Here is a 144,179-nt window from a genome sequence, read left to right as displayed (position 1 = left end):
CTAGAAGTTAGACTCAACTTCCATACTGCTAATCAGATATGACCCTCCACTTTGTTCTCCCATGGCAGAAGTTAGCCTCAGAGGACATGCTATTTTTTTCATTTTGGACTGAAAATTCAACCCTTTCACTCCCCTTTCCAAGTATGGGCACATCGATGACGTAAAAAATAGCTCGAAACTACCATAAACATATATAAAAAAGGTGAAAAAGTGTTCATAATTTTTTTCCCAGCCATTCCTAACATAATATGTACTGAAATCATTCGATATCATCATATCTCTTATACAGCAACATTTCAGCACCATTCACATTGTTTTGGGAGGTATAAAAAAAAAAAAATAACACCTGCCTAGTTGTTTTGCGGTAGCGCCCCTGGGCGGCGATATCGGTTGCCAATATTTCTGCAACTTCTGTGCTCCATTGCAAGCCTCAGAATGCGTCTAGGAAGCTGGGATTTGCACTGTTAGGTGCATCTGAACTTTCTCTTCAATGTGGCAAGAAAAAAAAAATCAATTATCTATCTATCTATCTATCTATTGCCAGACGCCTCTATCCCGTTTGGGGTGGCCACAAACAAATCGCCTCCAAGTCGCCCTGTCCCCCGCCATCTCACTGCCCTGCTCCCAACTCACACCCCTCTCTCTCATATACCTCGCCACTCCATCCCTCCATCTCATCCTCGGCCTTTCCCTCCCTCTTCCCCCCCTCCACTTCACTCACATACACTCCTTTTGTCAGTCTTTCACCCTCCATCCTCTCCACATGGCCAAACCACCTCAGTGTGTTCCTCATAACGCTTCCTATCACATCCACATCCACACCACAACGCTCTTTTATATCCTCATTCGTCAGCCTGTCTCTCCATGTGACTCCACAGGCTCCTCTTAAAAAACTCATTTCCACTGCTCTCACTCTTGACTTGTGTCCTTCCAACAACGTCCAAGCTTCACTTCCGTACGTTAGAGTTGGTATCACAATACTGTCATGTAGTAACTTTTTCACTTCCATGCTCACTTCCCTGTTTCTTATCACTGCTTTGAAAGAACCAGCAACCTTTCTTCCCTACTGTACCCTTTCACGCACTTCATCCTCCAAACCTCCATCCTTACTCATCACACTACCCAAGTACTTAAACGCACTCACATTTTCCAATTCCTCACCATCCAACCTCGCTGTACATTCACTGACTTCACCTCTCTCAAAGACCATCACTTTACTCTTCTCTACATTCACCTTTAGATTCCGTTTCTTACACACTCTCCCAAACTCATCCACCAAACTTGCAGCTCCCTTTCGTCTTCACTCAACAACACAGTATCATCTGCAAACAACAGTACAGGGAGTTTCCAAACACTATCCTCTCTCACCAGGGCCACTCCAACATCCACTACCCTACCTTGTACTTCTTTTATTACCCCATCCATGTACAGATTGAACAACCATGGAGACATGACACATCCCTGTTTCAGCCCAACTTTCAAAGAGAAAAATTCACTTAGTTCACCATCCACATGCACTGCAGCATTCGCACCATTGTACATACTCTTCACAGCATTCAACAACTTCCCATCTACTCCATATATTCTTAACACTTTCCACAATCCTTATCTATCCACCCTGTCATATGCTTTCTCCAAATCCATGAAAGCCGCATACAACTTCTTTCCCTTCTCTAGAAACTTTTCCACTATAGATCTAAGAATGAATATCTGATCTACACAACCTCTTCCCTTCCTAAAGCCTCCCTGTTCTTCTCCAACTAATTTCTCTGTTCTTTCTCTAACGCTGTCAATAAGTATCCTACGATACACTTTTCCTATTATACTAAGAAGACAAATGCCCCTATGATTACCAAACACTTCTTTTTCCCCTTTTCCTTTGTACAAGGGAATAATTATACCTGACTTCCAATCCTCCGGGACTCTACCTTCCTCCCAGGCCAATCTGCACATCTTCCACATCCATTCTACTACTATCTCTCTCCCAAGCTTCAGCATTTCACCACACACTCCATCAATTCCTGGGGCTTTCCCCAATTTAACTTTCTTCATTGCTTCCACAACTTCTATCCTACTGATTTCTTCCTGTCTTCTCACCTCCCTCCTTCTCCCAGCCATTTCCCAGCCACTTATACTCGCATTACTTCCATCCTCTATGTTCAACAATTCCTTAAAGTGTTCTTTCCATCTGCTAACTTATTCTCCCTTCTCCACTAGTAATCTACCATTTTTATCTTTCACTCCCCTGCTAACTTCACTTCCACCCTGTCTTACTCTTTTCACCTCTTTCCAGAACATTTTCTTACAGTCCCTCCACTTTACACTCAAATTCCTTCCAAATTCCTCATCCACTCTCTTCTTACTCTCTCTTACAAATCTTTTCACCTCTCTCATTCTTTCTACATATAACTCTCTCTTCTGCCTCTCAACTTCTTCCACGCCCCTATTTCTCATCCATTCATTGTATGCTTTCTTCTTTTGTGCCACAGCCTGTCTCACCTCTTCAGTTCACCACCCAGTTCCTTGCACCCCCCTCCATCTTCTCTTCCTTCCACACACCACATCACATGTGGCGCATATTTCTTCTGTAAAAATCCTACACACACTTTCCACGTCTCCCATCTGCTCCAATTCATATTTGCCCAGTCGTTCCTCCACTTCTCTCTTATACTCTGCCTTTTTCTCATCATCTTGTAACCTTTCCACTCTCCTTGCAACTACTCCTTCCTCTCGTCTTTCCCTTCTCCTATTCCTCCATCTTACTTGAATTCTAATTCTGGCCACCACCAAGTAGTGGTCAGAAAGTCCACTCCCCAAACCTCTATGAGCTCTTGCATCCATTACACATCTTCGCATCCTTTCATCCACACACACATAATTAATCATTGCCTTCCTTTCATTCTGTTCACCACCCACCCTTCTCATCACTCGCCATGTATACCTGTGGATCATTTTATGCCTGAAGAGAGTATTGGCTATCACCAACTCCCTCCCGGCACAAATGTCCACTAACGCACTCCTATTCTCATCTATCTCAGCAGGCACATCCCACTCACCAACTATTCCATCCACCTTCACATTCCCAACTTTACCATTCATATCACCAATCAAAAACACTCTCTCTTTCCTTCCAAACTTTTCCATGCACACTTCTACATTTGTCCAGAACTTTTCTCTCACTCTTCTAGCACGATCTTGCATTGGCGCATACACACACACAATCGCCCACATTTGTATTCCAACTTTCAACTTTACTCACACAATCCTTGACCCAACTGATCCATACTGTCTTATGCTCTTCTTCCATCTTTTACTCACAACTATACATACTCCTTCCTTTCCCCTCTCATTCTCACCTACTCCTGCACATATACCCCATCCATACTCCCATGCTCTCACACTTTCTCCTCCCCATTTTGTTTCAGTTATTCCACATACATCCACTTTCGCACCCTCAAGCACCTGGACAATCTCCCTGTCTTTCACCTCATCACTCGCTCCCCTTACATTCCACTCGTATCAATTTTCGAAACTTCAAAAAATGGCCCCAGTGTCGCCCTGGCGTGCACAGAAAATTCCAGGCCTTCGGCCATGGATGGGTTATAAAGGTTAACGTTTTAACCTATCACCCAGCATCCAATGGGTTAGTAGAGAGAAAAAACAAAAAAGTATTAGATATGCTATGACACATTCTCCATGAAAATTATGCAAGCTGGGATGATTGGATTCCCAGAGTAGATGCATCAATTTATGGATCTATAAATAAGTCTGAAGGAGACACACCACATTTCATTATATATGGGACAGATAAAAAAGTACCATATGAAATTCATGGTGAAAATCTGCCCATATACAACAACGATGATAACCCTAAACTCCGCTCTACATGAATTCCAGGATATACACAAAAGAGTGAAAAAAACAATTATCGATGTCTAAGGATGAAATGACGGAGGCATTTAATAGAATGGCAAAAGAGTCTCCTATCAGCTTAGGAAACCTTGTCTATGGTGTCATTCATAAGAGAGACAATAAATTATCCCCGAAATTTGAGGGCCCATACAGAGTAATCAATAAGACAGGAAACAAAGTTGTAATTAGGTCACTGTCAAGCGGCGAAGAAAAACAAGTTCATATTGACCATTTAAAACGAGTTGCAAGAAAAAGTAGCCAATAATTATACAACCTCGGATACCACCGAAAAACCGATCATGACTCACGAAACCAATCAAGAAGACAACAGTAATTGCAAAAATAAATTAAGGTCACATACCAAACAAACATAGGTGCAACTGTTCCTAAAAATGCTGCAGTACAACATTTACATGATTTAGATATCGATTTAAACTCCTTCTATAAATGAAATAACAAGCAAGTTATTGTTCTCCGTTAGCCAACCATAACGCACATCATCACTGTCATCGACCACAGCATGACTGGATTATGAAATTAATATATTTTTTTTCTTTTTGGTAGGCAACGATGAAGGGACCTATACCATGAATTCTCCTCTACATAGCAAGAGGATATGCTCACTTAGACCCTCAACATACAGTACGGCATGGATGCCTCATAGCTCCAACGGCCACGATGTCAATTGTGAAAGATGTGATGAGTACTGAAATAAGCTTAGACTGTTTATACGAATTACCTACTTATTTAGAGAACATTGCCAAACCAATGAGAACCCTGGACTTCATGATAGGAGGCTATATTTCACAAACATAAAACAAAGGAAGTCACTGAAATAGTGAAGTTAGTGAAATGGAAGATAGAACAGGCTAAGTCAATTATGCTCATCATGGTCCAAGATCTCCCATCACATGCAACAGAGACATTGAGTGACACGAACAACATCACACATACTCGCCAAAGGCGCGGTTTGTTCGACCTGGGTGGTGCAATTCTTGGGAACATCTTTGGATTGGCTACAGCGGAAGACCTTCAAGAAATAAACAACAAATTTAATAAAATAGCTCAGGTACTAACATACCAAAACAAGTTTGTCGTCGGACAAAACTCAGCAATGAAGATAATTGTGAAAAATCTGAAAAAGGCAGAAAGTATAACTCACCAGAGTGTAGACAAAATAAATGCCATGGAAGGGAACATAACACTTTTCCAACACTTCTCCATCATCACGGAACCTATTGACACAATTATTCTCCAGCTAGGTAACACTAGAATTCGTTACAGGGCACTTATGCAAGGAATTGCAAATGCTGGTAATGGTAGGATCACAATTGATCTACTTCCAGTTCATGAGCTACATCAGATAATTAGTAAAGTCATACATAAACATGGTTTGAAACCTTTGCTCCGGGGTAGAGATTTCATATTATCCATATTCAGAAGCAACACTAACACCAGCATTAGTAGTAGTTCATGTGCCATTCATAACTGACGACCTGTTCACCGTGTATCAAAAACACCTCTTCACTTCTAAGAATAATGACACTTTGGTCATCATCAACATCGATGCAAACACCGAACTCATCATGGTCTCCAAGAGACGGAACACTGTCACTTTCGCCAGTGAATCAACGACTGAACGAAAGTGCCGTACATCCTTACATGTTGCTCACCTTTGTCCTGCGTACAACTTCCAGCCTACTGGAACAGTCCCTTGTGAAATGGCTATCATGAGACTTCACGACATTCATCACCACTGCAACTTCAATTTTCTCCAGATACGCATTGGACACTCACAGTTTTTTTTTACTACACTCATAACACATCAGTTTAAATAATCTGGCCAGATATACCACCATCTCATACTTCAGCATCAGGATTATACATACTAGTAGCACCAGACTACTATGCGGTACTTACACCATCCATGTCCAATTTATCAACGATCAGTCACTACGCCATCCTCAGTCATACACACAAATATTTCCACTTTCTACCTAATATAGACTTAAACATCAGCACAAGTATTAAGTTGACTTCCCCTAAGTTTGAAACTATGCAACTAATCAATGAAACAATGAAGCCTTAGGAATATAAGTTTGAGTATGTTCAACCCATATTATGTGTATAACCCAGCACCTACTGTCTTTATAATCTCTACTGCATTTGCAGTAGTGCTGTTGGCAATGCCCAGAATGGATGCAAGAATAGCAAACTTGGAGTCTGTATTTACTGAAGGAAGAGTAAACACTCAAGTGAGACCCCCTGATTGAAGTGTAAATATTTTGTAAATATTGTTAATTTTATTATAAAAAAAGGGGGGACAAGAATTGAATTAATATTATCATTATATCTATTTAAAATACAAACTTATTAGTAACTCTTACTATAATCTTAACTCTGAACTATTTCTTGTATATATGTGCCTGTTATACATACACATTTTAAAATATGTAATACAATATTCCATACTCAATTTAACTATAGTGCATTTGCTCCATTATGTATGCAATATGTTCTTAGAATATTATTAGGTCATTACAATATTATCATGAATATTATGTCTACTCAGTATTATAATCAATATTATGTATTAAGAGATTAGAGCATGTCAATGATGAATGCTGTTGGAGGATCGCCAGCTGGCGTGACCGAGCGATGTCAGGACTCCATATTATAATAATACAACTCATAGCATGACAGACAGATGCAGGAGTCTACATTATCACATCTAGATAGTGTAACAGATTGGAACACCAGTCAAGGTGTGGAAATAGGAAATATGTCAGCAAGAGACAACCAAAGGAAATGTGTTTGCAATTTCAGCAGGAAAGGAAATGTGTCCACATTTCAGTAAGGAATGCCACACGTGCACTATGTCACCGGAAACACTACATACACACAGACACACACAAGACTCTAGAACAATCCCCCATGTACAGTACACATGACACTAGCTCTCCTGTATGAGAAGGAAGGAATTAGAGAGGCAGAAAAGGGCTAGCCATAGAACCGAGAGGTTGTGAAGAGAGGAAGAGAGAAGAGGGGTCCAGCAAGAACTTAGCTAATAAATTACGTTCCTGTGTAATACATACACTACTCAACTTAAACTTTTCCCTGAAGATAATAAACTATGATCAAGACCCTGTATCCATCTTTAACTTGTCCTGTCTTCGAATACACGATAACTAAAACCAATTCTCAAGATTTACATATTACATGGTCAAGATACCACACACACACACACACACACACACACACACACACACACACACACACACACACACACACACATATATATATATATATATATATATATGTATATGTATATATATTGCAGTAGCCATACCAGGGAACAGAGAACATTATGAGCCTAGCACTTGTGTTACAAGTTGGGGAATGGAGGTCCTTCATGATAGGAAGTGTGGATCCCACACAGCACTGAAACAACCTGCAAACGAAAAGTACAAACACACTCTACTCCTCAGGCAAACGTGGGTCTTGCAGACCCGAAATGCAGCATCTGAGTGATATAAAACAAAAACAAAGGGAGAACCGAAAGTAACCCCACTATACCTTGCAGGGACACAAAAAGTTAAGAAACTATTGAGAAGGATAGGGATCCTAGGCAACTAGAAGTTACTGAACTAGCTTAAAGGCATGTCGACCAGGTCTCTCAGACAAGGGGTGTTCCTAAGGAGGGTTGACTGAATGAGAAAATCTTAGTTGGGGTATCATAGGTCTGAGCGAGATCCACAGAAAGTATAATTCAGTTGCAAGATAGTAACCACCTATTTTACTGCAGAGGATGAAAGAGTGGCGTAGGATTTCTAATTGAGAGAAAGCTTGCAGAGACCATTGTTAATTTCAGCAGTGTGAAAGACTGGCATGGATTGTATTTAGACTATGTAAAAGATACTCCCTGAAATAATACAAGTATAAGCACCCATGAAGAATCAAACATTCTCTGAAGACATCCTCCAGAATATGGACGAAGAAAAGACCAGATATACTATGCACGTGGGAGACTTCATTACAAAAGTTGGCAAATTGATAAATGGAGAAGCTTGAATGGGAAAACTCGGAGTAGGAGAAAAGAATGCCAGTGGTGAAATTGAGGTAAACTTTGCTGAAATGTATAACATGAAAATGATGAATACATTGTTCCATAAAAGATCGGGGAGAAAATGGACTTGGAGAAGCTTGAATGAGGAAACAAAGAATGACACTGAATTCATTATAACAGATAAAATAAAAATAACACGATCACGAATGTTACGGTTATCAACAGAGTAAATATAGAAACTGACCGTAGAAGGGTAAGTTGCACAACGTTATTCATTTTGGAGGCAAAGGAAAAAAGTTACTTGGACATGAAAAGATATGCCCAATAAAGGTAACAGAAAACAAAGCTCCCTGTCAGTTAGAAATAAAGTACAAATTTCAGGCCGTAAGTTGTACCGAGGGCGACATTGATGAACCGAACGGTAGGCTAACAGAAGTGTTAAGGGAAGCAGTAGATGTAGTGGGGAAACATTATATAGTCACAGTCACCAGTTATTCTGAAACGACCCTCCAGCTCATGAAAAGAAAAAAGGAAATGAAAGTAAAAACAATGGAAGTTGAAATAGAAAAAGCAGAATTAAATGAGCATATTAACAAGAGACAGAGAAGAAATAAAAAAGAGAGAAACATGGATCAGATTAAAAATACCATAAAAAAAAAAAAGATAAACTACGAATGAGATCCAAAGAAAAAGGCACTTGAAGTGCAACAAATTATATAACTGAAAGACAAAAAGGTGAAGACATCCAGTGCTGAGAGAAGATGGTGAAGAGAATTGAAGAATTTTACAAGGAACTGTGTGCATCAGTGACAATAATACCTGCAGCTAACATTTCAAAATTTCTCAAACGAAAATAGCAAAGATAAAACTAGATTAAGTAAATGTTTCTCTTAAAAGTATGAAACAAGGAAAGGCCCCAGGAGACGAAATAGTAACAGATTTACTGTTGGATCTAATGGATCATTAAACAATGAAATTGAGGAGAGGATTAGACAGGCTTGGCGAGCTGTTGGAATGTTGAATTCTCTTTGGAATATTAATATGCTTTCGGCACATACTAAAGTGAAAATTTACAAGTCTATGGTTAGACCAGTTTTAATTTATGGGCATGAGTCATGGTACAGTACGATTGCAACAGATCACAAAGTATTAGGATTTGAGAATAAAATACTGAGAAGGATTCTTGGGGTAAAGTGGCAAGACAAAGTTACAAATGAAAGAGCAAGGGATATTACGAGAGTGGAACCAGTTAATGAATATGTGAGACTGTCTCGCTGGAAGTGGCTGGAGCACATATACAGAAAAAAAGGTAGTTTAATATAGGATGTCCCAGAGTGGACTGCTAGAGGAAGAAGAGGTAGAGGTAGGCCGAGGGAAACCTGGTTGAGGACAATGAAAAAAGAAGCAGGAGAGGAGTGTTGGTGGGACCTGAAGGAGATGGCAAGAGACAAATATTGGTGAAGAGAGATCATCGAAGCCATATGCATCCCGTGGGGTGTCACAGGAAATGATTGATTGATTGTAGGAGTAAAGTTTAAAACGGACTCGCTTACTTATTTATCCAATGTGTAAAGAAACAGAAAACTCCCAAAACATGGTGAAATACAATAGCTATCTGCTTTACACGAAAGGCAACGGTCAATTTATAGTATCGGTCCCACAAAGATTTTTTCATCCAATCTGGGTGTTTCCAATTATTTTTGGTGTGATTCGTTCGATTTTGACCTTCATTTCTGTTGGAAATCAATAGTTTCTGAGATGTGACCCATTTCCTGTTATCACAGAAACTACTGATTTTTGACAGAAATTTAGGTCAAAATCATCAATAATCACACCAAAAACCATTGGAAACACCCATGTTGGATGTCGTTTCAATACTGAAGCATTGGAAAGAGGGCAGGGTTTGAAGTAAGTAAAATAATCATAACCTAACCTAACCTAAACTAACCTAAACTAACCTAAACTAACCAACCTAACCTAACTTAACCAACCTAACCTAACCTAACCAACCTATTTTAACCTAACCTAACCTAAACCCCCCCCCCAACAAGGCCTAACTTACCTTACACTGGAGATGGTGGGTCAGACTCCACTGGCAGCACACCCAGAAATGCCTTTTGTGTTGCAACTGTAGTCGTACGTGACAGTGAGGACACTCCACCTGACTTGGAAGGACGCCGTGCCGATGCAGAATATCAACGGAAGCCTCAGGCTCTTGGTAAAAGCCTTGAATATCTCTCAAGGCTTCAGAGCACACTCAATACATGTGAGAGACATGGCAGGACTGATTCTTGAATCTGGCGGAGTGCGCAAAACTTTGCTCATTGGCGGACTGAAATTAAATGTGATTGGTTGATGAAGAGGGAGGGATAGCTGTGATTGGCTTTCATAAGTCACGTGATTCCAATGCTATCAGGTCGGTGTAAAACATCATAAAATGCAAATATAACGCTTTAAGATACAGTATATATAATAAGCTGACAACAATGTAAGAGGGACTGAAGCTGCTACTGTTGGTAAACATGGCTGCACAGCTGCACGGTTCAGGCTCTTGCTGTGCTGAAGGAAAAAATCAGCAATCTCGTAAACCTTTCTTTTCCGAAAGCAACGACACATCCTGGTGAGTACAACACAATGAGGTGCATGGGCTGATAGGTAAAATAAGTTCGAGTTTTCTGTGGGACCGATACTATAGTTTGACCAAGGCAACTCACAACATTTTAGTAACTATCGATCTATTACCATTCTATAAGTTATTTACAAACTCTTTACTGAAGCAGTTCCAAACAGATTAACAGCAGTTCTGGAAGAAATTCAACTTTGTGAGCAACCAGGACTCCGAAGTGGGTATTATGATTACTGATCACTCACACACAATGAATCAGCTAAATATGAACAGGAGAAGGGAGGTTAAGAGACTGGTGAAGGAGTGTAAGAAGAAAGTGGATGAAGAGTTTGGGAAGAATCTGAGTGTGAAATGGAGGGAGAGTAAGAATATGTTTTGGAAGGAGGTAAAGAAAGTAAGGCAGTGTGAAAGGGGAAATAGTAGGGGAGTGAAAGATAGGAATAACAGCTTGTTTGTGAAGAAGAGAGAAATTGAGGAGATGGAAGGAGCAATTTGAGGATTTGTTGAATATAGAGAGTGAGAGCAGTGCGAGTATAAGTGGTTGGGGAATGGCTGGGAGAAGGAGATGAGAGAAGGGAGGAAGAGATCAGTAGGTGGAAGTAGTGGATGCGATGAAGAAGATTAAGTTGGGAAAGGCCCCAGGAATTGATGAAGTGTGTGGTGAAATGCTTAGGTATGGGGGTGAGATTGTTGTGGAGTGGATGTGGAAGTTGTGTAGATTGGCTAGGGAAGAGGGAAGGGTTCCAGAGGATTGAAAGTCAGGTATAACTGTTCCTTTATACAAAGGAAAAGGGGAGAGAGAAGTATGTGGTACCCATAAGGGTATTTGCCTTCTTAGTGTGACTGGTAAAATATATGGTAGAATACTCATTGATAGGGTTAAGCATATGACAAAGGAGCTAGTTGGAGAAGAACAAGGGGGATTTAGGAAGGGAAAAGGGTGTGTAGATCAGATATTTGTTCTAAGATGTTTAGTGGAGAAGTATCTAGAGAAGGGAAGGAAAGTGTATGCTGCCTTCATGGACTTGGAGAAAGCTTATGACAGAATAGATAGGCAAGGTAAGTGGAAGGTATTAAGAATATATGGAGTGGAGGGGAAATTGTTGAGTACTGTGAAGAGTATGTACAAGGGAGCTAGGGCTATGGTGCGAGTGGATGGTGAGCTGAGTGAGTTCTTTGATCTCAGTGTGGAACTGAAACAGGGGTGTGTGATGTCTCCATGGCTGTTTAATATATACATGGATGGGGTTGTCAAGGAGGTGCAAGGTAGGGCAGTGGATGTGGGGGTGGCTCTAATGAATGAGGGTGAGATTTGGAAGATTCCGGTGTTGCTGTTTGCTGATGATACAGTACTGTTGAATGAAGATGAATTGGAGCTGCAAGGTTTGGTGAATGAATTTGGGACAGTGTGTAGGAGGAGGAATCTGAAAGTTAATGTAAACAAAAGTAAATTTATGGTGTTGGAGAGGAATGAAGTCACAGAGTGTGCAGTGAGGTTGGATGGTGAGGATATGGAGAATGTGAGTGCATTCAAGTACTTGGGTAGTGTGATGAGTAAGGATGGAACTTTGGGGGATGAAGTGCGTGAAAGGGTACAGCAGGGAAGGAAGGTTGTTGGTACACTGAAAGCAGTGATGAGAAATAGGGAGGTGAGTATGGAAGTTAAGAAGTCACTGCATGATAGTATTGTGATCCCTACCCTGACATATTGAAGCGAGGCGTGGACCTTGCAAGAGGGGAACAAGTCAAGAGTGAGAGCAGTGGAAATGAGTTACTTGAGAGGAGCATGTGGAGTGACGTGGAAGGACAGATTGACGAATGAAGAAGTGAAGGAACGTTGTGGGGTGGATGTGGATGTGGTTGAGAAGATTAGGAGAAATACACTGAGGTGGTTTGGACATGTGAAGAGAATGGAGAATGAAAGACTGACTAAGAGGGTGTATGTAGGTGAGGTGGAGGGAGGGAGAGGGAGGGGTAGACCGAGGATGAGGTGGAGGGAGGGGTAGACCGAGGATGAGGTGGAGGGAGGGGTAGACCGAGGATGAGGTGGAGGGATGGAGTTGAGAGGTATATGAGGGAGCGGAGGTGAGTTGTGGGGAGGGTAGTCAAATGGTGGATGACAGAGCGACTTGTAGGCGTTTTGTCTGCGGCAACCCTTTGCGGGATTAGGGCGTCGGGCTATAGATAGATAGATATATAGATAGACTATGCTTAGGCTTTGTCGGTTACGAAAAGACCTCTGATTCAGTGGAGCACATAACTGTCAGTTCATTGCGGGAGCAAGGAGTAAACAAGAACAATGTAAAACTGTTCCAAAACATTATTTTAAAATGGGGGAACTGCTAAAGTTAGGTTGTATAAAGACTCAGAAAATTTAAAAAAAATAAAGACTGAGAAAGGTTTCCGTCAGGGAGACAAAATTTCGCCAACATTATTTACATCATGCCTTTTGTCAGTAAGCTAGAATGGGAGAACCATGCAGTAGACATAGCTGAAGAAAACTCAAACTTTGTATCGTTTACAGATGACATTGTCTTGATCTCAAAAACAACAGAGACATTGCAACATTTTTAAATGACTTGGATAGAAGTCTCAGATTAGTGCTAAAGACGAAAACTAATGCTTAATCCAAATACACCAAAGGGCACAGCCAAAATAATAAAAAAAATTCTGAAAGAAGTTCATGAGTACAATAACTCTGAGCACATACTACAACTAAAGAAAGACCATGATAGCAAAATAAAAAGACGCATTACAAGTAGATATCATGAAAAGTAGCTTGCCAGTATGTATGAAACGAAAAGTATATAACTAATGCATAATCCCATCAATGACGTACAGCTGGGAGACCTAGAAATCGACAAAATCAATGGAAAACAAACTTATCCGTTCTCAACGAGCAGTGGAAAGGTCAGTGTTGGGAATATGTATGAGAAACAAGAAGAGAGCTTGGATGAGAGAGTATAGTAAAATCAAAGGAATTATAGAAATTATAAAGAACAGTAATGGACGTGGGAAGGTCATTGTAGCAAAAAGAAGACAGAATGAATGGAGCGAGAGGCAGAGTGAATGGACTCCAGAGATTGCAAGCGTAAGAAAACAAGACCAGACAGGATATGGAAAGACCTGATAGAGAAGTTTGTAGGCAAAATCTGACAGAGACTGCCTCGTTCAAGGAATTCATGAAGAAAGTTGGGGGAGACGTTGGTTCAGCAGTGGACATGCAATGGCTGCTGCTGATTACCCTATATATATATATATATATATATATATATATATATATATATATATATATATATATATATATATATATATATATTGTTACATTGCCTATGATTTCATCATCCTTTGTGTAATTTTAACGCACAGTTGCTGCATGTTTGATCACGAGCGTGTTCTGCCTCAGTTCCCCCCTTCTACCGTTATAGTAGAGTAAGTTGTCCTTTCTGTTGTTCAGAGCGGGATTGTCAACTCTTTGTCCCCATGGCTTCATTTGCGCGTCCTTCTTACAAGTTGTATCAAGCTCTGCTGGCCCCTATATAATGAGCTCAGTCTCTGCATCATTGCCACTTAGATCTGCTCCTCATTTTGTTCACAGCTCTGTCCTCCCCTGTACAGTTATTATTATGGTGAGTGCTCAAGAAATCTCCAAACATCTAGCAGCTGTGTGTGATTTGAGTATAACTGTTGTTGCATTTTTTCTTGTACTGTGTAGCATAAGGTTAAATCTTAGGCCTAGTGAGGTTTTTGTGATTGATGTGGGGTTTTATGTCAGTCATTTTTTATAATAGTTTGTATCTGTAATAATTTATCTTGCATTAACTGAGCATTACTCAGTGTATTTTCATTTTATCAGGGCTGACTTAGGTAAATTTACTCTTGCTAATTTCGTGTTAATAGAGGTTATTGCAGTTAACCATATATTTAACCTTTTTTTTTTTTTTTTTTTTTTTGCCATTACATTATCCTTATGAGTCCTGAATGTTTTGTTGTTAGTTTGAGCATTAAACTTTAACTTGTAATTTTACCTAACTCTTTTGTTTTGAACCTGGAACTTTACGGGACAGTAGTGACTCTTAGTATTCTCAATGTGTACATTATCTTTCTCTGTTCCGCAACAATTGATATATATATATATATATATATATATATATATATATATATATATATATATATATATGTATATGTATACATAGAGAGAGAGAGAGAGAGAGAGAGAGAGTTGATAAATGTATGTGGTTGTTTATTTCTTTATACTATGTTGTGTGTGTATGTGTGTGTGTGTGTGTGTGTGTGTAAGCTGTGTATTTCGGAAGTCTGTGTATTTCGCGAGTGATTCAGTGAGGAAAATTTTCTCTACCGAATTGAAATTTGCATCTTGACAAGATAACAACTTCGGTGTAGCTGGCAACTTCATAAGTGACTGAAGGGCACACCTTTATAGTACTACTAAATAGGCATGTCAGTGCTTTGCTTACTTGTATTTGTGTACTTATTGACATATATACTTAATGTGGACAGCGAGCCAGAGAGACATTCTCTCTCTCTCTCTCTCTCTCTCTCTCCATACCTGTGTGTGTGTGTGTGTGTGTGTTCCACTGCTCATATAGGAAGCACTCAAAGTGCGCATACATCCGCCAGTGCCAATAAAACTAAAGCTTTATTGCTGTAATTCCTCTTTCTACTTGAACAATACTATTACGGTCTCATATACTCAACCAGTTAATTTTACGGTCATAATTCATCGTATAATAGAGTCTCACAGAGTGCATACCTCCTCCAAAGCCAATAAAATTTCTGATTTGATCCTCTATATTTATCTGGATTCACTATAAAACCTAGTTAACTCTTCTTTGACTAACTTCCCACCTTTACCTCCCTCCCCTCCCCTCGCCTAACCTCCCCTCCCCCTTTCCTTCCCCTCCGAGCTGTCAAATCTAGCTAATTTTCGTTTCGTTTCGCTTCGTTTTGTTTTTGAAGGCTCCAACACGCTTGCATGCATCGGCATAAAATAAAATTTCTTTTTCGAGTGGGTTTCGAATAAAGACAGCTAAAATAATTGTAGTGTGCATATCTTTATGCAAAGACACGAATAAATTACAGGTAATGATTAAAAAACACTCGCCATAAAGAGTAAAATAACGCAAAATATTCGAGGCCGGGGAGGTAAAGATACTGCATGCTAGGGGAGTGGGGGTGGGGGGATGTGGGCGGGAGGTGGTAAGGCCAGGAGGGGATGGATGGGGATGGAGGGATGGGAGGAGACCACCACAAGACACAAAGGAAGGGCCTTAGTGGAGTACAGGGACATGGAGGGAGGGTAGGGGGGAAATACCTTCCCCCCAGATGACTGGGGGGTGACATGGGAGGGGGTGATTCATGAGGAGGGGGTGGGAGGGATGGTGGTGGTGGTAAGAACGGTGGGAGGAGGGTAGTAACAAGGTAGTGGGGTAGAGGGACTTGGCGAGAGGGAGGTGTAGGGTACACCCCCACTGCCTGGTTACGGGCCTGGGTCCCCCCTCCATTGTGTCCAACACTTAGTTCTGATTGGTTAGAGGCCATCTACGTCACAGCTGGGGTGCAGGCAGCTATCACCAGTTTTTTGAGGATGTTGCACGATCGGTGTTGCTCGTCCTTTTAAGAAAATGCTCAAAAAGCTCGATCGATGAGCTTAGTACTCGTACTTTAGGGGTAAAATGCAGTATAGTGTCACAGAGGGCGACCTAGCACCCCCAGAAGGAGCTCACCGAGGAGCACCAACAGCGCGCCGGGACTCAGGGCAACAAGGACATAAGTCCGCCCAGGCCACGCGCCCCTATGACCCAGAGCTCGCCCGCCGCTACTATAGCAGGAATACAAGACTTCCTTCCAGGCGAGCCATCCCCAACCAACTTTCGGGTGGAGCTGTAACTCCAGCTCCAGTCAGCATCCCTAAGATGGACAGTAGCCTCTCAACCCTTCTACAGGAGACGGCCTGCAGCCGCTTTGGAGGAAAACAGGAGACGGCCTTTAGTTTCTCCCGCCTTCGTCAGGAGACAGCCTGTAGCCACTCTGAAGCTGCCCCTAATGAAATGGCCTGTAGTCACTCTGAAGGTGCCCCTAATGAGACGGTCTGCAGCTGCTCCAGAGGGAATCAGGAGACGGCCTGTAGCTGCTCCAGAGGGAATCAGGAGACGGCCTGTAGCTGCTCCAGAAGGAATCAGGAGATGGCCTGTAGCCGCTCCCGCCTTCGTCAGGAGATAGCCTATAGCCGCTCTGAAGGTGCCCCTAACGAGATGGCCTGTACCTGCTCGACCCTCCTACAGGAGACGGCCTGCAGCCGCTTCGGAGGCAAACAGGAGATGGAAACTAGGCATTACTATAGGCATAACACCATATGTAATTGAATGACCTAACAATATTACCACTGCATAAATATATGCATTTGTCTGTTGTACATACACATTTGTGCCAATATATTACTACAATATGATATACAATATTCAGTATTTTAATACCATGTATTTAATCCATTATACATACATCACTACAATGAATTATATTTCTACAGTATTTTTATGTCTCTACAATATTGTTATGAATACCATGTATTAATAGGTTATAATGTAATTAATTACTACAGGCTGACGTAGGTACGCCAGCTGGGGCGTGACTGAGCGATGTCAGGACTCTAAAACCTCATAACACTACATAATAGCTAGTAACGTACATATGTAATCTAGAGGTTAGATGAAAGTCATGTCTAGGGCTAGAGGAAGTGGTGTTCATGCAATGCCACAGACAGCAAGGTGTGACACCTGATCAGAAAGTCCAAAGGCTCGGGAAAGTTCCACACAACCATGCCTTACGCATGACACAACCAGTCATATACAGGGAAAATGTGAGACACAGGGCAGAAGGGGTTTTAGGAGAGAGAGGTACGGTGGGAAAGGCAGGAAGAGAGCACACAGGTTAGCCAGTAGCTCTCACTAGTACGCTTTGCCAGACTCACTCACTATTACTCAGTATAACTTTTGAGATATTCCCTTTGAAGAAAATAAACTACAATCAAACCCCAGACTCATCATTATTTATCTCCTGCCATCGACGACAAGTACAACGAACATTTTCTCCTTTCGTAAAATCCCTACAAATCAACACACTGTCTTAATAGCTCGACGACGAATACGATATATCTACAATTACGAAATATTATACGTGAATTGCATCTCTAAATAAACATGAAAAATAAACTGATGATTAGGCCTGTCAGGTGAAACCATAATCCTGGCAGACTCAATGGCATGTAAACGAGTGTGTGGTCTATTTCACCTGGTGTGTGACTGACGGTTTTTCCTCTTTTGTGCTTTTTCTTTCCCTGCTTTATAAACCCTACCTTATCCATTTATTATGTTGGAAAAAATTTGCTCATAAGGAATCATGAAGAGGAAGGACTGATCGTGACTTAAGGCAAAAGGAAACTAATCTGAAAGAGCTGAGAACCATTAATCATATGCTGACCACATATAATAAAAAGTATTGCATAGGAAAGGGATCCAACACCACTACAAACTAGACACAGTTTGAGAATAAGTCTGTGTTAAGAGACAGCATTTCCCTCTAGCTGTAGTTTCTGCCTTCTCGGGGGAGATTTTTTTCTTTTGCAGCCAATTCCTCATAGCTCAGAAGCTGAAAACAACAATACCACAACTTTGAGCTCTTTCCATAGCACTTCATCGTGAATACCTTCATGTTCCAGTTTAAATTTTTTGATACAGCTCTCATTTCGACAGAGAATAACGCCCTGGCATTACTAAGGAAAGCGATCAATCTTAGAGCGGGACACAATCTCCTGATGGTGGATGAGGGCGATAGAGGTACAGACTAAGGGGACACACACACACACACACACACACACACACACACACACACACACACACACAACACGGAGCATCGGTCACATCCTTTCCCTCTGCACCCTACATCATAAAACCGACACCTCCCCTCCCCACACCGCGTCCCACCATCACCCACGTCTTAGCCCCGCCGCCGAATCATAAAACGAATCTCGGATAATTATTGGCTCCTGTACTGTAGTCCGTGATTTTGATTGCCTATGACTCTCGCATATCAGTCAATGGGTACTGAGGGCGATATTAAAGGATGTGCATTTTTTTTTTTCATGTCTAAGTTGTATTCACTGTGCTCTACTAAGCCAAGTACACCCGTCTGGCAGCATTAAGGACAAATATGAATAGGCATGCTTGGGCTGAAGGGACTGAGCCATAGAGGGTGAAGATATGTGCAAACCCTCATTATACTGTGGTCATTAATGAAACAGTTAATGACTTTCAATAGTTTGACAGCAAGCGGTGTTGTACAGCGTTTCCTCAGCGAGTTAAAAAAGCTAAGTACTCCTTCCTCTCGTCGTGAAGTTAACCAATGACTGTCAGAAATTTGGCGTTTTTACTATTCCCTCTCCTCCTCAATTTTAGTTCTCCAGTAGGATGACGCACCTTTTCATTTAACTTGAACTCACTTGTATTTAGATTAGGAGAGAGATCTCGTATGAATGGGAATAGTGAAGTATGTATCTAAAATTTTATTGTGTATGGTTAAATATAGATAACATCGCTTACCTGGCTTCATTTGAACTGTTCAGGGCTGTGGCAGAGGACTTTTGGTTCCGTTAATCTCTCTGCAGTTAACATATTTCACAAAAGCCTTTATCTTCCAGAGAATATGAAGCTCTGGCAGCAGTGTGCGTCCCGGGGCTGCCAGGCAAGCTAGCAGTATCTGAAATTCAATTATTGCTTCCCGGCGCCTAGCACGCAAGGCGACTGCCTTCTTAATACACAATTTTCCATCATTTTCGACCATTTACGTCAACAGGCAGGACGGAAGACAACCATTGTTACAGGTGATGGTGGAGGCGTTGGTTCTTGCCAGACGAAAGGAGAAGGGAGGTTACCAGTCTAATGAGCAACAATCAAGTAATGTACTTTTTTTTTTTTTTTTTAACACGCCAGCATCGCTAATATACGCGGAGGAATACTGCCGCCAGAACAGACAATTGGGGTCTATGCTTTCCCCTAATCTGTTGTTATATTTTTCTGATTTTTTTTGTTATACCACTTCTCTTACTTTATTCTTTACTGTTAGGATATCAAGAGTTAAAAGCGTAGCCTAGGATCGTCATGCTCCTGATAAGGCACTAAAGGACTGGATGATAACAAGACATGATTTCCATCTGCTGTCTAATACATTATTTTGCTGTTAAACTTTATGACAAATGTTAAACAGTAATGTAGGAAAGCGAGAATTAGAATGGATGGTGAGAACTTAACTTTGCCTCCTTAATGTACAGTAATACAATATATTACACGTGGTTAAGTGTGTTATGGTCATCATCATCAGTTACATCGTCACCATTATCATTCAAACTATATTTCCCACGTAAGAGATGGGGAGAGGCATGAACAAGAAAGAAAGCATTAGTAAGCTCAAAGGTAAGAGAACTACCATATGATGCGCCCAGTGAAATGAGCCACACAATCAATCATACTTCATTCAAGTCTTTGAAGTCCTGACGCCATTCAAAAAACAAAAGCTATATCACTTTACCTATTTAGTTAACGTTATAATGTGTTTGGATATAGTCATATCGTCGGTCACTACGTAACAAAGGATGCAATGTTTGTCATGTCCATCTTCGTACATACTTCATCGATTCATTCATTTCGATCTCATTTCGACGCCTTAGCTTCAGAACCTTCATACCTCACTTCTGCACAAAACATTTGCCATACCTAACTACCATTTCCCTTGCCTACCATACCTTCTTACACCTTCAGATCCACGCAACCATACTGAATCCAGTAAATATATATAATACATCATCATCATCATCATTTTCCGAACCTCTTTTCCCACCTTAGAGCAGAGTCTGGAGTAGCAATGTCCAGAAAACCCAAATTTGCCCAGTCCAATAGGCCACGCTTCCATTCGCTCACCATTGAAGCCCATGGAATCCTGGCTCTATCTAATCCGCCAAAAACATTCAACACGTTCTGTAGCTTCACATAACTTATCCGATAGAGTCAGTCCGGACTCTGTCACGTTAAAAAGGGGTGTCAAATCCCAGATCATGCGCTTCTCACAATATTCATCCAGCCAGCTCGATCTCCCCAGTCCCGTAGCCTCACCGACTTCCAAACCTCTCTTCCTCACACACTCACCCACCATATCCCTCCACCTTATCCTTGGCCTACCTCGCCTCCTATCTATCTATCTATCTATAGCCCGACACCCTAATCCCGCAAAAGGGTGGCCGCAGACAAAACGCCTCCAAGTCACTCTGTCACCCACCATTTGACTCCCCTCCCCCCAACTCACCCCCCCCCTCCCTCATATACCTTTCAACTCCATCCCTCCACCTCATCCTCGGTCTACCCCTCCCTCTCCCTCCCTCCACCTCACCTACATACACCCTCTTAGTCAGTCTTTCATTCTCCATTCTCTCCACATGTCCAAACCACCTCAGTGTATTTCTCCTAATCTTTTCAACCACATCCACATCTACCCCACAACGTTCCTTCACTTCTTCATTCGTCAACCTGTCCCTCCACGTCACTCCACATGTTCCTCTCTCCTCTCCCTCCTTCAAATTCGCTCAGATATACCTTTTTCACCACTCTATTGTTATCCATTCTCTCCACATGACCATACCATCTCAATACACTCTCTTCGATTCTGGTGTCCACAGACTTCCTCACTCCACATCTTTCACGAATCACATTATTTCGTATCCTAACCGCTCTCTGTACTCCACATACATTCCTCAGCAGTCCCATCTCCATTGCTCTGACTCTTGACTTTTCATTTTCTTGCCACACCATAGTCTCACATCTGTATGTTAGAGTTGGCACTAACACACCTTCATGTAAACCTCGTGCAGTTGCAACACTCAAGCCTCTGTTTTTTATCAAGACCTTCATTGCACCAGCTACTTTTCTTCCTTGTCTCACTCTACTTTCCACTTCTTTTGTACATTTTCCTCTCTTTTCTATCCCTGTACCCAGGTATATGAACTCTCTCACCAATTCCAGTCTCTCTCCTTTCACTGCAGCATTGCACTGGGAGTCACCTTCTCTCTCAGTAACCATCACTTTACTCTTTTCTACATTTTACTCTCAAGGCACGACGCTCGCAGACACCAGCAAACCTCTGTACTAGTCTACCAAATTTTTGTCCGGTATTTGTAAGTAGTACTGCATCATCAGCATACAACAAATTTGAGATATTCCATCCATCACCATTCATTACCAACGCCATCCTCCTCTCCATTACTCGTGTTTTTACTTCTCTCATCACCCGAACCACATATATATTAAACACCCTTGGGGCATCACACAACCTTGTCCACGCCCACACCGATCTTGAACCATTCACTTAGATGCCCATTAACCCATATGCATGCTTCCCTACCATCATAAAGTCTCTTGACAGCAACTAGCACCTTATTATCTACACCGGACATACGCAAACCTTCTACAGTCCTTCTTTGTCTACTGTACTTTGCCATGTACTTTTTCCAGATCTATGAATGCCATAAACACCTTATAGTCCTTCTCACATGCATTCTCCACTGTCTGCCTCACTGCATAATATATTTGATCCACACATCCTCTGCCACTCCTAAAGCCACCCTGTTCACCACTCACTACGACTTCTGATCTCTCTTACGCTCTGTACAATAATTCTTCCACATACCTTCCCTACCACACTAAATAAACTTATGCCACGATAATAGTTGCACTCACTTCACTCACCTTTATTTTTGTACAGCAGTACAATTACAGCCTTTTTCCACTCTACAGTCGCAGTTTCACTCATCCATGCCTTATTACATATCTCCAACAAGCACTTCATTCTCCACTACACTTAAGTATCTCTGCATACACCTCATTAACCCTAGATGCTTTCCCATTTTTCAGCCGCTTCACAGCACTCTTCACGTGTGCGAGGGTCACGTTTCCTGGCACTGCATTACTGCAGTGGCTCTTCTCTCTCTGTTCCCATTCATCAGGCTTTCAAAATATTCTTTCCATCTGGTCCTTACTTCATCACCGTGGGTTAATAATCTACCATCTACATCCTTCCCACCTTCACATTTCTTTCCGCTTTCACTGCTACATTTCTGCATCTCTTTCCAGAATAACTTTCTATTTTCAGAGTAGTTTGCATTCATTTTTCTTCCTAGATCATTATTTACCTCATTCTTTTTCCCCTTCACTAGTCTCGTTACGTGCTTCTTGCTTTCAGTATATTCAGTTTTCAAATGAACCCCTGTCCCGTAACTTTTTTTTTTTTTTTTATGCGAGGAAGAAGGAACCAAAGGCCATGAGCCCGCAGTAACAGTTCCCTCCAAGAGAAAAACAAAATACAATAGAGAGCCAAATTCAAGATCCGATCATTTTGAGATGCCTGGACACACTGCGTTTGAAAGACTGGAGATCATAGGCAGCAGGAAATACAGACAGAGGGAGACAGTTCCAGAGTTGACCTGTTGCATAAATGAAAGACTGGGAGTAACGGTTAACTCTTGCATTAGAGAGTTGGACAGAAAAGGGATGAGAGTTTGCTGCCAGACGGGTGCTACGCGCCCGTCGTAGAGGTGGAGGAATGCAAGCATACAGTTCAGAGGAGCAGTGACCATTAAAGTAGTGATAGAAAAGAGATAAAGATGCAACAGTGCGGCAAAGAGACAGAGGTTGAAGGGAGTCAGTAAGAGGAGGAGAGTTAATGAGACGAAAACCCTTTGACTCCATCCTATTGAGAAGAGCTGTATGTGGGGAGCCTCCCCACACATGAGAGTTGTACTCCACACAGGGGCGGATAAAACCCTGTATAGAGTCAACAATTGTGCAGGGGTAAGGAAAGAGCGGAGTCGGCTTAGCACATCCAATCTCTTGGAAGCAGATTGTACAAGAGATGTAATATGATCTTTCCAAGATAAGTCCCGAGTAAATGAAACCCCAAGCATGTTCAAGGATGATGCAGGATTAAGCTGAATATTATTAAACATTAGTGAGTATACCTGTGGAAGATTTTGTCGGGTTGATAGGTGTAAGAACTGAGTCTTAGATGAATTAAAAACAACCACTTCTTCCTCTTTTCCTCCACTGCTCTCTTAACCTCTTTATCCCACCATGCAGTCCCTATATGCATTCCACAGGCTGTCCAGGTCCATTTAATTCCAATTCACTGATTCTAACTCCTCCCCTACTTTGGTCCTGTATTTGTCTGGCAGTTTTTTTTTTTTTTCCCTCAGCTTCTCGACTTTCAGTCTTTCTCCGTGACTGCTCCTCTCTCTCCTGGTCCACCTCACTTCTCTCAGATTAATCTTGCATACCACAATCATATGATCTGACAGACATCCACATCGTCCTCTCACGGCCCTAGTATCAGCAACCATTCCCAGCATCGACCTCTCTACGAGCATGTAATTAATTAGGCTCCTTTCAACACGATCCCCGTTCCCTCTATTCAGTGTATATTTATATTCATCTTTGTGTTTGAAATATGAGTTATAAATCCACAACCTCCTTTCCTGACACATATCCTTCAGTCGCTTCCCATTATCATTTTCTCCTGGTATTCCATTATAACCCATTATGTTATCCTCAGGACCAGTGCCTACTCTTCTATTTACATCGCCCATTACGATCACTTCATAGCTCCTGGGTATTTCTCCCACTGCTTCATCAAGCTCATCCCAAAACCTCTCTCACTCTCTCTCTCTCTCTCTCTCTCTCTCTCTCTCTCCTGTCCTCACATTGTGCATACACTGCAATCACCGCCACTTTTACCTTCTCAAACTTGAACTTGAATACATACACTTCGAGCTGACACATTTGTAATCTCTCATTCCACTCTGCCACACCTCACTCATCAACAAAGCAACTCCTTCCTTGCCTCTTCCTCGACCATCAGTACCCGATCTTACACTTGTCACACCCTTCCACTCCTCCACTTCACACCCTTTAATCTTTGCTTCACACAATGCGGTCACGGCATATCTCGCACTCTTGAACTCATTCACCACTTCCACCCTCTTGCTCTCATTCACACCTCTCACATTTCACATGTCTATGCGAAACTCCCCATTTGGTTGGGGTCCTGGGCAGGTATTGGGCCCTCTGAGGCTCTCCGAAACAACTGCCATGGTTAAGTGATTTTAGATAGGGGAATCTGGGGGACACTAAACCCGGCCAAAAACCCTGGTTATATGGTTACCACCCAGTGTAGTAAATGGTTTCCTGGGTACAGGAAACCATTTGGCTTGTCACTCATTGTAGAGCCATTAAGGTATCCCTACAGTGACTGAGTTAGGATGTTGCGTGAGGTGTATCAGGAATGAGTGTATATCTATATCTATATCTATATCTATCTATCTATCTATATATATATCTATCTATCTATCTATCTATATATATATATATATATATATATATATATATATATATATATATATATATATATATCATCAGCCATTACAAGTCCACTGATGAATAAAGGCCTCCCCAACCATCTCCATGAATTCCTTGACTGAGCCAATCTGTGCCACGTTTTCCCTGCGAATTTCTGTAACTCATCTCTCCACCTCCTGTCTGGCCTTTTTCTGCTACGCTTACAATCTCTTGGTGTCCATTCAGTCAACCTCTTGCTCCATTGGTTATCCCTTATTCTTGCTACATCCTGCCCACCTCCATTTCTGTTCTTTTATAACTTCTATAATATCTTTGACGTTAGTCTGCTTCCTCACCCAAGTTGATCTTTTCTTGTCTCTTAAAGATGCACAACACTGACCTTTTCATTGCTCTTTGAGAACGGATTAATTTATTTTCCATCGATTTTGTCAGTTTCCAGGTCTCACAACCACACGTAATAGATGGAATTATTCATTCGTTATATACTCTTCATTTCATACAAACTGACAAGCTTGTTTTCATAATATCTCTATGTTTACAGAAAGCTTTCCATCCAATTGTAATGCGTCTTTTTATTGCGTTATCATTATCTTTTGTTAATTTTAGTATTTGACCCTCGTATTTGTACTCCTCGACTTCTTCAAGAATTTCTTCGCTTATTCTGATGATGCTCTTTGGTGTTTGTGGATTAAACATTACTTCAGTTTTACTCCAGTTCATCTTTAGCCCTACTTTGAGACTTTCTCTGTTCAGGTAATTCAACATTTCTTGCAATGTCTCTGTTGTTTCTGAGATTAGAACAATGTCATCTGCAAATATTAAATGGTTTAGCTTTTCTCCATCTATGTTCACGTCTTGTGTTTTCCCAGTCTAGCTTTCTTATAATACGTTCTAGGTATGCTGTAAATAATTTTGATGAAATTGTAGCTCACTGACGCACGCCCTTTTCAATCTTAGTTTTTCCGAGTCCTTATGTAATTTAACTGTAGGAGCTCCCTCTTTATATACGTTTTCGAGCAGTTTTACGGTGTTCTCATTTACTCCTTGTTCTCGCAAAGAATTTATAATTGCTATGGGCTCCACTGAATCGAAGGCCTTTTCGTAATCAACAAAGCTAAGTACAGTGGTTTATTATATTCTGCAGTTTTCTCAATCAGCTGATTCATTGTATGTAGATGATCAGTAGTCGAATACCCGCTTTGGAATCCTGTCTGTTCACGAAGTTGGTTTTCCTCCAAATTTGTTGTTATTCTGTTGGTAAGGACTTTAGTAAAGAGTTTGTAAATGACTGATAATAAGCTAGTGGGTCGATAGTTACTAAGATCTTTTGAGTCACCTCTTTTGTGAAGAAAAGTAACTACTGCATTATACCATGTTTTGAGAATTTTCTTCTTTTTTATACTTTGAGTAAATAAGTGAGCAAGCCTATTTTGTACTTCTACTCTTGCATCCACCAGTAAATCTACTACTATTCCCTCTTCTCCCGGAGCCTTCCCTCTTTTCATAATTTTTTAAGAGAAATATTTACTTCGTCTGCTGTTACTTCTGATATTTCACTTGTGTCAACTGAAAAGTTAGCTATTGATATTACGGTCTTTGATGCATACAGTGCTTTGTAATATTCTTCAACTCTCTTCACCATCTTATCTCTGCATTTGATGATCACCGATTTTGCCTTTCAGTGATGTAATATGTTGCTTTCCTACTGCCATTTTACTTCGGACCTGTTTCAGACTTTTTTTCTTTTTTTATGGTTTAAGAGTGTTGTGGTGGGGCATGCAGAAGAGGTGTGTTGTGTGAGACGTGTGGGTAGTGGTGTTAGAAAAGGAAGTGAATGGTGGTGTGAGGAAGTAAGTATGGCTGTGGCTGAGAAGAGACGTGCATATGAAGTGTGGTTCCAGAGGAAGGATGAGGTGTCATATGAGAGGTATAAGGAAAAGAGGAATAGGGCGAGAAGGGCTGTGCATGATGCTAAAGTGGCAGCAGATGAGAGGTGGGGTAGACGGTTGACTGAGAATTTTCAACAGAATAAGAAAATGTTTTGGAAGGAGGTGAAAAGGGTGCAAAAGGGAGAGTCTGGGAAGGAAGAGCGAGTAAAAGCAGAGGATGGAAGGATGTTAATTGAGATGGATGCAGTAAGGAAGAGATGGGCAGAGTATTTTGAAAGATTGTTAAATGTAGAGGAGGAAAGGGTGGCTGAGATTGTGGTGGATGGAAGGGTGCAAGGAATAAATGTGTTGGGAGAGTTGAATGATTCTTTGATCACGAAGGAGGAAGTGCAGGAGGCAGTAAAGGAGGTTGAAAAAAGAGAAAGCTGCAGGTATGGATGGGTGTGCTGTGGAATGCCTGAAGGGTGGTGGAGCGACTATTGTTGACTGGTTAGTAAGATTGTTGAATGTGTGCTTTGTGGAAGGTATGGTGCCAGTTGACTGGGCAAGTGCTTGTGTGGTTCCATTGTAGAAAGGCAAGGGTGATAAGTATGAATGTACGAGCTTTAGGGGTATAAGTCTGTTGAGTGTTGTAGGTAAGGTGTATGGAAGAGTGTTAATTAAGAGAGTTAGAGAGGGTACAGAGGGAGTGATTGGTGATGAGCAGTGTGGCTTTAGGAGAGAGATGGGATGCGTGGATCAGGTGTTTGCCGTGAGACAAGTGTGAGAAAAGTATTTAGCGACAGGCAAGGATGTGTTTTGGGCATTCATGGATTTAGAGAAAGCATATGATAAAATTAATAGGGAGACTTTGTGGAATGTTTTAAGATTGTATGGACTTGATGGTAGGTTACTAAAAGGGGTGAAAAGTTTTTATGTAAATAGTAGACAGTGTGTAAGAGTGGGAAATACTGTGAGTGATTGGTTTCCTGTGAGAGTGGGCTGCGACAGGGATGTGTGATGTCACCTTGGTTGTTTAATATTTATATGGATGGTGTTGTAAGGGAGGTGAATGTATGAGTTTTTGGTGGAGGTCTGAGTCTGGTGAATGTTGATGGTAGAGAGTGGAATCTGAAGCAGCTGCTGTTTGCAGATGATACTGCACTGGTGGCTGATGCAGAGGAGAGATTGAGATAGTTGGTAGAGGAGTTTGAAAGGGTGTGTGAAAGGAGGAAATTGAAAGTAAATGAGAATAAGAGTAAAGTGATGAAGCGTACGAGATTGGTAGATGGTAGGAGGATGAATATAATTTTGAATGGTGAGTTGCTTGAAGAGGTAGAATGTTTTAAGTATTTAGGGTCACATGTTCCTGTGGATGGTAGAACGGATGCAGATGTGAAGTATAAAATGAATGAAGTAGGAAAGGTGCTGGGAGGAATGAAGGAAGTGTTTGGATGTCGTTTGCTTAGAATGGATGTAAAGAGAAGGCTGTATGAGGGTGTTGTGGTACCGACTGCGTTATATGGGGCTGAAACATGGAATATGGGTGTAGCAGAGAGGAAAAGTTTGAATGTAATGGAGATGAGGTGTCTGAGGAGTATGTGTGGAGTGATGCGTATGGATTGGGTGAGAAATGATGAAGTGTGAAGGAGAAAGGAAGTTGTTCGGGAAATGGATGATCGAGTTGAGCAGAGGGTGTTGCGATGGTTTGGGCATATGGAGGGAATGGATAATGAGCGATTGGTGAAAAAGATAACTATATCTGATGTGAGAGGTGTACGGCTGAGAGGGAGACCACGAATAGGATGGATGGACAGTGTGAAGAGAGCACTGGATGTGAGAGGGATGTCTGTTGAGCAAGGAAGAGTGGCTGTGCGTGACAGAAATAAATGGAGAGAAATTGTGAATGAATAAATGATGATGCAGCCCTGAGGAGATATTCTCCTGCATTTCGTCTGATTAGTTGATCAGGTCAGGTGCAGGTAAGAGGATGGGTCTATTATGATGTGGCACGGACAAACCAGCTCTGCTGTGGGGCCCTGCTGTGGATGACACTGATTGCACTAAGCAGTTGACCCTCGTGCGGTGTGGTGCGGTGAGGATCTGTCCCTTCTCCCCTTTGGGGCTAAGGTGCGAATGAATGTGTTTGAGTGGATGAGTAAATTGGGAGTGTGTCGTCCTGTCTCGGCTACCTCCCTTTCCCTGGGGGAAGCAGCCTAGGTATATAGATAGGTAGATTTGATCTGATCTATGTTTCTCTTTTTTTTTCTCTCTTTGTCTTTTATTGATAAGCTTATTTAATTCCGCTTGTTCTGTTTCATCTTTGTTTTTACTTTCATAACCTTTCTTTTCTTTTTTTATAAGCTCGAGTGTCTTTGCTGTACTGTATAGTTCGTGGCTTTGGTTGTATTAGGTTTTCCTACTACCTATACTTATTCTCTTAGCACTTTTATTAGTCTGTCATTCAGCTCATCTGTTCCTTATTTCCAACCGAAACTCTGCTTTGTTTTTGTTTACTTTTATTGAGCATATCTTTTTTGTCTTTAGTCATTTTCTTTGACTTCTGAAATTGAATCTGGTTGTGCAACCCACCTTCCCATGGTCACTTCCTATATTTACTTTGTTGATAACTGTGATATATGTGATCATGTTATTCTTATCTGCTTTAATTAAGTCGATTTCATTCCTTGTTTCTCCATTTGCACTTCTCCAGGTCCACTTTCTCCCTGTTCTTTTGTGAAAGAATGTGTTCATTATTCTCATGTTATACATTTCAGCAAAGTTTACCAGTATTTCTCCTCTTTCGTTCCTTTCTCCCACTCCAACTTTTCCCATACATGCTTCTCCATGTTTCGATTTCCCAACTTTTGCATTGAAGTCTCCCATGAGTATAGTATTTGTGGTCTTTTCTTCTTCCATAATCTGGGAGATGTCGTCATAGAATGTTTCTATTTCTTCATCTGAGCTCTGAGAAATTGGTGCATATACTTGTATTACTTTCCGGGTGTACCTTTTGCACAGTCTAATTACCACCAATGCTGCCCTATCAGATACACGGCTGAACTGAACAATGTTTTATATACAGTATATATATATATATATATATATATATATATATATATATACACACACACACACACACTTGAGGGAAAGTCAAAAATTATCCACACTCTTGTTTCTATAATTTATTAAAACAAAAGCAGGGGTTGAACAATTACATCATTTTTCTACATAGTCTCCTTGCTTTTCGATGCACTTCTTCCTGTGGTCCACAAGCTTGCTTATTCTATCGGAGAAGAAGGTTTTTGGCTGGTCGTGCAGCCGTTTATGCACCACTTCCTGCACTTATTTGCTCGCAGCAAATCAACGACCTCTTAAAGCATCTTTAAGCGGTCCAAAGGGGCTATAGTCGGAAGAGGCGTGATCTGGACTGTATGCAGGGTGTTCCAGCACCTCAAAACCAAATTTTTCAATGGTTTCAATGGTGTTTGCGGCCGTATGTGGGCGTGCATTGTCGTGCAACAACAACACTTGCTTTTACAATAGTCCTCGGCGTTTGGTGAAATTGCTGATTTCAGTTTGTTGGCCAGCATTTCACTGTAGCCTACACTTGTGACTGTAGACCCCTTTTCCAGGTAATGTTCCAGTATAGGCCCTTTTGAGTCCCCAAAAACGGTTAGCATCACTTTTCCTGTGAAAAGTTGAGTCTTGAATTTCTTCATCGTTGGCGATCCCGGGTGTTTCCATTCCATACTCTGCCATTTGGATTCTGGGTCAAAGTGATGGACCCAAGTCTCACCTCCTGTGACTATTCTCTCCATAAAAGCTTCCCCTTCATCGTTGTAGCGGTAGAGTAAAAGTTGACAGATCTCCACATGATTGCACTTATGCGCTTCGGTAAGGTCTCTTGGTGCCCATCTCACACAGACTTTATGGAAGCAAAGCTTGTCGTGGATGATTTCGTATGCAGAACCATGACTAATGTGCAGAGAACAGGCCACCTCATTGATGGTCACTCGTTGGTTTGCTAGAATCATATCTCGCGCTTGTCGAATCTTCACATCAGTGGTGGAGGTTGATGGGCGTCCTGCTCTGTCTACCTGCTTCATGCTTGGGCGGCCATTTTTGAACTTCTCGATCCATTCATACACACTTCTATGTGATAAAGCACTGTCCCCGTATTGCACTGAAAGCCTGCGATGAATTTCAGCCCCTGACACACCTTCAGACCAGAGGAATCGAATCACTGATCTCTGTTCTTCCTTGGTGCACACTACCAGCGGAGCAGCCATGTGTACTCTGTAACACAAAAAAGAAAAATGGAATGATTAACATCAAACCTCGGTTACGTGACCACAAGAGTACCACCTTTTAGCACTCGAGCGCTGAAGGCTGTGTGGCCAGCCTAAAGGAACTTATGGCGAAAGTGCAGAAAATTTTTTACTTTCCCTCATTATATGAAATACATGCTGTAGCAGAACACCACCAGCGCATGGTGACACCCCATCCAGGAGTAGTCCACAGAGGGGCTCTGAGAGCGTGCGCGTTACCCAGGCAGTACGAGCCTATGTCCACTATTGCCTTGTGCCCTTATTCCCCAGAACAGACCCAGTGAGGGATATGCATTACGGGTACATTACCCTCCAGCTGGACCAGCCCTCACCAGGTTCAGGGTGGGGCTGATACTTCAGTCCCAACCAGCACCCAAGTGACAGCCATCAGTCGCACAAAACCCGAAACGGCCATCAGCCTCTCATCCACTGCAACCCCTTCCTCCTCTGCAGAAACTGGTGACGGCCATCAGCCGCACTCGGGGAGAGACGGTACCACCCCCTCTCCTTCTGCAGCTGCCTCCAGGAGCTGGACTCTGGTGATGGCCATCAGCTGCACCAGTAGGCAGGTGATGGCCATCAGCCACACCTCACCTGCCGTTCACTCCCCGCACAGGACACCAGTGACGGCCATCAGTCGCACCTGTGGACAGGTGATGGCCATCAGCCACACCTCGCCCACAGTCCTGTCTGGAAGTTGTGCCCCAGTGGCGGCCATCATCCGCACCGAGAGGAAAGGGACGGCCATCAGCCACCCTCCTCCTGTTGCCCGTGGGACCTTGGTGACGGTGAACAGCCGTGCCAGGGAGATACACCACATCAATCATCTCTTGCCCCCTGTGACTTCCCTTCCAGAGGACATCTCTTGCTTAGCCCAACCCTCCTGTGGCCGAGTGGGATGCCTCTCCATTTCTCCCCACAGAGGCAGTCTCCAGGAGCAACTTCCCTGGGTGGAGGAGGTTTGGCGAGGCCCTTTAGTGAGCCCGGGAGTGTGTGCAGTCCAGACAGTGCCTGGGTGAGATGACCAGCTGATGGATTCCCGCTGGAGGTGACGTCGCAGACCAACCCTAACGGCGGCCCGACAGGAGGGAGACCGCAGCCCCCGGACTCCCAGAGGTGCCCCTGAGACCCCAGGGTATGACCTCCCCAGCCCCAGACGATGACGACCTCCTCCCCAGGGTGGGCACAGGCAAGTGCACCTACTCTCCCTGTTTGGGCCTAGTCCAGAGGACCAGACACCTCATCGACGCCCCACAAGAGGAGGGCCTCTCAGCATGCCGCCCAGCAGCCCACAGAAGATGCCGCCACCCCTGAGGGTCATCCCATGTCCCTTAAGAGAAGTAACACCTGACATGACCCCTCCTACACCTGGCTGACACCTGTAGAGCCCAGGACCTCAACAGCCCAGTTGGAGTCCTCAAGTCTACATAGTGATTTTGTGACTGAATAGTGTACTGTGCTTTATTTGTATTCATACTGTATCCACTGGTGTGTAAATTAAGATAATACATGTGTAAGGTTGCTGACCAGAATTTTTATGTCCTGTTCCTCTCGCAGTGTACTCTAGTCCTGGTCTTGAAAGAGAACCCTGGCTCAACAGCTAGTGTTTCTAGGATGAGAAGTTGAACTAAAAACACCTAGGATAACACTGGTGGCCAGCACTGTTTCCTGACCTGGGCAGAATACAGGGAGAAGCAAAACAGGGACGTCAGCAAATGGCAACCAAACCTCACGTGGAATTACCTAAATTCGACCCAGAACAATATGATATACGTTATACACGCATACCTGTCCATGATCAAACCACTCGCAGACATAGGATTTGAAGACGACAAGCAGAAAATAGAAGTCACCCTGCCTCTCCTGGGCAAAGCAGTGGCCAGTATCGCACCCAAGATCGTCCCAGAGCTGACATGGACAAATTTCACCCAAATAGTGATTCAAGCCATCACGCCATCATTGGGAAGAGTTGTGTCATTGTCACTGCTCGACAGTCTGACCTATGACGGGAACCTAGATGATACACTCATCCATGCCAGGTGATTCATCACCACCGCATACCCGGAAACCGATGCAGCAACCCACATATATATATATATATATATATATATATATATATATATATATATATATATATATATATATATATATATATGCAAATAAGACATTTAATAACGCGTGTTATATATGTATGCTGATATTCACAAGGAAAAGGAAACACGAAATATCCCAAGTGCTTTCGTACATTCACATCTATCCCTTGAAGATGTGAATACGTGAAAGCACTAGAGATGTTTCATGTTTCCTTTACCTCGTGGATATATATCCAGGAGTAGGATCCCACTGCTGCCTGGTGCATCCCCAGGCGGTGGATAGGGGAAGGCCTTCTAGATATACAAGGTAATGTCTTAGACGGTACAGACCATGGGACCCCCTATAGATACTGTATATAGGGCTCCACCGAATATAACGAATAAGGTGGCAAAAAAAAAAAAAAAAAAAAAAAAAAAAATACATCTCACCAGAAACTATGTGGCAGGGAGGTGAGATTATTTGCCACAATCCTCCCAACCAAACATGAGTTCTGTTGCAAATGATTTCACGGGCGTTCCTGTTGTATCATCGTATACTAAAGGTTCAACCGCACTGTCTCCTGTGCTTGCGAGCAGTGTGCCATCGAAAGTGAGTAGGGACTATGTTGGCAAGTTAGAGACTGGGATATAAAACAATCTGAAATCCATGAAGATCAATGCATACAATGTAGGAAGCCTTGCAGAAGATTACAAACTTGATAACTTAATGACTGAACTGGAAAACATCAGTTGGGATAATATAGGTTTGAGTGAGACCCACGGAAAAGAAGAAATTCTGCTCGAAGACAACAACCACCTATTTTACTACAGAGGAAGGGAAAATGAAAGAGTTAGTCGTGTAGGAATTCTGATTAACAGAAATCTTGCAGACAACATTGTTCAGCTCAGCAGTGTATCTGACAGAGCCGCACTGGTGGTAATCAGACTGTGCAAAAAATATACCCTGAAAGTAATACAAGTATATGCACCAACATCTCAGAGCTCAGATGAAGATATAGAAACATTCTATGATGACATCGTCCAGATTATGGAAGAAGAAGAAAAGACCACATATACTATACTCATCGGAAACTTGAATGCAAAAGTTGGAAAAGCAAAAAATGGAGGAGAATGTACGGGAAAATTTGGAGTGGGAGAAGGGAATGCCAGAGGAGAAATGCTGGTAAACTTTGCTGAAATGTACAACATGAGAATAATGAACATTTTCTTTCTCAAAAGAACAGGGAGAGAGTGGACCTGGAGAAGCCCAAATGGAGAAAAAGAATGAAATCGACTTCATTATGGCAGATAAGAATAACACGATCACAAATGTCACAGTTATCGACAAAGTAAATATCGGAAGTGACCATAGAATGGTGCGTTGCACAGCCAGATTCAGTTTCAAAACTGAAAGATGATTAAAGAAAAAATGATATGCCCAATAAAAGCAAACGAAAACAAAGCAGAGTTTCGGTTGGAAAGAAGGAAAAAATTTCAGGCTCTAAGTAGCGCTGAATGTGACATTGATCAGCTGAATGACAGACTAACAAAAGCGCTAAGAGACTCAGCGGAGGTAGTAGGAAAACCTAATACAACCAAAGCCCAGAAGTATTCAGAAAATACACTTGAGCTTATGAAAAGAAAAGAAAGGAAATGAAAGTAAAAACAAAGAAAGATGAAATAGAACGAACGGAATTAAATAAGCTTATCAACAAAAAACAAAGAGAAGAAAAAGGAAAGAGAAACATGGATCAGATCAAAGAAACCATCAAAAAAGGAAATAGTCTGAAACAGGTCCGAAGTAAATTGGCACTAGGAAAGCAACAAATGACATCACTGAAAGACAAAAACGGTAAAGTCATTAAATGCAGAGATAAGATGTTGAAGAGAGTTGAAGAATTTTATAAGGAACTGTATGCATCAAAGGCCGTAGTACCAATAGGGAACTTTTTAGTTGACACAAGCGAAATTCCTGAGGTAACACCAAACGAAGTAAATATTTCTCTTAAAAATATGGAAAGAGGGAGAAGAAGGAAGAGTTGCAGATTTAGTGTTGCATGCAGGAGAAGAAGTGCAAAATAGGCTTGCTCACTTATTTACTCAGTGTATAAAAAAGAAGAATTTTCCCAAAACATATTCTAATGCAATAGTTATTTTACTTTACGAAAGAGGTGACTCAAAATATCTTAGTAATTATCGACCCATTAGCTTATTATCGGTCATTTACAAACTCTTCACTAAAGTCCTTGTGAACAGAAAAACAAAAAAATTGAAGGAAAACCAACCTCGTGAACAGGCAAGATTCCGAAGCGGATATTCGACTACTGATCATCTACACACAATGAATCAGCTAACTGAGGAAACTACAGAATATATTAAACCACTGTGCTTAGGTTTTGTTGACCATGAAATGGCTTTCGACTCAGTGGAGCACAAAGTCATTATAAATTCATTGCGAGAACAGTAAGTGAATGAAAACATTGTAAAACTGCTCGAAAACATATATAAAAAGGGAATTGCTACAGTCAGATCACATAAGGACTCAGAGAACTGAGAAAGGCGTGCGTCAGGGTGACACAATTTCACCAGAATTATGTACAGCACGCCTAGAAAGAATTTTCAGAAAGCTGGACTGGAAAACAAAGGAGTGAACATTGACGGAGAAAAGCTAAACCATTTAAGATTTGCAGATGGCATTGTCCTAATCTCAGAAACAGCAGTGACATTGCAAGATGTGTTAAATAACCTGAATACAGAAAGCCTCAAAGTAGGGCTAAAGATGAACCTGAGTAAAACTAATGTTTAATCCACAAACACCAAAGAGCGTCATCAGAATAAGTGGAGAAATTGTTGAAGAAGTCGAGGAGTACAATTACTTGGGACAAAATATGCTAAAATTAACGAATGATAATGACAGCGAAATAAAAAGACGCATTACAACTGGATGGAAAGCTTTCGGTAAACATAAAGACATTATAAAAAGTAGCTTGCCAGTTTGCATAAAACTAAAAGTATAAAACGAATGTATAATTCCAGCTATGATGTATGGTTGTGAGACTGGAAACTGACAAAATCAATGGAAAATAAATTAATCCGTTCTCAGAGAGCAATGGAAAGGTCATTGTTGGAAATATCTTTAAGAGACAGGAAATGATCAACTTGAGTGAGAGAGCAGACTAAAGTCAAAGATATTATAGAAGTTATAAAAGGACAGAAATGGAGGTGGGCAGGCCATGTAGCAAGAATAAGGGATAACCTTTGGAGCAAGAGGTTGAATGACTGGACACCAAGAGATTGTGAGCATAGCAGAAACAGGTCAGACAGGAGGTGGAGAGATGAGATAGAAAAATGTGCAGGGAACATGTGGCAGAGATTGGCTCAGTCAAGGAATTCATGGAGAAGACTGGGGGAGGCCTTTGTTCAGCAGTGGACTTGTAATAGCTGATGATATATATATATATATATATATATATATATATATATATATATATATATATATATCAGGTTATTAAAAAGAATGAAAAGTTTTATGTAGATAGAAGAGCATGTGGAAGCGTCTGAAATACTGAGAGTGATTGGCTTCCCGTGAGAGTAGGACTGCGGCAAGGACCTGTGATGTTACCCTGGTTGTTTAATATTTATATGGATGGTGTTGTAAGGGAGATGAATGCGAGCATTTTAGGTATATGTTTAAGTCCAGTGAATGCTGATGGTAGAGAGTGGAATCTGAGTCTGCTGCTGTTTGTAGATGATACTGCACTGGTGGATGATTCGGAGGAGAGATTGAGAAAGTTAGTTGAGGAGTTTGGAAGGGTGTGTGAGAGAAAACTGAGAGTGAATGAGAATAAGAGTAAAGTGGTTAAGTGTGCGAGGTTGGTAGATGACAGGAAGATGAACGTATTTTTGAATGGTGAGTTACTTGAGGAGGTAGAATGTTTTAAGTACTTATGGTCACATGTTTCTGTGAATGGAAGAAATGTAGAGGTGAAGTTTAGAATGAATGAAGTAGGAGAGGTGCTGAGAGGAATGAAAAAAGTATTGGATGCCATTTGCTTAGAATGGATGTAAAGAGAAGGTTGAATGAGGGAGTAATGGTACCGACTGCGTTATTTGGGGCTGGAGCAAGGAATGTGACAGTAGCAGAGAGGAAGATATTTAATGTAATGGAGATAAGGTGTCTGAGAAGTATGTGTGGAGTGACGTTTATGGATCAAGTAAGAAATGATGAAGTGCAAAGGAGAACTGGAGTTATGGGAGAGATGGCTGGTCATGTTGAACAGAGAGTATTGTAGTGGTTTGGGCATATAGAGAGATTAGATGAAGGGTGATTGGTGAAAAAGATAATTGGATCTGATACGAGAGATGTAAGGCTGAAAGTAAGACCATGAATAGGATGGATGGGCAGTAAGAAGAGAGCGTTGTATGTGAGAGGGATGTCCGTAAAGCAAGGAAGAGTGGCTGTACGTGATACGGATGGCTAGAGAGAAATTGTGAATGCATAAATGGTGATGCGAACCCAACGGGATGTTCTCCCACATCTGGTCTGATCAGCGGATCGCATCAGGTGAGGGGAAGGGGATGGGTCCATTGTGATGTGACAGAGGTAAACCAGCTCTGCTGCTGGGCCCTGCTGCAGATGTCACTGGATTGCACTGTTCAGTTGACTTTCGTACGGTGTTGTGCGGTGAGGAGCGATCCTTTCCTCCCTTACAGGCTAAGATACGAGTAAATGTGTGTGTGTTGATGAGTAATCTGGTGAGTGTATCACCCTGTCTCAGTTACCCCCCTAGAGGGAAGAAGCCTAGGTATATATATATACACACGCCAGTTTCACCACAGTTATATTAGAAACACAGCATGAAGTAGAAACGATAGTAATTTAGAATGCTTCGTGAAAAATGAAATGAAATTAAGGATCGAGAAGAAGCATGATGATATAACCAGTGAGATACCAGTCAATTACTGGCATAAGCAGTGGATATGTTAGATGTAAAAGGACGATTTGATGATACAGAGACACTCAGTATGACTCTCAATGAGGAATGAAATATTAAGACACTACTGTTATAGGTAAACATATTTTCTCTTTGTTATAACAATGGTGGAAGCTATTAAATCCTAAACAAACTGGTCAAAGCACAGAGAAAACGTCTGTCAGTAATTAATACATATTGATTATTGGACTGAAAGAGGGATGTTTCATGTCTCCATGGTTGTTCAGTCTGTATATGGATGGGGTTATAAAAGAGATACAAGGTAGGGCAGTGGATGTTGGAGCGGCCCTAATGAGAGAAGGCGGTGTTTGAAAACTCCCTGTACTGTTGTTTGCAGCTGATACTGTGTTGTTAAGTGAAGATGAAGGGGAGCTGCAAGGCTTGATAGATGAGTTTGGGAAAGTGTGTAAGAATAGGAATCTAAAGAGGAATGTAGGGAACAGTAAAGTTATGGTCTTTGAGAGAAGTGAAGTCAGTGATTCTGAATGTACAGTGAGGTTGGATGAGGAGGAAATGGAAAATGTAAGTGCGTTTAAGTACTTGGGTAGTGTGATGAGTAAGTACGGAATTTTAGAGGTTAAAGTGCTTGAAAGGGTACAACAAGGGAAAAAGGTTGCTGGTTCCTTGAAAGCAGTGATGAGGAACAGGGAAGTGAGTATGGAAGTGAAATAGCTACATAACACTATTGTGATACCAACTCTAACGTATAGAAGTGAAGCTTGGACCTTGTTGGGAGGACACAAGTCAAAAGTGAGGGCAGTGGAAATGAGTTATTTGAGAGGAGCATGTGGAGTCACATGGAGAGACAGACTGACAAGTGAGGAGGTGAAGGAGCGCTGTGGTGTGGATGTGGGTTTGATAGGAAGCGTTTGGAGAGACACACTTAGGTGGTTGGGCTATGTAGAGAGGATGGAGAGTGAGAGACTGGCGAGGAGAGTGTGTGTGAGTGAGGTGGAATCGGGGAGGGGGTGGCCAAGGATGAAATGGAGGAATGGAGTGAAGAGGTATATGAGAAAGGGGTGTGTGAGCTGGGAGCAGGGTAGTGAAATGGCTGGTGACAGGGCAACATGGAGATGATTTGTTTGTGGCTACCCCTTACAGGATTAAGGCGTCTGGCATTAGAGTGATAGATTGATTATTATAACCTGATTCTCTGATTTAGGAAATAACACTGGGAATTCAGTAATACAGTCAAAGTACAAAAGAAACAATTGAATGGACCACAGCTTATGGAAAAAGTCTCAAGGCTATTTCGTTTGTCACTTGTACGGATGTCAACAAACGTTTATTCGTCATATTCTGGGAATATGTTTGGGCACTTTCCCTATCAGTTACTCATTTATGTATACTGTATATAATATTATTCTATGGGTATACTTTCTCTATCAGTTATTCGTGTGTATATATAATATTATTATATGAGTATACTTTCCCTATCAGTTACTCTTGTGTGTAAATATAATATTATTCTATGGATATATTACAGTGTCACCATAGTGAATTACAACCCAAAACTTATTCCCGGTGATATTCATATCTTCATCACCTTTTCTCTCCTCTGGACCTTGCAGGCGTTACTTTTTAGGTGCTTTCCTTGTAAGTTTTATTGAGTGCAAGTTGTTGCAGATGAGATCTATTTCACTGCTGACATTGGCAAGAAACGGAATAACACAACACAAATTAAAATATTTACAGTATGTGTAGGAAAATGTACACTAAAGGAAGATAGGATAGCAATGGTTGCAGAGTATTTTTTTTTTTAAGTTTACAGGCTTCACACAAAAATATTGTGACCTGAGTTGCTGAAATCATATATGAATTAACCCGAGTCATCCCTTCAACGCATGGGTATGTCGCAACGTTTTGTCACAGCTAGTCCCATCAACATACCAGTACGTCGCGTAATTTGCAAGGTTCATAATTTGCACAATTTTCAATTTTTGCAAGTGATTTTTGGCACGTATACATGGAACACCTTCCTCTACAAGATGCCAGGCAGGGACAATGCCTTACCCTGCATGACCTCCCCCCCCCACGCCAATGTCTTGGCAATTCACCTGTTATCAGTGACCTGGCCAATAAAGACATTCAGGGCCAGAGTGATTCCCCAGTCGATGACAATGTGGAGGACAAAGTTTATGTAGCATTAGAGGAAGAAACAGTCAGAAATGATGATCAGGTAATGTCGCCAAAAAAGATCAGGTATGTTGATGTGTTAGTGAGTGAAACAATTCTCATATTGCCTATATTACTGTGTGAAAAACAATATACTCTCGTACTATATATAAATTCGTAACAAATAAATAAATAAATATCATTTATGAGTGGTGTGGAATAGTTACCCTCCCATAGAATTCATTTTCTTTGGAGCCAGCCTGATAGAAAACCCAGTAAGGTAAGGAGTACTGCTATCTGTATCAAGTATTTTAAACCTCAGGTGAGTAATTTCTCTATGAATTTTCGATGTTTCTCACCAAAAGTGAAGGTTTGAGCCAAAAAAATTTTTTTCCAAAATTGGTCAGGATTGGGGGAGTCAGTGGTGGAAAATCGGTCGGGATGGGGTGGGTTTATGAAATTTGGCACAACTGGATTTTACAGCTATTCATCAACACATGACATTAAAGGCATTATAATTACAGCTGCAATAAAGCAGAAGCTTTATATGGAATTTACCAGGGCCATAATTTCTGGGGGGGTTATGGGGGCTATAGCCCCTTATTTTTTTTTTTTTTTTTTAGGTGTCTAACTCCAGGCAAAGGCTTCAAGGCCTATTCCCAAGTCCCAGTAGTCCTCCTTGGGGCCCAGTAGTCCTCCTACATCTCCACATGTCACCACTTCGGCGCTAAAACCCACTATCCATATCGAATACATGCTAGGGTTGTCTCATGCAGGACTGGTGTATTGTAATTAGCGGGGGTGCTTTTATGACATGTCGGTGGGTCTTCTGGTAGATCAGAAAAGTCTGTTATTTAAGAAATTCATATCCTTAACCCCTTAACCGCGGGGCGTCACTTTCGTGACGCTCGGCTACAATGGATCATACCGGGTGGCGTCACTTTTGTGATTCTGTGTTATTTTGAATTATCCCGGGCTCTCAAGTGGTGGCTTGTATCATATATCAGTACTGCCAATGTCCAACACTAGTCAGCACTCCAAATCTCATCTGTACTCCCATCCATTGTTGACATTTTAGCTATTTTACCCCCTTCGTGACTCCCCTCCCTACCTGCCCTCCATTACCCTCTCCTCTCACCTCCCACGCCGCGCTGCGCTACAGAAATTTCCCCCTTCTCTTTCCACAGATTTCATCCATTGAAATAAGCCTTATGCCCTATATTTTTACCCAATAATATATACCAAAAAAAAAAAAGGTAAGTGATAGTGTTATACTCCATAAATTGGCTAATTATCACCTGACAACACCTCACGTGCATTCATTCGCTACATTACCACGGTAATTTCCCCTTTGATTTATGCCTTGTAATCGATGTCTGTAATAAAAATATATATCAGAAAGGAAGGGAGAATCCTAATTGACATTTACATTCACCTGGAACTACCTATTTCTTTATTTATTGCCGAGATTTTCTACCTATAAAAAATTAGCATGTAAGTTAGCAGCAGTAAGCCTAAAGTGTCATTGTCAACCCTTCCCTTCTCAGATAATTTACCCCCTTCTTGACTCCCCTCCCTACTTGCCCTCCATTACCCTCTCCTCTCACCTCTCACGCCGCGCTGCGCTACGGAAATTTCCCTCTTCTTTTTCCACAGATTTCATCCATTGAAATAAGCCCTATGCCCAATATTTTTACCCAATAATATATACCAAAAAAAAAACAGGTAAGTGATAGTGTTATACTCCTGAAATTGCCCAATTATCACCTGACAAAACCTCACGTGCATTCATTCGCCACATTACCACGGTAATTTCCCCTTTGATTTATGCCTTGTAATCGATGTCTGTAATAAAAATATATATCAGAAAGGAAGGGAGAATCCTAATTGACATTTACATTCACCTGGAAGTACCTATTTCTTTATTTATTGCCGAGATTTTCTATCTATAAAAAATTAGCCTGTAAGTTAGCAGCAGTCAGCCTAAAGTGTCATTGTCAACCCTTCCCTTCTCAGATAAGCCGCGGCATTTAGTTCCTTGTCCTCCACTGCAGAGACAACATGTCGCACTCGCGCCCCGCCATTCCTGCCGCTTCTGCGCCCATTGCAAAGGGCCCCGTGACCTCTACCCCCAAGAAAAGTGTTGAGGCAAGCAGGAAAGGCCTCAGTGACTCTGCAGTGGCACGAGAACTTGCTGAATTGTCGATGATAGTAATGGACAGCGATTTTGACAATTCCGGTGAATCGTGTGATGAGCCGGGTGAACTTATCGCGCCAGAAACAGCGACAACAAGTGCTCCTACCAGTGAATCTGTGTGTAGCTCCAAGGGAAAGGAGCCTTTAGTGCAGGAAGGAAAAGAATTTGGGAAGGGAGTGAAAAGGCGGCGTGTTAGCCCCAGAACAATGCCCCCACGTGACCCAGCCCGCCATGAGTCACGAGATCATTCACCTCCCCGTTCCCCAAGCCCCGCTTTACTCATCTCGTCATCATCATCGGCTGAGTTATCTCCGGAGTCTTCGTCGTCGGAGTCACCACCAGCATCAACAGTGAAGGCCGGCCGTAGAGGTAGAGGTAGATCTAAGAGAGTGAGAAGTAGTGTAGCTAGTAGGGTAAGGGCTGCTAGTGCTGTACGGCAACCTAGGGTCAGTGCGAGTGACCTTGACCGTGATAAGCCTCCCTCTCAGCCAACCTCCACCACCACCACCACCACCATCCCTCCACCGCCACGCCAGGGAATCCTGGACGCCTTCGCGTGGACGGAAGGGTCAGATTTTGTCCCCGAAAACCTGGTTTTCGATGAGAGCTCGTCAGGAGTTCAGCCTGCCTTCACTATGGACGAAAATGCTGAGTGTGTCGACTACCTTTTGGCCTTCCTAGATGGCGAAGTCATGCAGCACATATGTGATGAGACTAACAGGTTCGAAGCACAACGTGATGCTAGTGGTACAGGTGCAGCCAAGATGCAACAGTGGACCATGCTGGGAGTGCAGGAGCTGTATGTGTTCTTTGCCCTCATGCTTCTTATGCCACACTCCAAGAAGCATGAGTTGGAAGAATACTGGTCCATGGACCCCTTACTACCCTCACCGACCTTCAACAAGTACATGGCCAGAGATCGCTTCCGGAACATCATGGGAAACCTGCACTTTGCCGATAATGATGTACCTTCCCAAACCGACCCACTCTGGAAGATCCGGGAGATTCTGAACAGAATGAAGGATAAGTTCATGTCATTCTTCCACCCATTTCAGAAGGTTGTCATTGATGAGTCCTTGGTTCTGTTCAGAGGACGTCTTCGGTTTGTCCAGTACATTCCAAGCAAACGACATCGCTTTGGAATTAAGTTCTTTGTACTGTGCGACTGTAAGACGGGGTACATCCTTGACTTCGTCATCTATTCAGCCAGCACTGTCGATCTCGATAAAACACATCCCCTTGGCTTCTCAGGCTGTGTAGTGAAAGTGCTCCTAGAAAAGTATTTTGGTGGGAATCATGTGCTGTATACAGACAACTACTATACAGCACCGAAACTTGCCAAATACCTTTCTGAGCACGGCATTGGCTCCTGCGGCACTGTCAAAAGTAATCGTGCCAACTTCCCCAAATTCCCAGAGGCAGGAAACTCGCAGCGAGGAGACGTGCACCTACGCAAGTCTGAGAAGATGCTGGCAATACGGTGGCATGACAAGAGAGTCGTGCACATGCTCACCACCGTACATAAGGGGGAGATGAGAGACAGTGGGAAGGTCGACCGTAGGACAGGCGAACCTGTGATGAAACCTGATGCTGTGTTGGACTATAATATAAACATGCGGCTGGTGGACAAGTCCGACATGATGATTGGTGAGATCGACTGCCTCAGGAAGAATACTAGGTGGTACAGGAAAGTTTTTCTGCATCTCATAGATATGACGATGCTGAACGCCTTCATCCTGTACAAGATGAAGGTAAAGCCACCCAAGTCCTTCTCCCTGAGGTTGTTCGCCAGGACTTGTGTCCAGCAGCTGCTGGAAAAATATGGTAAGGTGCAAGCAGCAACTCCAAGGCGCCATCCAGTTACACTTCCCGACCGACTTGAGCAGAGGGCGTATATGGATCGGCACAGACTTGAGCTAATGCCTGCCACAGGGAAAAGGAAGGCTGCGATTCGCAGGTGTCAGGTATGTGCGCATACCACACGCCGCACACCTGAGCATAAACGCACCTCTTGGCAGTGCGCTGAATGCCAGGTTCCCCCTCTGTGTAACCTGCTTCTTCGATTATCACAGCCAGAAGCAGTTCTAACAGTGCAAGTGTGGAAGCAGAATTATTTGGAAATAATGTGTAAATAATGTGTAAATAATGTGTAAATAGCAGGTGAAAGCAATGGATGTTCAGTTCATATGATTGAACAGTGTAGTATAGTTTCATCTTACTGAAAGTGACAGTGAATAACATATTGTAAGTAAAATAGAAGGGTAAATATTGAAAATAGAATAGAAAATGTAAATAGTAATGTAAGTAATTAGTAATATAAGAATATGAGTACAAATAATTTATGTTATAACAGTGAGAGTGAATCCGTGGCTCTCTACGTATTTTACTGACTGAAAAATAGAATGACTTCAGTGACAATAAAATAATATGACTGAATGAAACTTATGGAGAAAGACTCCAGATATATATAAGTGTGATATAGTAATAGAAATATAAAGTGTGAGGGGTTTTATGAATAATAAATGACAGAGTGCCTAGAGCGAACTAGCGCAAGTGCGGCGATCAGACGCGCTCGTAATTTCCATTGCTTTCACACTGTTTTTTTTTTTTTAGTATGGATCCCAAACTACTTGAAAATGGTAGAATAGTGTTTATAGTGTTTGTATCTGGCTGTGGTAATCATATAACGGGTTGTCGGGAAGTGTAAAGTGGAGACTTAGTTACCCTACTTCAGAGGTCTCCACAAGTCCTACGGAAACTGACGAAGCTGAAGGTATGTGCTATAAGCATATATAATTTTATTATTCTAGGACTAATAACTGATTTTTAGCAAATATTTTTTGAGAGTCTGTCGGAGCCCAAATAACCCCGCGGGACACGCAAGTAATTGGTAAACAAGCCCGCGGTGTAGGGGTTAAACTGTTCCCTGCCCCAGCTGAGATTCGAACCTAGGTCCATTAGGACCGCAGGCCGCCTCTCTGCAGAGTTTGCCACCGTCACATTTTTAAATCTGTCAAAACTTCAACTAAGATTGATTTGAGGGCTTATAGGACTGAACTTGAAAAAATAAAGAAAGAAAAACTTGGGGTAGTGTTGTTCAAATTCAAACAAGGCTACATGTGTTTGATCGAATATTTCTAAATTTGATCCAAACTTATAATAAAGTAAATCATATTAGTACCTAAATTTTGATTATTTTATCATGTCCTCCCAAAATAAAGGCAGGGTGGTATATTTCAACCTGAATCCTATTGCAGGCGTGTAGGAACAATCTTTGTAATGGTGCAGCATAGTGCAACAAATATGGAATATGGCCAAATTATTAAGAAGAATCATAGTTTGAGTAGAAAGTTAAGACTGGCAGCAAGTGAAGCCTTTTATTCAAACACCCAACTCCATCACTAAACATACATGCCTCATTAAACATCAAATTTTTGGTAGAATCAAACTGAAAAATATCGGATTGTCTGCAAACTTAAACGTTCTGCTTTAAAGTTTGTAGTGCAGGTATATATACATCTGGTCTAGCCTCCCCCAAAATCTGCTGAAAATTACGGACCTGTTTAATGTACGTCTCTGATGATAGTGGCGATGAGAGTAACTGAAAGGCTGGATGTGAAGAAAACCAGGGGTGGATCCATCATGGAATAAGGTAAGAGTGAATATATATTGTCAAAAATTAAGCCTGACCAGTAAGAATTAAAAAAACAAAAGAAGTATATGGCAAACTTTCGTTTCTTTTTTTTTTTTTTTTATCAGCATTGCTGTATTTTTGGTTGTGTTATTGGCCGTACTTTTTCTTTTTTTCTTTTTTTTCTGGTACTCAAATGAGGACATCAAAAACTGTCAACCCATTGGTTTTTGCCTCTGAAGACTTATGCACGGTGTCAAGTCTGGATGGGATTCTTTATAAAGGCACTGCAGTCTTGGAGGCATGACAAAACACCAGTAGACTAAGGGAAGCCTCACTTCCGTCAGTACAAAAATATATGTCACACTGGAACCTCTGAGGAAGTTAACACCTTCACAATGATAACAGCTTTTTTTTTTTTTTTTTGTCCTTGCCACCAAGAGATTATTTTTATTCTATTAAAGACCTTCCATAAGGTTGTGGATTTATCTATATTATATTGATCTGATTTCTGTATGTTGGTTTGTCCAACCATTACTGTAACGCAACAAAAACGGCGCATTGTAGCGCAATTTCTGTCACAGCAAGGTACTGCTAAAATGTTATAGCTTGAAGAATAAACAATTTCCAGTCTAATCTGGCCGCTGGTCCCGAGTTGTGGTTCATTTCTTGAATATGCGAAATGTCTGCGTACATGCCTGTTGAAACTAAGCAAATGCATCACACCAAGAAATATTGATATTTTCACTGGCACTGGGACCATCTTTTCATATTTCTCCTTTACCAACGTGAAGAGAATTGTCTAGTGGACCTGGTAATGTAATATTTAGCTTCCTTAACCCCTTAACAGTGGGGCGTAACTTTCATGATGCTCATGCGCAAGAGATCATACCATGGGGCATCACTTTTGTGTTTCTGTGTTATTTTGAATTCGCCCGGGCTTTCAAGTGTTGGCTTGTATCATCTGTCAGTACTGCCAGTGTCCAGCTATAGTCAGCACTGCTAATGTCATCTGTACTCCCATCCATTGATGACAATTTAGCCATTTTTCCCCTGTCCTTGACTCCCCTCCTTACCTCCCCTCCATTACCCTCTCCTCCAGCCTGCCCAACCGCGCTGCACTGCACAAATCCTGCCTGGATTTTTGCACTCATTTCATCCATTGAAATGTGCCCTATGCCCTATTCTTATACAAAATAATATATATAAAAAAGAGAAAAGGTAATTGATACTGCCATACACATGGAATGGGCTAATTATCACCTTGCAACACCCCACGTGCACTCATTTCCTAATTTTCCCTGTTTATTTCCCTTGAAATATGTCGTGTGACCTATTCTCGTAATAAGGATATATATATAAGGAAAGGAGAAGCCTAAGTGATATTTACATTCACCTGGAACAACCTAATTTTTTATGTATTGTCTAGGTTTCCTGCCAATCATTTCACAGCATATAAAATAGCTGCTGTCACCACGCTGACATTGCCAACCCTTCCCTGCCCATAATATGCCACATCATTCAGTTTACTGTCATCTTTCGAGGTGAAACCATGTCGGATTTGCGCCCCTCCATTTCCACCGCTTCTGAGCCCATTGCAAAGGGCCCTGTGACCTCTTCCCCTACTAAACCTCGTGTGGGAAGGGGTAAAGGACTGACTCTGCTGTGGAACGTGAACTGGCTATTTTATCCATGATAATGATGGACAGTGACTACGATCTTTCCGGTGAATCATGTGATGAGCCAGTGGAGGAAATGGTGACAGAAACTCCCAGTACTAGTGCTTGAGTGTCCCAGGTTCATCCTGGCTCCAAGGGAAAGGAGTCCTTAGTTACTGCAAGTGAAAGTGCATAACATAATGTGAATAAAATAGAAATATAAATAAAATAGAAAATGTAAATAGAAATGTAAATAAAATAGAACATGTAAACAGAAATGTAAATAATTACTAGCATAAGAATATGAATATAAATACTTGGAGTAATGACAGTGAAAGTGAAAGCTTCACACTCTATGCTAGTTTACTGAACAAGAGAGTGAATGCCTGGAGTGAAAATAAACTACTAGTAGTGAAGGAAACTTATAGATAAATACTGTATATATAAATAAGTGTAATAAAGTACTAGGAATATAAAGTGTGCGTGTGTTTATAATAAACGACAGCTCCACCTCAGAATACCAGCGGGGAACGAGCTCAGGTGGAAAGCTCATATGCGCTCGTAATTTACATTGCTTTCACAGTGTTTTTTCTTTTTTTGAGTATGAATCCCAAACTACTTGAAAATCATAGAATAGTGTTTGTAGTGAAAACAAGCAGTGGTAACCATATTAAGGGGTATCGGGAAGTGTAAAGTGGAGACTTCGTTACCCAACTTCAGAAGTCTCCACAAGTCTTACGGTAGTCGAGGAAGGCTCAACAAACATCCAAGGAGAAAGCTGAAGGTATGTGCCATATGCACATGTAATTATAATGTTCTAGGACTAATAACTGATTCTTGGCAAATATTTTTTTAAAGTCAGTCGGAGTGCGATTATCCCCACGGGACAGGCATGGGGCTTCTGACATCCTCGCGGTTAAAGGGTTAACCCATACTGTGATTTATAATGAACTGCTCAAAATTTTGCGTACACGTCTGTGGAAACTAAGCAAATGTGCTACACTGAGAGATGTCCATGATTTTGCCCCTCCCCCTCCCCACAGTAAATTTTGCTGAAATGGTTTGGAATGACTAGAAATGTGTAACACGAACAAAATTAGTACGTACACTCGACTCTTCATTTCTTGGACTAAAAGGGGGGGGGGGGGAGTTCAGTCAGGGAACCCTAGAAGTCCTGGAATCGCAAATGTCTGGCCCCACATACCATTCCCCAGACTTTTACCATCCTTTGTCCAAATTCTCCAATATTGTGCAGCAATTATTCCATTATGCTAGAGCATTCTGGAATGTAGGCTACCTGTTCCATTATAACTAAGATACACAGTACATACAGTAAAATAAACACACTGACACAACAATAATAATAACATTGATACAATAGCAATATTTTGCTAGCTACAACCCTAAAAATTATTGGTTAGACACTTGCTGACGAGAATGTGGAGGATATGATAGAAGAAGATCAGAAAGCTGAGGAAAAAGAGGAAAATGAACAAGGAATGGAACACCACAAGGTGAGCCAACCACTCAGCTGACTGAGATACAAACACGCAATCACCGAATGTGATCTCAATCTTGGGCCGAATTGGCAATTTTAATTGGAAAATCCAGTCAAAAATTTTTGCTTAATTTAATTATTAATAGAAAATCAGGATTCAGAGTGAAAATTTCTTAAAGTTAGCAGAGATGTTTTGCCTCTAACCTAAGAACTCGCTTTGACGGACTTGTGTTTTGTATAAATATCGATTTACAATGCAGATAATTTTTTTTGTACTCAAAATAAATTTTTATGCAAAATAGTAGTCTGTCAAGGCATGCTGATGATCTGAAGGGAAGATATCTGTTAACACTAGTACATTTTAGCTCTGAAACCTAATTTTTTCCTAATTTTTTAAATTAAATTATATCAAGTACAGTTTTTTTTTTAGCGGCTTTCATATAATTAGGAGTGTATGAGCTTCAGTGGCGAAAAAAATATATATTTTTTCCAATGAAGAGTACCGATTTGGTATTCAGTCGCACCGAGTCTGGTGAGCTAAGTGAGTCAGAATGTTTACCATTGACTTTGTCCGTAGGAATTCTTTTTTCAACTACTTATGAGTTTTATTGTGTCCAAGCTTTGCTTAAATTTTACTGTGTTATGCAATAAATTATCTACAGTGGCATCTGAGAAAGGTAAAAGGAAAATGGGATACTGTCACAAGCTAGGAACTGGTGTGGTGAAAAAGGATGGTGGCCATGATGCTTTTTATGTATTAAAATATCTTCCTGCGTGTGGTAGAAATGTCCTTTATCGAATCTTAACCTTGCTAAAATTATACTGTGTTGTGCAGCAAACTGCTTACAGTTTTATATGAAAGAATAATGGCTGGACTTTTGTGAGAATCCTGGACTTGTATGGGCATTTGTCCGGCATTTGATAATATTATCCAGCCTCAGCCCGTGTCCGTGAAATCCGAAATCCGGGAATTTGGGTTACAGGAATTGGAGGGTCAAGTGCATTATGGAAAGTTTTATATTGAAGAAAAATTATTATAACGGTGCAAAATAATGCAATTTCTGTTAGAGCAAGGTACCATGAAAATGCTCATACTTGAAGACCAAAACCAATTTTTAGTCCAAGTGGGCAACAGTTCCTGAATTATGACTCATTCCTGAAGATAGGAAGTGACTTGACATCGAGCAGAGGCCGTCAAAGGCAGCCTCTCAGCAAGCACATAGAGAGACAGACATATATATATATATATATATATATATATATATATATATATATATATATGGAACCTCTGTGGTATAGTGGTAGTGTGCATTTTCGTACACTGAAGAATGAGGGTTCGCGCCCCGCCAGGGTAATAAACTTTGGGAGCGTTCTTCATGCCACGTACTGCATTGGTAAACACAAGGGGTGCTGTGGTTGAACCAGTGTCACATACTGTAAAGTATGTTTGCACCCAGTCGGTTTCCGCGGGCCTATTACATTTGGTTCACAGACTACACGCACATTCAAAGCCAGTCCAACACAACAGTTACACTTACAAGCACTTCTCACTCTACATAAAGTCTCTGCCAGGCAGCCTAAGCCACTTGGTAGAAATACATTGGCTGTATCTCCCTACTTCGGTCGGCATAGGCCGGTCCTGCAGTGGACACTCAAACGGCTGAGATTTTATATATATATATATATATATATATATATATATATATATATATATTATTTATATATATATAATATATATATATATATATATATATATATATATATATATATATATATATATATATATATATATATATATATATATATATATATATTACGTCCCCATCCAACACCGCCACAGGCTCCAACAACAGTTGTTCAGTATAGGAAGGGCATTGCCCAGTGAGTTGTTCTTCCTAGAGGCAGCCTTTCGGTGTACAGTACACAGGATCAGCTCAGGCGTCGAAAATAAGCACAGGCTTCTTAGGTTCACTGTCTTTATTTTCCAAATAATTAAACTCTTAATGCATGCCAACTACACTTCACTGTTTTCACAAGTGCCGAAGATATACAAACTACACTAACAGCACTGACACTTAATGCTTGCCAACAACACTTCACTATTTTCACGAGTATCGAAGATATACAAACTTCACTAAGTGCACTACACTGACACTGAACTACACTCAACCTGAACTGAAAACTGACTGAAACTACTCTAGTCTCTTCCCCATTTTTATATAAGCTCCCTATGTACTAGAATCATCTACTAGTTCTCCACAGTTCTCGTGCATTCTTGAGAGAGCAACAGTTACAACCGTTACCAACTTCGAGACATTCATAACATGGCAGAGTTTACTTACACTGTATAACACTCTAAATGCTTTAGCATACAGACTGAGAAAGAATTACGTAATTTAACAAAGAATCACGTAACTAAAACATTTTAGAGAAAAGGAGCATAAAAATTAATGTATACCTTACAAAATACCTCGACTCACATTTGCTTGCCCACTGGCAACTCTGACATGTAGCAGAACTACGAGAAACATCGGGAATTCTCCAGCACTACCTATCTAGCAAATCTTGCTTCTTAACACTACCTCCTACCTAGTCCTTTGTCGTCCCAACAAAACTACAGAATACTTAGAAACATAATCATTAATCCTAATGAAACATCAACTTATATACAAAATAATCCTTCAAATAATCAGGTCTTCTCCTTTGCCGCTTCAGATGACGTCCTTGTCCTCCACACAGTCCACTCCTCCTAGAATATCTTTGTCCTCTTCCTAACGCACCACTTCTTTTGGAAAACCGTCACCATCCTCTTGCACTTCAGCTCCTTGGTCCTCCTCAACATCCTCGGTTGGGTGTGAGGATGATTCCTCGGAGACATCCCTAGCCTAGCCCATGGTACTGACACAAACGATTCATGTGTATCACCTTTGGGCGAGACTTCCTGCCTCCCCAAATCTGGTACATTATATCCTATAGGTAGTCCAACACTCTGTAAAGCCTGTCCCACAGGCTTTGCAGCTTCGGTGACTATCTCTTCTTTCACTGATGATTGTATAAAAAAAACTTGGTCACCATCCTTGATGCTCATCTCACTTGCCTTGGCATCATGCTTGCGCTTCATCACTTCGCCTGAAAACTTTAGAGCTTCTCGCACTTCATGGTGTACCTCAGCCAGCTTTTCCTGATGATGCTTCACATAGCTCGAGGTGTCTGTAGGCAGCTCTTCACCAGGTTGTCTTCCCATTAGCAAGTCAACGCGTAAACACAACTTGTGTCCCAGCATCAGTTTTGCAGAGATGTAGCTGGTTGACTCATGGGATGCAAACCGATATGTCATCAACAACGCAGATAATTTCTGGTCCCATTCCATCTGTCCCTCTCTACAGTACTTGGCCAGTTCTTGTCCCAGGGTCCAGCTGAATTTCTCCACCATCCCACCTGACTGTGGCCTTAGTGGGGTCGTCCTGGTCTTCTTGATCCCCAGTAATTTGCAACACTCACGGAACACAGCAGACTCAGAGTTTCTTCCCTGCTCTGATTATACCTCTTCTGGCATCCCAAAACGACAGAAAAACTGGTCAACCAACACCTGAGCAACAGCCGTGGCCTCCTGGTCGGGAATGGTATAGGCTTCTGGCCACTTTGTGAAGTAGTCCGTGGTGATGCATATCTACCAGTTTCCTCTTTCAGTGAGTGGCAGAGCTCCAGCTATGTCCACCGCAACTCTTTCCATCAGTGCACCCACCTGGTACAGCTGCTGAAGGAGGTGGAACCACGATTCTTGGGTCCGTTCTTGGCATAGCATACATCACAGGCCTGATGCTACTCTTCTGTGTCCTGACGCATGCCAATCCAGTAGAACCTCTGTCACAACAAACTTAGAGTTTTCTTCATTTCCAGGAGCCCACTATTGATCTGGTTATGGGACTCATCCAAGATCTCAGACCTCATTTTCTTCAGAACCACCAGTAACCAATACTTGGTAAGGCCATCAGGAGTCTGCCACTGACATTCCAGTAGACCGTTGTTCAAACGAAGAAGATCCCATTGACTCCAGTAGCTCTTGGTTACAGGGCTAAACCTGGAAACTTCCCAAGATGATCGCACTGTTCTCCACTCCAGCCACTTTAGCACTGGTTGTAAACCTGCTTCCACCAATAGCCTCCTCTTCAGGTCTTCATCATCTGATGCTGGCACTGTCACTGCAGTATGGCTGAACAATCTCTTTTACAACACTGCTGGCACTCTGGGTCATAAGGCCGATGACTCAGGCTGTAATCATTGCCGTGTACCAGTGTTGCCAACCTGTAAAATTTCTGCGCCCTACACAGACACTGAAAATGCCCTACATTTCCCTTCATCACCCTATGGCTCAAAATGAAAATATTACTCAATAAGTTGGTAGTTTATATATATATATATATATATATATATATATATATATATATATATAATGGCATACAGCTATTACAGTTTCTGTTATTTAGTGCAGGACTAGATCTATACCTTATCTTCCTGTAAAAATAATTTTAATATGTAACGAGCGTGTGCAATGTGTGTGCCTTGTCATGGCTACCCCCGTCTTGGGAAAGTCAGCAAGGTATATGTATATGTATGTGATCATATCCTGTCCTATTCCTGTTCACTTTACAGTCACACCAGCAGCCCAGCAGCTGATGTGCTGTCAGCTGCCAGATTCACTTATTAGTTATCATTTAACCAGTTTTTCTAGAGGGTAATAGAGAATGTTAAAAACTAAGATCTTTTTTTTAACATATTTCCTTTCCACTTACATAATTTATCTTTTGCTGCAAAGTAAATATAACCCATACCAAAATTCAAAATCACCCTACGTTTTGCTCTGTTTCTGTAAAATCGCCCTATGGCCCTACAATCCATTATATGATGCTTAATCGCCCTACAGTTGGCAACACAGCCATGTACCCACCCAGGACGGTGCTGCTGCTCATAGTTGTGCTGGTCCAACTTTCCAAGCCAGTGAGCCAGTTGTCCCTCCGGATTCTTTAACATCTTCAGCCACTTGAGTGCTGCATGGTCCATCCTAATGATGAAGCAGGACTCATACACATAGAGATGGAAGAAATCAAGGCTCTTCATCACCGTCAAGAGCTCATTATGGATCACACAATAGCTCTGCTCCAGTGGGCTAAGCTTCTTGCTGTATTATGCCACCACATACTCTTTTTCATCCTTTGTCTACAACAGGACTCCACCAGTACCAAGGTCACTAGCATTACAGTCCAGAATGAATGTCTGACTCTGATTTGGGTACGCAATACTGGAGAGTTTGCCAACACGTGCTTGAGTTCATTGAAGGCCTTCTGAGTTACTGCTGTCCACACAAACTTCTGCCTCTTCCCCAACAGCTTGTGAAGAGGTGCAGCTATCATTGCAAAGTCCTTGACAAAACGCCAATAGTAGGTACACAAACCCAGGAAACTCTGTAGTTCCTGCACACAAGTTGGAACTGTCCAGTTTTCCACAGCTGCTGAGTTTTGTGGATCAGTACAGAAGCTGCTCTTGCCTACATTGTGTCCCAGGTACTTCACTTCCTTCTGGAACATGTAGCACTTCTCGGGGTTCAGCTTGAGGTGCGCTGCCTGGATCCTGTTCAGCACCTCTGACAGCCTCTCCAATTCCTGGTAAAAAATCCATCCAAACACAGTTATACCATCCATGTAGATAAAAGCTGTCTGCCAGTGCAGGCCATCCAATGCACGATCCATAAGATGCTCAAATGTAGCTGGGGCATTGCGTAAGCCAAATGGCATCTCCTTAAACTGCAACAAAATCTTGTCCTTATGAAATGGCTGTTTTCTCCCTGTCCTTCTCTGCTGCCTTGACCTGATGATATCCTGCCTTCATATCTAGGGTGGAGAACCACTTGGCACCTGATGGAGCATCCAGGGTGTCATCAGTTCCTGTTAAGAGGTATGCATCCTCCACTGTCATTTCATTCAGGGCTCGACAATACACACAGCACCTTATGGAGCGATCGTTTTTCCATACCAGAACGACTGCTGATGCCCAAGGACTGCTGGATTTTTGTGTCACTCATTGGCTTTGGAGATTCTTGATCACCTTCCCCATTTCTTGCCACAGGGCTGGCGCCATCCTCCGTGCTGGTTGTTTAATCGGGTGGTGATCCCCAGTGTCTATACAATGCTGCACTAGATCAGTGCACCTCAGGTTTAGGTCTCCGGTGGAGAGGACATCAGCAAACTTCATCAGCAGCTGCCTCAACTTCAGCACCTGTGAGCCATCCAGGCATTGGCAACTTCTTGAAAATACTGTAGGTCCTGTAAGTCTGACAAATTCTCCCTCGTTGATCTTGTGTGGCTCACAGGAGAAATTGGCCACCACGACCGGCACTTCACTTGCTCCTTTTTCCACCAAAGCCCTCCCCACCATTGCTCTGGCCTTCGTCTTGCACCCTACATCAGGCTCCACTACCCCTAGAGAGCTGTCAGAAGAGCCACTCACCTTGCACTGGAGCAATAGTTCTGCTTTTGGGGATATCAATGTAGTGAGGAGCACCTTCATGTCGTCACCAGAACTGGTATGTCTCACTGCCATGACTGGAACCGAACCTTCTAGAACCTTTAGCTTCATGGAGCAGAAGTCCCGCTCACATCCCATTGACATCATGTAGTCCAGACCAAGAAGGCAAAGATCCTCCATCTTGGCCACGTAGACTGGAAGAGTAGTCTCTTGCCCTGCTGCTTCAATCCAGACATCCAGGGGTCCTCCAATTCTGCGCAGTACCCAGTTATGTCACACTGTTGTTCTGATGACTCAGGCAGGTACCGATGATGTAACATATCAGGCCTCAAAAAAGTCAGCTCTGAGACTGAATCAATCACCAGGGAACTCTTCCTGCCCTCTATTCTTTCATCTACTCGCACACTGTCGATTGCAGTTCTGCATTTTCTTGGTGTTGGGGCAACTTGGTAAAAGCCGGCTGGTGGTTGCCTCTTAACACCAGCCTCCACTAGTTTTCCACTTCTTTCTGGTCTTCTGCAACCTTCTTCTTATCCTCCATTTTCTTCTTTGAACACTCAGAACTGAAGTGCCCTACCTCATCCCATGTCCAACATACTTTTGTTACAATTATAGATTTCCTTGCGCTGCTCTGTTGTTGCTCCTTCTTTCATTTGTAACAATCCTTCTTCTTGTGTCCTGGGCATCCACAGAACCAGCAACCTCCTCCGGTCATCTCCTTTTCACTCCTTCACTTGTAGCAGTCCTTTTTCCTATATCCTGGCTGTTCACAGTACCGGCAGCTTCCTTCAAATTTTCCTACTTCATGTACCTGCCCCTTTCTTGCCTTGAATTCTGCACTCCAACATGCCTGAAACGTGGATGCACTGGACCTGACGTAGGACTCTAATTCTAGAGCCCCGGCAAATGCTTCTTGCTTGCTTCTGAGTTGTGCCTGCTTTACTTGCACTTTCAACTCTGCACTATCAAGAGTATCGATGAACTGGTCCCTCACAAGAATAGCCAACAGATTAGGTGCTGCTCCAGGGTATGCCTTGTATGCCATACTTTCTAGGTTATGAGCAAGCTGCTGCAGGGATTCGCTGTGAGCCCATACATGGCTCTGGAACCTTGCTCTGTAAACCTCAGTCTGGTACATGATCCCGTACCTGTGCTCCAGTACTTCTACCTACTAACTGTTCCTTACCTCTACCTACATCTAGCCCAGATTTTCCATTGCAGCACCCTTGAGGCTAGTAGGAAGCTGCACTGTCCTCTGCCTATCATCCCAACCATTCTGATCAGCAAGCACCTCAAACTGCGCGCTGTAAGCTTCGCAAGATATTCTACCATCAAATTCCTGAGGTTTCTTTTTAATTGGACCCCCATTATAGCCATGCACTTCATTGGTTGGGGGAGTGGACTTTCTGAAAACCTCTTGGTTGTTATCAGAATCAAGGTCCTAGTAAAATGAAGATATAGAAGAATTAGGAAGGATGGGAGGATGGAGTATATGCAAATAGAGTGGAAAGGTTACAGGAGGATGAGAAAAAGGCAGAATATAAGAGAGAAGTGGAGGAACGATTGGGTAAATATGAAATGGAGCAGATGGGGGACGTGGAAGGTGTGTGCAAGATATTCGCAGAAGAAATATGTGCAGCATGTGAGGTGGTGTGTGGGGTGAGGAGAAGACGAAATGGGGTGCAAGGAACAGCATGGTGGAAAGAAGAGGTGAGACAGGCTGTGGCACAAAAGCAAAAAGCATATATTGAATGATGAGAAATAGGGGCATGGAAGAAGTTGAGAGATGGAAGAGGGAGTTACAGGTATATGTAGAAAGGAAGAGAGAGGTGAAACGGTTAGTAAGAGATAGAAGACAGTGGATGAGGAATTTGGAAGGCATTTGAGTGTCAAGTGGAGGGAATGTAAGAAAATGTTCTGGAATGAGGTAAAGAGAGTCAGATAGGATGGCAGTGAAGTTAGTAGGGGAGCAAAAGATACAAATGGTAGATTACTGGGTGAGAAGGGAGAAAAAGTGAGCAGATGGAGAGAACACTTTAATGAATTGTTGAACATAGAGAATCAAAGTAATGCGAGTATAAGAGTATAAGTGGCTGGGGAATGGCTGGGAGAATGAGGGAGGTGAGAAGAAAAGAAGAAATCAGGCGGATGGAAGTTGTGGAAGCAATGAAGAAAGTCAAAATGGAAAAGCCCCAGGAACTGATGGAGAGTGTGGTGAAATGCTGAAGCATGGGGGAGAGATAGTAGAAAAATGGATGTGGAAGATGTGCAGATTGGCCTGGGAGGACGGTAGAGTCCCGGAGGATTGGAAGTCAGGTATAATTATTCCCTTGTATAAAAGGAAAGGGGAAAAAGAAGTGTGTTGTAATCATAAGGGCATTTGTCTTCTTAGTGTAATAGGAAAAGTATGTGGTTAGGATACTTACTGACAGAGTTAGGGAAATAACAGAGGAATTAGTTGGAGAAGAACAGGGAGGTTTCAGGAAGGGAAGAGATTGTGTAGATCAGATATTCATTCTGAGATCTTTAGTGAAAAAGTTTCTAGAGAAGGGAAAAAAGTTGTATGTGGCCTTCATAGATTTGGAGAAAGTATATTACAGGGTGGCATAGACAAAGATTGTGAAAAGTATTAAGAATATATGAAGTAGATGGAAAGTTTGTGAATGCTGCGAAGAGTAAGTATGAGGGTGCTAAAGCTGCAGTGCGTGTGGATAGTGAACTGAGTGAGTTTTTCTATTTGAAGGTTGGGTTGAAGCAGGGATGTGTCATATCTCCATGGTTATTCAATCTGTATATGGATGGAGTTATAAAAAAGATACAAGGTAGGGCAGTGGATGTTGGAGTGGCCCTAATGAGAGAGGACAGTGTTTGGAAACTCCTTGTATTGTTGTTTGCAGATGATACTGTGTTGTTAAGTGAAGACAAAGGGGAGCTGCATGGCTTGGTGGATGAGTTTGGGTGTGTGTGTAAGAAATGGAATCTAAAGATGAATCTAGGGAAGAGTAAAGTTATGTTTTTCAAGAGAGGTGAAATCAGTGAATGTACAGTAATGGTGCATCGTGAGGAAATGGAAAATGTGAGTACATTTAAGGACTTGGGTAGTATGAAGAGTAAGGATGGAAGTTTGGAGGATGAAGTGCTTGTAAGGGTACACCAAGGAAGAAAGGTTGCTGGTGCCTTGAAGGGAGTGATAACAAACAGGGAAGTGATCATGAAAGTGAAAAAGTTATTACATGACAGTATTGTGATACCAACTCTAATGTATGGAAGTGAAGCTTGGACCTTGTTGCAGGGACATAAGTCAAGAGTGAGAGCAGTGGAAATTAGTTATTTGAGAGAAGCCTGTGGAGTCACATGGAGAGACAGACTGACAAATAAGGATGTGAAGGAGCATTGTGGTGTGGATGTGGATGTGATAGGAAGCGTTAGGAGAAACACACTGAGGTGGTTTGGGCATGTGGAGAGGATGGGGAGTGAGTGACTGATGAGGAGTGTGTATGTGAGTGAGGTGGAGGGGGAGAGAGGGAGGGGAAGGCCAAGGATGAGATGGAGGAATGGAGGGGAGAGGTATATGAGAGAGGGGTGTGTGAATTGGGAGCAGGGCAGTGAAATGGCAGGGGACAGGGTGACGTGGAGGCGATTTGTTTGTGGCCATCCTGTGTAAGGGATTAAGGTGTCAGGCAATAGACAGATAGATAGACTTCACTGGTTTGTGGCCTAATAACTGGGGCATCATAATTTAGTCCAGGACTTAAAACTGCACTCTGATTATTCAGCCCTGTAATGTTACCTTTAGATACTTGAGATCCATCAAGATCCACCATACACTGTCTATTCTTTCCATATGCTCCCTGTGCACTGTGTTCAACCGTGCAATAATTCTCTACGGCCTCAATTCTCACGGAAATTATCTTCAAATGGTAATCTACATTTTTTCAGCTGGTCATCTACATGCTGTCTGCACTTCATCTCTGCTTACCTCATACTCCTGCTGCTCTAGCTTGCCATCTGCTTCCTCCTTAACCCCTCAATGGCCGCTGGCGTCGAATGACGTTTAGCCAATAAATGGCCTCAGGCGTCGTTTAAGTGTGGACTAAAAAAAAAAAAAAAAGCAAAAATTTATGGCAAGTGAACGAACGTTCTGAACATCTTCAGATTGACCTACACCACAATCCTATACACCTAATCAAGCAGTTCAGATCCTGCTGCTGTGATGAGTGGATTTTCGATTTTTTTTTTTCCTGGCCATGCCTAAACAACCACACCTACACCCATTATCTCGACCCAGACAGAAAATATCATTTTTGTCCTCTCTTGCAAAACACACACAACCACCTGTTTACAATTATGAATCAATACAGGCACAAACAAGAGACATGATAATAAGTGAAAAATACATTTTGTCTTGGTATCTTTACCTATTTGCTCAGGTTTGTTGTACTTGTTTGGATCATTCGATGCAGTGCGACTTGTAGAAAACTGTGAAAACTTTCGGAAAGTGAACATACATCTGGGACATGAGGCTGACCTTCCCTTCACATTCTCACTGTCTCACACCTCATCTGTCGGTTCACTGCCTGCTGCCGTGACGAGCGGAAGTACGATTTTTTCACTCGTGGCCGTGCCTAAACACACATTGTTGCGCCCATTATCTCGACCCAGACAGAAAATATCATCTTTTTCCTCCCTTGCAAAACACACACAACTCCCCTGTTTACGATTATAAATAAATGCAGGCATAAACAAAAAAAAGACATGAAAATAAAAGGAAAATTAATTTTTGTTTGGTATCTTTACTTATTCACTTAGGTTTGTTGCACTGTTTTGAATCATTTTACATATTCTTTGCCTTTTACAAGCATAACAGGATAGTTTTCTGTGTTCACATGATGCTTTCGTGGGTGAAAAGAACTTCCTTCCCTTCCTGCTAATCAGCTTGTGCGAGGTGTGAATGGCAGGTTGTCTCACAATTCTGACCGTGTAAAGTGTTGGGAAACATCCAGCTGTACCCTTTTTCTTACCCAGGCAGAAAATATCATACTTCCCCACACTCATGACAGACAGACAGTAACATACTTTATACTGCAAAAATAACAAGGTAAAATGACAGAGAAAGGTGAACATCTTTTTACAGAAAAAATACGTTTTCCCCATCTGTAAACATATTTTTTCTGCTTTGTCTCTATATTCATAATAATTAGACTTATTCGTACTTTTGAAACTGCATTACGATTCTATTTTTAGCCATGGACATGGTGTGGGAGCGGCAAGTTGCGACTCAACTTCCCTATTGCTAATCGGATCTGACCCTCCACTTTCATCTCCCATGGAAGAGCCTAGCCCTGAGGAAGAAGCAATTTTCTCACTTAGGACTGAAAATTTAACCCTTTCAATCCCTTTTCCAAGCATGGGCACAACGATAATGTAAAAAGTAACTTGACACTACCGAAAACATATTTCATACGAAAAAGATGAAAAAATATTCAATATATATATATATATATATATATATATATATATATATATATATATATATATATATATATATATTTATATTTGCCAATACTGAGATAGATGAGATAGATAGATGAGAATGGGAGTGCGTTAGTGGACATTTGTGCTGGGAGGGGGTTGGTGATAGCCAATACCCTCTTCAGGCATAAAATGATCCACAGGTATACATGGCGAGTGATGAGAAGGGTGGGTGGTGAACTGAATGAAAGGAAGGCAATGATTGATTATGTGTGTGTGGATGAAAGGATGCGAAGATGTGTAAAGGATGCAAGAGTGTATAGAGGTTGGGGGAGTGGACTTTCTGACCACTACTTGGTGGTGGCCAGAATTAGGATGCAAGTAAGATGGAGGAATAGAAGAAGGGAAAGACGAGAGGAAGGAGTAGTTGCAAGGAGAGTGGAAAGGTTACAAGAGGATGAGAGAAAGGCAGAGTATAAGAGAGAAGTGGAGGAACGATTGGGCAAATATGAATTGGAGCAGATGGGAGACGTGAAAGGTATGTGTATGATATTTACAGAAGAAATATGTGCAGCATGTGATGTGGTGTGTGGAAGGAAGAGAAGACGGAGGGGGGTGCAAGGAACAGCGTGGTGGACTGAAGAGGTGAAACAGGCTGTGGCACAAAAGAAGAAAGCATACAATGAATGGATGAGAAATAGGGGCATGGAAGAAGTTGAGAGGCGGAAGAGAGAGTTATATGTGGAAAGGAAGAGAGAGGTGAAAAGATTAGTAAGAGAGAGTAAGAAGAGAGTGGATGAGGAATTTGGAAGGAATTTGAGTGTAAAGTGGAGGGACTGTAAGAAAATGTTCTGGAGAGAAGTGAAAAGAGTAAGACAGGGTGGAAGTGAAGTTAGCAGGGGAGTGAAAGATAAAAATGGTAGATTACTAGTGGAGAAGGGAGAAAAAGTGAGCAGATGGAGAGAACTCTATAAGGAATTGTTGAACGTAGAGGATGGAAGTAATGCCAGTATAAGTGGCTGGGGAATGGCTCGGAGAAGGAGGGAGGTGAGAAGACAGGAAGAAATCAGTAGGATAGAAGTTGTGGAAGCAATGAAGAAAATTAAATCGGGGAAAGCCCCAGGAATTCATGGAGTGTGTGGTGAAATGGTGAAGCATGGGGGAGGGATAGTAGTAGAATGGATGTGGAAGATGTGCAGATTGGCCTGGGAGGAAGGTAGAGTCCCGGAGGATTGGAAGTCAGGTATAATTATTCCCTTGTACAAAGGAAAAGGGGAAAAAGAAGTGTGTGGTAATCATAGGGGCATTTGTGTTCTTAGTATAATAGGAAAAGTGTATGGTAGGATACTTATAGACAGAGTTAGAGAAAGAACAGAGAAATTAGTTGGAGAAGAACAGGGAGGCTTTAGGAAGGGAAGAGGTTGTGTAGATCAGATATTCATTCTTAGATCTTTAGTGGAAAAGTTTCTAGAGAAGGGAAAGAAGTTGTATGCGGCTTTCATGGATTTGGAGAAAGCATATGACAGGGTGGATAGACAAGGATTGTGGAAAGTGTTAAGAATATATGGAGTAGATGGGAAGTTGTTGAATGCTGTGAAGAGTATGTACGATGGTGCGAAGGTTGCAGTGCGTGTGGATGGTGAACTAAGTGAATTTTTCTCTTTGAAAGTTGGTTTGAAACAGGGATGTGTCATGTCTCCATGGTTGTTCAATCTGTATATGGATGGGGTAATAAAAGAGGTACAAGGTAGGGTAGTGGATGTTGGAGTGGCCCTGGTGAGAGAGGATAGTGTTTGGAAACTCCCTGTGCTGTTGTTTGCAGATGATACTGTGTTGTTGAGTGAAGACGAAGGGGAGCTGCAAGGCTTGGTGGATGAGTTTGAGAGAGTGTGTAAGAAACGGAACCTAAAGGTGAATGTAGGGAAGTGTAAAGTGATGGTCTTTGAGAGAGGTGAAGTTAGTGAATGTACAGCGAGGTTGGATGGTGAGGAAATGGAAAATGTGAGTACGTTTAAGTATTTGGGTAGTGTGATGAGTAAGGATGGTGGTTTGGAGGGTGAAGTGCTTGAAAGGGTACAGCAGGGAAGAAAGGTTGCTGGTTCCTTGAAAGCAGTGATAAGGAACAGGGAAGTGAGCATGGAAGTGAAAAAGTTACTACATGACAGTATTGTGATACCAACTCTAACGTACGGAAGTGAAGCTTGGACATTGTTGGAAGGACACAAGAGTGAGAGCAGTGGAAATGAGTTATTTAAGAGGAGCCTGTGGAGTCACGTGGAGAGACAGGCTGACGAATGAGGATATGAAGGAGCGTTGTGGTGTGGATATGGATGTGATAGGAAGCGTTATGAGGAACACACTGAGGTGGTTTGGCCATGTGGAGAGGATGGAGGGTGAAAGACTGACGAAGAGAGTGTGAGTGAGGTGGAGGGGGGAAGAGGGAGGGGGAGGCCGAGGATGAGATGGAGGGATGGGGTGGAGAGGTATATGAGAAAGGGGGGTGTGAGTTGGGAGCAGGGCATTGAAATGGCGGGGGACAGGGCGACTTGGAGGCGATTTGTTTGTGGCCACCCCAAACGGGATTGAGGCATCTGGCAATATATATATATATATATATATATATATATATATATATATATATATATATATATATATAGATTAGCCAATACTAACATATTATGTATTGAAATAATTCGATATCATCATATTAATATATGCGCAACATTTCAGCACCATTCACATTGTTTTGGGGGGTTAAAAAAATGATAACGTGTGATGTTACAGTGTGGTAGCACCTCTCGGTGGTAGATATTGGTTGCCGATATTTCTGCAACTTTTGCACTCCATTACAAGCCATAGAATGGGTCTAGAAAGCTGTGATTTGCACTGTTAGTGTGTCTGAACTTTCTCTTCAATACGGCAAGAAAAAAAAAACAATTTTCAAAACTTCAGAAAATGGCCCCGGTGTCGGCCTGGAGTGCAGACAAAAATTCTGGACCCACAGCCATGGAGGGGTTGAGCTGTTGCTGTTTTTCCTTCTGGACCCACAGCCATGGAGGGGTTGAGCTGTTGCTGTTTTTCCTTCATTTCCTTCATGAAAGCATCTATCTGTCCTTGTATCCTCAGTTGCAATTCTCTCTGTTGCTCCTATAATGCCTCTTGAAGCTGTTCATATCGTTCTTTTTGTCTTCACTTTGAGTATCTAGTTGTTCACTCTGTGCTTTAATTCTTTTACTTCTTTTTTTCATTTGGTGCCTGTAATTGTACACTCTGTGGTTGCAATAGCTTCATGATTGCAGCCAATGACACCTCGTGCTGCCTAGCCTGGCTTCTCATCTGTACACCTTCTGCCTCCATGTCGAAGATTTGACTCACTGCTGCACTTTCTGGTTCACATTCCTGACACCACTGTTACGTCCCTGTCCCACACTGCTACAGGTTCCAACAGCAGTAGATCAGTATAGGAAGGACGTTGCCCAGTGAGTTGTTCTTCCTGGACGCAGCCTTTCAGTGTACAACAATGCAGCAGCACTTGCACTGAAAATTAACATTGGCTTCTTAAGTTCACTGTATTTATTTTCCAAATAATTACACTTAATACTTCCCAACTACATTTCACTGTTTTCACAAGTACTGAAGATATACAAACTTCACTAACTGAACTGACACTTAATGCTTGCCAGCAACACTTCACTATTTTCACAAGTACCGAAGATATACAGACTTCACTAACTGCCTGCATTGACACTGAACTACACTCAAACTGAACTGAAAACTGACTGAAACTGCTCAAGTCTCTTCCCCATCCTCATAATTATAAGCTCCCTATATACTAGAATCATTTACTACTTCCTCACAGTTCTCGTGCATTCTCGAGGGAGCAACAGTCACAACCGTTACCAACCTGGAGACATCCAAAAAATGCCAGAGTTTACTTACATTGCATAACACTCTAAATTCCTTAGCATACAAACTGATATAAACTTACAAAATATAACAATTACATAAATAAAACGTTATAGAGAAAAAGAGCACAAAATTAATATATACCTTACAAAACACCTACACTTACAAATACGTGGCTAACTGGCAACTCTGACGTGTAGCGGAACCACGAGAAACATCGGGAATTCTCCAGCACTACCTAGCTAGCAAATCCTGCTTCTAAACAATATATTCTGCAGTATTTCATTCATTACCACGGGACTTTCCTAAGCTAAGGAAATCGTCAGGAAGCAGTATCAATGACCTCAAAACAACGTTCTCTGTATGAAGTAGTTGATGTTTTAGTCATCATGGCAGAGTTCTCATTATCACTTGGCCCAGTAAGATGCCATGGCCCAAGGAAAAACAGAGGGTTTGACCATCATTGTACTTTACTGCCCATTGCTTCACATTATTGCACAATGTTTATGTCGTTGTTCTGTACAGTATTCGCTGCCATATTACAACAGATGCCAACATTCTCTCTCTCTCTCTCTCTCTCTCTCTCTCATTATCACCTAAAATATATATAATGACTAATATCATTCATACAGTATCACAAGTTTGCTCTGACCTACACACATACAGACACACACAAGCACATGTATGCATGAGTGCAAACAAACAAACACACACACACACACACACACACACACACACACACACACACACACACAGACTGGCCTTGTGCCAGTCACGCAGGGTTGCCTGGTTTGTCCTTTTAAGGACAGTGTCCCTTTGAAGACCGGCCTGCCTTTTTGTTCTAAGAAAATGGACAGTGTAAAACTGTTCTTTTTATTCATTTCCTGGTATTTACGGATCAACAGTAAAAAGTTTAGTATACATTTATGCAGCCAGTGTTGACATGCTGAACTAGCGACTCGTACTTGACACATCAGTGTGTAGCCAGGAATAACTTGTACAATTAACAGAGTGACGGTGACGGAGTTGACAGGAAGTGAGAGAGGCGGGAGTGGGAGTGTTGAATGAGTGTTGGGAGGGCATGTTTTGCCAACGACCTGTTAAGACATACGATCTGGGGACAAGGATATATGATGTCCTCAGTCCCACGCTAGGGAAGTGCAGCTCAACTTATACTTTTGAAACAGTTTATTGCCACTTTTATCTACTGTTTTCATTATAATACCTTATGCATTCTTCCTCATTTTACAACCATATGAAAATATATTTGCTCAAAGTGTGTTGCAAGACCTGCCACCCCCTTTTCTTGTATACGTGCTTTGTGTTATTTTACAACTAAACCTTCCAATCAATAAACCAGCCAGTCATCAACATTCTGTGTGTGTGTGTATATATATATATATATATATATATATATATATATATATATATATATATATATATATATATATATATAAAATGTGTATAAGCATAAATATAAATACATAAGTATGTCCATACCCTGAAATTGTCATTTTTTCACCGATAGTCTGTCATATTTTATGCCCAAAAGTCTGGCAACCCTGTGCCAATGCAGTGTGCCACACGTACGATAATTATCGTATACGTACTCCAATATTGCCTCTGGTACGATGTACGATACCATTTTCTATTATTGTACAGATGGTACGACAATACTGGGTTGAAAGATAGCATAGCAGTAAATTTTGTGGCACACATAGCTAATCATGCACAGTTATTCCACAATTTGACAGATTAGTGATCTTCAGGACTAATGTAATGGTGATCACTGAACCTACTTCTTTTATTGTCTTACTGAGTTATCACCTGCAAGAGGAAGCATATTACTACGAGTTATCAATTAAGTTCCATGAACTGCATTCCGCTGCTGGTCAGATTGATTTTCTAGAGTGGCACAAAGGGTATTTCTTGTAACATTAATTTTGTAACGAAGGATATGATTTTATTATTATAGTATTATTATGAGATTTTCATGGTATGCCCTACTTCTGATACAAATTAAGTGATAAATATACACCAAAGTAAACATCATTACCTCACAAAATCATGGTACTGATGAAGGTAGTTGTTATGGGTAAGTTTTCAATACGTACACCAAGGTATCGACGACAGTTTTAAAATACATCAGATTATTAAACACTATAAAAATGATTGTAATAGTGTACGATAATTCCAACGAATAAACGATATTTTTGAAGAGCCGGTTCGATAATTCCTATCTAAAAGTTTGGCAACATTGTGCCAATGTAAGATGTCAGTGTGCCACACGTACGATAATTATCGTATACCTACGATAATATTGCCTCTGGTACGATGTACGATACCGTTTTCTATTATCGTACGGTTTGTACGATAATTTTGGGTTGACAGCTAGCGTGGCAGTAAATTTTGAGGCACGCATAGCTAATCATGTACAGTTGTTGCACAATTGGACAGATGAGGATCTTAAGGGCTAATGTGATGGTCATTACTGAAAATATTTTTTTTATGGTCTTACTGAGTTATTACCTGCAAGAGTAAGCTCATTTCTATGAATTATCTAAGCTCTATGGACTGCATTCTGTTGCTAGTCAGAGTGATTTTCTAGATTGGCACTAAGGCTATTTCTTTTCCTTGAAGTATTATTCTTGTAATAAAAGATATGATTATACTATCGTAATATTATCATTATGAGATTTTCATGGTAAGCTCTAATTCTAATACAAAATAAAGTGATAAATGTGCACCTTGAGTATTCGTCAGTACCTTACAAAACGTTTCTTATGAAGCTAATTGTAATGGGTAAGTTTTCAGTAAATAACCAAGGCAACGGCGACCGTTTTAAAATAGACTACATCATATTCTTAAACTTTAAAAAAAAAAAATATATATGTACGATAATTCCAACGAAAAATCGATAATTTTGAGGGGACGGTACGATAATTCCAATCTAAATGTGTGGCAACACTGCTGTCAGTGTCTCAGTGAGGTAGCTACTAGCTTGGCGCAAGCGTGAGCAATCGTTATGGCAGCGTCAGCAGACACCACCACCATATCGTCATGCACACTCACTGGCAGAATAGCTCTCGTCACAGGTAACACTGTATGCACTTTATCACGTACAGCAGCTTGTCTTCATCTGTGGAATGAAGTGTTATTAATTTTTTCTCTATTTTTCCAAGGCACTGGAGAGTATGCCTTCATGTGGTGACACTTATATAACCGATCGGCTGAATAGTCTGGTAATACAAACGTCCCTCAGCTACATCATTATCCCTCCAAAATCGAATGGTGGACTGTCAGAGGACAAATTCAGCCTTAAGTTCATCCGTTCACTTTACAGATAAACCTGGGTCTAGCCTAGAAGGATTACTACTGCTGCTGCTGCCTCAAGATGATTATTTTTAATATGGGAGAGCCTCCCTATAGTGATGGATAATGAAGGTTACATCTTCACCATGTCGAAAAATGTTCTATAATACATAGGAAAGTTTCTAAGTAGTGAGCATATCAGGGAAAGATACGTTATCGGCGTGGACGGGGTAATTCTTCTGGCTTAAACAACAATACATTTGAATAAGATATTTTAACAAATACCTTGTGCTGAAACTGATGCAAAATTTATGGTAAGTTCTTCAGTACGAAAAGTCTTCTCTTAAGACTTAAGTAAATAAAATCGTCCGTCAACTGCAAGAATAGTGTGCAAAAACGCCAGCGGATATAAAGGGTTAATGACTGATTTTTTCATTTGCATATTTATTTTTGCAAGCAGTGTCAATATTTTACTATTATAACGTGTCAGTAAATTTATTCTTGCCATCTCTAGATAGTTTAATGAATTTAGGAAAGACCTTTTGACATAAAGGCATTATTTCAGTCTTATAGTGCTAAAGACCTCGAGTTGGAAACTCTTATGGCAATAACAATAAATTGAAAAATGAGTAAAAAGTATGTTACTGTATAACAAGTAAAATAAATTAGTAAGGAAGATGAAGCAGTGAGTGGTGTTGCCGGATCCAGAGCTACAACTACCGCTAAACATGTATTCACAAACAGCTAGATTCCAATGGGGGCATGGCAGGATTTTAGGGGGGCCATAGCAGACTGGTGTGAATTGTAAACCAGAGTGTGTCTGTGAAATCGCACTTGAGTCCTTGCCATTTTCCATAACATTTTTATGTGATCCTGGTTTCTCCACCTTTCTACATATAAAAAGTAAAATCCGAAACCGGTTGGAGGTGGACCCAGATATTAGATGTGCGATGTCAGTGACATGGTGCGAAGGCTGCAGTGCGTGTGGATGGTGAACTAAGTGAATTTTTCTCTTTGAAAGTTGGTTTGAAACAGGGATGTGTCATGTCTCCATGGTTGTTCAATCTGTACATGGATGGGGTAATAAAAGAGGTACAAGGTAGGGTAGTGGATGTTGGAGTGGCCCTGGTGAGAGAGGATAGTGTTTGGAAACTCCCTGTACTGTTGTTTGCAGATGATACTGTGTTGTTGAGTGAAGACGAAGGGGAGCTGCAAGGCTTGGTGGATGAGTTTGAGAGAGTGTGTAAGAAACGGAATCTAAAGGTGAATGTAGGGAAGAGTAAAGTGATGGTCTTTGAGAGAGGTGAAGTTAGTGAATGTACAGCGAGGTTGGATGGTGAGGAATTGGAAAATGTGAGTACGTTTAAGTACTTGGGTAGTGTGATGAGTAAGGATGGAGGTTTGGAGGGTGAAGTGCTTGAAAGGGTACAGCAGGGAAGAAAGGTTGCTGGTTCTTTGAAAGCAGTGATAAGAAACAGGGAAGTGAGCATGGAAGTGAAAAAGTTACTACATGACAGTATTGTGATACCAACTCTAACGTACGGAAGTGAAGCTTGGACATTGTTGGAAGGACACAAGTCAAGAGTGAGAGCAGTGGAAATGAGTTATTTAAGAGGAGCCTGTGGAGTCACGTGGAGAGACAGGCTGACGAATGAGGATATAAAGGAGCGTTGTGGTGTTGATGTGGATGTGATAGAAAGCGTTTTGAGGAACACACTGAGGTGGTTTGGCCATTTGGAGAGGATGGAGGGTGAAAGACTGACGAAGAGAGTGTATGTGAGTGAGGTGAATGGGAGAAGAGGCAGGGGGAGGCCGAAGATGAGATGGAGGGATGGGGTGGAGAGGTATATGAGAGAGGGGTGTGTGAGTTGGGAGCAGGGCAGTGAAATGGCGTGGGACAGGGCGACTTGGAGGCGATTTGTTTGTGGCCACCCCAAACGGGATTGAGGCGTCTGGCAATAGATAGATAGATATATGTCAGTGACAACCACGAATCAGTCGACTGACTGAAAACAGTGTCATCCATCCCACTGATATGTAAGAAAATATGCATTCCAATTGATAGGTGTTAGATTTATGATAAATGGAGAGCACCATACGTTTGTTTATTTGTTTTTTGTGAGGGGCTTGAGAGAAAACCGAAGGGGGGCCACAAGGATGTTAAGATCCCCACAAGTGGGGAATGAAGTTAAAACGTTTGAGAAACAACGAACAAGAATGACTGAATAAAAAATAAACCCAGGAAATCGTTAAAGTGCCTATAATCGGTGGAATATGGATAACATCTTGTAGAAATGTCTCATAGCTAGATTTCGTTAATATCTTTAGATCTAGAATAAAAATGCGTGATTGGCAACACCGTTGGAGATCCTTCGCAGCTGACGATAATACATGCAATTCTCTCAGTCCTTCTTGCAAGTCACCATGATGGCTTATCGCTGCTTGGCCGCTGGGTCGACTGAGTGGCTTACCCTACGGCAGACGGCTCGTCGGTTGGGGAAACTTATCATCTTCTCCTAAGCGACTTATTTTGTTTATAACACCTTACTGTCCTCCTCTTTCTTATACAAATCCTTCCAATATCGCCATACTATCCATAAATAACGTACAAATAGACATTAACCATCTATATTCAGAAATAAATCTCAAAAGGAGGAGGTGTTATGGATCTTCCTTAGCCGACGAGAATACGAGCGAAGGTCAGTCGGCGTACAGATAACACCCAACAAGTCTCTTACCCCCCACTGCATGACAAGTTGTTTGTTGTCTATTCTTGCCGTTGCCACACGATTGCATTCCATCTGGGAGAGAGCCCTAATACTCAAGGAGTTAATGAATGATCTGGCGCACTCTTCGAATCGAATACTCTCTCTTAAGCTGATTACAGTTATGAGACAGCCACAGTATAACAAATTCCTTACTCGGACTGAAGGGATAATGATGATATCCGATTGATATTTTATTCTAGCTACCGCCAGACGATATAATATTACTTTGGGTGACTGAAGGTAATAAATATTCGAACAGTGTGCTGATAGTCTCAGTTTTCTTGTAGCTGATATTATTTATTGTAAAACTTCAAATAATTGCATGATGAAAATACCAACACAAGAAGTAATCAGGTGAGAACGTAGCTTACCACTTAATGTCTTCAATTATATACACTGTTCTATAGAGTATGAGAATTTGTTTGCTTTTTAAACAAAATTATATATTTTTACAATAACACTGAATGCTAAACAATAATCTACCAAAGAAAACTTATTATTGGTTAACGTCTTCATGTAAATGTAATGATCGTACATTACATGTGACTCATGTATGTATATATATGACGGAAATATATGGTATTGAAAATAGCTTAAAAATTTCAATGTTTTAATTTCAGGCCCAAAATTAGTTAAAAAACTATAGGGAACAATAATACCAACAATCAAGCATGTTTATCACGCTTTCAAAGAGCACTTTCCAGCCAGCCTCTTGAATATGGTGTCAGGTGCATCTCTGCGTGTGGTCCAACAAAAATCTGCATGAAGTGGTGGATTCCACTTTCCTTGATATATATATATATTTTCCATTCTAGACATGTCCTGGTGTATTCTTCCCCATGCTCGTCACTTATTGTAACACAATTTTCTTGGAAAACTTTGAGGTGCGAATGCAAGAATATTTTTAAGGACCTGTTGCAACCCAATTACCTGTATGCCTGCAATGTGTTTTTGATGAGGTGCTGATAGTTTTCATTGGCTTTTGTTTCCCAAGAAATCTTTAATAACTAATCGAAAGTCTTCCCATGCTTGTTTTTGCACATCTCCCAATATTTCATCATATCTTTCATCTCTGAGAAGTTTCCTTATTTATAGTCATACAAACACTCATTCCTAGAGTTCTGTCTCTCTGAGTGTTGGGAATTTCGTTCGGCAATCAGCACTAATTTTATACAAAGCTTTGAAGAAAGTCTTCGTTAATCCCAGCTTGATAAGCAAATGGGGTAGAAGTATCTTATTAGGATCTACTAGAGGAAGATTCAGCACGTTTTTTGTTCCAGAATTCAAAGTATTGCAGAGTGGGCAATCCTTCTTGTTCCAGTGAGACCCCCTGGCCCAACTACTGTATATATCCCATTAACAGAGGAAGCAGCAATATTTAGTGAAGCCAGGTTGCAATCCAAGTAAAACTGAGAAACCTTCAAATCACAACACTGCAGTAAGTTATGCTGTCCATATTAATATAATGCAACAACTCTTTAAAGTTTTCTTATGTTTCTTTCATGCTGACTGCATGACCTGCTGGAATTAACAGTAGCTAATTTCCATTGGGCAGAGGAGCAGCTTTCAGGCTGTATTTTGAAGAATCAATAATAAATCTTCAATAGTCGGATTTGTGATCAATGCACATAGCTTCTGTCCGCCCATCTACATCGTTACGTGTATCAAGATTTCCAACTCTTGTGTAAAATGGAGCAAATTCTTTGTGCCGATTTCTAAATATAGACACACGAGTGTTTGTAACAAACAGGTTTCAGCCTTGTAGTCATGATCCAAGAAGCTCCGCTTTGCTTATAGGAAGCTGTAGATCTCGAACCAGAGAATTCAATTCACCCTGTGCGATCATATGGGGTTCAGCTGTACAATCAGTTGCAAAATTGGAATCCCCAAATGTAGAAGGCTCAAGATCATTACGTTCATCTTGCTTATCTTCAGAGTCAAACTGTAGGTATCCGGTGGCTGTGGAACAGGAAATTGATCTTCATGGGAAGCTGGTCCTGTTGCAGACGGAATTTTCGCGTAGTAAAACTGTTTATCCATTTTTTCCTCACATCTGAACACTGATCCACTCGAGGCACGAAACAAAAGTAACAATTACTTGAGTGGTCAGTTGGCTCCCTCCATACCATTTGAATAGCAAAAGGCATCGACTTCCTTTATATGTTTAGCCATTGTTGGAGATTTGAAGCACATGCATTGCAACAAACATGCAGTTTCCAGTTCTTGTAGTGGTTTCCTACTGCACAGACAATATACTGCTTGATTATCCACTTCTGTGATTTCAATGTGACATTGCCACATATGTAGCAAAAGTTATCTTCCACATATCCAGCCCAGTTGAATCATACACAGATGAATTTTCTGAAGTAAAAAAAAATATATATATGTAATGTGAAAAAGTAAGCATAATGATTAAATATAGTCATTATAGGTGTAAATAATAAGTAGAGTCAATATAAACCTAAACTTGTTGATATAGAAAAAGAAATATGTATGAATTGTATGGAAACTGACGTTGGTGTATTCTTGTTGGAGTACCTACCTCACTATGTAGCAACATACCATATCAAAAACCGCAACTAACTGAGCATTTTAATTATCATTTTCGTAATCAGCAGACCAGTAATACTTAGAATTGAATGCTTTAACCTCAGAAGCAGTTTCGCTGAGGAACAGTGTTATTAGAATTCTGGCCCGGTATTTATTAAAGCTCTTACGTCCTTGGGATGACTTGTAAATCATTAGAGAGTGCCCCCAAACACTGAAATCCTAAGAGCTCTTTTAAATACACGTAAGCGCTGTAACTTCTAACATCTCAGGGCCCAGTTAAGAATGGTGGCAGCTGTCACGAGGACTTAAGAGTTTCTCACAAGTGCTAAAGGAGGGAAGATGGCCGACCAATAAAAACTCTGAATTCGTAGCCCATGCCACTTTCGCCCTCGCAGAGACATTTGTGGTGTGTAGAAAGATGGGACACACACACACACACACACACACACACACACACCACGTATACTGAAATGGTGAAAGTAAAGAAAGACTTAGAAACAAGGGTGGAGGAAAAAAAGCATCAAAAAGGAAGTGACAAGAATAATCCAAAACAATCCAAAGTTAGTTAGAGATTCAGTAGATATCAACAAATCTAGAGTAATCACTGGTATAGAAGAGGAAGAAGTAAAAAACAAAATCACAAGAGACAAAAAGGAGATGCCAATGTAATGAGCTTATTGAAAGAAGTATAAGAGGAAATCTGCAGTAAAGACATAGAGGAACACAAAAGGTTAGGGAAATACGAGAAAAGCAAGACAAGACCTCTAAAGGTAACTTTCCAGAGTGTAAACACTGTGGAAGAGATACTAAAAAATGCAAAGAATCTTATGGAAAAAGAGGAGTTCAAAAATGTATGGATAAAAAGATGCCTAACACAAGAGGAACTGGAATTACTGAAAGAGAAGAGGGAGGAATCAAAAACAAATAATGAGGGAAGATCAGAAGAGGAGAAGAACACATTTTTTTCAAAGTAAAAGGATTGCAGGTACGAAAGTGGTACACAAACAGGAGGGAATAAAAAGGAGGAAGGTAGTAGAACCATGCCATGACAAGTATATAAACAAGATGATAAAGTTGATGTACTCAAATGTGGATGGAATGGTATCTAAATTACTAGAGATGAATGATTATGTCAGAGAAAATGAACCACATATAATATGCCTGAAACAAAATTAACACCAAGGATATCCAATGACATACTAAACTTAGAGGAATACAATATATGGAGAAGAGACAGAAACTTAAAAAAAGGAGGAGGAATTATAGTATTAACTAAGAAAAATCTAAATGTCAAAGAAATAAAACTAGATATACCCTCACAAGTAGAACTGATTGCAGTAGAAATCAACACATCTGAAGGGAAAGTAATTGTAGCCAATTTGAACATGCCACCCAGATCAAACACATGGGAAAGAGATGAATATGAGGACCTGGCAGAGAGTACAATTCAGAGCTTAAGAGCATTACTACATAAAATGGAAGAGAAATCGAAAAGAATTATACTAACTGGAGATTTTGATACAAATATAAATTGGAATACTCTAGATATAATTAGCCAAGAAAGCTGTTGGGATCAAAAGCTCCTGGATCTCGTGCAAGAGTTTTTCCTAACGCAACATGTGAGGGAAGCCACCATAGAAAGAGGACTCGATGTACCTTCAATGCTAGATCTCATATTTACTAGGCAAGAAAATGATATTGACAGTTTAATATATCACCCTCCACTCGGCAAAAGCGATCATGCAGTACTAAATTACAACTTCAGGATAGCATATGACATAGTTAACAGCAATGAAAGTTACAAAAAGAGCCTAATCTATAAAAAGGGAAATTATCAAGACCTAAAGATGTATTTCTTAGAAGTTGATTGGGAAAATGAGCTTAGAGGACAAGATTTAATTGCTGTATATTAAAAATTCTCTGAATTTTATGAAATAGGAGTCCAGAAGTACATTCCACAGCACAAAGAAGCAGATAAGAAAATACAGAAATGGTTCAATAAAGAATGTAAAATATCAAACGAAAGAAGAGATTTGTTGTGGAATAGATACAGAAGACACAATAGTGAAAAGGCATATAATAATTACAAACAGGCAAGAAACTATTATACAAGAATAAGGAGGGAAGCCTAAAAACAGTTTGAGGAGGATATAATAAATAAAAGTAATGATCAACCAAAGCTATTTTACAGCTACATCAGAAGCAAAACCAAAGTACAAGATATAATACAATCCATTACGGACGAGGGAATCACCTATACATAAGAGAAAGATATATGTGAAGCACTAAATAAGAATTTCCAATTAGTTTTTACAGAAGAAAAAAATTTTGAGAGGGACTATGTGGAACATGCATGTCCACACATACTACCAGATATATAAATAGCAGAAAAAGTAATACAGGAGGAGTTAAGTAAATTAGACAAAGGAAAAGCAAGTGGTCCTGATGAAATTTCATGTTGGGTACTACGAGAATGTGCAAAGGAGTTAAGTAAACCATTATTTTTTTTTTTTTTTCAAGAAATCCTTGAGTCAAGGTAAACTACCTGATATTTGGAAGAAAGCAAATATTGTCCCCTTCTTCAAGAAAGGGAATAGACAAAATCCACTCAACTACCGACCAATATCACTAACCAGTATTGTAAGCAAGGTATTAGGAAAAGCTTATAAGAAAAGCTTAGATAAATCATCTAGAAGAACACAATATGATAACAGAAAGACAGTTTGGTTTCAGAAAAGGAAAATCATGTGTTACTTATCTGTTGAGCTACTATGACAGAGAAATAGACACAATACAGGAAAGAGAAGGATGGGTGGACAGTATCTATTTACATTTCAAGAAAGCATTTGACACAGTACCACACCAAAGACTTTTATGGAAACTGTACCATCAAGGAGGAATTCGAGGCAAACTGTTTTGTTGGATGCAAGATTTTCTCATAAAAAGAGAAATGAGAACAGTATTCAGGGCAAACTACTCATCATGGAAAAGTGACTTGTGGAGTACCACAGGGTTCAGTGCTGGCACCAATCATGTTTTTTAGTGTATATAAATGATATAAACATTATCATTGGAAATGAAAGCTATCTTAATATGTTTGCATATGATGCAAAAATACAAAGGAGAATTACTAACACAGACTCTTGTAAAGAGCTACAAGAAGAATTAAATAAACTTCATGAATGGAGTAATACATGGCAAATGGAATTCAATGTGGACAAGTGTCATGTAATCAAGTTTGGTAAAAGTGGAAAAAGACCTGATTGGGATTATAAATTAGGAAATAAAACCCTACACACATCAGAAAGAGAGAAGGACCTAGGTGTGATTATCAATAACAGACTATCTCCGGCTGACCACATCAGTGAGAAGGTACGGAACATGTTTACACTTCTTGCAAATATGAGAATAGCATTCACATACATAAATGAAGACATGCTAAGAAGGATAATAACATCATTCATCAGACCAACCTTGGAGTATGCATCATTAGTCTGGTGTCATCTCAAAAAACACATTGACAAGATTGAAAAAGTTCAAAGGGCCGCTACAAGATGAATACCAAGCTTAAGGGATCTAAGCTACGAAGAAAGACTAAGTAAACTGAATCTACAAACACTACAGGAGAGAAGGAAAAGAGGTGACATGATAATGTTATATAAATGCATATCAGGGAAGGAGAAAATAGACATAAATGATTACCTAACCAATGGGGAAGCATCAGCAAGAGGACACTGTAAAAAACTGCATAAGAAGAGAGGTGATAAAGACGTAAGGAAGTTCAGTTTCCCAAACAGAGCAATTGATCAATGGAATGCACTACCGAATGAAATAGTGTGTGCCAAAACAATTTGCAAATTTAAGGATATGTATGATAAATATGGTTTAAGACACGGGACAGTACGAGCTTGACTCATTCCTGTAAAGATAGAACACATACATACACACACACACACATACACAAGGTATACTGTAGACTGGATCGTGTTGGCCTCGAGAATACGAATAATTTGATTTACCATGTGATTGGCAAACACACTGCAAATAGTCAAACCATAACTGCAGAGTTGTAAGTGGCATTTCTGCAACATTCACGGCCTTTCCTCTAACTTTCGCTCTGTTGAGCACCACCTCTCCTCCTCTAAACCTCACCTTTTTCTAACTGAGACTCAGCTGTCTGAGGCAACTGACAGCAAACCCTTTTCTGTATCCTCCTACTTTTTCAATACTCATTTCAAAGCCAAAGGTGGATGTTGTGTATATATACTCAACGACTTATCTTGCTCTCGTGTTCCAGAACTCGATTCTTCTGAATTCTCTACACTCTGGCTTCGGCTATCCTGTCATTCTCTAACTAAATATATCTGTGCTGTTTACTTATTCTCTAATTCTACTGACTATCAAAAATTCTTTGGCTATCTTACTTGTACGATGGAACACATTCTATCCATTTCTCCTTTCTCTGAAATCTCCATTTTAGGAGATTTCAATGTTCACCACCACCTTTGGTTCTCCTCTCCTTTCATTGATCCACCTGGTGAACAAGCCTACATCTTCTCTATCCTTAATGACCAAGAGCAGTTTGTACAGCACCCTACCAGTATCCCAGACCGCCTTGGAGAGAGCTCCAACATACTTGACCTCTTCCCTACAACTAATCCCTCTGTTACACTGTTAATCTTTTCTCTCCATTGGGCTCCTCCGATCACAACCTTATCACTTTAACCTGTCCTATTACTCCGATACATACTGTGGACCCTCCAAAGAATCATCGTCTGTGGCACTTTGGCGCTGCGGATTGGGAGTCCCTCAGGCAGTACTTCTTTGATTTTCCCTGGAATGATTATTGCTTCCATGGCCGGGAGACAGCTGAGTGTGCCTTACGCATTACGGAGGTTATTCTTTCGGGCATGGAAGCATACATTCCTTTCTCATAACTTTTGTCTAACACAAGAAAGCCTTTGTTTAATCATGCTTGTTCTAATGTTGTCCGCAACAAGGAGAGGGCCTGCAAAAGGTACCGGAGCCAACCCACCGCTGAATCACATCATCTTTACATTTCCTTCCAGAATCGTGCTAAGTCTGTTCTTCGTTCTGCTAAAAATAATTTCATCTGTACTAAATGCTCTCAACTCTCCAACTCGAATTCTTTCTGCTCCTGCTGGCAGCTTGCCAAAAACCTTTCCAACAACTTTACCTCATCATCCTTCCCTCCTCTTTTCTACTCTGATGGTTCTGTAGCTATTTATTCTACTGATAAAGCAAATCTCTTTGCTCAGACTTTTTCCTCCAATTCCATCTTAGATGATCCGGTGCTGTTCTTCCATCACTTCCCCCCTCTGGCTTCCTCATGGCTGACATTAAAATTTCTTCAGCTGATGTATTTTCTGCCATCACTGGCCTCAATACTAACAAGGCATATGGGCCTGATGGGGTTCCTCCTGTTGTTCTCAAGAATTGTGCTTATGTGCTTACACCCTGCCTAGGTAAACTCTTTTGCCTTTGTCTGTCAAGTTGTATCTTTCCTTCTTGCTGGACGTTTGCTCTCATTCAGCCAGTTCCAAAGAAGGGTGACCATTCCCAACCTCTAACTACTGTATAGTCCAATTGCTTTAACATCGTGTATTTCAAAAGTTTTCGAGTCAATTCTTAATAGAGAAATTTTAAGGCATCTTTCCTATCATGACCTTCTTTCTGATCGTCAGTACGGGTTCCGTCAGGGATGCTCCACTGGCGATATTCTCACCTCCCTTTCAGACTCCTGGTCATCCTCCTTTCAAGACTTTGGTAAAAGCTCTGCCATTGCACTTGACATCTCAAATGGGATCGATCAAGTCTGGCATAAATCTTTAATTTCCAAACTGTCCTCTTACGGTTTCTATCCTTCTATCTGTGCTTTCATCACTAGCTTCCTTCTGTTGTAGACGGCCATCGTTCTTCACTTAGATCTATCAACAGTGGTGTTCCTCAGGGCTCTGTCCTATCACCAACTCTCTTCCTTTTATTCATCAATGACCTTCTAAGCTGTACATCTAACCCTATCCACTCGTACGCTGATGACTCCACCTTTCACCTTTCCATTCGGTTCCCACAACGTCCATCTCAGCAGTTACCTCAACAAACAAGGGATGAGATTATGGCACACCTAATGTCTGACTTGGCTTGTATCTCTGACTGGAATAAAATTAATCTGGTTGTTTTTAATGCATCAAAGACGCAGTTCTTACACCTATCAACCTGACAAAATCTTCCACAGGTATACCCACTAATATTTAATAATATTCAGCTTAACCCTGCATCATCCTTGACCATGCTTGGGGTTTCATTTACTCGGGACTTATATTAGAAAGATCATATTACATCTCTTGTAAAATCTGCTTCCAAGAGATTAGGTGTGCTAAGCCGACTTCATTCCTTCATTATCCCTGCACAATTGTTGACTCTATACAGGGGTTTTATCTGCCCCTGTGTGGAGTACAACTCTCATGTGTGGGGAGGCTTCCCATATACCGCTCTTCTCAATAGGGTGGAGTCCAAGGGTTTTTGTCTCATAAACTCCCCTCCCCTTACTGACCCCCATCAACCTCTGTCTCTTTGCCGCACTGTTGCATCTTTATCTCTTTTCTATCACTACTTCAATGATCACTGCTTCTCTGAACTGTCTGCATGCATTCCTCCACCTCTATGACGGGTGCATAGCACCTGTCTAGCAGCAAACTCTCATCCCTTTTCTGTCCAACTGTCTAATGCAAGAGTTAACCGTTACTCCCAGTCCTTCATTTATGCAACAGGCCAACTCTGGAGCTGTCTCCCTCTGTCTGTATTTCCTGCTTCCTATGATCTTTAGTCTATCAAACTCGGTGTGTCCAGGCATCTCGAAATGATCGGATCTTGAATTTGGCTCTCTTGTGTTTTGTTTTTCTCTTGGAGGGAACTGTTATTGCGGGCTCATGGCCTTTGGTTCCTTCTTCCTTGCATAAAAAAGATAACACTGAGATAATTTGTTACCGGGAAAATAAAGCGATGCTGCAAAGAGCGCTCACATATTACAGTGCTTAACCACTTCACTATTCCAAAGTTCATACTGCTCTGTCCTCCCTCCTTAGCCACACACACACACACACACACACACACACTTTCCATATGGTGTACAATCTTGAGGCAATGGTGTTAAATTCCTTGAGAATATCTAAACCCGATGAAGTCAGCAAAGCTAATGGATGATGTACCTTATCTACTCACTAATCTCGGGAAAACGTAAATTATCTGAACAACATAACTATTACTGAACCACCCAGTTTATTCCGCCATAACTGACTAGCGACTGTATGCCACCGACGAATAGGACTCGTATATATTTCTATACAGTCTGTTAACCATTTTTATTACTGGTCAGATTTTCTTATGAAACTTTTGATGAGGCCAATGTATTGCAATGACGGTTACTGGGCGCTGAACAAATACTTGAGACACAACAGGCAGTCAGTCACAGTGATGACGGCAGAAAACCGTCTAGTCCAAGGTGACACTTACTGCGTGGTGATAACACTCCGTCATCACCTACATGACTGGTATATGAAGGTCATAGGCAATGTGGCTGGGGAGAATTCACAAGACGTCTTCCTTCGTGATTCATTTTGCCCATCGTACCTCTGTATCCTCTTGCTTGTTGCTGATAATATGTGAATATTAAAAGGTTATAATTAACACACAAGAGAAAGTAAATGGCCATCATGCAAAATAAATCGCTATGGAAGTTGTGCTACGAAACATGCCACGTCACTTAGAATATGGCGTTAAATCTCACGGTACAGAAAGAGTTTGGGGAGACGGCACTGCCTTTGCAGACTGCACGGCAGCCTAAGTCTATGGTAACCAAGCAGTGCGTCGTAGTGTAAAATAATGCTGGTCAGTAAGATTTCTCAAGACCTCATTGCCATACTATTAGTTTCCCTGTTGTGATCACACTGCAGGAGTTCTCACTGGTTTTATATTATCAATAATCCCTTCAATCCGGTGAGGTATCTATAAGTTTTTATTTGCTACCTCCAGGTGACATCATTCAGCTTACACGAACTGGAAAGGTTTGATACAGCATTGGTTAATTCCTTGATACAAAAGAAGAAACAGCAAGAAAAATAATGAATACTCAGACTGAATGGATTGAATTGTGTTCTACTAGTGTCTGGTCCTGCGGTACCATGTCATGGAGCTTGTATAAAGAGCAGTGATATATGGATGCTTGTACAGTTGCAGAAGTAAAAAAAAAAAGATTCACTTCATTATGGATAATTCTGGGACTGTGAGCAATGATTTTCAAAAACCAGTGGTGCGATCGGTGGAAGCCAATATTCTTCTCAGAGAATTGTGTGAGAATTTGATATTTGTTCAGTAAAAGAACATTGGTATTACTGTCCGCAACTATACATAAAAACTGTAGTATCAAAAGGAAAACTATACTTCTGAAGAAGGAGCACTGAGTACTGAGTGGCAGTACTGTGCAGCAAGTGGATGGTACTGAGCACTGACTGGCTGACAGTATTTTAAGGAGTTAGAGAAGAAAGCACTAAGTACTGACAGAGAAAAATGTTCAGGCAGATAGCAGAGCACTCACTACAGACAGGGGTTTATATTCAAAGAGTAAAGTTTACTGTGAATTAATTACTGCCTGTCGCTTCAGGTGGCGGGAGCGGCATTGGGCGTGCATGCTGTCAGGTGCTGGCCAGGGAGGGCGCCCGAGTGGTGGTCACTGATATCAACCTTCAGGCGGCAAAACACACCCTCACTCTCCTGCCTGGTGAGTCACTGTCATGTCCATTGCATCACAGACTAGCCACAGGTAACGTTATGTTTGCACGATGCTCCATTGTGTCCTGTGAAATACTAAGGAAAAAATGTTCAACATAAGTCTGTCTGTCTGTCTGTCTGTCTCTGTCTCTGTCTCTCTGTCTGTCTGTCTCTCTCTCTCTCTCTCTGTCCACCAAAATAGCAACATGAATCCGGTCATTCTCTTGGTGTGCATGGATTTAAATACAGTATGAACACTTGCTCGAATCTCATGTTTGCTTGGTTTATCATCATTAGTTTTAGGGTTTATGGAAGTGACATTGGCAAAAAAAAAAAAAAAAATGATTTACGCAACTATGGGGGTGAAACTGTACTGAGTAGCCAACCAGTTATGGGTTAAATATAATATGCTGTGGGGGTCTTCCCTGGAGGAGTTCCCAGTCCAGTACCTGCAGGTATACAGGAATGTGGTACTTTTGGTGAGGGGAGATGCAAGGGACTCTGGTGCATTAGAAGAATGCAGTCGTTATTGGGTACAGATAAGTACAAAGGAAAATGCCTGAAGGGGGAGCTGCATGGGACCGTGATGTGCTGGGGGAAGAACTGTCTTTCCTGTGTATGGAGAGCTATGCCAGGAGAACATATTGTAGAGGTCGTCCTTTACAGGGTAACGCATTATGCATTTGGTTCGAAGTTGTTTAGCCCATTTCTGGTTGACACATGAACTTACATCCTCTCCAGTTTGTCGCCTGTTGGTCAAGATGTAAATTTACATTCCCCTTATTTTATTTAAGGTTTGTCAAGATCTAAATTTACTTTTCCCTTGTTACGTCTAAGGCTTGTCAAGGTGTAAATTTATATTCTCCCTACTCCGTCCCCAGTTGGTCAAGATGTAAATTTACTTTCCCCTTATTTTGTGAAAGGGTGTCAAGGTGAACATTTGTATACACTCTTCTCCGTCCCCTGTTGGACAAGATGTAACTTTACCTCATTAAGTATTTGGAAATTGGTTTATAACACATACATGAAGGTACCATGTTGGAGATTCTCAGACATCAGACCACGTTATTTGGACATCAGTGCACCCCTCCACATGTCTCTCTACTTCCCTGCTGCCCTCCACGCATCTCTCTCTCTCCCTCTCTCTCTCTCTCTCTCCAACAAATCCTCTCTGAATTATGCTAACCTAACAAACTTTAATAAATACAGTACAAGGTTCTCATCTTACTGTACAACGTCACTTCACATTCTTTAACTAAGGACCCTCTAATAATAACATGATAATAAATATCTGTTTACCACCTTTCTGCTTCCTGAAGTGGGATAACATGGCAGTTATTCAGCACCAGGAAGTAGTCTGTTACTTTCATGGGCGATCTTTAACCCATCACGTCCTGAGCTATTTCGCACCTCCGGCACCTCCCAATCCCGAGCTATTTTGGATTTTTTTTTTTTTTTTGGCTAAAACCTCCACTTTTGGTAAGAAGCATTGAAAATTCATAGAGAAATCGCTCACCTGAGGTTTAAAATACTCGATACAGGTAGCAGTACCTCCTTACCTTACTGGGTTTTCTATCAGGCTGGCTCCAAAGAAAACGAGTTCTGTGGGAGGGTAACTATTCCATACCACTCATAAATGGTACTTATTTATTTATTTGGTACGAATTTATATGCATTATGAGAGTATATTGGTTTTCACACAGTAATGTAAGCATTATAATCATTGTTTCACTCACTAACTCATCAACATACCTGAACTTTTTTGGTGACATTACCTGATCATCATTTCTGACTGTTTCTTCCTCTAATGCTATGAAACTTTGTCCTTCACATTGTCATTGATTGGGGAATCACTCTGGACCTGAATATCTTTATTGGCCAGGTCACTGGTAGCAGGTGAATTGCTGAGACAATGGCATGCTGGGGTGGGGGGAGGTTATGTGGTGTAAGACGTTGTCCCTGCCTGGCACCTTGTAAAGGAATAGAGGAAGGTGTCCCGAGTATACGTACCAAAAATCATGCACGAAAATTGAAAATTGTGCGAATTATGAACCTTGCAATTGCGCAACGTATCAGTACGGTGATGGGACTAGCTGTTACAAAACGTTGTGACGTACCCATATGTCGATGGGATGCCTTGGGTTAAATGTCCTCCATAGTTCCTTCACCTTGGTCCAGATTTTCGACCTTTTGCAACTTTTTTTATGTAGCTCAGTGGCACTTAAAGACAGTCCTGCATCTCCATGTGTTTTCCACAGAAATTCCACGTGACTAGCAACAGTTTCTACTGTTAATCTACTGTATTGTTACAGCTCTGCATTCAATTGGGACAGCGACAATTATAGGCCAAGTTAGAGCAGAAAGAGTCTAGTTTCCCCAGCAATATCTCTTTCCCTAACTCATGGCTAGAGATGCCTACCACTAATTTAAATGAAAGTTCTTTAAATGATCACATTCGTAGACATAGGTATGTTATTGTTTTTATTTTCAAAAGTTTGATAAATAATGTAAAGCTGCTATATACTATATTATTCAGTTTTAGCCCCACATCCCATGTCAAGAACTGCTTCTTATTATTTCATAATGTGGGTTGCCAGATCATGAAGTTCTTAAAATTAATGCTTTCCAACACCACAGAATAAGAAATATAACAATATCGGTTAATCCTTCACAATCGTATGAAACTACTTACAAAATATTTAGAGTCTTATAACCAACAGCACAGTGTTAGGTGCAGTATTATTTAAGTTAATGGGTTCATTGGACAATCAGCCATTTGTCACAAATCAACATCTGTTTCAGATTTTACAAAGCACTTGAAATTTAAATCTTTGAATTGTGGCACGCCCTCTGCATTTACAACAGTAATACTAAAATCGAGTAAAGTGATGGTCTTTGAGAGAGGTGAAGTCAGTGAATGTACAGCGAGGTTGGATGGTGAGGAATTGGAAAATGTGAGTACATTTAAGTACTTGGGTAGTGTGATGAGTAAGGATGGAGGTTTGGAGGGTGAAGTGCTTGAAAGGGTACAGCAGGGAAGAAAGGTTGCTGGTTCCTTGAAAGCAGTGATAAGAAACAGGGAAGTGAGCATGGAAGTGAAAAAGTTACTACATGACAGTATTGTGATACCAACTCTAACGTACGGAAGTGAAGCTTGGACGTTGTTGGAAGGACACAAGTCAAGAGTGAGAGCAGTGGAAATGAGTTATTTAAGAGGAGCCTGTGGAGTCACATGGAGAGACAGGCTGACGAATGAGGATATAAAGGAGCGTTGTGGTGTTGATGTGGATGTGATAGGAAGCGTTATGAGGAACACACTGAGGTGGTTTGGCCATGTGGAGGGGATGGAGGGTGAAAGACTGACGAAGAGAGTATATGTGAGTGAGGTGGAGGGGGAAAGAGGGAGGGGGAGGCCGAGGATGAGATGGAGGGATGGGGTGGAGAGGTATATGAGAGAGGGGGGTGTGAGCTGGGAGTGGGGGAGTGAAATGGCGGGGGACAGGGCGACTTGGAGGCGATTTGTTTGTGGCCACCCCAAACGGGATTCAGGCGTCTGGCAATAGATAGATAGAATACTAAAATCGTCTAAAAAAAAAAAGTGAACATAGCCAGCCTGTTCATTGCATGAAACAATACATGCAGTATTCACAGACAGAGAATAAAACAAATTCCATTGCATTATGATTTATAATGTATACTTATACCTAGTATTCCGACCCATGGCTTCTAGTACAATTATGGAATTGTTGTGCATGGCACCAGCTAGCGTTTTCCCTTCTCCCCAACATATATACGTAAAGTGTGCATTGGTTGTGTTCTTGTTTAACGACCGTTTATCAGCTTACAGTTTCTCTTGCATTTCCTCAGTTTTTCAGACATTGACAGACGAAGGTTAACATACCAAGCTTTTCTTCCATCTGGAGCCCAGGAAGATCCTAATATGACATGAGGGGTGGGGGAAGGAGATAAAACCTGGAAGATTTTTTTTTTACTGAGCATGAACTGAAGAAGGAAACAGAAATTAAATAAAAAACAAATTAGTTCATACACCAAATTACAGGTGACCTCCATTCATAAAATATCTGTATGAGTTGGACTTGAACTGCTGTAGGTTGAAGTTTGGGGGGAATCTATTCAGGGGAAGCGAGTTCCAAAGAGATGCAGTTTGGAGAAAAAAAAATTCCGATCAGCAGAAGTTCTGCAATATGGCAGTGTGACACTCCAGTCATGAGCGCTACCAGATGCCCATTTAGCACAGGGGAAAGCGTGGAGATGGGGCACAATGGATGCAACTTGGTCCGAGTATATATCTGTCTATCCATATACCTACGCTGCTTCCCCCAAGAAAGGGAAGTAGCCGAGACAGGACCACACACTCCCAATTTACTCATCCACTCAAACACATTCATTCGCATCTTAGCCCCAAAGGGGAGAAGGGACAGATCCTCACCGCACCACACCGCATGAGGTCAACTGCGCAGTGCAATCAGTGACATCCGCAGCAGGGCCCAACAGCAGAGCTGGTTTACCCCTGCCACTTCATAATAGACCCATCCCCTTACCCGCACCTGACCTGCTTGGCTAATCAGACCAAATGCAGGAGAATATCTCTTCAGGGCTGTCATCATTTATTCATTCACAATTTTTCTCCATTTATTTCTTTCACGCACAGCCATTCTTCCTTGCACAACAGACATCCCCCTCTCATCCAACGCTCTCTTCATGCTGTCCATCCATCCTATTCATGGTCTCCCTCTCAGCATTATACCTCTCACATCAGATATAGTTATCTTTTTCACCAATCGCTCATTATCCATTCTCTCCATATGCCCAAACCATCGCAACACCCTCTGCTCAACTCGATCAGCCATCTCCCGAACAACTCCAGTTCACCTTTGCACTTCATCATTTCTCACTCGATCCATACACGTCACTCTACACATACTCCTCAGACACCTCATCTCAATTACATTCAAACTTTTTCTCTCTCCTACACCCATATTCCATGTATCAGCCCCGTAAAACGTAGTCGGTACCACAACACCCTCATACAGCCTTCTATTTAAATCCATTCTAAGCAAACGACATCTAAACACTTTTTTCATTCCTCCCAGCACCTTTGCTACTTCATTCATTCTAAACTTCACTTCTGCATCTATTCTTCCATCCACAGTGACATGTGACCCTAAATACCTAAAACACTCTACCTCCTCAAGCAACTCACCATTCAAAACTATATTCATCCTCCTACCATCTACCGACCTCGTACGTATCATCACTTTACTCTTATTCTCATTTACTTTCAATTTCCTCCTTTCACACACCCTTCCAGACTCCTCTGCCAACTATCTCAATCTCTCCTCTGAATCAGCCACCAGTGCAGTATCATCTGCAAACAGCAGCTGCATCAGATTCCACTCTTTACCATCAACATTCACCAGACTCAGACCTCCACCTAAAACTTGCATTCACCTCCCTTACAACACCATCCATTTAAATATTAAACAACCAAGGTGACATCACACATCCCTGCTGCAGCCTCACTCTCACGGGAAACCAATCACTCACAGTATTTCCCACTCTTACACATGCTCTATTATTTACATAAAAACTTTTCACCCCTTTTAGTAACCTACTATCAAGTCCATACAATTTTAAAACAGTCCACAAAGCTTCCCTATCAATTCTATCATACGCTTTTTTTAAATCCATGAATGCCCAAAACACATCCTTGGCTTTTGGTAAATACTTTTCACTTACTTGTCTCACAGCAAACACCTGATCCACGCATCCCATACCTCTCCCAAAGCCACACTGCTCATCGCCAATCACTCCGTTTGTACCCTCTCTAATTCTCTTAATTAACCTGAGGTGTCCCATCAACGTATGGGTACATCGCAACGTTTTGTCTTAGCTAGACCCATTGATGTACCTGTACGTCACACAATTGCAAGGTTCATAATTTGCACAATTTTCAAATCTCGCGCTTGATTTTTGGTACATACGGTCGAGAGACCTTCCCCTACCTGCCACCAGGCGGGGACACTCTGTGGCCCTGCGCTACCCGCGCTCACCCTCGTCTCGGTCACTCACCCATTAGCAGTGACCTGGGTCAGACATGGTGTGCAGAGGTCTCTCAGAAGAGCAAATTCAAGCGCCCTGGATGCCTTCACAGGCAACAGTGATTCGCCCCTTGGTGACGAGGTGGCAGGCAAGGATTATGTACAACCAGAAGAGGAGGAAAGTAGCAGCAGTGATGAGGAGGTCCCATCCCTTAGGAAGCGGCTCTACGTCACATATCGTGCCACTAGAGAGGGCCAGCCTGCACCAAAACATCTTGCAATCACATCTCTGCAGCCCCTACGTGATGTGGAGCCCAAAACCGAGGACGAGGATAGAGCCATGTGCTACCACATGGTACGGCTGCGAGATCATCACTCGTCGTGGCCCTGAGCGGACAGCACATCGTTCTATCAGGTATGGGCCTAGCGTTTTATTTGGGGGAGGGCAGAAGTGGTGTGGAGGGAGCGGGGAGTGAAATTGAAAGTGTAGGGGCGGTAATTGAAAGGGAGAGTGGCGGGTGTGAGTCATCGCTCTCACATGGTGGCGCGAGGGAGCAGAGCGTATCATGTGGGGTGGTAAGCGTGCTTGGTGAATCGCGTGGTGTGGTGTTGGAGTGGGGAGGTGATGAGCCTCTCCCCAGCACGTCTTATGCTCCCCAGTATTCCAGGACTTCCTCCCCATAGCCCCCTGATGTTCCTCAAGGCCATAAGAGTAAGGGGAAGGGGGAGGGTAAAGGCCAAGGGAAGAGGAGTGCAAATGGGGAAGCCCTCCACACTCCTCCCCAACCTCCCCCACCAGCATCTCCCCACCCCAACGCTCAGTGTAATTATAAGGCCCGTAAATATGTAATTAGTAGTATAAAGTGGAAACAGGTGTAATGTAAGTGGAAAATTATTATGTAAGTGCATAAATATATTCTAAGTCAAAACATTCCTAGCAAGTGTATAAAGATGTGATTTTTAGATGCTCAGTGTAATAAATAAGGCCCATAAATATGTAAATAGTAGTATAAAGTGGAAGCAGGTGTAATGTATGTGGGGAAGTATATTGGAAGTGAAGAAATATAAGTTGAAACATGAGTGGTAGCGAGTGTGCTTGCTACGTGAATATGCACTAGCATTTTGCTAAATATCCTTGTAAGGAATGTAAATAGGTGAAAACATTTACAGTGGTTGAAAAATGGTATAATGTCATGGAAACAATAATGTGAAAGTAAAAAAAATGTAATGTATGTTGAGAGAAGAGTCATAGTGAGTTCACTTAGTAGGCAAATATGCGCAATCATTATGCTAAATATCATCGTAATGAATGTAAACAGCTGAAAACATTTACATAAAGTCGAAAATGGTAAAATGTCATTGAAACAGTATTATGCAAATGGTAAAATTATTTGTTTCCTGAAACAAGAAACTTAGCAACTACCGTGTAACCAATGTGACCAAACTCGCTATGCCCGTGCAATGGAACAGTGCTTATTTTTCCTATATATCGGATTGAAAACCATTATATTGTTGTTGTGATTGTTTATTAATTCCAAATCAATAAATGTAGACGTGTTCTTTGTTGTTTCTTCCCAAATTACCTATCATAGAAAACGTGAGAGCCTGACACATCAGTGACGGAATACGATACCTGAAGTGGGGAGGCTCACCTGTTCTGACCACTTATGGACCCCGGTAAGCTGATTTTCCTTTCTTAACAAAAGCAGATGTTTTAGCCAAGAATTATTTTTACCAAAATAGCTTGGGATTGGGGGGTATCGGAGGGGGGAAATTTGTTGGGACATGATGGGTTAACACTCCACTATACACCTTACCTACAACTCTCAACAGACTTATACCTCTAAAGCTAGTACATTCATATGTATCACCCTTACCTTTATACAACGGGACCACAAAAGCACTTGCCCGGTGAACTGACACCATACTTTTCACAAAGCACACATTCAACAATCTTACTAACCAGTCAACAATAGTCACTCCACCACCCTTCAGGCATTCCACAGCAAACCCATCCATGCCTGCAGCTTTCCCTTTTTTCATCTCCTTTACTGCCTTCTGCACTTCCTCCATCGTGATCAAAGAATCATTCAACTCTTCCATGACATTTATTCCTTGCACCCCTCCATCTGCCACAATCTCAGCCACCCTTTCCTCCTCTACATTTAACAATCTTTCAAAATACTCTGCCCATCTCTTCCTTACTGCATCCATCTCAGTTAACATCCTTCCATTCTCTGCTTTTACTCGCTCTTCCTTCCCAGACTCTCCCTTTTGCACCCTTTTCACCTCCTTCCAAAACATTTTCTTACTTTGTTGAAAATTCTCAGTCAACCGCCTACCCCACCTCTCATCTGCTGCCACTTTAGCATCACGCACAGCCCTTCTCGCCCTATTCCTCTTTTCCTTATACCTCTCATATGACACCTCATCCATTCTATGCAGCCACACTTCATGTACACATCTCTTCTCAGCCACAGCCATACTTACTTCCTCACACCACCATTCACTTCCTTTTCTTACACCACCACCCACACGTTGTACACCACACACCTCTTCCGCATGCCTCACCACAGCACTCTTAAATAACTGCCATTCCTCCTCCACACTGCCATTTTCCTGATCTTTCACTGAGTTCCACTCATCTTTCAATTTCTCCTGATACTCTATCATTTTCTCTCTTTTATTCAACTCACTCACTTTCAAACCTCCCTGCCGCCACCTAACTCTCCTAGCTCGCACCTATCTATTACCTACTCTTAGTTTCCCCTCCACCAGGTAGTGGTCAGGCACACCTGAACCCTCCCCTTGCAGAACTCTCACATCCAACAATCTTCCTATTACATTCCTGGACAGAACCATATAGTCCATCAATGCTCTATCAACAACCCTCCCACCCTCCTGTCTCACCCATGTATACTTATAAATATCTTTCATCTCAAACAGGGTATTTCCAGTCACCATCTCTCGCTCAATGCACATCCATATCATTCGTTCCCCATTTTCACTTCTTCCAGGCACACCATGCATACCAACTACACCTTCAGCTGCTACATTTCCCACTCTAGCATTCAGATCTCCCATCATTACCACATTCGCATTCGCTCCAAAACTCTGCAGACACTCATCAACATCATTCCAGAAAAACTCCCTCTCTTCTTCATCCCTTTCACAGCCAGGCCCATATGCACTCATAAACACCAACAACTCTCATTCACATTTCGCTTTCACCCACATCAGTCTCGATGACACCTCCTTCCATTCAATCACACACTGCAGTACTTCTGGACTCACTAACAAGGGCACATCTTCTCTTGCCCTTCCTCTGTCAACGCCTGACGATCTTCCATTCACACTTCCAAACATAGACTCACCCTTCCCTTTCATCTTCGTTTCACTCAAAGCTAACACATCCAACTTTCTTCTCACAAACATTCTCCCAATCTCCTCCCTTTTAGCCTCAATCGAACTACATCCACCCACATTCTTGACCCAATCTTTAGGTTACGGGGATAACTCAGTCCCCCATCCCTTTCTCTGGCCTGTCTCTTCTTGGAACTAACAAAAAAACAGAGGAGGGGGTCCCTAGTCCCCTCACCCCGCCCCTTTTAGTCGCCTTTTACAAGACACAGGGAATACAGTAGCAGAATTCTTCCTAACATAACCTGGCCGCAGAGTAGTAGTACCACCCTATAGAGCGGTCAGATTATGTCCCCCCCGCCACAGGGGGTATCTGCCTTAAAAGTATCTGTAAGATAATACAAGTGAGGCAGCATTCCTTCTTACTTGTAGAGAAGGTAGATCATTTGTAATTGCAGGGCTACTAGTAATTCCTATAGCACTGTTCTGAATTTTGTCCAGTTGTTTTAGGGCAACCTCTCCGCATCCACACCACTTCGTTTTTTTTTTTTTTTTTTTTTTTTTTTTTGTCCGACTCTGGCCATAGGCTTCGCAGCCTGCTCTCAAGGCCCAGTAGTCCTCCTACATACCATACACCTCTACATGTCACCACTTCGGTGCTAACACCCACCATCCATATTGAATACATGCTAGGGCTGTCTCATACAGGACTGGTGTATTGGTATTAGCGGGGGTATTTTTAAGACATGTCGGCGGGTCTTCTGGTAGATCAGTAAAGTCTGATTTAATGAAATTCAAATCCTTAAACTGTTCCCTGCCCCAGCAGGGATTTGAGCCTGGGTCCGGTAGAACTGGGGTGAGCAATAATCCAATTGAGAATGCATATGACTTGTGTAAATTATAGCTGACCACTCATCAGAGATGAAGTTATGGATTCTGTACTATAATTCAACTTTCTTTGATGCAGATTTTTTAAAGTGACATTGTTTCTTAGTAAACTGTATATTTTGGTTTTCCTGGCATTGAATGAGACAGTGTTGTTGTGTCCCTACTCAGTGATCATAGATAAGTGTTGATTTATGGAGATTGTTGTACTGTGTCGCGAGTTTGAGATACTAAACTTTGTGAATGGATGTTTAAGTGTGAAGGAACTGTGTAGTGTTGTGTCATCTGCATATGAGTGAATGGGATTAAGAGTGATAGATAAGAGATCAATAACATGAATTAGGAGTAGGGTTGGAACCAGGACTGGTCCTTGTGACACGCCAGCATTAATAGAGTAGAAATTGGAATACAGTGGGGCACCAACTTTCGCTACAGCAGGATTCGCGGAATCCACTTTCGCGGCATGCACCAAATATTCCCTAACTTCCACTTTCGCTTGAAAAAAATCGATTTTCGCGCACAAATTTTGGGTTTGGGACAATATTTTGAACTTTGAATTTCCTGCACCGCCCGCCCGCAACCCACCGCCATCTTGAATTACGTCATGTCAACACTCTGTCCACCCATTCCCGCCATTGTGTACGAGCGTGCTAGCTCCATTGTGTTGGATTCTCACGGTTCAGTGGCCTCTACTATACCTGGTAGTGTGGGGAAAGGGCCTGGTGGTGTGGGGGGAGGGCCTGGTGGTGTGGGGGGAGGGCCGGGAGGCAGTGGTGGTGATAAAAAGTGGCCGGGACATTCAAAGTCGGGAGGAAAGGCCAAGGCTAAAAGAGAGTATCGTGTTGGAGTGAAGAAACGGCAGTATAATAATGAAATGAAAAGGAAGATAGTTGAGCACATGGACAAGGGCGCAAAAAACAGTGAAATCTGCCATATATTTAACATCCCAGAATCGACAGTAGCGAGGCAGCAAGAGGTGGCGCCAATATGTCTGGCGTGGCTAAATAAGCCCGCCACGCGCCTCGGATACTTACCCCCAACATCCATTAAACACCTCAACCTGGTCTCTGTGGTATGTTTCTCCTCATATAATGTGTACTGTACAGTTTTTATTGTTTGTATCTCACAATGCAATGTACAATAGTGATTTGATGTACTGTATTGCAAGTGAAAATGAAAATCTGATGTTACTTTAGGATAACCGGGAACCAATTAGCCTTTTTGCCATAAAGACAATGCCCCAATTTTCGCTAATTCCACTTTTGCGCATTATTTTTGGACCCAATTAGGCGCGAAAATTGGTGCCCCACTGTATGCATCATCTAATTTTACTTTTACCTTCCTGTTGCTCAGATATGAGGAATTCAGTGGAACAAAAGATGATCGGCCTTAGTAGGGGAGTTTGGATAGCAGAGATCGGTGCCACACTGTCAAAAGTTTTAGAAATAACAAGGGCTACTGCATGGCTTTCACCATGTTGGTCAACAGACTGACGGATGGTATGAGTCAAGAGATTGAGAACATCAGCAGTGGATCATTCGTAGCAAAAAAAAAAAAAAAGTACTGTCTGCTGCTAATTAATCTGTTCGATTCAAGATATTTAACTATATGCTTAACCCCTTAACCGCGGGGCATCACTTTTGTGACGCTCTGGCACAATGGATCACACCTCAAGGCATCACTTTTGTGATTCTGTGTTTTTGAATTCGCCCGGGCTTTCAAGTGGTGACTTGTATCATCTGTCAGTACTGCCAGTGTCCAACAATAGTCACTGCTGCTAATGTCACCTGCACTTCCATCCATTGTTGACAATTTAGCCATTTTCCACGTTCTTGACTCCCCTCCCTACCTCCGCTCCATTACCCTTTCCCCTCATCTGCCCGGCTGCGCCACGCTACTGAAATCTTGCCCAGATTTTTCCTCTGATTTCATCCATTGACATGAGCCCAATGCCCTGTTCTTATACAAAATAATATGTAAAAAAGAAAAAAGGTAATTGTTACTGCCATACACCTGGAATTGTCTAATTATCACCTGGCAACACTCCACGTGCACTCGTTCGTTAATTTTCCCTGCTTATTTCCCTTGAAATATGCCATATGACGTAGTATCGTAATAAAAATATATATAAGAAAGGAAGGGAGAAGCCTAAGTGATATTTACATTCACCTGGAACTACCTAATTTATCATGTATTGTCTAGATTTCCTGCCAATCATTTAATAGCATATAAATTAGCAGCTGTCACCACACTGACATTGTGAACCCTTGCCTGCCCATATACGTTACGTCATTCAGTTTAGTGTCGTCTTTCTAGATGAAACCATGTCGGACTCGCACCCCTCCATTTCTGCCGCTTCTGCACCCATTGCAAAGGGCCCTGTGACCTCTACTCCTACTAAACCTCATGTGAGAAGGGATAAAGGACTAAGCGACTCTGCTGTGGAACGTGAACTAGCTGATTTATCTTTGATAATGATGGATAGTGGCTTTGATCTTTTGGGCGAATCATGTGATGAGCCTGAGGAGGAAATGGTGACAGAAACTGCCAGTACAAGTACTTCAGTGTCCCAAGTTCGTCCTGCCTCCAAGGGAAAGGAGCCCTTGGTGCAGCAAGGGAGGGAATTTTGGAAGGGAGTGAAGAGAAGGCGGGTTAGCCCTGGAACAATGGCCCCGCATGACCCAGCCCCCCATAAGTCCCGATGTGAATCACCTCCCCACTCTCGTAGCCCCACTTCACTAATATCTTCCACCTCTTTAACAGAAATTTCTCCTGAGTCTTTGTCGTCAGAGTCTCCACCAGCATTTACAGTGATGGCAGGCCGTAGGGGATGATGTAAATCCCTTACTCATCGTAAAAATAGACTAGCTTCTAGAGTAAGGGCTGCTAGTGGTTCACGGCAACCTAGGGTCAGTCATAGTGACCTTAAAACGGCCCAGTCTGCCTCATAGCCACCCTCATCCACCCTCACCCAGCCTACACTGCCATGAAAGGGAACCCTGGATGCCCTCGTGTGGACAGAAGGTTCCGATTTCATCCTGGAACAACTCCACTTTGATGAGAGTTCCTCTGGGATACAGCCTTCCTTCACTCTTGACGAGGATGCTGAGTGTGTGGACTACCTTTTGGCCTTCCTTGACGACGAAGTCACGCAGCACATATGTGATGAAACCAACAGGTACGAGTCACAACGTGCTGCAAGGGGTGCAGGTGCAGCAAAAATGCAACAGTGGACCGTGCTTGGAGTGCAGGAACTGTATGTGTTCTTTGCTCTCATGCTTCTCATGCTCCATTCAAGGAAGCATGAGTTGGAAGATTACTGGTCCATGGACCCCTTACTACCCTCACCCACCTTCAATAAGTACATGGCCAGAGATCGCTTCCATAACATCATGGGAAACCTGAACTTCACCAACAACGATGTACCTTCCCAGTCTGACCCACTCTGGAAGATCCGGAACCTAATGAAGGATGAATTTATGTCATTCTTCCACCCATTTCAGAAGGTTGTCATAGATGAATCCTTGGTTCTGTTCAATGGACGTCTGAGGTTCGTACAGTACATTCCAAGCAAACGGATTGGAATCAAGTTCTTTGTACTGTGCGACTGTAAAACGGGGTACATCCTTGACTTCATCATCTGTTCAGCCAGCACTGTTGATCTCGACAAAACACACCCCCTTGGCTTCTCAGGCTGTGTAGTGAAAGTGCTGCTTGAAAGGTATTTTGGTGGGAATCATGTGCTGTATACTGACAACTATTATACAGCACCGAAACTTGCTAAATACCTTTCAGAGCACGGCATCAGCTCCTGCAGCAGCACTGCCAAGAGTAATCGAGCCAACTTCCTAAAATTCCCCGAGGCAGGAAATTCACAATGAGGAGACGTGCACCTATGCAAGTCTGAGAAGATGCTGTCAATACTGTGGCATGACAAGAGGGTCGTGCACATGCTAACCACCGTACACAAAGGGGAACTGAAAGACAGTGGGAAGGTCGATCGTAGGACAGGTAAACCTGTGATGAAACCCGATGCTGCCATTGACTACAATATCAATATGCAGCTGGTGGACAAGACCGACATGATGATTGGAGAGATCGACTGCCTCAGGAAGAATACTAGGTGATACAGGAAAGTGTTTCTGCATCTCATTGACATGACAATGCTGAACTCCTTCATCCTGTACAAGATGAAGGTAAAGCCACCCAAGTCCTTCTCCCTGAGGTTGTTCGCCGGGAATTGTGTTCAGCAGCTACTTGAGAGGTATGGTAAGGTGACAGCAACAGCTCCAAGGTGTCATTCCGTTAGACTTCCTGACAGACTTGAGCAGAGGGCATACATGGATCGGCACAGGTGCAAATGCCTGTCACAATGAAGAGGAAGGCTACGATTAGCAGGTGCCAGGTGCACACCTGAGCACAAACACACCTCTTGGCAGTGCGCTGAGTGCCAGGTTCCCGTCTGCGTAACCTTTTTTTTTTTTTTTTTATTACCACAGCCTGAAGCATTTCTAAAACAATGCAAGTGGAAATATACATACAATGGATCCTCGTTTTTCGACGCATTTTACTTCGGCGCCTTGTTCTTTGCACGAGAAAAAAGTTTCCGAGTTGTCTCACACTTCGCGAATTGCCCTACATTTCGATGCTCCAAGCCGGCAGCCAACAATGTATGCCTGAGGCTACCAACATCCTATCGACCTTGAGTGATCTGAAGGCTCAAGTGATGGCCGTCTACAACAGAAACATACAGGAGCAGAGACAAGCCCTGATCACACAGATCACACGATATTTTCAGGAGATACAGAATGTCGCTGCTATTCTGCAAGACTTGGACATCCCAGCATGGCTGGATGAAGGAGGAGAAGTGTACAGAGAGGAATTGGAGGTGCTGGTGCCTGAGTTCGACTTCGAGGGCTTCAGCCTAGGTGATGGGGCCAGAGGATGGAGGGAATGGAGAATGAAAGACAGGAGGGACGTCAATCATTCACTCCAAGGGAGGAAGGGACGCTGTGCCACTCCTCTCTCTCTCTCTCTCTCTCTCTCTCCGAGAGAGGAGGGAGGGAATGGACAATGAGAAAGAAAAGAGGGACGGCTGTCACGCCTTATCCCCTTATTCGTTCAAGGGATGCATTTTCTGCCATTTCATTATTTACTCTCTCTCTCTCTCTCTCTCTCTCTCTCTCTCTCTTTCTCTCGTGTGTGTGTGTGAGTGCAGATTCCCCCCCCCTCTCTCTCTCTCTCTCGCGTGTGTGTGTGTTTGTGTAGATTCCCTTTCTCTTGCTCTCTCTCTCTCTCTCTCTCTCTCTCTCTCTCTCTCTCTCTCTCTCTCGTGTGTGTGTGTGTGTGTGTGTGTGTGTGCAAATTTCCTTTCTCTCTCTCTCTCTCTCTCTCTCTCTCTCTCTGTCATGTGTGTGTGCAGATCATCTTTACCTCTCTCTCTCTCTCTCTCTCTCTCTCTCTCTCTCTCTTATGTGTGTGTGTGTGCAGATCCCTTAGCGCCTGGTGTGGGGTTGCGGCGTCACGGGAGGGTAGGGCCTGTTTGGTGTTATAGTACTTTTTGATAGGGTAGGTACATGTCCCACCAGAACGCGAGGTTTTGGCGGAACATCCAAGCAACGAAAAACGAGGAACCTCTGTAATGTGTAAGAAATGTGTAAATAATGTGTAAATAGCAAGTGAAAGCAATGGCTGTAAGTATGATTGAACAGTGGAAAATAGTTTTATAAGTTACTGCAAGTGATGGTGCATAACATAGTGTAAATAAAATAGAAACGTAAATAATGTAAATACAATAGAAAATGTAAATAGAAATGCAAATTATCAGTAATGTAAGAATATGAGTACAAATACTTGGGGTAATGACAGTGAAAGTGAAAGCTTCGCTCTTAAGTAGTTTACTGAACGACAAAGTGAATGTCTGGAGTGAAAATAAACTATTATTACTGAAGGAAACTTATGGATAAGTACTGTATATATATATATAAGTGTAATAAAGTACTAGGAATATAAAGTGTGAGTGTGTTTATGAATAATAAATGACAGAATACCAAGGTGGAACGAGTGCGGGTGGGAAGCTGGTACGTGCTCATAATTTACATTGCTTTCACAGTGTTTTCTTTATTTTTGGAGTATTGATTGCAAACTACTTGAAAATCACAGAATAGTGTTTCTAGTGATAATTTCAGGCTGTTGTAATCATATTGGGGTGTCGCGAAGTGTAAAGTGGAGACTTCGTTACCCAAATTCACAAGTCTCCACAAGTCCTACGGTAGTCGACGAAGGCTCAACAAACATCCCAGGAGAAAGCTGAAGGTATGTGCCACAAGCGTATTTAATTATAATATTCTAGGACTAATAACTGATTTTTGGAAAATATTTTTAAAAAGTCAGTCGGAGCGCGATTATCCGTGCGGGACGTGCAGGGACTGCTTCCGACATCCCCGTGGTTAAGGGGTTAATACAGTCTCAGATACTTTACCAAGAGATGATGTGATAGCTACTGATCTGTAACACTGGTTTACAAAAAAAAAAAAAAAAAATCTGAGGCAAGCATGTGAATAGGTGTTTTTGACTCATTTTGATATGCTTAATTCAAATTTCTAAACAATTTTGCTCTAACACCTCTAGTTTTTTTGCTTTCACATATACCTTTTTTTATATAATGCATATATTCATAATATAATGAGTTTATTTCATATATTAAAATGGCATATTACAGAACGAAACAAAACAGACACAGAACACTGACAGAACTAAATATTACCATTACTTGGATATATGCATATATACACACCATAGTACTACACACCGTCAGAAGTGAGTTTTTTTGGACGATCTGGTGTACTTTGCCTCCAGGATGTCGCACAGGAGCCTCCAGCAGACGTCCCCCATCATGCTGGGGTTCCACTTGCCTTGGTAGTTGCTCTCCATCTTAGTAATATCTTGTGGAACCTTTCCCCATGTTAGTCACTTACTGCTCCGAGGTTCTGGGGGGAGAAGTTGAGGTGGGAGTGGAGAAAGTGAATTTTGAGAGACATTCGGCGCCCCATATCCTGATAACCCTGCAACAACTTCTCGACACGCTCTTGGTAATCTAGTTCCCGTGTATTACTAAGGAAGCCATGGCAGACTACCTTAAATGCTTCCCATGCTCTCAATTCCTTCAAGGTGAGCATCCCCTCGAATACCTCATCCTTCAGCACCTCCCGGATCTGAGGTCCGATGAAGATGCCCTCCCTGAGCCTAGCAGAATTGAGAGCTGGGAACAGAGTGCACAGGTGTTGGAATGCAGCGTCATCCTTGTCCATGGCCATCATGAAATTCTTCATAAGGCCAAGCTTGATATGAAGATGGGGAAGAAGCATCTTGTTCATGTCCACCAGAGGGTTTTCTTGGGCACTGTGATTCCCAGGCACGAAAATGCTCCTAGACCCCCAGTTCTTCTGCGTGTAGTGCTTGACATGTTTGAGCTTATTGTGGCGCGCGTTTTAAACCAAGTTCCAATATATAGGACAGTAAATGGATTTTTGGCGAATATTTTGGGTCTAGGCCTATATGTATACATGTATACATGTATAACTCAAAAACTAGAGGTGATGAGTGAAAACAGATTTCTATTCTGAAATCAGCACCCCAAAATTAGATTAGAACACCTAATTTCATGCTTGCCTCAAATTTTTTGTACATCAGTGTAATCAAAGGAGTCAGAGGAACTTCCTTTCTTCGGAAATGGCTGGGTATTGGCTTCTTTCCACGAAGTAGGGAATGAAAAGTTCTTATGCATAATCTGAATAACTTAGCTACAGCAGGAGCAAGTTCAAGGGAACCTTTTTTTTTTTTTTTTTCAAAATGATTGGAGGAATTCCATCTGGACCTGGAGCTTTGTCAAATGGTATATTGTCCAGGATGGATTTTAAGTATCTAATCTGTATCTTAAGTGGAGCAATATCGTAAGAGTTAAATTCTTGTACAGGGACGTTCTGAATGACTTACTCTAAGGTAGTATTTCTGGTAAACGTATTTGCAAGGATGTTCTCTTTTCAACGTGGGTCAGTCATGTTTCCATCTGAAGATTTTAGCAGGGGAATGGGAGATGACTTATAAAACTTATTACTGAAAGAACTGAGAGTTGACCTGAATATTCTATTGTCATTAGGATTATTTAATAGTTTTGATGCTTGGATGTGAAGAAAGTTTGATTTAACGGGATTTGTTACTGCTTTTTCATGGTTTCTAGCAATTTTGAATTGACTGAGGGATTCAGGTGTTTTATATATTAAGAAAAAAGTTATATGCTAAGGACTTTTTGATTGTTGCTCTGGCACAATTGCTGTCAGACCATTTTGGGGAGTACAATCTGTGAACAATCCCATACATGCATGTATTAAGTCAATACTACGGGACTGGGTAGAAATGATGTCAGTGGAGAAGGACTGCCATGGAATATCAACAAGATCATTCATAAATCCACCCCAGTCTTCCCTATCAAAGTGCCGTCTGGTCACGCTGACTGGTTCAGGACGGGGAGGTTTGGCTCAATTGCCTAGTGAGACTTTGATGAGACTGAGGTTGGAGGATCCAACCGGTGACAGTACTTCTATCCTGTACTGATCAGGGTTATTTGTCAGGAATAGTCCAAGAGACAGACGCCATGGTCAGGATTATCTGGTATTCTCGTTGGTTGTTTTACCAATTGTATGAAGTTAAACGATTTTGCAAACAGTTCGCATTCCCATTATCGTCAGTCCTGGCAGAATGCAACAACCATTCTACATTATGGACGTTACAATTACCCAAAACGGTAATTTCAGTGGTAGGAGTGAGGTTAAAGCATGTCAACAGTGTGGATACAGAGTCCAATATGCTGGATTCTGAAAAAACTTTGGGGAAGCGAGAAACAATACAGATATATATATATATATATATATATATATATATATATATATATATATATATATATATATAAAGTGATTTTTACGCCAGGAACCCCTTTTTGGATAAGGGCTAAGGCGTTGCCCCTGGGTAGAGGACTTTGGTTTGGAGCGTGTAGCATTTTATGACCGGATGCCTTTCTTGATGTCTACCAATGACCCTTGGGTGGATTCGATCTTCCGACCCTTCGGTCAGAGCGGAGTGCTCTAACCCACTGAGCCTAGACTTATATATATATATATATATATATATATATATATATATATATATATATATATATATATATATGAGGCCCCGCGTGCAAGAGTATAGCCATACGCCATTTTTTAAAAGTGGCAGAAATCGCTTTTCAAGTTTTTACAACTTTGAAGAATGATACCGCAAAAACTATTATACCTAGGATAATGGCATTTATGTCATTTTAAAGCTGATTGTCTCTACTTTATTAAAAAACGTTTTAGTAAAGGTACTATTGTTTTAACTAAAAAAAACATAAAAACAAAAAATTTACATATTATTATACAATGATCCTATTTTTATACCGCTGGCCAATAGCTAGTGAGTTCCTTTATGTTGTAAGATGAATGTCTGTAGAGTGGTTGGTTATGAATTTGCCTGGTTATTGTCATAAAAAGTAAGTTTTATAAATTTTTAAAAAAAATTATCAATATGCAGCATTTTTTTTTTTTACCTGGTCCTCGTTCTGTGTTTTTATGTGAACAATAGGCACTTTATATCTATTAAATTCAATAACAAACAAAATAACACCAATAATACTAGAAATAACGATGTTGAACATTAATAATCTTATTTATGAATACAGTGGTTGCTGCAATAAAAAATACAATGGTTCAGTAAAAAAGCTAACCTCACTGAAAGAGTCAATGAACACAAAGCCATAGGCAGTTACGAAAGGTTATCATTTCTTTTTATTGAAAAAAAAAAAGTCAAAACTCACACTGTGTCTTGCAGTGGTGTTATAACCACCGAAATTACGTAGGTTATGACACACACAATAAAGCTTGCACACCGCTTGGTCTGCCAGAAGAAGCTGGGGACGAGAGCATTAGTATTACTACAGCGCAGCAAAGAGGCTTGGGACGAGAATATTCTCATCGCCTTGGTGATTGGTAACACTACTGCACGCGTAAAAGGGCGCACTGAGAAGCCATTCTCCATAAGGATGGCGCATGGGTATACTCTTGTTCTAACATAGGGGCAAAAAGCGCTTGATAAAAGGTGGTGATGTAAACCCAATGTTATTTCTATGGGTTTTCGCCCTTATGTCTTGGGTCATCCATCGCATTCACTAAGTCAACATGAAAGTACATACCCTGAGAGACTGTGGGATAGCATTATCTCAATTTTCGACAAGGTGGCGCATGGGTATACTCTTGCATTTGGGGCCTCATTTATACAGTATATATATATATATATATATATATATATATATATATATATATATATATACAGTCGACCCTCGATTCTACGGACCTCGAATAAACGGATTTCGGAAGCAACGGACAATATCTGCTAGCAGAGAATCGCTCTGTACACCGGTTATTTGTCTGTTGATTGAAAGTTTGTCATTTCTAACTACATACAGTATTTCTCTTTACAGGTACAAAAGTAAATGATACTTTAGTTGAACATAAAAAAATTACCATAACACAGTACTGTACCTGACCCGCATGACCAATGTCCCATACCACCTGCCACTGCCTGCCTCAGTGTTGTGTATCGTCTCTGTGATGAGAAGCATTTATTTTGCTTATTTCCTTGCTCCTCATTTCCTCTCACAGCTTTGAACACATGGTTCCAAACTAACTTTAGTTATGCCTAAGTACCCTGAAAGTACTATGAACACAAGAAAAGCATTTACCCCAAAGTAAAACGTAAAATTGTTGGACGAAGTGGCATGTGGTGTGGGAGCTTATATGGAAACGATCAGACATGAAATGACTCTGGTTTGTTTACGATGTGGATAGTTTCTTTGTTGGAAAACAAAAAGTTAATGATGAAGGAACAATAAAATTCACGTTTTTGCCTTGGGTGCAACGTGTGAAAAAAGAAAAAAAAGAAAGGAAAGGTTTTGTGTCTGACCTTTGCTATGAACTGATGGTCGTTGGTAGAAAAAATTCGGCTCCTATGGTGTGTGAAGATACTACGTGTTGACGTAAATAATTAGGTAAGATCATTATGTGAATTCAGTTCTTGTGAATTACTGTATACTGTACTATCATACAAATTATACTGCTTGGCTGACTTGTTTAATATTCATGATTACTGCATTCATGTGTATCTGAGAAGTAAGAAGTATGCAATCACTCCATGCTGACGACTTCAGTATGTTTTTTTTTTTTTTCCTTTATTGTTGATGACTAATGACTCAAAAATAGTTTCACACTGTTTTTTTTTCTTTTTGAAATGAGTGAGCCCAAACCAATTCTTGGCAAAATATGCACGATTCTGGGCGGCCATTATTCACGTGTTGATTAGGTCAAAAGTTTTTGCCTGAAAGGTAATGAGGACTTTCAAGAGGCTTCGTAGCAATCCTTGGTGGTTAAAATTTTTTATGGGGAGTATTAGGGAGCATAACTAGTCGGTTAGGTTAGGTTAGCATGCACCGATGTCTCAAGTCGGCGTGATCGTAATGTAAACACATGTCTTGGATGTCTAATGGCAGACATTTGTAATAACCTATCTTTAAATATATTTTCAACAAAAAATATAGGGCTTCCAGAACCTAACCTCCTATTTTACATGTAAATATATGTCACGTTTCAGCGTGAAATTGATTTTGCACGAGGTTCAGCAAAACCTGTCTCATGTTCTATGAAGACTACTGTACACCATGAAGCAAGTCATAATACAGGGTGACCCAGAAAAACCTCCCAAGTTTCAAAGTTAAATGAAAAAAAAACGGGTTAAAGATAATCAAAATATTATTTGCACACATGAAACTTCATTCAATACACTCTTTATTCATCATGTTTTAAAGATGATATCCTCCAAATGGTGGCTGTCATTGTCTGTACACGCTTGGAGGCAATTTCTGAAGGCTTCCATGGCTCGATGGGTCATGTCGGGTGGAACAGCGGCTATCTCCAGCTGAATAGCACCCTTAAGGGCTTCAAGAGTTTTGGGTCGATGAGTATACACTCATGATTTAAGGAAGCCCCACAGAAACAAATCACAAAGGGCGAGGTCAGGGGAACTGGCCGGCCACCCAATATCGCCATGCAACGAAATCACCCGATCCAGAAACATTTCCCTCAGCATTTGCAATGATCTTCGAGCTGTGTATGCTGTAGCTCCATCTTGCTGAAACCACACATCGAGTTCTTCAAGCTCAAGGTGTTCGAGTTGTGGCCTTAGAAAATTTGCGAGCATATCAATGTAACGGTCAGAAGTTACAGTATCAGTTACACCACCCTCTTCAAAAAAATAAGGACCCACGATGCCAACATCGGCAACAGCACGCCACACAGACACTCGATTGGAGTGCAACGGTCTTTTGTGTAGCATGTGAGGGTTGTCTTCAGACCAATAGTGAAAATTTTGTTTGTTTACAGAGCCATTCAAATGAAAATGAGATTCTTCACTGCGCAAGAGAACAGCACCTTGCAGAATGTTCTCGCATAATTCCCTGCAGCTTATCCAGTCTCTCACATTGAGTTCTTGCACAACCATCATTTTGAATGGATGGAAGTGAAGGTCTTTGTGAAAGATTCTCCTTGCAGTTTCCCGGGATATCCCTACAGCTAAAGCATGCTTCCATGCAGAACATCTCGGAGACTGTACAACAGATTGCCTTAATGCTTCAATATTCTCAGGCATACGAGCGCTCCTAGATTGACCAAGTGATTTCCTTTTTAAAGCTAAGCCTGTTGCCCTGAAATTCTCAACCCACTGCAAGATGGTTTTCCGATCTGGAATGTTTAGGTTCCATGGAATGCTGAAACCTCTTCGAAAGGCCCTCTGCACGGCGATCACAAACAGTTGTTTGTGAAGAATGCTTCGACAGTGAACGCACGGTGTGTTCCCGACCACGCCATATTGGCAACTAAGGACAGTTGGGGTTGGGCTACCAACAGACCTTAGCACCGCCCCTCCTGCCTCACTAGTGCCAGTGCTACAGCCTTTCGAAATGTGTTTTTTTTTTGGGGGGGTCACCCTGTATAACAGGTCCATAGAAAACGGGGTACTGTGAGGTAAACTAGTCCGTGATAGCATTGCTGCACCTCATCTTCGATACCATCGTATTTCTTTTGCTATTTTTCGAGATTTAGGCTATTTTTCCCTTCATTTTCAAGCAGCGGACTATTTCAAATAACAGACATTCGTCCCCCCTTGTTAGTCTGTTGATTCGAGGGTCGACTGTATATCATCATCATCATCATCAGCCATTTCAGTATCCACTGCAGGACCAGCCTATCCCAACCGAAGTCGGGACGATACAGCCAATGTATCTCTACCAAGTGGCTTAGGCTCTCTGGTAAAGATTGTATGTAGGGTGAGAAGTGCTTGTAACTGTAGTTTTGGAGTGGGTTTGGATGTTTGTGTAGTCTGTGAAGCAAGTGTAATTGGCCCGTGCAACCCAATTGGGTGCATGTATACTTTATAGTCAGCGACACTGGTCCAACCACAGCACCACTTGCTTCTGCCAAAGTAGTATGTGGCTGGGTGAACACTCCCAAAGTTTATTTCCCTGGCGGGGTGCGAACCTTGATTCACCCGTGTACGAAAACGCTCACTACCACTGTACCACAGGGACTCGTGTGTGTGTGTGTGTGTGTGTGTGTGTGTGTGTGTGTGTGTGTGTGTGTGTGTATATATATATATATATATATATATATATATATATATATATATATATAAAACATCATCATCATCATCGTTTTCAGCCGTTTGAGTATCCATTGCAGGACCGGCCTATCCCAACCGAAGTCGGGATGATACAGCCATTGTATCTCTACCAAGTGGCTTAGGCTGTCTGGTAGAGATTGTATGTATGGTGAGAAGTGCTTGTAAGTGTACTGGCAATGTTGTAGTGGTTTTGAATGTGTGTGTAGTCTGTGAACCAAGTGCCTGCGCAGGCCGACTGGGTGCAAGCATATTTTATAGTAAGCGACACTGGTTCAACCACAGCACCCCTTGTGTCCGCCAAAGTAGTACTTGGCTGGGTGAACACTTCTAAAGTATATTACCTTGGTGGGGCATGAACCCTGGCTCACCCGTGTACGAAATGCACACTCTACCACTGAACCACAGAGGCTCCATATATATATATATATATATATATATATATATATATATATATATATATATATATATATATATATATTGCTATGATAGACGATTTGTTATTGCGAGCTTTTATTTCCCACCGTCCTTATCATACTCTGCTATACTAGGCGACATTTGGAATAAGAGCGATGTAATTACCTTCGTCAGTGAATGGTTCAATAAATGTGAAAATGAAAGAAGAATCTTTGAAGATCACAGGTGGCCGTTAGATAAGTAACATTCCATCACTGCATATTTTGTACACACACACACACACACACACACACACACACACACACACACAGTTAATAAGAAAAGCTTGGGTAAATCACATAGAAGAACACAGTATGATAACAGAAAGACAGTTTGGTTTCAGAAAAGGAAAATCATGTGTTACTAATCTGTTGAGCTTCTATGACAGAGTAACAGGCACATTACAGGAAAGAGAAGGATGGGTGGACAGTATCTATTTAGATTTCAAGAAAGCATTTGACACAGTACCATACCAAAGACTTTTATGGAAACTGCATCATCAAGGAGGAATTCGAGGCAAACTGTATTGTTGGATGCAAGATTTTCTCATGAAAATAGAAATGAGAACAGTACTAAGGGGAAATTACTCATCATGGAAACAAGTGGTAAGTGGAGTACCACAGGGCTCAGTGCTGGCACCAATCATGTTTTTAGTGTATATAAATGATATAGACAGTAACACTGGAAATGAAAGCTATCTAAATATGTTTGCAGATGATGCAAAAATACAAAGGAGAATTACTAACACAGACTCTTGTAAAGAGCTACAAGAAGAATTAAATAAACTTCATGAATGGAGTAATACATGGCAAATGGAATTCAATGTGGACAAGTGTCATGTAATCAAGTTTGGTAAAAGTGGAAAAAGACCTGACTGAGATTATACATTAGGAAATAAAACCCTACACACATCAGAAAGAGAGAAGGACCTAGGTGTGATTATCAATAACAGACTATCTCCGGCTGACCACATCAGTGAGAAGGTACGGAACATGTATACACTGCTTGCCAATATGGGAATAGTGTTCACATACATAAATGAAGACATGCTAAGAAAGATAATAAAATATATCATCAGACCAACCCTGGAGTATACATCAGTAGTCTGGAGTCCTCATTTCAAAAAACACATAAACAAGATTGAAAATGTTCAAAGGGCCGCTACAAGATGGGTACCAAGGTTAAGGGATCTAAGCTATGAAGAAACTGAATCTACCAACACTACAGGAGAGAAGGAAAAGAGGTGACATGATTATGCTATATAAATGCATATCAGGGAAGGAGAAAAGACATAAATGATTACTTAACCTATGGAGAAGCATCAGCAAGAAGACATGGCAAAAAATTGCATAAGAGAGGTGATAAAGACGTAATGAATTTTAGTTTCCCAAATAGAGCAATTGATCAGTGGAATGCACTACCGAATGAAATAGTGTGTGCCAAAACAATTCACAAATTTAAGGATATGTACGATAAATATGGTTTAAGACACGGGACAGTACGAGCTTGACTCATTCCTGTAAAGATACAATTAGGTAAGAATAATCAGGTAAGAACACACACACACACACACACACACACACACACACACGGTAGATAGATAGATACATACATAGACAGATACACAATATAATCTCTGGCAGCAGGCCAAACCGCTGAAGAGTTGTACTGAAGGCTATGAATGGGAAGACCAAGTACTAATGAGCAGAAACAAGTTAATTTGAAATGCCTCTGCTTCACTCGTCTACTGTAAATTATATATTGCATGTGTTGCTTGAGTCACTGAACAGGTTAAGTTGACAATGTTTACTTTGCTGACTCGACGATTTTTTTTTTTTCATGGAGTGTATTTGAAACCCAGGAACGTTGTTTCTGTATCGGAAAGTGCTCAGAATAAGTGAATAATTCTCTCTCTCTCTCTCTCTCTCTCTCTCTCTCTCTCTCTCTCTCTCTCTCTCTCAGGGCTGTGTCTCAGGCTGCTTAGTCTGTGGCTCAATCAGAATATAAAAATAGCGTCTCAGAAGTGGTGGAACATACTCACTTTCTGCTTTCTTTGGTGTTAGCGCATCCACACTTCCACTTGAAAGGCAGAATGGCACAGTTACTTACTGCCTGAAGAAGATTGTCATTTTCCCTGATGTATTTAACAATATGCAATATTTTGAAGTTCTTAGTGTGCCCTATTCCCCCAGTCCTAAGGTAAAACTTACTAATTTTGCGTTTAGGTCTGTTTGGGTGACGTACATTAACTTTCTGATTAGATTTAAATGTCATTATTAAGTACCTCGCAACACAAATATATTTTCTGGCTAGACGCTGCACAAAACTTTTCTTTTAATTGCTCTTTGCACGTGAGAATTTTCTGGTTGGCGGAATTTTGGTGTTATTATTTACAAAAAAATTGTAATATATCCTACCAATGACCATATGTATTATTCTCCTGTCTCCGGCAGGTGGGCAGCAGCACGTGGCTGTGGCCATGGACGTGAGTGACAGGAGGAGTGTAGAGGACGCCATGAAGTCAGCCCAGGATCGGTGTGGCGCCCCGCCCTCATTGTTAGTCAACTGTGCCGGCGTGGCCATCCCCACTCCCCTCTTAGAGACCGATGATGACTCCTGGGAGAAAAATATTGGTGTCAACCTGACGGTCAGTTCCAAGCTTTGACATCATTTCACTGAATAATAGTACATGACAAAAAAAGCAGCAGAATATGGTCAAACTAGAATGAGATTAGTATTGATACTTAGGCAACAAAGAATTGAATATTATTATCTTCTTTTACTCCACAGGGAATTTTCTTGGTAACCCAGGCTTTTGCAACATCACTGCTGGAAACTGGGAGAGATTCCAAGGGTGCAGTAGTGAATATTGCAAGCATTATGGGGAAAACTGGCTGTACCACTAGCAGCGGCTACACTGCCAGTAAAGGAGGAGTTATTTCACTCACCAAGACGTGTGCTGCGGAATTCGCAAGGTACCTAAACCATTTTGGCATCCAGACAATGGCCTGATTATGGTTTCTATGCACAGTATTTGCTTTAATCCTGGTAAATATTTTACCCATAGATAAAGAACGATATTTTGTAATATGATTCATCCGAACTGAAGTGCAAGTTGCTGAAACTCCTTACCATTTCAGCAGAGCCGTACGTGTAAACTGTGTGCTACCTGGATTGATTGCCACACCAATGTCAGCAGGCATAAGTGAGGAGGAACTTAAGAACATCATGCCCCTCATACCTTTGAGTAGAAGTGGCCGTCCTGAAGGTTAGTGGAGGCAATGAGTTGGTTGGTAGGGCGATGTCGTGAGATTACTTGTGGCTGGATTTGTGAGTTGATAATACTTAATTAGCCAGCTGTAGACGTCTGACACCAGGAGGAAGAGTGGTTGGCAGGCCAAGGTGTCATTTTTGCCTCAGGCTTCGATAGGCTATATGTACAGATTCTTTTCTTCATAGTTCTGCAGTTACATATATTGAATAATTTCACATTATACTGTACAAATGGACACATAAATAGTTGGAGAATAAAGGTGCATTTTCAAATATTATATCTAACCAAAACTACATGATATAAAGCGAATAAAGACGAAAGACTAGATCTTCTTATACAGCTATTTATTTTCTTCTACTTTTGTTGCGAATATTAAATCTGATTATTATAAGTGTTGTAAAGAATTCACGCGAATCCAACAGTTTTATTAAGGTAATCTAAGATATACATGAAATTTGGTACCTCTTTTTTTTTTTTTTTTTTTTTTTTTTTTTTTCTCTACAAAGTTGAAGGAGAGTGATGGCACCAAGTCAGTTGTGAGGAATCTAATAATTGTTTCATGTACAGTATGTGATCAATATTTCATCTTCAATTTTTTTTCGTTGTATACTACTAAAAACAGTGATCGCCGTGCATAACTCTATCAAAACACAGTATCCGTAAACAAGAAACTACTATTATGAGAAATTAACCATGACAATTTCCATTCCCCATGCCTAAGTTGTACATTAATTACACTCAGTATGACATCCCTCATTGCTCAACAACCTGTTTACTAGACAGTGACGTCCCATGCATCACCGGCATAGGACCCATTCCTATTTATCACACACTACAGCACCTTGCAGGCCAAACATAACAACATCCCACACATCATTACTGGCTGCACTAAAATCACTCCCACAGCTCACTTACTCTTCGAAATTGAAGTCCTCGCTGTTAGAGAATATCTTCATATGAGAAGCATACAGTTCCACACAGCTGCCTACGCTAACACACAGTACCCCTGTCATTATATAACAGGGACACACAAAACAACTAGGCATATAAAACTATCACGCACAAACTTTACCAGACCCTGTTCAACAATATCCCACCTTCAGATATCCCAGCACTAGCCATGAAGAAACAATTACATACTCATTTCCCGTGCAGGACGATAACCTCAGTAACAACACTGTATTACAAACCGTCCTCTCAAAATTCACCACACACAGAGGCGTCCTAAAGCAGAACTGCTCGAGTACAACTAGCTAGATTTAGATCAGGACATAAACTAATCCTCTTCAGTTACCGTACCAGCTTTGATTCAGGTTGGGTGGAACTAAAGACTAACGATCTTCTAGAATAGACCCACACAATATAACACATATAATGGAGCACTGTACAGCATATAACACACTAAGGCGCAGGCACAGCACCAATGGGGTAGAGAATCTGTGGGACGAACCCAATGGGGAAGTTACTTGCTTGTAGTTGACGGGTCTGCTTGGTCAGGCAGACGGGGGTTATGCCAAACAACAATAAAATATGAAATCTTATGCGGTAAGTCCTCATGCGGAAAATTGTGTTATGAGACTTAGAATAAAATATGCAAAATGGAGTAACAAAGAAAATAGCAAGGTCTGTATCCTGGTAAGGCTTACTCCTAAATTACTGAGAAGACTGCGGCCGGCTTGGCGGTAGGTTAACAAAACAGACAGTATGACCTTCCATATTCTGTGGCGACAGCGTTAACATGAATGAGCACCAAGAGAGGGTGCAATATACACGTGTCATACAAATGGTCTTAGGGAGAAATATTTGCTTTGAGACATGACCCAAGACAGCAGCTGGAGGAGGCCGGGAGTCTTAAGAAAGACCAGGCTTTGAATGTGTCGGCCAGTGAGCAGAGCTTGGGCTGCCCGCCTCACAGCATGCACACTTAGACTGGCTGGGTGCACCTATCTGAATATAGGCCCACTGAAAGCCAGTAACTACAGGGATCTGCAAAATTAGTCTTTATGAATTGTTTTAATTTTGAGTGGTTATTTTTTATCGCACTTATGAAGACAATAAAAAAATACATTTAGAATGTTTCTATCACATTTCAACAAAAAAGTAAAAAGAAATTTAATAAAAATATAGTAAGTTATATTTTTTTTTTCGATCAATCCAATATTTCTCTAAATTAATTTAAAATGAAGGTATTTAGTGTATTTTTTAAATATATACTGCACATAGAGGAAACAACACTATATACTCCATGACTCACATATAACTTACGTAGTCTTTGTAACTTTTCATTTTTTTTTTTTCTGCTCCCAAACTTCGTTTGGTGGCCATTCATTTTTACACTTTTTCTGGTGTGTCCCTATGAATCATCCAGCAGTAGTTCGCCATTATAATGACATCCCATCGTCCCTGATACCTTCTTTCCATGTCCTTAATATCCTGATGGAATCTTTCACGATGTTCTTACTTACCTTTCCAAGATTTTCGGGGGAAAATTCCTAATACGAACCCAAAAAATGAACTTTGAGGTTCATGTTGCAGCCCAAACTCCTTAAACTTGAGCAACAAATTTCTCACAGTTTCTTTGTAATTTCAAACCATAGTGTTACATAAAAACTAATAAATTCACTCTTTGAATGATACCCAAGTCTCTCATTACAGATCGGTCATTTCACCATCAAATATTGTATCAGAAATAAGTTTTCTAATATCAAGTCAAGTAAATATGCCCTTTTTCAACTTAGCTTCAGACAGACCAGGAAACTTTTTGCACAAATACAGAAAAACAGGCTTCGTCTTTGGATTGAGCTTTGACAAACTTTCATTAATCCAAACTTAATATGGAGCAGTAGTAGCAACGCTTTATCTGATGATGTTTTTGGCACCAAGCTGTAGATTTTGTTCTATCTGGCCATTGTTTCTGAACCCAGTGTAAATCCTTTGCTCTGCTGTCCCACTTACAGAGAAAACGTGGGAATATTGTGTACCGTGACTGCTGACCCAGTAAGATACACAGAACTTTCAGGTGTTCATTTCAGGTGTTCATTGTAGTTGATTTTCTCGAGAAAATCTGCCAAATTTTTGTACATTTCTTTTGAATGAACAGAATGAGCAACAGGTATTGACACATGTTTATTACCATTATGAAGAAGTACGCCTTTCAGGCTTCTTTTAGATGAATATATAAATAGTCTCAGTTCTTCTGCATTGTAATCACTGCCAAGTTTCTGTACTAGGCCTCTTACGTCAGTGCAATAAACCAAGGATCAGTGCAATAAACCACTGTTTTCAGTAAATATCACTTTGATAAAAAAAAAAAAAAAAAAAAAAAAAAGGGAAAAAGGAAAACACCGATAGTACTGTAATTTACAAGCCCACTAGTCAACTGAGTCATAGTGCGATGTTTGCTGCACTCCAGTAACGATATGACTCATCGCTGTGTTGTGTTCCAGCTATATTCTGGCTTATTATCAAATGGAATAAATGTGTTGTTTTAAATATGGATTTAAATTTTAGAAAATACTTGATTCAAACATATTATCTCTGTCTATCTACTGCCAGACACCATAATCCCGCAAAGGATGGCCAATTGACACTGAGTTAGTTGTTTTACAGGGAGGGGCACCAACCCTCCACCAACCCACTTGTTGACACATTATCATTCTACTAAAATATATGTAAATATATACAGTGTGAAATGATTGAAAAAAAATAATTGAAAAAAGTGTTTTATGAAAAAATGGTACATGATGGAAAAAATGGTTTTCATTTTTTAATTCAGCTCCCCAAAATACATAAACATCATATACTGTACAATAATCATTTTTTTTAAATGTATACTTTTGCTACCTACTGCACATTCAACTCATCACTCAAAACGCCACCACCTAGTGACCTGCAGACACTTGCACTGGAAAAAATTAGAGTTTAAGAGTAATATAAGTTGTTTATGATCTTCCTTTCTTGTATTGTTGTTGAGCTATGACAGTGTGAAATAGAGTTATTTTGTGAAATTTCCCTATAGGCTGTGGGAGGAAAGTGCAAAAAGCACCCGACGCCTGTGGGTTAATAAATGTATTGTTTGTCTTGTATTACAGAGACAGACAGCCGGCATAAAAGTATGTATTTGGTTCCATTCTTTGACTTCCAGTAGATCGGAACCTGCGAACACAATAAGTGAACAACTTTGAAGCATTCATTTGTTACCAAGAGCGAGAGGGTGAGTGGTGGGTGCCTGCATGTTTTGGAGAAATGGGCTGGGTTTGCGGGGTGGAGGCAGACGGGTGGAGGGAAGTAGAGGAGGTAAGGGTTGTTGGATTCTTCAGTGCTTAAAAAAAAAAACACACAAAAAAAAAAAAAAAAACATGCATACTGAAGATATGAATGTTCCTTCCATCAACTACTTGAACTTGTCTTGCTTTCTGATGCAGGTGTTATTTTTATAAGGACTACTGTCTGTGAGAAAATAAATTAGGAGAGAAATACTTTTGATTTAGCAGAGACCACTGCTTAAGAAAGTAATATGACCCATTTTCGACTCAAGGATATCCAATTAGTGAGTAAAATAACCTGGTGTTAGCCAAAAGAAAGCAGGTGTTAACTAGAGGAGAAAGAAATACATTAAAACATAGGTAATTTACCAGAAATTACACTACATGACTGGAGAAATGACACGAAAAATCAGATGGCGTTACCCAGAAAAAAAAAAAAAAATCCATGTTTCACTCTTTTAGAAGAGACGTTCTTCTCTGACGAATAAACTCGTCTATTGCCAACAAGGGAATATCTGTGCAAGTGCCGAGCACAATGTTCACCCTTAACACGCAGAATCCTGAGCTGGTAGTCAACACGCAAAATCCTGTGTTGGTAGTCGGAATAAAACCAGTATCTAACCCTTTGTCGGCCTGTAATGTGTACTACAGTATTATCTGCTGTTAGACTGAGAGAGGCCGTGAAGTTACCATCTATACTGTAAGAAGCTGTTATAAACTAAACTGTAAGCAGCTCTTATGAACTAAATTTATACAGAAATCAACCGTATGTGGATATGTGATAACTCAGATGTGTACAGAAAGGATGCTGATGCAATCACTCACAAAAGAAGTGCAAGAAACGTAGCAATATACGATTTTTAAAGATCGAACACGAAGATATAAAAAGTTGTAATGGACAGTGCAAGTTGTTTTTAAAGGTTTGATTAAGAATTTGATCACAGTAGGTGAACACGAAGGATTTTGGGTAAATAATAGAGATGGCAAAAACTTGACATTCTCAGAGGATCAGGTAATAGATATAACAAATTACCTTTTAGAAAACTGCTTTTTTACTTGTAGAAATATGGTTTCCAAACAGTGCATAGGTATACCCATGGGAATAGACCCAGCCCCATTCATGGCAAATCTATACTTATATAGTTATGAATTCAAGTGGATGGGACGAATGTCGAAAGTTCAATATTCAGTAGCGAAGAAATTTAACAAAACTAGACGATTCATTGGCAATCTAATATCCTTAAACAGTGATGGAGAGATGAATGAAAGGATAAAAGAAATATATCCGGAAGCACTGACAACTGCCGAGCAAGCTTTTTGGAAATTAATATCAAAATAGAAAAGGAAGTTATATCACCAAATTCTATGATAAAAGAGATTATTATAATTTTGAAATTGTATCATACCCAAATTTGTCGCAAAACATACCTTGAGTTCCAGCATACGGTGTATACATGTCTCAATTGCTACGGGTCACAAAGGCAAGTACAGATTTGGAAAACATTACTACAAGAATCCAACGGATCACAAGAAAATTCCTCAGTCAAGGATTTTTAAAAAACAATTACGTAAGACATGAAAGAAAAAGTATCATCGTCACTATAACTCTTTCAAACACCTGAAAGGAAACATACATAGTCTTACAAGAGAAATATTTGATACTGGTACGGATACAATAGTATCTCAGGGCCGTCAACAGGCAGAGAGTGCTCACAGGATCCCCCCCTGGCTCTGTAGCAGATTAAGAACGACTACTGGAAAAAACAATTATACCTACCAATTTGGACTCAACTGGATCCTGCTCAATCGACCATAACAATAACAAACCATTTCTCTCAGTTACAATGACCAGTTACACCTACCAATTTAGACTCAACTGGGTGCGACTTAATCGGCAATGACAACAACAAACCATTCCTACCAAACTGAACTCCACTGGAAATGGCATATTTGTCCTGTGTTTTCATGTGTGTGTGTGTGTGTGTGTGTGTGTGTGTGTGTGTGTGTGTGTGTGTGTGTGTGTGTGTGTGTAAAATTGGGAGTCATCCAGCTGTTGCAACATGGTCAGACAATTGGTAGGTTGATGGCTGGGTGGTATATTTCCATTCTGTATGGGTATTCGTCTCAATACTACAGCCAGCCACCTCAGCCAAGCAGCCGTACTGGGATAGGGTAGGTTCAGTTGGTTTAGGTCAGGTGAATTGTAGTAATTTTGCCTGGGAAACACATTGAGCATATTTTTGAGCAAAAACTATCATTAGTTTTGAAACAACAGCCCGAGCATAATTCCTGGCTGAAGGTTCCCGGTGGTGAGACGAAAGAGTATACAGAACGGAAGTATGCAGCCGGGTGGGTGGGTAGTTCGAAGTAGGATGGTGGTTGCACTGGCGGATTGGATTGAGTGGGTATGGTTGGGGTGAGGTCATTGGATTGGATAAGTGGGGTTGTAGGGGTGGTTAAGTGAGGTGGGTGGGATGTAATTCACAGGGTCGGTCAGGATCACTTGATGGTCGTGATCGTCAGCTTTTTTACCCTCCCGGAAGGGAGCTGAGAGCTCATATAGTCCGATCTAAGGGCAAGGCTGTGACCTTCACACACGCACACACCCGTCCCCTTGCTCAAGGGGGACAGTAACCGTCCACTTCATCAGTGAAACTTTTCGCAACCTGAGCGAGGCATGAACTCCCGTCTGCCAGATGGCAAGCGAGAACGCTACCACTGAGCCAGCGAGCGGTGTGGTTGCTTAGTTGTGTAAGTGGGGTGGGTGGGGGCCTATTTCCAGGACAAAGGCAGGAGATGGGTTTATGTCATCCTAATTTTGAGACAGACTACAGTGAGTGAAGCTGTGGTTCTGTGCATTGATGGGTGGGTGTGTAGGTGGACTGGCAGGTAGTGAAATAATAGGCCCATGGGAGTAGGTCATTAGAGTGAATAGTTCCAAGCTGGGAATAGGTCAGTACATGGAAAATAGGTCCATAAGGACTATTACTCGGAAAGATACTGGAGTAGGTATATAGGCTCATAGTGAAATGCCTCCATTGGTTAAGAGGTCTGTGTTTGAAATGCACACGTATCAGTGTGCAGTAAATGTCGTTGTTGGAAAACAGGCCCATGGGGAAAGTGTCAGGATTCTAAACTTCCATAACACTACGTAATAGCTAGTAACGTATATACGTCATATAGAGGTTAGATGAAAGTCATGCCTAGGGCTAGAGGAAGTGGCATTCGCACATTCTCAGTTAGGAATGCCACACACAGCAAGGTGTGACACAAAATCGGAAAGTCCCAAGGCTCAGGAAGGTTCCACGCAACTGTGCCTTACACATGACACAGCCAGTCATATACAGGGGAACTGGGAGAGACAGAGCAGAAAGGGTTTGAAGAGAGAATAGAAACGGTAAGGAGAGTAGGAAGGAGCACGTGAGTTAGACAGTAACCTCTCTCACCTCAGTACACGAGGCATACTCAGTATTACTGTTGTGATATTCCCTTTGAAGAAAATAAACTGCAGTCTAATCCCAGACTCATCTTTATCTTTCTCCTGCCATTTACGACAAGTACAACAAACATTCTCTCCTTTCGTAAAATCCCTACAAATCAACATACGGTTGCAATAGCTCGCCGATGACTACAATTCATTATAACTACAATTACGATATATTGTATATGGTGGCAGCAAGCGTACGAACCACGTCTTCGAGTCTACAGTTGAGTCTACATTATCAGTATAGAAAACAAAAACTACTACAAGGTCGAGCCACACGACGCCTCTCAACTTTATACTGGCAGTGGTTTGACGATCAATAATTACAACCAGCCTTCCAATTTCTACCTCAGTCTACAATCAGCGAACCAACGAACTACAATAAAATCTACTTACACCTCACAATTTTATCTACATTCAACATTCAGCTACGACAGTTCTCTTCAGCTACGAGCTTCAGTTCTGCGATTCATGATAAACTACAAGTATATATGATTGCCACGAAACAAGCCACATCTACAAGCAGGTGAGACGGTAACCAGCATCATCTTCAAGTTCACACCATACAACAAGAAACTACAATTAAACATTGTACAAGAAATCATAAGCATCTCGAGAAGCCTACAAATCTATGACCAAGTAACCAGAAGCACTACAATACAAGTTAAGAAACAGTGCTGTAAGGGGAGCACTGACTCACAACCCACAACCACATCAACCCCCACCTGACCCCACCCTTCTCCCCAAGCACCCTCCATCACCACAACCACTACGCTGATGCAGGGTTGATGGGACAGACGACGCAACAACTACCGGACAGCCCAGACCCACTCACCACCCACCGTTATTCACGGTTAATCACTCACCGTTACTCACCGTTACTCCTTCACCACCACAGCTACCAGAGTGAAAAGGTGATGCACTGTGCCAGAATTTGCTGAAAACATCATAACACGTCAATCAACCCGTGTCTGACACCGCTATCACCACACAGACCATTCCTACCATGGTAAAAATCATTAAGTTGAATATTTACTTCATATATATACAATACAGAGTGATAGATACAGTGATAGACAAACATTCTGCACAAACATATAAAACGTACTTCCTTACATATACCTACTTCAGTTATCTACATTTAGTCAATCACTAAGTACTTGCACCACCAACAACATTTCTATACTGTATATATTCATTCATTTACTCTCTTATTCATACAGAAAATAAGTGCTTCATGCGTACAACTACGCAACATTCTATCTTCAAAGTGATAAGTAAAATTGCTATCACATTAGCCCAGTGGGCAATTAAAAGAAAAGTAATAACAATTATTAATTAAAGCTAATTTCAGGAAGAGATAAAAAAATGGCCAACACAAATGACGTTAGCAAGAATGAACAACCTCTTTCACACAATCGCGAAGACAAAGATTTCCACACAGTGCAGACACATACATTGTCCACCATAGGTACAAACGAACACCAAGTGAGTGTTTATAGTTAATACAAATGCTTGTGGGCCCTTCGGGCCCCTCGCACTTGCTCCTGCGGAGGACTTTCTTGCTGGTATAGTTTATTTTAGCTGAACCTATGGGCAAAAAATTCAACGGAGATCCTATGCTGGGCGCCTGGAGCTGCGTTTTTTGGTCAAAATGTGATCGCTCATTAAATATAGTAAAAGTTTTTCAATCATAATGTGACCATGTTTTTTCACATCAGCGAATTTTTTGCGATTTTTGTGACAGTTTGGTGTGATTTGAATATGTAGAGTCGGCTGCCCAAAACACACACACACACACACACACACACACAGACGGCTAGTGCTATAGTATATTAGACAAGTGCTCGTGGGTTCTTCGGGTCCCTCGCACTTGCTCCTGTGAAGGGCTCTTGCATTTATGTACTGTTCTAGTGTTATGTTGTCACTTGGATTTTTTGCAGCTAACCAATTGATCGTGTTATTTGCAGCTTCGGGAAAGGAACCCAAGTTGTCCGAACACAAGTCCGAAGTACACACACAGACACACGGCTACTGCTACAGTTATTTTAGCTCTACCTCTGGGCAAAAAATTCTACAGAGATACTATGCCGGGCTCCGGGAGCAGCGTTCTTTGGTCAAAATGTGATCGCTCATTAAATACAGTAAAAGTTTTTCAATCGTGATGGGACCAAGTTTTTATTATATCAGCAATTGTTTTGTGATTTTTGTGCCAGTTTTGGTGTGATCTGAATATGTAGTTTTGGGTGCCCAAAATACACACACACACACACACACACACGGCTAGTGCTATAGTACTGTATATTACATTGTACATATTGTACATATATTTTTATATAAAATAACAAAATATGGGGTGACATATCATTTTCAATAATAACTGTGCAACCTAACTAAGCTCATTGATATTGTGTAATATTATTACGCAAGTGTTATATATGTGTGATTCCTATAGTACGATTCATGGCTGTACCTTGCTGCTGTGTTACAAGTAGGCAATTATATGCATGTGGACACAATTATGTAACAACTTACAATGTAACATACAATGTATTTGTACAATATTACTACAGTTACTACAATTAACTATGATAATACTGCAGTTATTTAACAATAACAATATTACTTCAATAAAAAATACAGTTATGTAACAATTACAACAATACTTTTAAAAAATGCAATTATGTAATAATTACAATATTATTTCAATAAAAAAATATGTAACAGTTACATTCATACAATGTAACTACATTGTTCCTACAATTCTTTGTTACCAGAATTATGTATTTCACTTAATGATCATCCAAGTTGATTGTAATACTAGGCATTACAATAGGCAAAACACCATATTTAATGGAATGACCTAACAATATTACTGTTGTATGAATATATGCGTATATCTGTTGTACATATACATTTCTGCCAACATATTACTACAACATATTGATTATGTTCGTTTAGATGAAAGGATGCGAAGGTGTGTGATGGATGCAAGAGCATACAGGCTGGGGGAGTAGACCAAGGCCCAAGTAAGATGGAGAAACAGAAGAAAGGAAGTATGGGAGGATGTAGCATATGCAAGGAGAGTGGAAAGGTTACAAGAGGATGAGAAAAAGGTAGAATATAAGAGAGAAGAGGAGGAACGATTGGATAAATATGAATTGGAGCAGATGGGAGACGTGGAAGGTGTGTGCAGGATATTTACAGAAGAAATATGTACAGCATGTGATGTGGTGTGTGGGAGGAAGAGAAGACGGAGAGGGGTTCAAGGAACAGCGTGGTGGACTGAAGAGGTGAGACAGGCTGTGGTACAAAAGAAAGCATACAATGAATGGATGAGAAATAGGGGCGTGGAAGAAGTTGAGTAGTGGAAGAGAGAGTTATATGTAGAAAGAAAGAGGGAGGTGAAAAGATTAGTAAGAGAGAGTAAGAAGAGAGTGGATGAGGAATTTGGAAGGAATTTGAGTGTAAAGTGGAGGGACTGTAAGAAAATGTTCTGGAAAGAGGTGAAGAGAGTAAGACAGGGTGGAAGTGAGGTTAACAAGGGAGTGAAAGATAAAAATGGTAGATCACTCGTGGAGAAGGGAAAAAGAGTGAGCAGATGGAGAGAACACTTTAAGGAATTGTTGAACATACAGGATGGAAGTAATGCGAGTATAAGTGGCTGGGGAATGGCTGGGAGAAAGAGGGAGATGAGAAGACAGGAAGAAATCAGTAGGATAGAAGTTGTGGAAGCAATGAAGAAAGTTAAATTGGGGAAAGCCCCAGGAATTGATGGAGTGTGTGGTGAAATGCTGAAGCATGGGGGAGAGATAGTAGTAGAATGGATGTGGAAGATGTGCAGATTGGCCTGGGAAGAAGGTAGAGTCCCTGAGGATTGGAAGTCAGGTATAATTATTCCCTTGTACAATGGAAAAGGGGAAAAAGAAGTGTGTGGTAATCACAGGGGCATTTGTCTTCTTAGTATAATAGAAAAAGTGTATGGTAGGATACTTATTGACAGAGTTAGAGAAAGAACAGAGGAATTAGTTGGAGAAGAACAGGGAGGCTTTAGGAAAGGAAGAGGTTGTGTAGATCAGATATTCATTCTTAGATCTTTAGTGGAAAAGTTTCTAGAGAAGGGAAAGAAGTTGTATGCGGCTTTCATGGATTTGGAGAAAGCATATGACAGGGTGGATAGACAAGGATTGTGGAAAGTATTAAGAATATATGGAGTAAATGGGATGTTGCTGAATGCTGTGAAGAGTATGTATGATGGTGCTAAGGCAGTGAGTGTGGACGGTGAACTAAGTGAATTTTTCTCTTTGAAGGTTGGGTTGAAACAGGGATGTGTCATGTCTCCATGGTTGTTCAATCTGTTCATGGATGGGGTAATGAAAGAGGTACAAGATAGGGTAGTGGATGTTGGAGTGGCCCTGGTGAGAGAGGATAGTGTTTGGAAACTCCCTGTACTGTTGTTTGCAGATGATACTGTGTTGTTGAGTGAAGATGAAGGGGAGCTGCAAGGTTTGGTGGATGAGTTTGGGAGAGTGTGCAAGAAACGGAATCTAAAGGTGAATGCAGGGAAGATTAAAGTGATGGTCTTTGAGAGAGGTGAAGTCAGTGAATGTACAGCGAGGTTGGATGGTGAGGAATTGGAAAATGTGAGTACGTTTAAGTACTTGGGTAGTGTGATGAGTAAGGATGGAGGTTTGGAGGGTGAAGTGCTTGAAAGGGTGCAGCAGGGAGGAAAGGTTGCTGGTTCTTTGAAAGCAGTGAAAAGAAACAGGGAAGTGAGCATGGAAGTGACAAAGTTACTACATGACAGTATTGTGATACCAACTCTAACGTATGGAAGTGAAGCTTGGACGTTGTTGGAGGGCCACAAGTCAAGAGTGAGAGCAGTGAAAATGAGTTATTTAAGAGGAGCCTGTGGAGTCACATGGAGAGACAGGCTGACGAATGAGGATCTAAAGGAGCGTTGTGGTGTGGATGTGGATGTGATAGGAAGTGTTATGAGGAACACACTGAGGTGTTTTGGCCATGTGGAGAGGATGGAGGGAGAAAGACTGACGAAGAGAGTGTATGTGAGTGAGGTGGAGGGGGGAAGAGGGAGGGGGAGGCCGAGGATGAGATGAAGGGATGGGGTGGAGAGGTATATGAGAGAGGGGGGTGTGAGTTGGGAACAGGGCAGTGAAATGGCGGGGGACAGGACGACGTGGAGGCAATTTGTTTGTGGCCATCCCAAACGAGATTGAGGCATCTGGCAATAGACAGACAGATAGATAGAGGAGATTACCTGTAGATGCAGCCGGAAATGGATTTACGTGCTTGTAACTGAAAAATTTGTTAACTCCCACGGCGATGAATCCTGTATAATACATTACTGTTGCTGTTACATAATATTATTAAGCATAACAGGTCTATGTATGAATGACGTACTTCTTCATGGGAATAAATTATGTCCATTTGGAAAACTAGGTCCATGGGGAAAATAGGTTCATTTCTATATCAGGTCCATGTAGGAAACCTAGATACATAAGAGAAATAGATCCATGGTGAAAATAGGCAAATTAATGTACTGAATTAGGGGTGCGAGTAGGCACGGATGTAGGTGTAAGTGGGTGCGAGTGTAGTGAGTGTGCGTATGATGATGTGGGCGTTAGTGTGATGCTTTGGTGGTTGTGGTTGTGGGTGGAAGCGGATGTGGGGGGTGAGTATGGGTGGAGGCAGGTGTGAGTGAGTGTTGGTGGAGGTGGGTGTGAGTGAGTGTGGGTGAAGGCGGGTGTGGGTGGGTGTGGGTGTGCGTGTGGATGAGGGTGGAGATGTAGTTGTTGATATGGGTGAGAGGTGTGAGTAAGTGAGAGTGGATGAGTATGTGTAATGATGGGTAAAACTGTGAGTATGGGTGAGAGATGTAAGTGTGAGTGTGAGAGTATGTGTAATGATGGATAATGGTGTGAGTAAGAAGTGTGGTTGTGGGGGCGTAAATGAGAGGCATGAGTGTAAGGGAAGAAAAAAAAAGAAACTGTCTTGAATGGTTAAAGAAGGAAGAGTTATGAGAAAATTACTTATCGTTAGCTGAGAGATCTGTATCCTCTGTAAATAAATAGTTAATCCTCTATCCATGGATGAGCAAAAGAAATTGAGATGTTTTCCTCCTTCCTTCCCCTGAACAGCTGTGTGTCGAATGAGGATGTAGATGAGAGGTTTGTAGATGTGGCTCCAGTGTGAGGTGTTTGCTAAGTGTGTGTACTTGGGGAGTAAGTTTGGTGGTAACTGTGGGACAGAACTTATGTGTGGGTGTGTGTGTGTGTGTGTGTGTGTGTGTGTGTGTGTGAGAGAGAGAGAGAGAGAGAGAGAGAGAGAGAGAGAGATCAAAATAAATTAATTAGTATAAAACTAGTCCTGGACACATCTTCTGTATCATTTATTTCAGTCAGCTAGAATCGTTATCGTTCAGTTGACATAAGCCATATTGTCGTGCTGCCATTTTTGTAAGAAGAACATCTACACCAGTCATGTCAAGGGAAGTCTAGTGTTGCGACTGTTTATGACCGCTCAATGAACAGAACTAAAATACCGCTATAGTGTGAATACGGTCACTATTAGCCCTATCACGGTATGGGACATCTCTTATTTACTTGCTAGCTTTAAGGGTTCAGTGTAATTGAAACAGGATAATGAACTCGGTGAAGAAGGGTTCGAACAATTAGCATTACCTCCTGCACAAAATACTTTGTTTTTATTCCTCCTATCTTTAGACGATTTTATATATATTAGAAGAGGTATTTCGACTGGAGATGAATAAAGAAGAAGCAGGAGGCTTTAGGAGTTCAGAGAATTCGAAGCAGGATATTTAACACAACGAAGGAAGGTTCCAACAACAGATAACACCTTCGCTGTGACCGCTTCTTTTGGCACTATGTTCTCACTCTTTCCAGGGGACGTATTGGACCGTGTGGGTTAGGTACAGCCTTCATCAACCCATTAACCCATATATGAGAGGCCTTCCTAAATTAGATAAAAGCGTCTGGATGGTGACTTGCAGCGGAGGGGTCGAAATATCGTAATTTACTCCATCACAGCCATCAGTTTCCAGAATTTCATTCTTGTTGTCTCCAGATATTTTTGAAATAGATCATGGGAGAGGTTTCAAACTGGAGGGTTTAAATAATATAACCTCTCTTAATCCATCCGAGGGAAGAGTTCTTTCTAAAGCTTTATTTAGTCGTATGAAGGTCGACTGGATAGAAAAATCGTCTGCAGTTTGACATTTGCCTGGCGAGGTGCGACTTAGTGACAAAAAGTGCATATAGGCGCACATGTATGACTTTGTCGCACCCCCCGTTAACCCGAGACGTCCCGTCAACGTATGGATACGTTGCAACATTTTGCATTTGCCAGTCCTGTCAACATACTGGTACATTTTGCAATTGCAAGTTGCATAATTTCCACAATTGTCAAAATTCGCGTGAGATTTTTGGTACGTAGTGTCGCACGACCTTCCCCTACCTGCCACTAGGCGGGGACACTCGGCTACCCCGCACGACCCGCGCTCACCTGCAGCTCGGTCACTCACCTGTTAGCAACGGTCCTGCTCAGACATAGCGCATAGAGGTCTCTCAGAGGAGGAAATTCAAGCCACCCTGGATGCCTTTACTGGCAATAGTGATTTGCCACTCGATTACGAGGAGATGGACAAAGATTATGTCCAACCAGAGGATGTGGAAAGCAGCAGCAGTGATGAGGAAGTCCCGTCCTCTAGGAAGCGGCGCTACGTGACTTATCGTGCTGTAGGAGAGGGTCAGGCTGCACAAAAACAACGTACAAGATCCTCTAGCCAGCTCCTATGTGACGTGGAGCCCGATTTCGAGGACGAGGACGAGGACAGAGCCGTGGGATGTGCTGCCATGTGGTACGGCCGTGAAGTTATTACTCATCGCGGCCCAGAGCACACACCACATCGTTCTAACAGGTATGGGCCTAGTGTTTTGTTTGGGGATGGCGGAAGTGGCGTTGAGGGAGTGGGGAGTGAAAGGGAAAGTGTTGGGAGGAGTGTGGAAAGTGAAAGTGGCGGGAGTGAGTCACGTGGTGGTGTGAGGCGGCGGGGAGTATCACGTGGGGCAGTGAGGGTGAGTGGTGAATCACGTGGTGTGGTGATGGAGCAGGGAGGTGAGGAGGAGCCACTCCCCAGCACGTCTTATGCTCCCCAATATTCCCGGGCTTCCTCCCCACAGCCCCCTGATGTTCCCCAAGGTCGAAAGGGTAAGGAAAAGGGGAAGGGTAAAGGCTGAGGGAAGGGGAGTGCGAGTTGGGAAGCCCTCCGCACTCCTCCTCCCCAACCTCCCCCACCATCATCTCCTCCCCACCCTGATGAAGGCGAGGATGGGGACGATTGGGACGAGGATTCTGTGGCATGGAATTGGGAGGATGGGAGCGATTTTACTCCCCTCATTCACCCATTCACTGAGCAGGGGCGTGCTGGCTGCATTGCTCCCGGTATTCACCTTAATTCAGCCAGGCTGGATTTTTTCCACCTTTTCTTCAGTGAGGGTTTTGTGGAGGAAATAGTGGATCAAACAAACCGGTTCGCTACCAGCCAGCGGCGTGAGAGTGAAAGACAGGGCACAAGGAGCAGGCATTCTATCCTCTATGATTACCCAGTCTCCCTTGCAGAAATGTTTTTGTTTTTGGCCCTGGTACTGTTGATGGGTATTGTACGAAAGAACCGAATTCCTGCATACTGGACAAGGGGCCCTAATATGCTCACACCAATATTTGGCCAAGTAATGAGCCGTAATCGGTTTCAGCAAATTCTAAGCCACCTCCATTTCTATGATGCTGATGATCATGAAAATGCTAATGACGCAGATAAGATGAGGCGAATTAGGTTGGTTTTTGATCACCTAAGGCAGACATTCCGTTCCTCATTTTATCCCTATAAAGACCTCGTCATAGACGAGAGTCTCGTGTTGTGGAGAGGCAATATTTCATTTCGGCAGTACATACCCAGCAAAAGGCACCGTTTTGGGTTCAAGATCTTTGTTATGTGTGACTGTAGGACTGGTAATGTGCAAGACATACTCTTGTACACCGGTGCACAGACAGACATAATAGAAGATCGGAGTATTGGTCTGTCTGGAGCAGTGGTAAAGACAATGATAGAAGACTACCTTCATCGTGGTCACGTACTTTACCTTGACAATTGGTACACTAGCCCTCTTCTCGCTCGTTATCTACACAGGCATGACACGGGGATCTGTGAGACCGTCAAGGTGAGCCGGCGTCACAGGGACAAGGTGGGGAGGAAACTTGACAGAAATGAGGTGGTCTTTTTCCAGGCCAACAATATCCTTGCAACAGTGTGGAACCACAATAGAGAAGTCCGCCTCTTGTCCACGGTTCACCATCCCTTGATGCACCGTACAGAGTCGGTAGATTATCGGAGCGAGAACAGGCGCCACATATGGAAACCTAAGTGTGTGCTTGATTATAATATCAACATGCGCCTGGTGGACCAGGCAGACTCCATGATATCCAATGTCGAGTGTGCCAGGACCACGATGAAGTGGTACAGAAAACTATTCTTTCACCTGCTTGACAGTACTGCCCTGAATTGCCACCACCTTCACGCCATGACAGCAGGAGTTCAGGAAACCTTTGAAGGATTTGTGAGGGAGCTGACACGAGAGATTGTTGCAAGGTATGCGGTTGAAAGGCCCCAGCACCGCACCCGCACAGCCCCAGGTGCCCACCCTCCCCTGAGATTATCCGCCCGCCAGTTCCCCAATCCCATACCTCCCCAAGCAAATAGACCTAGGCCCCAGCGCAGGTGTCACGTGTGTAGCAATTCCCGGGTGAGACCCACCACTCAGAGAAAGGACACCCGCTATGAGTGTGTTCAGTGTGACGTGGGTCTGTGTATTCACCCATGTTTCAGTGAGTTTCACATGTTCCTGCACTTCTGATAAGGTGTGATTGCGATAGGACGCTGATACGTTGAAATAAATGCGACAAACAGACGCTCAGTGTAATTATAAGGCCCGTAGATCTGTAAATAGTAGTATGGAAGTGGAAACGGGTGTAATATAAGTGGAAAATTATTATTATAAGTGTATGAATATTATCTAAGTGGAAACATACCTTGCGAGGGTATTTTGATGCGATATTCAGACGCTCAGTGGAATAAATAAGGCCCGTAAATATGTAAATAGGAGTCTACATGTGAACACGGGTGTAATATAAGTGGAATATTAGTATGTAAGTGTTTGAGTATTATGTTGGTCGAAACATTCATTGCGAGGGTATTTTCATGCGATATTCTGACGCTCACTAGAATAAATAATGCCAGTAAATATGTATAGTGCAGAATAGCGTGTAATTGGGTGTATTGTAAGTGGTAAAGTATATTGGAATTGAAGAAATAAAGTAAAAGTGGAAACACGAGTGTTAGAGAGTGTGCTTGCTACGAGAATATGTGCTAGCATTTTGCTAAATGCCCTCGTAATGAATGTAAATAATTGAAAACATTTACAGTGGTGGAGGAAAGGTTCAATGTAAAGAAAAAAATATTATGAAAGTGATAAAACAATGTTGTATGTTGAAATACAAGTCGTAGCGAGTGCGCTGAGTATGCATATGTGCGCTATACTTATGCTACATGTCATCGTAATGAATGAAAACAGCTGAAAACATTTACATACAATACAAAATGGTAAAATGGCATTGAAATAGTATTATACAAGTAGAAAAAATTATATGTTGACTGAAACAAGAAACTTTGCACATAGCGTTTTACCAATCGGACCAAACTCGCTATGCTCGCGTGAAGGTACAATGCCTATTTTTCATATATATGTCATTGAAATTCATTATATTGTTATTCTTATTGTTTATTAGTTCAAATTCAATAAATGTAGAGGTGTTGTTTGTTGTTTCTCCCAAAATTACCTACCATAGAAAACGTGAGTGCCTCACACATCAATGATAGAATTCGATACCTGGCGCGGGGGACCTCACCTGTTCTGACCAGTTGCGGACCATGGTAAGCACTTTCTTTGTGATTTTCCTTTGTTTCTCAACTAAAGCGGAAGTTTTTGCCCAATATTTTTTTGTTCCAAAAGTGGTCGGGACTGGGGAGTGTCGGAGGTGCGAAAGTGCTCGGGTGATGGGTTAAGTAATACAGTACACCACAGTAGGACTGTGTGGATATCAGGTTTATTGTAGTGGGAACAATTAGACAATGCACATCAGAGAATGAAAACATACTATTTTATTTATTTATTTACTTATTTGTTATTGTTTCTTAATCTCGTGAATAATGTTTACTTGCTTCTGAATACTTTATTTTTAATTGTTCCGTCATGCATGGCACTTTTCATGCATCGACTGGTACACAACTCATTATGATTACGGAAGAATGTCTAGTCATTAATGGACAGAGAATGCAATCACTGAATCTGAGACCACTACGTAGGTGATATCAGGCGCATTCACCTCATCAGACCTTTCAAAACTGCACCCACCAAGGCCGTATCCAGCACCCCGACATATCCAGACACATTTTGTCTTTGGACAAACCCCTCAGATACACTCCAGGCACACTCAAAACGAAAAACACCCGCACCTCAGATACACTCTAGACACCATTAATACTCCTACCCTTCAACGCCCCACTCCCCTTGTGGCACTCATATAATTCTGTGGTTGCAGCTTACCAAAGTTCATCATTCAAAATCGTACAGTAACTGAATGAATGAGTGACGCAGCTAGGAACACCCATTGAATTTGGGCGCCCGTGTGTGTGTGTGGGTGCATGTGCGGGGAGAGCAAAGAACCGTGTCTATCTGATTTTTCCTTCTAAAAAATTTAAAAATATGTGCGTTCCTAGGCTGGTTTTTGACTTATAACCAGTGTATCTCATTAAGTTCTATCGAATGCCTGAAAATGCAGTTCTGCTCTAGAACCTTTCTATTGTTCATATGTGGGAACAGTTGTGTTTTCTGTGCAAAACCAGGGTTGCATAACTTATTTTGAACGCAAGAGTGAAGTAAGAAATGATGCCATCTTTGTGTATAACTGATGGGAGGTAGGGGATGATGGCTGAATGTATGATGAGAGGCACTTATGGAGGTTGGTCTGAGGAAGAGAAAAAATAAGTAAGCAAAGAGAATCAAATTACAAGACTGATGAATCATGGGTTCAGTCGCAAAGCTCCGTTATTATCATACTCATCACATTCTAAGTTTTCAGGCCAGCGCTCTAACGAGGATACAGCCTGTGTGACGGAAAAGGAAAAAAACAGATGTTCGTGGCAAACCACTAAGTCGGTGGAAAGGAAGGGGGCAGGGGAAGAATTAGTTTGTTAGGAAGTGAATTTCAATGGAAGGAACAAGTATTGGGGCTCAGTCCAACATGAGCGGGCAGTATTTAGAGGCAAAGCACAATCACAAACACACACAAGTGTGACTGAGATGGAAAACATCCAAACATTTCCCCAGAATACGGTACACAACCATCGAGTTACATCCAGGTCCCTATTTTCACTTTTAGGCAACGGACAGCCATAAGGAACTTAAGAAACTTGCTCAGTTCTAAGTTGTTCATACTATATTTTTTCTCGCCAAATACAGAAGTGGCTGAAGTGGTGGCGTTTCTGCTGAGCGAGCGGAGCAGCTACATGGTGGGGGCCTGTGTTGAGGTGACGGGAGGATACGCCATGTGATCACCATACACATCTTTCTCCTCCCCAGTCAAAGGCCTTGTGGAGAGATAAAAAATGATTTTATCTATACTGACTTAACAATTGCTTTCAGTTCGATGTTTTTTCGTTATGCCTGGAATTTGCTGTCCTTCGTTTTCGCTTAAACTATGTGAAGTTCTTCTTACCTTTTGAGAGATTATGTTCAGGTTTAAAGAAATACAACATCTACAAGTAAGACTGGACTTGTGTGTGGTACTGTATAATGAATCTGCTTTAGCTAGAATTTCTTTTAAACAGTACTATACGCATGGAAAGAAACGGGGGACTGCATATTTCTTATGGTTTTGAAATAATTCAGAAATGATGAAATAATTATTACTCGTCCCGACAAGGAAGGGTGTAGTTGTCTACAATAAGAATGATTATGAATTTAAACTTAATTATATTCTCAGTGACTCCTCCGAATTTAAGATCACCAATTCTGATATTCTTTGTACCATCCTTATGCATGAAGATAATCTAAACAAAGTACTACGAAGTATTAATAACGAATTTGGTGATAGTACGACTACTAGTCGGTGCTTCTATAATGTGCATTCTATCGGGACATTTACATTACAGCTTGTGGTGTACTGGGACACTTTAGGATAGAAGAAGTTAGGTTAGCATAGGTTAGGTTAGGATGGCTTAGGTTAGGTGAGGTTAGGTTAAATCAAGTTCTGCTAGGACAAGACAGAACTTAACCCAACCTTACCTATCCTATCCTGTCCTGTCCTGTCCTGTCATGTCCTAACCTAACCTAACCTAACCTATCATATACCCTATCCTATCCCAACCTGACCTGACCTATCATAAATTACCCTAACCTAACATTACCTATTCTATCCTTACCGCATGCTGTAGTGTAAATGTCTTGGTAGATCCACACTATAGTAACACTTATTAGTATGTATCTTTCTGGTTCTGTTTCTGGCTATCTTTATAGTCTACCAAAGTTCACAAGCCTAATATACGTTAAAGACTCATCATTTCATCTATAGGTACTTTCAAGTGTAATACAGCAAAATTTTTGGTTCTGATCAGTTTCCTATAAATAAATAAATATATCGTTCAGAATTTCTGCAGAGGTTGTGAAGGAGATCACTTCTCTGAAATTTGATCACCCAGTCAATCTGGCTGGCTTTGATGTAGAATCCCTGTTTACAAATGTTCCCCTGCATGAAACGACTCGCCTTATCGCACATAAGACCAGTATTTCTATTCTCGTGTCAGTTGGCTTGAACAGGAAATCATTGTACAGCTTGTTGGAGATAGCTACCCCACCAATCCCTGTTGAGACATAATGATAAATTTTTTACTCAAATGGGTGGAGTGGTGATGGGGGTCACCACTAGATCCTTCACATGCAAATGCTTTTCTTTGCCACAATGAACAAACCTGGCTTGATAATTATCCCAGTGATTTTAAGCCCATTTTTTTTTCCGCCAAAGGTACATGGATGACACTGTTCTCACATTGAACAACCTTGCTCACATTCAGTTTTGGGGGGTTTATTTTGACTCCCAATATCCCAACATAAATTTTACTCGTAGAGTTGAAAAACATAAAAGTCTTCCATTCGTTGACATTATGTTTACCAGTCACTCCACTCACTTATCTACAAGTGTTTGCCGCAAACCTATTTTCACCAGCCTAAGAACAAATGTCCTCAGTTACATCCTGTATCGTTTTAAGATTAACAGTATAACTACTTTGTTCAGCAGGGGGAACAATATATGCTCCTTATGACTCACTTTCCACTCCGAAATTTTGTTCTTGAGTAAATTTTGCCAACAATAAATATCCCGTCCATTTTTTTGAGAAACTCTTGAGCAGGTTTCTAAATTCAAAGTTTTCCCCAAACAAGCCACTTCACACTGTCGATAAAGGGTGTATGTAAACATAGTTCCAATACTTAGAATCTTTAACCTATGGAATTTGGAGAACTCACAAAAAAACTTCTCCTTGAGTGTTATCCACTAATTAATTTTTAAGATAATCATTACCAACAAGAATAGCCTACTATTGGCAGCTTTCGTAAACATCCCGCTTTAGTTCCCATTAACCTCCGGTCCACTGTGGTTTTATTTGTTTTTATGTTCTAGCTGTCCTGCTAGATAGTGGCTGCTCCACCAAATTCTTAAGCACCAAGATGAATCCACAGAGACTGGAAGGCACCTTTCTAAGCTTTCTTATTCTTCTATCAGAGAGCAATCTCACCCTTATGATCATCTTTTTTCTTCTGCTGATTTGCTTATACTAACATCGTTCTAGTCTCCCTTAGAGCTCATCACTGCCGAATCAATTCATATTTGTAGAATTCGACCTAGTCTCAATAGTTCAGTTAGAGCTACTCCACTATTCACGCAACAACTACTTCAACAGGCCAACTCCTACTTTGTACTTTTCATATCTAGTATAGCTAGCCAGCCTTTATCCTCTTATTCTGATTTTGCAAAGAGAAAGCGTGTTGCTTTTATACGGCACCCTTGTTATATATTTTCTTTATATATAATTTTCTTATATTAACTCATGTATCTTTAAATAAACGCAGGTTTTATATATTTTCTTTACTGACATTGGTTATTGTCGTTTAAACTCTTAGATCCACTGATGATAGTGACTGTGTCTCTGAAACGTCTGAAATAACAGAGATGCTCTTCATCTCATTATTGGTATGTAAGAAGATCTCTGCCAGTTTATTGTAGCTGGATATGTTGGACGATAGATACACAACCAGGAACTCAGATTATAACAAAGCTTCCACGGAAACAGGTTATTTATTAGAAGAGGTTCGTCCTATTCTCTTGGAGTCAAGTTGATATCTCTCACTAACTCCCTTAGGAGAGAGATAAGGGGGACATCAAATATACTCAGTGCCATCACGCTATGCTGAGTTAAGGAATTCCCTGATCTGTACACATAAAAAGGTCTTCCCAGCCTTCTCTCCCTTACTCTGCATTTTGCAATAGGAAACTGTCAGCCAAGTCAGTTCATTCAAGCTAAAGGCTAGATCATCATAACACACTGGCAGCAGAAAGTATTGCACCATACAACAGTTAAATTATCGTACATTACAGCCACTCCTTTTCGTGGCAAAACTAAGGTTCCCATGAGGAAGATCTGTGGTGGAGAGATATATATATATATAGATATATATATATATATATATATATATATATATATATATATATATATATATATATATATATATACTGTATATATGAATTTGTTCAGCAAACAGTGAGTCATAGGGGTCTGAGACTGTTAGTATCAATAGACTCAGGCTTCGTTTTATCAGTATTATTATATTTTGCCGCACATACCTTTCCTCTTCACTGGTGATGTGGAATGGGGCACATGCTTCAATTCGCCGTTGATATCATATTTTAGGCAAAGTTTAGAACAATGGACTATACATTAGAAGCTATGTTGAACGCAGCTGTTGGATACACTTGATGCTTACTATGAGATATTCTTGTGGATCAACTCATCTGTCTGGCCGGAGCATACCCATCAGCCACAGACAATCAACAGCTCGTACAAGTCCATCCCTTGTAGTAAACTGATGTTCCCTTGCTGTTGATATTGTCTCGACTGCGAGGCGTGGGGAAACTTGGGAGTTTGGTTTCTGGAGTGACTTCAAGTTTTAGTCACTCCAGCCAGTTAGCAGGGGGACAAAATCAGGCTCCACGGCACCACATTATCTGGTTATATGGTTACATCCCAGCGCTGTGAATGGTTTCCTGAGTTACAGGAAACAGTTAGGTTTGTCACTTAGTGTAGAGCTGCCTGAAGTGAAAGGAAGAGTAATAAAAAGTAACTAGAAGGAAAGGGAAAAACGGGAAGAGACGAGGACAGACACAGAGACAGAATGTTAAAGGTCAAGGAAGAATTAGGCAGCATTACATCAGATGTGTGGATGATGGTCGTCACCACCTACCACCACTATGAGGTATATGACTTAGTAGTAAAGCATAAAACATTACAACTAAAAACAATGGCTCTTTCTATGAATTGTATTTACGTTCGCATGGGAGACTTAATAACATCTCTTCCATAGCGATTCATCTGGCTTAGTATAATCTAATAATCTCTTGTACACACACACACACACACACACACACACACACATATATATATATATATATATATATATATATATATATATATATAAGACAAATCATTTAAGATTTGCAGATGACATTGTCCTAATCTCAGAAACAGCGGAGGCATTGCAAGAAAAGTTAAATGACCTGAACAGAGAAAGTCTGAAAGTAGGGCTATAGGTGAACTGGAGTAAAACTAATGTTTTTAATCCACCAAAACCAAAGAGCGTTACCAGAATGAGCGAAGAAATTCTTGAAGATGTTGAGGAGTATAACTACTTGGGACAAATACTAAAATTAATGAAAGATCATGATAGCGAAATAAAAAGACGCATTACAATTCGATGGAAAGCTTTCGGTAAACATAGAGACATTACGAAAAGTAGCTTGCCAGTTTGTATGAAACGAAAAGTAAATAACGAATGTATAATTCCAGCTATGACGTATGGTTGTGAGACCTGGAAACTGAAAAAATCGATGGAAAATAAATTAATCCGTTCTCAGAGCGCAATGGAAAGGCCAATGTTGGGAATATCTTTAGAGACAGGAAAAGTTCAACTTGAGTGAGAGCGCAGACTAAAGTCAAAGATATTATAGAAGTTATAAAAGAACATAAATGGAGGTGGGCAGGATGTAGCAAGAATAAGCGATAACCGATGGAGCAAGAGGCTGACTGACTGGACACCAAGAGATTGTAAGCGTAGTAGAAAAAGGCCAGACAGAAGGTGGAGAGATGAGATAGAGAAATCTGCAGGGAAAGCGTGGCAAAGATTGGCTCAGTCAATGTTTTCGTGGAAAAGGTTGGGTGAGGCCTTTGTTCAGCAGTGGACTTTTAATGGCTGATGATATATATATATATATATATATATATATATATATATATATATATATATATATATATATATATATATATATATTTTAATGGCTGATGATGATGATCATGATGGTATATATATATATATATATATATATATATATATATATATATATATATATATATGACTTGGTAGACTAGTTCAGAGTTTTGCTGTTGTCTGTGACCGCTGTGCCTTGAGAGTAAATGTAGAAAAGATTAAAGTGATGGTAATCTGGAGAAGACGTGTCTCGCTTGTGATGTTACAGTGAATGGAGAGAGACTGGAACTGGTGAGAGGGTTCAAATACTTGGTTACTATCTTTCTATCTATCTATTGCCAGATGCCTTAATCCCGTAAGGGGTGGCCACAAAGAAATAGCCTCCATGTCGCCTTGTCCTCCTCCATTTCATTGCCCTGCTTCCAGCTCACACCCCCCTCTCTCATATACCTCACCACTCCATCCGTCCATCTCATCCTTGGCCTCCTCCTCCTTCTCCCCCCCCCTCCACCTTACTCACATACACTCTTTTCGTCAGTCTCATCCTCCATCCTGTCCACATGGCCAGACTACCTCAGTGTGTTTCTTCTAACGCTTCCTATCACATCCACATCCACATCAGAACGCTCCTTCACTTCCCTATTTGTCACTGTCTCTCCATGTGACTCCACATGCTCCTCTCAAATAACTTATTTCCACTGCTCTCACTCTTGACTTCTGTCCTCCAACAAGGTCCAAGCTTCACATCTATATGTTAGAGTCGGTATCACAATACTGTCATGTAGTAGTTCTTCCACTTCCATGCTCGCTTCCCTGTTTCTTATCACGGCTTTCAAGGAACAAGCAACCTTTCTTCCCTGTTGTACCCTTTCAAGCACTTCACCTTCCAAACTTCTATCCTTACTCATCACACTACCCAACTGCTTAAACGCACTCACATTTTCTATTTCCTCCTCACCCAGCCTCACTGTACATTCACTGATTTCACTTCTCTCGAAGACCATAACTTTACTGTTCCCTACATTCACGTTTAGATTCCGTTTCTTACACACTCTCCCACACTCATCCACCAAGCCTTGCAGCTCCCGTTCGTCTTCATTTAACAACACAGTATCATCTGCAAACAACAGTGAAGGGAATTTTCAAACACTGCCCTCTCTCTCTAAGGCCGCTCCAACATCCACTGCCCTACCTTGTATCACTTTTATAACCCCATCCATATACCTGGTTACACTGATAGAAAAGAGAGGAAAATGTGCAAAAGAAGTAGAAAGTTGAGTGACACAATGAAAGAAAGTACCTGGTGCTATGAAAGCCTTGATATGAATCAGAGGCTTGAGTGTTGCCGTTGCACGAGGCTTACATGAAGGAGTGTTATTGCCAACTTTTACATATGGATGAGAGACTATGGTATGGCATGAAAATGAAAAGTCAGGAGTGAGAGCAGTGGAAATTGGACTGCTGAGGAATGTATGTGGAACACGGAGAGTGGATAGGATACGAAATAATGTGATTCGTGGTAGATGCGGAGTGAGGAAGTCTATGGACACCAGAATCAAAGAGAATGTACTGAGATGGCATGGTCAAGTGGAGAGAATGGATAACAATAGAGTGGTGGAAAAGGTATATCTGAGCGAATTTGAAGGAGGGATATGGTGGATGAGTGTGTGAGAAAGAGTGGTACGGAAATCGGTGAGGCTAGGGAACTGACGAGATCTAAATGGCTGGATGAATGTTGCGAGAAGTGCATGATCAGTGATTTGGCACTCCTCCTTAACTTCACAGCGTCTGGATTGACTCTATCGGATACGTTTATGTGAAGCTACAGAATGTGGTGAAAATTTTTGGTATGTCAGATAAAGGCAGGATTCCTGGGTCTGAATGATGAGTGAATGGAAGCGTGCCCCATTGGACTAGGAAAACTTAGGCTGTCTGGACATCGCTACTCCTCACCCTGCCCAAGGGTGGGAAAGAAGGTCCAGATATACAGTAAGTATATATATATATATATATATATATATATATATATATATATATATATATATATATATATATATATATATATATATATATATATATATATATATATATATATATATATATTGTTACGGAACAGCGAAAGATAATGTACACTTTAAGTGAGAATACTAAAAATCACTACTATCCCGTAAAGTTCCAGGTTCAAAACAAAAGAGTTAGGTAAAATTACAAGTTAAAGTTTAATGCTCAAACTAACAACAAAACATTCAGGACTCATAAGGATAATGTAATGGCAAAAACAATTAAATATATGGTTAACTGCAAATAGCCTCTATTAACACGAAATTAGCAAGAGTAAATTTATCTAAGTCAGCCCTGATAAAATGAAAATACACTGGGTAATGCTCAGTTAATGCAAGATAAATTATTACAGATACAAACTATTATGAACAATGGCTAACACCAAGAACCCCACATGAATTACAAAAACCTCACTAGGCCTACAAATTAACAACTTATGCTATACAGTACAAGAACAAAATGCAATAACACTTATACTCAAATTACACAGCGGCTAGATGGTTAGAGACTTCCTGAGCACTCACAAGAATAACTGTACAGGGGAGGAGGACAGAGATGTGAACAAAATGAGGAGTATGTAGATCTAAGTGGCAATAATGCAGAGACTGAGCTCATTATATAGGGGCCAGCAGAGCTTGATACAACTTGTGAGAAGGACGCGCAAATGAAGCCATAGGGGACAAAGAGCTGACAATCCTGCTCTGAACAACAGAAAGGACGACTTACTCTACTATAACGGTAGAAGGGGGGAGTGAGGTAGAACACGCTCGTGATCAAACAGGCAGCACACTGTACGTTAGAATTACACAAAGGATGATGAAATCATAGGCTATGTAACACCTCCCCACAAAGAAAAAAGAAATTTACAAAGGAAATTTCTTATTACTCTAAAACAATCTGTCTAAAGTCTAGATAAGCAATCTGCAATAACATTTTCTTTCCCCTTGAAATTTTGTATGTCTAATGAATACTCCTGAAGAAGTAGACTCCATCTTGTCAATCTCTGATTTTTATCATTAAACTTACTAAGGAATTTCAGTGGGTTATGATCGGTATAAATGACTATGGGGTCAAAACCAGAACACATAATCAATAATGCTGTAAACCCAAAATCAAGGCCAAAAGCTCTTTCTCAATAGTTGAGTAGTTCTTTTGAGGTGGAGTGAACTTCTTACTGTAATAAGATACAGTGTTCAATACCCTGATCATCCTCTTGCAGCAAAACAGCCCCAGCTCCTGTATCACTTGCGTCAACAGCCATCTTAAAAGGCTTAGCAAAATTTGCAGTACCGAGCACTGGCTGACTCAATAGGATAGCTTTAAGTTTGTTGAAAGAGGATTCACAGTTATCGGTCCAGACAAATTTAACTCCCTTTTTCAGTAAGTCTGTAAGTGGTGATACAAGAATTGAAAAGTTAAGAACAAATCTCCGGTAATAACCTACCATTCCCAAAAATCTTTGTAGCTCTTTCCTACTTTTAGGTCTGGGAAGATCACTTATAACCTGAACCTTAGCTGCTGCTGGTGCAACATGTCCATCACCAATTACGTACCCAAGGTACTGAACTTTAGCTTGACCAAACTCACACTTTGATAAATTAGCTACAAGATTAGCCTGAACCAAACGCTCAAGAAATTTACTGACATGGCATAGGTGATCTTTCCAGTTGTCACTGAAGATTAATACATCATCAATATAAACAACACACCCTGCCAAACCCTCTGTTACAACATTCATGAGCTTCTGAAATGTGGCTGGTGCATTCTTCATACCATATGGCATTACGGAACATGCAAAAGTCTTTCCTAGTGTTACAAAACATGAGATCTCCCTAGCACGTTCAGTCATAGGTACTTGCCAGTATCCCTTTAACAAATCAAACTTACTTATGTACCTAGCCTTTCCGATCTTGTCTATGCAATCCTCCACACGAGGGAGAGGGTAAGTGTCTGTTTTGCTTATCTAATTAACACGTCTGTAGTCGATGCAAAGCCGTTGTGACCCATCTGGCTTAGGGACTAGAGTGACAGGAGAACTCCACTCTTTCTGACAGGGCTCAATCATCTTGTGGTCCAACAGGTAGCCAAGCTCCTTCTGGATGAGAGGAACTTTCACTGGGTTCACACGGTAAGGAGGCAGTTTAATTGGCTTTGCGTCTCCAACATCGACATCATGCATCAACACAGTAGTTCTTCCTGGAGTGGCATGAAACACTTGCGGGTACTCCTGCAGTAATGCCGAAAACTCCTGCCTTTCCTCGGGAGGTAGATGAGAAAGCTTAGTCTGGAGATCATTCATGATATCAGGATTCTTCCCCAAACTATCACTCAGGCTCATACTGCATGGGAGAGCTTCACTTGCAGACTCGGGTGGAACAGCTACAGTGTAGACTGGATTATTTTCGTCCCGCCTGTGATATAACTTTAGCATGTTGATGTGACATAGTTGCTTGTTCTTTCTACGATCTGGTGTGGCGATGACATAGTTGACATCACTGAGTTTCTTCTCCACGAAATAAGGACCACTAAACTTGGCTTGAAGAGGTTGCCCATGAACTGGTAGCAGAATCAAAACCTGATCTCCTGGCTGAAAGTGGCATAACCTGGACTTCTTATCATACCAAGTCTTCATCTTCTCCTGAGCAGCTCCTAAATTCTCTCTCGCCAGCTGTAAAGCAGTGGACAGCCGTTCTTTGAACTTCGTCACATACTCCAGCAGGTTGACGTCATCTTCCTCCGACAGCCAGCATTCCTTGAGTAGCTTAAGGGGTCCTCTTACTTCATGGCCAAACAGTAGTTCAAAAAGTGAGAAGCCCAGTGATTCATTTGGAGATTCTCTTGCAGCAAACACAACGAATGGAAGACCTTTATCCCAGTCTTTCTGATGTTCCAAACAGTATTTCTTGAGCATCGATTTGAGTGTTTGATGATATCTCTCCAATGCTCCTTGGGTCTGGGGATGGTAAGCTGAAGACGTGATCTAGGTGATGCCCAACTCTTTCAGAGACTGCTTGAAAACGTTTGACGAAATTACTTCCCCGGTCTGATTGTACCTCCTTGGGCAGACCAAACTTTGTGAAGAACCCTAGCATTTCCTTAACCACGTTCTTTGCTGAGATATTTCTAAGTGGAATGGCTTCAGGATAACGAGTAGCCATATCAATCAGGGTCAACACATAAGAAAATCCTGAAGATGTCTTAGGAAGAGGGCCCACAATATCCACCAACACACGGGTGAACGGCGCCTCAAAAGGAGGAATGGGAACTAGACGTGCAACCTTTTCGGTCTGATTACACTTCCCCACAACTTGACAGGTGTGACAAGACTTACAATACCAGGAAACATCCCTGAAGATACCTGGCCAGTAGAAGTGTTTCAAAATGCGTGCCACAGTCTTCCTCACTCCAAGGTGTCCTGCCAAACTAGAATCATGAGCCACTCTAATGATATCCTGCCTACAAACATGAGGGATGACAACTGGATGTACAACCTCCCATTCACAGTCGGCTGATGCTGTTGGGGGTCTCCACTTCCTCATAAGTACTCCTGACTTTACATAATAACAAGTAGAAGCACCGGCTGACTCTTCTTCACTGTAAGCAGAGTTAGCTAGACCTTTCAACTCAGGGTCAGCAACCTGCAACTCAACCAACTCTTGACGAGACAAATTATCAACACTACGCGGTACTGCCTCATCTGGTGAGTGGTCCAAATTAGCAAGAAAAGTGTCAGCTAGGATAACATCATCATCATCAGTATCCTCTAAATCACCAGTAACTTTAGACTTAGCCCTAGTGACAGCACATGCAGGGAACACATCAGGGACATCACAATCCTGGGTCGCAGCCACTGGCTTACTAGACAACTGAGGAGCTGGACACACTTGACTTCCACCAATATCATTTCCAAGTAAGAAAGTTACACCTGACATTGGGAGTGTCTCAACCAACCCAACCATAACGGAACCATTAACAAAACCAGACTCTAAATTCACTCTACACAGAGGGACAGAGAAGTAATTATTCCCTACACCTTGTAAGATTACAGTTTCATCAGAGGAATTAACATTAGAGCCTAGAACACTGGTCAGCATAAGGGATTGGCAAGCACCTGTATCACGATATATTTTAACTGATTCCTGTCATTACTGTCCAGAGGACTGACAAAACCATCAGACAGGAAATAAGCACATGAACTCTTGAGAGTGTCACCCACGTTACTGCTCAAAAGAGGAGCTCCATCATGAGAATTTAAGTTACCCCTCAAAGCAGATTCAGTTAACTCAGTTCAAGAATTATGGGAACTCTCAAGGGTGGACACTAGACCAATTGACTGAATATTTAAAGACTCCTTTTTGTTCACATCACGCTGTCTCCTGAAACATTTCTCCGTAGTATGACCAAGCTTACTACAATAAGTACATTTACTTTTCTGAAATCTAGAGGTGAAGCTGGTATTTACTTCCTGAGAAACATCATCTTTATTCTCTTTCCTGTTACCTGTACTCTGAGTAGAGGCAACGTACTTACTCTCAGCTTTCCATTTTTCTCTAGAATATCTCTTGTGAGTGAGAACATATTCATCAGCTAAAACTGCAGCATCAGCCAAATAATCTATTCTTTTCTCATCAAGATATAGGCTTACATCTTTATAAATACACCTCTTGAAGTCCTCCAGCAAAATCATCTGCTTAAATTTACCAAAATCAGAATCCACAATCTTAGAATTTAACCACTGCTCTAACAGATCTTCTTTGATTTTTGCATACTCAACATGGGATTGCTTATCTTGCTTGTAAGTTGTCCTAAATTTTACTCTATAGGCTTCAGGAACAAGCTCATAGGCCTTAAGAATCAAGCTCTTAACTACATCATAATTATCAGATTGATCCTGAGGCAAAGATGCATAAGTTACTTGAGCTTTACCGGTGAGAACAGTTTGAAGGAGTACTGGCCAATACTTTTTGGGCCAATTAAAACCTGTAGCTACCCTCTCAAACAACTGAAAATACTTTGTTAAATCAGATTCATTAAAAGGAGGGACAAGTTTAACATTTTTAGCCACATCAAAATCATCAGAGCTAGATGATCCAGTTCCACCTTGTTTCATGCGATACTCATGGTCTACCTGAATCCTAGCAATTTCAACTTGTACCTCAGCCTCCTTAGCACGAGCTTGAAACTCAGCCTCCTTAGCATGAGCCTGAAACTCAGCCCCCTTAGCATGAGACTCCGCCTCCTTAGCCTGAGACTCAGCCTCCTTAGCACGTGCTTGAAATTCAGCTTCCTTCACACGAGCCTCCTGCAGGGCTTGCTGTAACTTAGCTAATTCAATCTGCGTTTGCTCATTTGGAGGAGTTACATTAAACAAGCTTTCATTAATCATGTCAACAATTTGATCTTTAGAATGATGAGAGTGAACTGCAATTCCCAATTGTTGAGCAACAAGCTTAAGTTCATTCTTTGTTCTGTTTTCTACATCACACACTGTTTGCACATTTGACAAAAAATCTTTGGCTTCGTCAAGTGTAGTAATTGTAGACATCATGAATAAGTAACAGTCACAAAATATCAAGCAATATCCTTATGATAATATCCTGAATATCCTGATAAGAGGTCGCCAAATTTATGTTACGGAACAGAGAAAGATAATGTACACTTTAAGTGAGAATACTAAAAATCACTACTGTCCCGTAAAGTTCCAGGTTCAAAACAAAAGAGTTAGGTAAAATTACATGTTAAAGTTTAATGCTCAAACAAACAACAAAACATTCAGGACTCATAAGGATAATGTAATGGCAAAAACAATTAAATATATGGTTAACTGCAAATAGCCTCTATTAACACGAAATTAGCAAGAGTAATTTTATCTAAGTCAGCCCTGATAAAATGAAAATACACTGGGTAATGCTCAGTTAATGCAAGATAAATTATTACAGATACAAACTATTATGAACAATGGCTAACAACAAGAACCCCACATGAATTACAAAAACCTCACTAGGCCTACAAATTAACAACTTATGCTATACAGTACAAGAACAAAATGCAATAACACTTATACTCAAATTACACAGCGGCTAGATGGT

The 144,179-nt window shown here is 41.3% G+C and overlaps 1 protein-coding gene across 1 annotated transcript; it reads left to right on the top strand.

Annotated features, from left to right (window-relative positions):
- Positions 1–68,361: 68,361 nt before the first annotated feature.
- On the top strand, positions 68,362–131,264 carry LOC145394429 ((3R)-3-hydroxyacyl-CoA dehydrogenase-like). The gene is made up of 6 exons (XM_080268294.1): positions 68,362–68,434; positions 82,650–82,766; positions 109,773–109,966; positions 110,110–110,294; positions 110,460–110,587; positions 130,957–131,264. The coding sequence occupies exons 1-6, from the start codon at positions 68,365–68,367 to the stop codon at positions 131,046–131,048; spliced, it is 786 nt and encodes a 261-aa protein (XP_080124420.1). The 5' UTR covers positions 68,362–68,364; the 3' UTR covers positions 131,049–131,264.
- Positions 131,265–144,179: the final 12,915 nt, after the last annotated feature.

The sequence above is a fragment of the Coenobita brevimanus genome, chromosome 27 (assembly GCF_032717465.1).
Source record: "Coenobita brevimanus isolate Jiangsu-jjx chromosome 27, ASM3271746v2, whole genome shotgun sequence".
Taxonomy (NCBI): domain Eukaryota; kingdom Metazoa; phylum Arthropoda; class Malacostraca; order Decapoda; family Coenobitidae; genus Coenobita; species Coenobita brevimanus.
This window is presented reverse-complemented; position numbering and strand designations above follow the sequence as displayed.

Coding starts and splice junctions, on each gene's coding strand:
- LOC145394429 (XM_080268294.1), top strand. CDS start 68,365: ATGGCAGCGTCAGCAGACACCACCACCATATCGTCATGCACACTCACT. Junction 82,767..109,772: donor CACCCTCACTCTCCTGCCTG/GTGAGTCACTGT, acceptor TGTCTCCGGCAG/GTGGGCAGCAGCACGTGGCT. Junction 110,588..130,956: donor TAGAAGTGGCCGTCCTGAAG/GTTAGTGGAGGC, acceptor CGCCAAATACAG/AAGTGGCTGAAGTGGTGGCG.